Here is a 141,663-nt window from a genome sequence, read left to right on the forward strand (position 1 = left end):
CCGGTTTCGGCTAGTCTTTCAGTCTTAAAGTGAAGTAGGGCTATACTTCGGCCGAGAAGCTCAAAAGTGAGCGTTCAAAAAGTTGTGCTGTGTCCATTTCACTGCAAAGCGAGGAAATCAGGAGTTAGTTTAGAGTCCCCGGTACCGGAAAATATCCCCCATTTCCCGGGTAATCGAGGCAAAGTTGGTCAAAATCACGATGCGCGTAAGGCGGTTCCGGTTACTCTTTCATTCTTAAAGTGAACTGGGGCAATATTTTGGCCCAGAAGCTCAAAAGTGAGCGTTCAAAAAGTTTTGCTGCGTCCATTTTACTGCAAACAAAGGACCTCGGGGTTCAGTTTAGAGTCCCCGCGACTGGAAAATATCCCCCAAGTTCCGGGAAATTTAACCGAAGTTGGTCAAAATCACGACGCGCTTACGGCGGTCTCGGCTACTCTTTCAGTCTTAAAGTGAATTGGGGCAATATTTCAACCCAGAAGCTCGAAACTGAGTGTTTAAAAAGTTTTGCTGTGTCAATTTCACTGCAAAACAAGGCGATCACGACTTAGTTTAGCGTCAAAGGAACTGGAAATACCCCCCCAGTTACGGGAAATCCACCCGAAGTTAGTCAAAATCACCATGCGCTTAACGGGGTCTCGGCTACTCTTTCAGTCTTAAGGTAAAGTAGGCTTAGATTTAACTCCAGAAGCTCCAAAGTAAGGGTTAAAAAATTTTTGTATCTATTTCACTCACATCTTAGACAATCAGGAGTGAGATTAGAGACTTTGGGACTGGAAAATATCTCCCAAGTTTCGCCAGATCGAGCCGAAGATCCTCAAAATCACAATGCGCGTAAGGCGCTCCCGCCTACTCTTTCAGTCTTAAAAAGAAGTAGGGCTATATTTGGGCCAGCAAGCTCGAAAGCGCGCGTTCAAAAAGTGTTCCTGTGTCCATTTCACTGGAAACCAAGGCCATCAGGAGTTAGTTTAGAGTCCCCGGGATGGAAAATATCCCCCTATTTCCGGGAAATCGAGCCGAAGTATCCCAAAATCACGATGCGCGTAAGGCGGTCTCGGCTTCTCTTTCAGTCTTAATGTTAAGTGGGGCTATATTTCGAGCCATAAGCTCGAAAGTGAGCGTTCAAAAAAATTTGCTATGTGCATTTTACTGCAAACCAAGGCCATCAGCAGTTAGTTTAGGGTCCCCGGGACTGGAATATATCCCCGAAGTTCCGGGAAATCCAACGCAAGTTGGTCAAAATCACGATGCGCGTAAGACGGTCTCGGCTACTCTTTCAGTCTTAAAGTAAAGTGGGGCTATATTTCGGCCCAGAAGCTCGAAAGTGAACCTTTAAAAAGTTACGCTTTGTGCATTTCACTGCAAACCAAGGCCATCAGGAGTTAGTTTAAAGTCCCCCGGACTGGAAAAGATCCCCCAAGTTCCGGGAAATCGAGCTGAACTGGGTCAAAATCACGATGCCCGTAAGGAGGTCTCGGCTACTATTTCAGTCTTAAAGTGAAGTACGGTTGTATTTCGTCGCAGAAGCTCGAAATTGAGCGTTCAAAAAGTTTTCCTACGTCCATTTCACATCAAACCAAGGCCATCAGGAGTTAGTTTAGAGTCCCCGGGACTTGAAAATATCGCCAAAATTCTAGAAAATTGAGCGGAAGTTGCTCAAAATCACGATGCGCGTAAGGCGGTCTCGCTTACTTTTTCAGTCTTAAAGTGAAGTGGGGCTATATTTCATCCCAGAAGCTCGAAAATAAGCGTTCAAAGAGTGTTACCTTGTTCATTTCACTGCAAACCAAGGCCATCAGGAGTTAGTTTAGACTGCTCGGGACTGGAAAATATCGCCCAAGTTCGGGGAAATCGAGCCGAAGTTTGTCAAAATCACGATGCGCGTAAGGCGGTCTCGGCTACTCTTTGATTCTTAAAGTGAACTGGGGCTATATTTCGGCCGAGAAGCTAGAAAGTGAAAGTTCAAAAAGTTTTGCTGTGTTCATTTCACTGCAAACCAAGGCCATCAGCAGTTAGTTTAGACTGCTCGGGACTGGAAAATATCGCCCAAGTTCGGGGAAATCGAGCCGAAGTTTGTCAAAACTACGATGCGCGTAAGGCGGTCTCGGCTACTGTTTGATTCTTAAAGTGGACTGGGGCTATATTTCGGCCCAGAAGCTCGAAAGTGAAAGTTCAAAAAGTTTTGCTGTGTCCATTTCACCGCGATCCAAGCCACATCAGCAGATTGTTTACAGTGTCCGGGACATCAAAATATCCCCCAAGTCCCGGGAAATCGAGCCGAAGTTTGTCAAAATCACGATGCGCGTAAAGCAGTCTCGGCTACTCTTTTAGTCTTAAAGTGACGTGGCTGTATATTTCGGCCCAGAAGCTCGAAAGTGAGCGTTCAAAAAGTTTTGCTCTCTCAATTTAACTGAAAACCAAGGCCATCATGTGTTAGTTTAGAGTCCGCGGGACTAAAAAATATCCCTTAAGTTCTGGCAACTCAAGGTCAAGTTGGTCAAAATCACGATGCGTCTAAGACGCTCTCGGCTACTAGTTCAGTCTTAAAGTGAAGTGGGCTATATTTCGGCCCAGAATTTCGAAAGTAAGCGTTCAAAAAAATTTGCTGTGTCCATTTCACTGCAGACCAAGGCCATCAGGGGTTAGTTTAGAGTCCTTGGAACTTGAATATATCACCGAAGTTTCGGGAAATCGAGCCGAAGTTGGTCAAAATCACGATGCGCCTAAGACGGTCTCGGCTACTCTTTCAGTCTTAAACTGAAGTGGGGCTATATTTCGGCTCAGAAGCCCGAAGGGGAGCGTTGAAAAAGTTTTGCTCTCTCCGTTTCAATGCAAACCAAGGCAATCAGGAGTTACTTTAGAGTCCCCGGTACCGGAAAATATTCCCCATTTCCTGGGAAATCGAGCCAAAGTTGGTCAAAATCACGATGCGCGTAAGGCGGTCTCGGCTATTCTTTCATTCTTAAAGTGAACTCGGGCTATATTTCGGCCCAAAAGCTCGAAAGTGAAAGTTCAAAAAGTTTTGCTGTGTCCATTTCACCGCGATCCAAGCCACATCAGGAGATATTTTACAGTCTCCGGGAGATCAAAATATCCCCCAAGTTCCGGGAAATCGAGCCGAAGTTTGTGAAAATCACGATGCGCGTAAAGCAGTCTCGGCTACTCTTTTAGTCTTAAAGTGACGTGGCTGTATATTTTGGCCCAGAAGCTGGAAAGTGAGCGTTCAAAAAGTTATGCTGTGCCCATTTCACTGCAAAGCAAGGCCCTCAGGAAGTAGTTTACAGTCCCCGAAACTGCAAAATATCCTCCAAGTTCCGCCAAATCGAGACGAAGTTGGTCAAAATAACGATTCGCGTAAGGCGGTCTCGGCTACTCTTTGAGTCTGAAAGTCAAGTAGGGTTATATTTCGGTCCAGAAGCTCGAAAGTGAGCGTTGAAAAACTTTTCTTCTCTGAATTTCACTGAAAACCAAGGCCATCATGAGTTAGTTTGGAGTCCCCGGGAGTGGAAAATATCTTTTAAGTTCTGGCAACTCAAGCCGAAGTTGGTCAAAATCACGATGCGCCTAAGGCGGCCTCGGCTACTCTTTCAGTCTTAAAGTGAAGTGGGGCTCTATTTCGGCCCAGAAGCTCCAAACTGAGCGCTGCAAAAAATTTGCTGTGTCCATTTCACTGCAAACCAAGGCCATCAGGAGTTAATTTAGAGTCCTCGGGACTGCAATATATTTCCCAAGTTCCGGAAAATCGAGAAGACGTTGGTCAAAATCACGATGCGCGCAAGACGGTCTTGGCTAGTCTTTCAGTCTTAAAGTGAAGTGGGGCTATATTTCGGCCCAGAAGCTCAAAAGTGAGCTTCAAAAAGTTTTGCTGTATCCATTTCAATGCAAACGAAGGCCATCAGGTGTTACTTAAGAGTGTTCGGGACTGGAAAATATCCCCCCAAGTTCAGGCAAACTTAGCCGAAGTTGGTCAAAATCACGGTGCGCGTTAGGCGGTCTCGGTTACTCTTTAAGTCTTAAATTAAAGTGGGGCTTTATTTCGGCCAGGAAGCTCGAAGGTGAGCGTTCAAAAAGTTTTGCTCTGTCCATTTCACTGCAAACCAAGGCCATGAGGAGTTAGTTTCGAGCCCATGGGACTGGAAAATATCCCCCAGGTTCCGGAATATCGACCGGAAGTTTGTCAAACTCACGATGCGAGCAAGGCGGTCTCGGCTACTCTTTCAGTCTTAAGTGAAGTGGGGCTATATTTCGACCCAGAATCTCGAAAGTGTGCGTTCCAAAAATTGTGCTGTGTCCATTTCAATGCAAACCAAGGCCATCAGAAGTTAGTTTAGAGTCCCCGGGACTGGAACATATCCGCCAAGTCCCGGGAATTTGAGCCGAAGTTGATCAAATTCATGATGCGCGTAACGTGGTCTCGGCTACTGTTTCAGTCTTAAAGTCAAGTGTGCCTATATTTCGGCCCACAAGCTAGAAAGTGAGCGTTCAAAAACTTCTGCTGTGTCCATTTCACTTCAAAACAAGGCCATCAGGACTTAGTTTAGGAACCCCGGGACTGGAAAATATTCCCCAAGTTCTGGGAAAGCGAGCCGAAGTATGTCAAAATCACGATGCGCGAAATGCGGTCTCGGCTACTGTTTCAGTCTTAAAGTAAATTGTGGCTATATTTCGGCCCACAAGCTCGAAAGTGAGCGTTCAAAAAGTTTTGCTCTGTCCATTTCAATGCAAAGCAAGGCGATCAGGAGTTAGTTTAGAGTCCCCGGCAATGGAAAATATCCCCCAAGTTCCGAGAAATCGATCCGAAAATGGTCAAAATGACGATGCGCGTAACGCGATCTCGCCTTCTCTTTCAGTCTTAAAGTGAAGTGGGGCTATATTTCGGCCCAGAAGCTCCAAAGTGGGCGTTCAAAAATTTATGCTGTGTGCATTTCAGTGCAAACCAAGGCCATCCGGAGTTAGTTTAGAGTCTCCCGGGCTGGAAAATATCCCAAAAGTTGCGTAAAATCGAGCTGAACTTGGTCTAAGTCACGATGCGCGTGAGGCGGTCTCGGCTACTATTTCAGTCTGAAAGTGAAGTGGGATTCTATTTCGGCCCAGAAGCTACAAAGAGAGTGTTCAAAAAGCTTTCCTTTGTCCATTTCACTGAAAACCAAGGCATTCAGGAGTTAGTTTACAGCCCGCGGAAATGGAATATATCTCCAGAGTTCCGGGAAACCGACCCGAAGTTGGTGAAAATCACGATTTGCGCAAGACGGTCTCGGCTACTCTTTCAGTCTTAAAGTAAAGTGGGGCTATATTTCGGTCCAGAAGCTCGAGAGTGAGCGTTCAGAAAGTTTCGCTGTGTGCATTTCACTGAAAACCAAGACAATCAGGAGTTAGTTTAGAGTCCCCGGGACTGGAAAATATCCCCCAAGTTCCGGCAAATCGAGGCGAAGTTGGTCAAAATCACGGTGCGCTTAAGGCGGTGTCGGCTACTCCTTCAGTCTTAAAGTGAAGTGGCGTTCTATTTCGGTCCACAAGCTCACAGCTCAAAAAAAATTACTGTGTCTATTTCACAGCAAACCATGTGCGTAAGGTTGTCTCGGCTACTCTTTCAGTCTTAAAGTGAAATGGGGCTATATTTCGGCCCAGAAGCTCGAAAGTGAGTGTTTAGAAAGTTTTGCTCTGTCACTTTCAGTGCAAACCAAGGCCATCAGAAGTTAGTTTAGAGTCCCCGGGACTGGAGAATATCCCCCAAGTCCCGGGAAATCGAGCCGAAGTTGATCAAATTCATGATGCATGTAACGTGGTCTCGGCTACTGTGTCAGTCCTAAAGTGAAGTGTGGTTATATTTTGGCCCACAAGCTCGAAAGTGAGCGTTCAAAAAGTTTTGTTGTGTCCATTTTACTTCAAAACAAGGCCATCAGGACTTAGTTTAGCGTTCAAGGGACTGCAAAATATTCCCCAAGTTCCGGGAAATCCATTCGAAGTTCGTCAAAATTACGATGCGCGTGGGGCGGTCTCATCTACTCTTTCAGTCTTAAAGTAAAGTGGGGCTATATTTCTGCCCAGAAGCTCCAAAGTTGTGCTCTGTCCTTTTCACTGAAAACCAAGGCCATCAGGAGTTACCGTAGAGTCCCTTTGACTGGAGTATATCCCCCAAGTCTCAGGAAATAAACGCAAAATACGTCAAAATCACGATTCGCTCAAGACGGTCTCGCCTACTCTTTCAGTCTTAAAGTAAAATGGGGCTCTATTTCGGCCCAGAAGCTCGAGAGTGAGCGTTCAAAAACTTTCGCTGTGTCCATTTCACTGCAAACCAAGACAAGCAGGAGTTAGTTGAGAGTCCCCGGGACTGGAAAATATCCCCCAAGTTCCGGGAAATCAACCCGAAGTTTGTCAAAATCACGATGTACGTAAGGCGGTGTCGGCTACTCTTTCAGTGTTCAAGTAATGGGGGGCTATATTTTGGCCCAGAAGCTGGAAATTGAGCGTTCAAAAAGTTTTGCTGGCGCCATTTTACTGCAAACCAAGGCCATCAGGAGTTAGTTTAGAGTCCTCAGAACTGGAATATATCCCCTTAGTTCCGGCAAATCGAGCCGAAGTTGCTCAAAATCACGATGCACGTAAAGCGGCCTCGGCTACTCTTTTAGTCTTCAAGTGAAGTGGGGTTCTATTTCCGTCCATAAGCTCGAAAGTAGGCGTTCAAAAACTTTTTCTGTTTCCGTTTCACTGCAAACCAAGACCAGCACGAGTTACTTTAGACTCCCCGGGACTGGAAAATATTTCGCAAGTTCCGGGAAATCGAGCCGAAGTTGATCAAAATCACGATGCGCGAAACGTGTTCTCGGCTACTGTTTCAGTCTTAAAGTGAAGTATGGCTATATTTCGGCCCACAACCTTGAAAGTGAGCCTTCAAAAAGCTTTGCTGTGTCCATTTCACTGCAAAACAAGGCCATCGGCACCTAGTCCAAAGGACTGGAAAATATCCCCCAAGCTCCGCGAAATCCACCCGAAGTTTGTCAAAATCACGATGCGCCTAAGGCGGCCTCGGCTACTCTTTCAGTCTTAAAGTGAAGTGGGGCTCTATTTCGGCCCAGAAGCTCCAAACTGAGCGCTGCAAAAAATTTGCTGTGTCCATTTCACTGCAAACCAAGGCCATCAGGAGTTAGTTTAGAGTCCCAGGGACTGCAATATATTTCCCAAGTTCCGGAAAATCGAGAAGACGTTGGTCAAAATCACGACGCGCCTAAGGCGGCCTCGGCTACTCTTTCAGTCTTAAAGTGAAGTGGGGCTATATTTCGGCCCAGAAGCTCAAAAGTGAGCTTCAAAAAGTTTTGCTGTAGCCATTTCAATGCAAACCAAGGCCATCAGTGGTTACTTAAGAGTCTTCGGGACTGGAAAATATCCCCCCAAGTTCAGGGAAATTTAGCCGAAGTTGGTCAAAATCACGGTGCGCGGTAGGCGGTCTCGCTTACTGTTTCAGTCTTAAAGTGAAGTGAGGCTTTATTCCTGGCCAGGAGCTTGAAAGTGAGCGTTCAAAAAGTTTCGCTGTGTTTATTTGACTCCAAACCAAAGCCATCAGGAGCTAGTTTAGAGTCCCCGGGACTGGAACATATCCCCCAAGTCCCGGGAATTGGAACCGAAGTTGATCAAATTCATGATGCGCGTAACGTGGTCCCGGCTACTGTTTCAGTCTTAAAGTCAAGTGTGCCTATATTTCGGCCCACAAGCTAGAAAGTGAGCGTTCAAAAACTTTTGCTGTGTCCATTTCACTTCAAAACAAGGCCATCAGGACCTAGTTTAGGGTCCCCGGGACTGGAAAATATTCCCCAAGTTCCGGGAAAGCGAGCCGAAGTTGATCAAATTCATGATGCGCGTAACGTGGTCTCGGCTACTGTTTCAGTCTTAAAGTCAAGTGTGCCTATATTTTGGCCCACAAGCTAGAAAGTGAGCGTTCAAAAACTTTTGCTGTGTCCATTTCACTTCAAAACAAGGCCATCAGGACTTAGTTTAGGGTCCTCGGGACTGGAAAATATTCCCCAAGTTCCGGGAAAGCGAGCCGAAGTTGATCAAAATCACGATGCACCAAATGCGGTCTCGGCTACTGTTTCAGTCTTAAAGTAAAGTGTGGCTATATTTCGGCCCACAAGCTCGAAACTTAGCGTTCAAAAGGTTTTCCTCTGTCCATTTCAATGCAAAGCAAGGCGATCAGGAGTTAGTTTAGAGTCCCCGGGACTGGAAAATATCCCCCAAGTTCCGAGAAATCGATCCGAAAATGGTCAAAATCACGATGCGCGTAACGCGGTGTCGACTACTGTTTCAGTCTTAAAGTGAAGTGTGGCTATATTGAGGCCCACAAGCTCGAAAGTGAGCGTTCAAAAAGTTTTGCTGTGTCCATTTGACTGCAAACCAAGGCAATCAGGATTTAGTTTAGTGTCCCCGGAACTGGAAAATATTCTCCAAGTTCCAGGAAATGGCGCCGAAGTTGATGAAAATTACGATGCGCGTAACGGGCTCTCGGTTATTCTTTCAGTCTTAAATTTAAGTAGAGCTATATTGCGGCACCGAAGCTCGAAGGTGAGCGTTCAGAATGTTTTGCTGTGTTCATTAGACTGCAAACCAAGGTCATCGGGAGTTAGTTTAGCGTCAAAGGAACTGGAAATATCCCCCAAGTTACGGGAAATCCACCCAAAGTTACTCAAAATCACCATGCGCTTAAGGGGGTCTCGGCTACTCTTTCAGGCTTAAGGTAAAATGGGCTTAGATTTAACTCCAGAAGCTCCAAAGTAAGGGTTCAAAAATTTTTGTCTCTATTTCACTCACATCTTAGACAATCAGGAGTGAGTTTAGAGACTTTGGGACTGGAAAATATCTCCCAAGTTTCGCCAGATCGAGCCGAAGATCCTCAAAATCACAATGCGCGTAAGGCGCTCCCGCCTACTCTTTCAGTCTTAAAAAGAAGTAGGGCTATATTTCGGCCAGCAAGCTCGAAAGTGCGCGTTCAAAAAGTGTTCCTGTGTCCATTTCACTGGAAACCAAGGCCATCAGGAGTTAGTTTAGAGTCTCCGGGACTGGAAAAAATACCCCTATTTCCGGGGAATCGAGCCGAAGTATCCCAAAATCACGATGCGCGTAAGGCGGTCTGGGTTACTCTTTCAGTCTTAAAGTTAAGTGGGGCTATATTTCGGCCGAGAAGCTCGAAAGTGAGCGTTCAAAAAAATGTGCTGTGTCCATTTCACTGCAAACCAAGGCCATCAGCAGTTAGTTTAGAGTCCCCGGGACTGGAATATATCCCCGAAGTTCCGGGAAATCCAACGCAAGTTGGTCAAAATCACGATGCGCGTAAGACGGTCTCGGCTACTCTTTCAGTCTTAAAGTAAAGTGGGGCTATATTTCTGCCCAGAAGCTCGAAAGTGAACCTTTAAAAAGTTGCGCTTTGTGCATTTAACTGCAAACCAAGGCCATCAGGAGTTAGCTTAAAGTCCCCCGGACTGGAAAATATCCCCCAAGTTCCGGGAGATCGACCTGAACTGGGTCAAAATCACGATGCTCGTAAGGAGGTCTCGGCTACTATTTGAGTCGTAAAGTGAAGTACGGTTGTATTTCGGTCCAGAAGCTCGAAACTGAGCGTTCAAAAAGTTTTCCTGCGTCCATTTCACATCAAACCAAGGCCATCAAGAGTTAGTTTAGAGTCCCCGAAACTTGAAATATCGAGAAAATATTAGAAAATCGAGCGGAAGTTGCTCAAAATCACGATGCGCGTAAGGTGGTCTCGCCTACTCTTTCAGTCTTAAAGTGAAGTGGGGCTATATTCCATCCCAGAAGCTCGAAAATAAGCGTTCAAAAAGTGTTACCTTGTTCATTTCACTGCAAACCAAGGCCATCAGGAGTTAGTTTAGACTGCTCGGGACTGGAAAATATCGCCCAAGTTCGGGGAAATCGAGCCGAATTTTGTCAAAATCACGATGCGCGTAAGGCGGTCTCGGCTACTCTTTGATTCTTAAAGTGAACTGGGGCTATATTTCGGCCGAGAAGCTAGAAAGTGAAAGTTCAAAAAGTTTTGCTGTGTTCATTTCACTGCAAACCAAGGCCATCAGGAGTTAGTTTAGACTGCTCGGGACTGGAAACTATCGCCCAAGTTCGGGGAAATCGAGCCGAAGTTTGTCAAAATCACGATGCGCGTAAGGCGGTCTCGGCTACTCTTTGATTCTTAAAGTGAACTGGGGCTATATTTCGGCCGAGAAGCTAGAAAGTGAAAGTTCAAAAAGTTTTGCTGTGTTCATTTCACTGCAAACCAAGGCCATCAGCAGTTAGTTTAGACTCCTCGGGACTGGAAAATATGGCCCAAGTTCGGGGAAATCGAGCCGAAGTTTGTCAAAATAACGATGCGCGTAAGGCGGTCTCGGCTACTCTTTGAGTCTGAAAGTGAAGTAGGGCTATATTTCGGTCCAGAAGCTCGAAAGTGAGCGTTCAAAAACTTTTCCTCTCTCAATTTCACTGAAAACCAAGGCCATCATGAGTTAGTTTAGAGTCCCCGGGAGTGGAAAATATCTTTTAAGTTCTGGCAACTCAAGCCGAAGTTGGTCAAAATCACGATGCGCCTAAGGCGGCCTCGGCTACTCTTTCAGTCCTAAAGTGAAGTGGGGCTCTATTTCGGCCCAGAAGCTCCAAACTGAGCGCTGCAAAAAATTTGCTGTGTCCATTTCACTGCAAACCAAGGCCATCAGGAGTTAGTTTAGAGTCCTCGGGACTGCAATATATTTCCCAAGTTCCGGAAAATCGAGAAGACGTTGGTCAAAATCACGATGCGCCTAAGGCGGCCTCGGCTACTCTTTCAGTCTTAAAGTGAAGTGGGGCTATATTTCGGCCCAGAAGCTCAAAAGTGAGCTTCAAAAAGTTTTGCTGTAGCCATTTCAATGCAAACCAAGGCCATCAGGGGTTACTTAAGAGTCTTCGGGACTGGAAAATATCCCCCCAAGTTCAGGGAAATTTAGCCGAAGTTGGTCAAAATCACGGTGCGCGGTAGGCGGTCTCGCTTACTGTTTCAGTCTTAAAGTGAAGTGAGGCTTTATTCCTGGCCAGGAGCTTGAAAGTGAGCGTTCAAAAAGTTTCGCTGTGTTTATTTGACTCCAAACCAAAGCCATCAGGAGCTAGTTTAGAGTCCCCGGGACTGGAAAATATCCCCCAACTTCCGGGAAATCGAGTCGAAGTTGGTCAAAATCACGATTTGCGTAAGGTAGTGTCGGCTACTCTTTGAGTCTTAGAGTGAAGTGGGGCTATATTTTGGGAGAGAAGCCCGAAAGTGAGCGTTCAAAAAGTTTTGCTGTGTTCATTTCACTGCAAACCAAGGCCATCAGGAGTTAGTTTAGTGTCCCCAGGACAAGAAAATATGCCCCAAGGTCCGGGAAATTGAGCCGAGGTTGGTCAAAATCACGATGCCCCTAAAGTGGTCTCGGCTACTCTTTCTGTCTTAAAGTGAAGTGGGGCTATATTTCGGGCCAGAAGCCCGAAAGTGAGCGTTCAAAAAGTTTTGCTGTGTGCATTTCACTGCAAACCAAAGCTATCAAAAGTTAGTTTAGGGTAACGTGGTCTCGGTTACTCTTTAAGTCTTAAAGTAAAGTGGGGCTTTATTTCGGCCAGGAAGCTCGAAGGTGATCGTTCAAAAAGTTTTCCTCTGTCCATTTCAATGCAAACCAAGGCCATCAGGAGTTAGTTTAGAGTCCCCGGGACTGGAACATATCCCCCAAGTCCCGGGAATTGGAACCGAAGTTGATCAAATTCATGATGCGCGTAACGTGGTCCCGGCTACTGTTTCAGTCTTAAAGTCAAGTGTGCCTATATTTCGGCCCACAAGCTAGAAAGTGAGCGTTCAAAAACTTTTGCTGTGTCCATTTCACTTCAAAACAAGGCCATCAGGACCTAGTTTAGGGTCCCCGGGACTGGAAAATATTCCCCAAGTTCCGGGAAAGCGAGCCGAAGTTGATCAAATTCATGATGCGCGTAACGTGGTCTCGGCTACTGTTTCAGTCTTAAAGTCAAGTGTGCCTATATTTTGGCCCACAAGCTAGAAAGTGAGCGTTCAAAAACTTTTGCTGTGTCCATTTCACTTCAAAACAAGGCCATCAGGACTTAGTTTAGGGTCCTCGGGACTGGAAAATATTCCCCAAGTTCCGGGAAAGCGAGCCGAAGTTGATCAAAATCACGATGCACCAAATGCGGTCTCGGCTACTGTTTCAGTCTTAAAGTAAAGTGTGGCTATATTTCGGCCCACAAGCTCGAAACTTAGCGTTCAAAAGGTTTTCCTCTGTCCATTTCAATGCAAAGCAAGGCGATCAGGAGTTAGTTTAGAGTCCCCGGGACTGGAAAATATCCCCCAAGTTCCGAGAAATCGATCCGAAAATGGTCAAAATCACGATGCGCGTAACGCGGTGTCGACTACTGTTTCAGTCTTAAAGTGAAGTGTGGCTATATTGAGGCCCACAAGCTCGAAAGTGAGCGTTCAAAAAGTTTTGCTGTGTCCATTTGACTGCAAACCAAGGCAATCAGGATTTAGTTTAGTGTCCCCGGAACTGGAAAATATTCTCCAAGTTCCAGGAAATGGCGCCGAAGTTGATGAAAATTACGATGCGCGTAACGGGCTCTCGGTTATTCTTTCAGTCTTAAATTTAAGTAGAGCTATATTACGGCACTGAAGCTCGAAGGTGAGCGTTAAAAATGTTTTGCTGTGTTCATTAGACTGCAAACCAAGGTCATCGGGAGTTAGTTTAGCGTCCCCGGGACTTTAAATTATTCGCCAACTTGCGGGAAATCGAGCAAAAGTGGCCCAAAATCACGATGCGCGTAAGGCGGTCTCGGCTACTCTTTCAGTCTTAAAATTAAGGGGGGCTATATTTCGATCTAGAAGCTCGAGACCGGGCGTGCGCTAATTTTACCTGTGTCCATTTCACTGACATCTTAGGCCATCAGGAAATAGTTTAGAGTCCTTGGGACTGGAAAATATTTCCCAAATTCTGGCAGATCGAGCCAAAGTTGCTCAAAATCACGATGCGCGTAAGGCGGTCTCGGCTACTCTTTCAGTCTTAAAATGAAGTGGGGCTATATTTCGGCCGAGAAGCTCAACACCGAGCGTGCGCTCCCTTTGCCTGTGTACATATCACTGAAAACTAAGTTCATCAGGAGTTAACATAGAGTCCTCGGGACTGGAAAATATTCCCCGAATTCCGGCAAATCGAGCCAAAGATGCTCAAAATCACGATGCGCGTAAGGCGGTCTCGGCTACTCGTTTACTCCGAAAATGAAGTGGGGCTATATTTCGGTTCTACAAGCTCGACACCGAGCGTGCTCTCCTTTTACCTGTGTCCATTTCACTAAGAACTAAGTCCATCAGGAGATAGTTTAGAATCCTCGAGACTGGAAGCTATCCTCCAACTTTCGGCAAATTGAGCCATACTTTCTTAAAATTACGATAGGCGTACGGCAGTTTCGTTTACTCTTTCAGTCTTAAAATGAACTGGGGCTACATTTCGGCCTAGAAGCTCGACACCGAGCGTGCGCTCCTGTTACCTGTGACCATTTTATTGAAAACTAAGGCCATCAAGAGTTAGCGTAGAGTCCCCGGGACTGGAAAATATCCCCCAAGTTTTGGCATATCGAGCCATAGTGGCTAAAACTTTCGATGCGCTTAAGGCGGTTTCGTGTACACTTTCAGTCTTAAAATAAAGTGGGGCTATATTTCGGCCTACAACCTGGAAACCGAGCGTGCGCTCCTTTTACTTGTGTCTATTTCACTAAAAACCAAGGCATTCAGGAGTTAGTTTAGAGCTTCCGGGACTGGAAAACATCCCCCAAGTCCCAGGAAATCAAGCCGAAGTTCGACAAAATTACCATGCGCGTAAGGCGGTCCCGGCTACTCTTTCAGTCTTAAAGTGAAGTGGGGCTATATTTCGGCCCAGAAGCTCGAAAGTGAACGTTCAAAAAGTTTGGCTGTGTCCGTTTCACTGAAAACCAAGGCCATCAGGAGTTAGTTTAGAGTGCCCGGGACTGGGAATTATCTCCCAAGTTCTGGGAAATCGAGCCGAAGTAGCTCAAAATCACGATGCGCGTAAGGCGGTCTCGGCTAGTCTTTCAGTCTTAAAGTGAAGTAGGGCTATGCTTCGGCCCAAAAGCTCAAAAGTGAGCGTTCAAAAAGTTGTGCTGTGTCCATTTCACTCCAGAGCAAGGCCATCAGGAGTTACTTTAGAGTTCGCGGGACTGGAAAATATCCCCAAGTCCCGCGAAATCGAGCCGAAGTTGGTCAAAATTAGGATGGGCGTAAGGCGGTCTCGGCTACTCTTTCACTCTTAAAGTGAAGTGGAGCTATATTTCGGCCCAGAAGCTCAAAAGTGAGGGTTCAAAAAGTTTTGCTGTATCCATTTGACTGCAGACCAAGGACGTCGGGGGTCAGTTTAGAGACCCCGGGACTGGAAAATATCCCCCAAGTTCCGGGAAATTTAACCGAAGTTGGTCAAAATCATGACGCGCGTACGGCGGTCTCGGCTACTCTTTCAGTCTTAAAGTGAATTGGGGCAATATTTCGGCCCAGAAGCTCGAAACTGAGTGTTTAAAAAGTTTTGCTGTGTCCATTTCACTGCAAAACAAGGCCATCACGACTTAGTTTAGCGTCAAAGGAACTGGAAATATGCCCCAAGTTACGGGAAATCCACCCGAAGTTAGTCAAAATCACCATGCGCTTAAGGGGGTCTCGGCTACTCTTTCAGTCTTAAGGTAAAGTGGGCTTAGATTTAACTCCAGAAGCTCGAAAGTAAGGGTTCAAAAATTTTTGTGTCTATTTCACTCACATCTTAGACAATCAGGAGTGAGTTTAGAGACTTTGGGACTGGAAAATATCTCCCAAGTTTCGCCAGATCGAGCCGAAGATCCTCAAAATCACAATGCGCGTAAGGCGCTCCCGCCTACTCTTTCAGTCTTAAAAAGAAGTAGGGCTATATTTCGGCCAGCAAGCTCGAAAGTGCGCGTTCAAAAAGTGTTCCTGTGTCCATTTCACTGGAAACCAAGGCCATCAGGAGTTAGTTTAGAGTCTCCGGGACTGGAAAAAATACCCCTATTTCCGGGAAATCGAGCCGAAGTATCCCAAAATCACGATGCGCGTAAGGCGGTCTGGGTTACTCTTTCAGTCTTAAAGTTAAGTGGGGCTATATTTCGGCCGAGAAGCTCGAAAGTGAGCGTTCAAAAAAATGTGCTGTGTCCATTTCACTGCAAACCAAGGCCATCAGCAGTTAGTTTAGAGTCCCCGGGACTGGAATATATCCCCGAAGTTCCGGGAAATCCAACGCAAGTTGGTCAAAATCACGATGCGCGTAAGACGGTCTCGGCTACTCTTTCAGTCTTAAAGTAAAGTGGGGCTATATTTCTGCCCAGAAGCTCGAAAGTGAACCTTTAAAAAGTTACGCTTTGTGCATTTAACTGCAAACCAAGGCCATCAGGAGTTAGTTTAAAGTCCCCCGGACTGGAAAATATCCCCCAAGTTTCGGGAGATCGAGCTGAACTGGGTCAAAATCACGATGCTCGTAAGGAGGTCTCGGCTACTATTTCAGTCGTAAAGTGAAGTACGGTTGTATTTCGGTCCAGAAGCTCGAAACTGAGCGTTCAAAAAGTTTTCCTGCGTCCATTTCACATCAAACCAAGGCCATCAAGAGTTAGTTTAGAGTCCCCGAAACTTGAAATATCGCCAAAATACTAGAAAATCGAGCGGAAGTTGCTCAAAATCACGATGCGCGTAAGGTGGTCTCGCCTACTCTTTCAGTCTTAAAGTGAAGTGGGGCTATATTCCATCCCAGAAGCTCGAAAATAAGCGTTCAAAAAGTGTTACCTTGTTCATTTCACTGCAAACCAAGGCCATCAGGAGTTAGTTTAGACTGCTCGGGACTGGAAAATATCGCCCAAGTTCGGGGAAATCGAGCCGAATTTTGTCAAAATCACGATGCGCGTAAGGCGGTCTCGGCTACTCTTTTAGTCTTAAAGTGACGTGGCTGTATATTTCGGCCCAGAAGCTCGAAAGTTAGCGTTCAAAAAGTTTTGCTCTCTCAATTTAACTGAAAACCAAGGCCATCATGAGTTAGTTTAGAGTCCGCGGGACTAAAAATATCCCTTAAGTTCTGGCAACTCAAGCCGCAGTTGGTCAAAATCACGATGCGTCTAAGGCGGTCTCGGCTACTATTTCAGTCTTAAAGTGAAGTGGGGCTATATTTCGGCCCAGAATTTCGAAAGTAAGCGTTCAAAAAAATTTGCTGTGTCCATTTCACTGCAAACCAAGGCCATCAGTAGTTAGTTTAGAGTCCCCGGGAGTGGAATGTATTTCCCAAGTTCCGGAAAATCGAGAAGACGTTGGTCAAAATTACGATGCGCGTAAGACGGTCTCGGCTACTCTTTCATTCTTAAAGTGAAGTGTGGCTATATTTCGGCCCACAAGCTCGAAAGTGAGCGTTCAAAAAGTTTTGTTGTGTCCATTTTACTTCAAAACAAGGTCATCAGGACTTAGTTTAGCGTCCAAGGGACTGCAAAATATCCCCCAAGTTCCGGGAAATCCATTCGAAGTTCGTCAAAATTACGATGCGCGTAAGGCGGTCTCATCTACTCTTTCAGTCTTAAAGTAAAGTCGGGCTATATTTCTGCCCAGAAGCTCCAAAGTTGTGCTCTGTCTATTTCATTGAGAACCAAGGCCATCAGGAGTTACTGTAGAGTCCCTTTGACTGGAATGTATCCCCCAAGTTTCGGGAAATAAAGGCGAAATTGGTCAAAATCACGATTCGCTCAAGACGGTCTCGCCTACTCTTTCAGTCTTAAAGTAAAATGGGGCTCTATTTCGGCCCAGAAGCTCGAGAGTGAGCGTTCAAAAACTTTTGCTGTGTCCATTTCACTGCAAACCAAGACAAGCAGGAGTTAGTTGAGAGTCCCCGGGACTGGAAAATATCCCCCAAGTTCCGGGAAATCAACCCGAAGTTTGTCAAAATCACGATGCACGTAAGGCGGTCTCGGCTACTCTTTCAATGTTAAAGTAATGGGGGGCTATATTTTGGCCCAGAAGCTGGAAATTGAGCGTTCAAAAAGTTTTGCTGGCTCCATTTTACTGCAAACCAAGGCCATCAGGAATTAGTTTAGAGTCCTCAGAACTGGAATATATCCCCTTAGTTCCGGCAAATCAAGCCGAAGTTGCTCAAAATCACCATGCACGTAAGGCGGTCTCGGCTACTCTTTCAGTCTTCAATTGAAGTGGGGTTCTATTTCGGTCCAGAAGCTCGAAAGTATGCGTTCAAAAACTTTTTCTGTTTCCGTTTCACTGCAAACCAAGACTAGCACGAGTTACTTTAGAGTCCCCGGGACTGGAAAATATTTCGCAAGTTCCGGGAAATCGAGCCGAAGTTGATCAAAATCACGATGCGCGAAACGTGGTCTCGGCTACTGTTTCAGTCTTAAAGTGAAGAATGGCTATATTTCCGCCCACAACCTCGAAAGTGAGGGTTCAAAAAGCTTTGCTGTGTCCATTTCACTGCAAAACAAGGCCATCGGCACCTAGTTTAGCGTCCAAGGGACTGGAAAATATCCCCCAAGCTCCGGGAAGTCCACCCGAAGTTTGTCAAAATCACGATGCGCGTAAGGCGGTCTCGGCTACTTTTTCAGTATTAAAGTAAAGTGAGCTATATTTCGGCCCAGAAGCTTGCAGGTGAGCGTTGAAAAAGTTTTGCTGTCTCCATTTCACTGCAAACCAAGGCCATCAAGAGTTAGTTTAGAGTCCCTGGGACTGGAAAATATCCCCCAAGTTCCGGAATATCGACCCGAAGTTGGTGAAAATCACGATGCGCGCACGCCGGTCTCGGCTACTCTTTAAGTCGTAAGTGATGTGGGACTATATTTCGGCCTAAAAGCTCGAAAGTGTTCCTTCAAAAACTTGTGCTGTGTGAATTTCACTGCAAACCATGGCCATCAGGAGTTAGTTTAGAGTCCCTGGGACTGGAAAAGATTCCCCAAGTTCCAGGAAAGCGAGCAGAAGTTGCTCAAAATCACGATGCGCGTAACGCGGTCTCGGCTACTGTTTCAGTCTTAAAGTGAAGTGTGGCTATATTTAGGCCCACAAGTTCGAAAGTGAGCGTTCATAAAGTTTTGCTGTGTCCATTTCACTGCAAACCAAGGCAATCAGGAGTTAGTTTAGAGTCGTCGGGAGTGGAGAATATCCCCCAAGTCCCGGAAAATCGAGCCGAAGTTGATCAAATTCATGATGCGCGTAACGTGGTCTAGGCTACTGTTTCAGTCTTAAAGTGAAGTGTGGCTATATTTAGGCCCACAAGCTCGAAAGTGAGCGTTCATAAAGTTTTGCTGTGTCCATTTGACTGCAAACCAAGGCAATCAGGAGTTAGTTTAGAGTCCCCGGAACTGGAAAATATTCTCCAAGTTCCAGGAAATGGCGCCGAAGTTGATGAAAATTACGATGCGCGTAACGGGCTCTTGGTTATTCTTTCAGTCTTAAATTTAAGTAGGGCTATATTGCGGCACTGAAGCTCGAAGGTGAGCGTTCAGAATGTTTTGCTGTGTTCATTAGACTGCAAACCAAGGTCATCGGGAGTTAGTTTAGCGTCCCCGGGACTTTAAATTATTCGCCAACTTGCGGGAAATCGAGCAAAAGTGGCCCAAAATCACGATGCGCGTTAGGCGGTCTCGGCTACTCTTTCAGTCTTAAAATTAAGGGGGGCTATATTTCGACCTAGAAGCTCGAGACCGGGCGTGCGAAAATTTTACCTGTGTCCATTTCACTGACATCTTAGGCCATCAGGAAATAGTTTAGAGTCCATGGGACTGGAAAATATTTCGCAAATTCTGGCAGATCGAGCCAAAGTTGCTCAAAATCACGATGCGCGTAAGGCGGTCTCGGCTACTCTTTCAGTCTTAAAATGAAGTGGGGCTATATTTCGGCCGAGAAGCTCAACACCGAGCGTGCGCTCCCTTTGCCTGTGTACATATCACTGAAAACTAAGTTCATCAGGAGTTAACATAGAGTCCTCGGGACTGGAAAATATTCCCCGAATTCCGCGAAATCGAGCCAAAGATGCTCAAAATCACGATGCGCGTAAGGCGGTCTCGGCTACTCGTTTACTCCGAAAATGAAGTGGGGCTATATTTCGGTTCTACAAGCTCGACACCGAGCGTGCTCTCCTTTTACCTGTGTCCATTTCACTAAGAACTAAGTCCATCAGGAGATAGTTTAGAATCCTCGAGACTGGAAGCTATCCTCCAACTTTCGGCAAATTGAGCCATACTTTCTTAAAATTACGATAGGCGTACGGCAGTTTCGTTTACTCTTTCAGTCTTAAAATGAACTGGGGCTACATTTCGGCCTAGAAGCTCGACACCGAGCGTGCGCTCCTGTTACCTGTGACCATTTTACTGAAAACTAAGGCCATCAAGAGTTAGGGTATGTGGGGCTATATTTCGGCCTACAACCTGGAAACCGAGCGTGCGCTCCTTTTACTTGTGTCTATTTCACTAAAAACCAAGGCATTCAGGAGTTAGTTTAGAGCTTCCGGGACTGGAAAACATCCCGCAAGTCCCAGGAAATCAAGCCGAAGTTCGACAAAATTACCATGCGCGTAAGGCGGTCCCGGCTACTCTTTCAGTCTTAAAGTGAAGTGGGGCTATATTTCGGCCCAGAAGCTCGAAAGTGAACGTTCAAAAAGTTTGGCTGTGTCCGTTTCACTGAAAACCAAGGCCATCAGGAGTTAGTTTAGAGTGCCCGGGACTGGGAAATATCTCCCAAGTTCTGGGAAATCGAGGCGAAGTAGCTCAAAACCACGATGAGCGTAAGGCGGTCTCAGCTAGTCTTTCAGTCTTAAAGTGAAGTAGGGCTATGCTTCGGCCCAGAAGCTCAAAAGTGAGCGTTCAAAAAGTTGTGCTGTGTCCATTTCACTGCAAACCGAGGAAATCAGGAGTTAGTTTAGAGTCCCCGGTACCGGAAAATATCCCCCGTTTCCCGGGAAATCGAGCCAAAGTTGGTCAAAATCACGATGCGCGTAAGGCGGTCCCGGTTACTCTTTCATTCTTAAAGTGAACTGGGGCAAAATTTCCCCCCAGAAGCTCGAAAGTGAGCGTTCAAAAAGTCGTGCTGTGTCCATTTCACTCCAGAGCAAGGCCATCAGGAGTTACTTTAGAGTTCGCGGGACTGGAAAATATCCCCCCAGTCCCGGGAAATCGAGCCGAAGTTGGTCAAAATTAGGATGGGCGTGAGGCGGTCTCGCCTACTCTTTCACTCTTAAAGTGAAGTGGAGCTATATTTCGGCCCAGAAGCTCAAAAGTGAGCGTTCAAAAAGTTTTGCTGTGTGCATTTTACTGCAGACCAAGGACGTCGGGGGTCAGTTTAGAGTCCCCGGGACTGGAAAATATCCCCCAAGTTCCGGGAAATTTAACCGAAGTTGGTCAAAATCACGACCCGCGTACGGCGATCTCGGCTACTCTTTAAGTCTTAAAGTGAATTGGGGCAATATTTCGGCCCAGAAGCTCGAAACTGAGTGTTTAAAAAGTTTTGCTGTGTCCATTTCACTGCAAAACAAGGCCATCACGACTTAGTTTAGCGTCAAAGGAACTGGAAATATGCCCCAAGTTACGGGAAATCCACCCGAAGTTACTCAAAATCACCATGGGCTTAAGGGGGTCTCGGCTACTCTTTCAGTCTTAAGGTAAAGTGGGCTTAGATTTAACTCCAGAAGCTCGAAAGTAAGGGTTCAAAAATTTTTGTGTCTATTTCACTCACATCTTAGACAATCAGGAGTGAGTTTAGAGACTTTGGGACTGGAAAATATCTCCCAAGTTTCGCCAGATCGAGCCGAAGATCCTCAAAATCACAATGCGCGTAAGGCGCTCCCGCCTACTCTTTCAGTCTTAAAAAGAAGTAGGGCTATATTTCGGCCAGCAAGCTCGAAAGTGCGCTTTCAGAAAGTGTTCCTGTGTCCATTTCAGTGGAAACCAAGGCCATCAGGAGTTAGTTTAGAGTCTCCGGGACTGGAAAAAATCCCACTATTTCCGGGAAATCGAGCCGAAGTATCCCAAAATCACGATGCGCGTAAGGCGGTCTGGGTTACTCTTTCAGTCTTAAAGTTAAGTGGGGCTATATTTCGAGCCATAAGCTCGAAAGTGAGCGTTCAAAAAGTTTTGCTGTGTCCACTTAACTGCAAACTAAGGCCATCGGAAGTTAGTTTAACTTCCCCGGGAATTGAAAATATTCGACAACTTCCGGCAAATCGAGCCGAAGTTGGTCAAAATTACGATGCGCGTAAGGCGGTCTCGGCTACTCTTTCAGTCTTAAAGTGAAGTAGGGCTATATTTCGGCCGAGAAGCTCGAAAGTGAGCGTTCAAAAAAATGTGCTGTGTCTATGTCACTGCAAATCAAGGCCATCAGCAGTTAGTTTAGAGTCCCCGGGACTGGAATATATCCCCGAAGTTTCGGGAAATCCAACGGAAGTATGTCAAAATCACGATGCGCGTAAGACGGTCTCGGCTACTCTTTCAGTCTTAAAGTAAAGTGGGGCTATATTTCGGCCCAGAAGCTCGAAAGTGAGCCTTTAAAAAGTTACGCTTTGTGCATTTAACTGCAAACCAAGGCCATCAGGAGTTAGTTTAAAGTCCCCCGGACTGGAAAATATCCCCCAAGTTCCGGGAAATCGAGCTGAACTGGGTCAAAATCACGATTCTCGTAAGGAGGTCTCGGCTACTATTTCAGTCTTAAAGTGAAGTACGGTTGTATTTCGGCCCAGAAGCTCGAAACTGAACGTTCAAAAAGTTTTCCTGCGTCCATTTCACATCAAACCAAGGCCATCAGGAGTTAATTTAGACTGCTCGGAACTGGAAAACATCGCCCAAGTTCGGGGAAATCGAGCCGAAGTTGGTCAAAATTACGATGCGCGTAAGGTGGTCTCGGCTACTCTTTCAGTCTTAAAGTGCAGTAGGGCTATATTTCGGCCGAGCAGCTCGAAAGTGAGCGTTCAAAAAATGTGCTGTGTCCATTTCACTGCAAACCAAGGCCATCAGCAGTTAGTTTAGAGTCCCCGGGACTGGAATATATCCCCGAAGTTCCGGGAAATCCAACGGAAGTTGGTCAAAATCACGATGCGCGTAAGACGGTCTCGGCTACTCTTTCAGTCTTAAAGTAAAGTGGGGCTATATTTCGGCCCAGAAGCTCGAAAGTGAACCTTTAAAAAGTTACGCTTTGTGCATTTAACTGCAAACCAAGGCCATCAGGAGTTAGTTTAAAGTCCCCCGGAATGGAAAATATCCCCCAAGTTCCGAGAAATCGAGCTGAACAGGGTCTAAATCACGATTCTCGTAAGGAGGTCTCGGCTACTATTTCAGTCTTAAAGTGAAGTACGGTTGTATTTCGGCCCAGAAGCTCGAAACAGCGTTCAAAATGTTTTCCTGCGTCCATTTCACATCAAACCAAGGCCATCAGGAGTTAGTTTAGAGTCCCCCGGACCTGGAAATATCGCCAAATTTCTAGAAAATCGAGCGGAAGTTGCTCAAAATCACGATGCGCGTAACGCGGTGTCACCTACTCTTTCAGTCTTAAAGTGAACTGGGGCTATATTTCATTCCAGAAGGTCGAAAATAAGCGTTCAAAAAGTGTTACCTTGTTCATTTCACTGCAAACCAAGGCCATCAGCAGTTAGTTTAGACTCCTCGGGACTGGAAAATATCGCCCAAGTTCGGGGAAATCGAGCCGAAGTTTGTCAAAATCACGATGCGCGTAAGGCGGTCTCGGCTACTCTTTGATTCTTAAAGTGAACTGGGGCTATATTTCGGCCGAGAAGCTAGAAAGTGAAAGTTCAAAAAGTTTTGCTGTGTTCATTTCACTGCAAACCAAGGCCATCAGGAGTTAGTTTAGACTGCTCGGGACTGGAAAATATCGCCCAAGTTCGGGGAAAGCGAGCCGAATTTAGTCAAAATCACGATGCGCGTAAGGCGGTGTCGGCTACTCTTTGATTCTCAAAGGGAGCTGGGGCTATATTTCGGCCCAGAAGCTCGAAAGTGAAAGTTCAAAAAGTTTTGCTATGTCCATTTCACCGCGAACCAAGCCACATCAGCAGATAGTGTACAGCCTCCGGGACGTCAAAATATCCCCCAAGTTCCGGGAAATCGAGCCGAGGTTTGTGAAAATCACGATGCGCGTAAAGCAGTCTCGGCTACTCTTTTAGTCTTAAAGTGACGTGACGTGTATATTTTGGCCCAGAAGCTCGAAAGTCAGCCTTCAAAAAGTTATGCTGTGCCCATTTCACTGCAAAGCAAGGCCCTAAGGAAGTAGTTTACGGTCCCCGGAACTGGAAAATATCCTCCAAGCTCCGCCAAATCGAGACGAAGTTGGTCAAAATAACGATTCGCGTAAGGCGGTCTCGGCTACTCTTTGAGTCTGAAGGTGAAGTAGGGTTATATTTCGGTCCAGAAGCTCGAAAGTGAGCGTTCAAAAAGTTTGTCTGTCTCAATTTCACTAAAAACCAAGGCCATCATGAGTTAGTTTCGAGTCCCCGGGAGTGGAAAATATCTTTTAAGTTCTGGCAACTCAAGCCGAAGTTGGTCAAAATCACGATGCGCCTAAGGCGGCCTCGGCTACTCTTTCAGTCTTAAAGTGAAGTGGGGCTCTATTTCGGCCCACAAGCGCCAAAGTGAGTGCTGCAAAAAATTTGCTGTGTCCATTTCACTGCAAACCAAGGCTATCAGGAGTTAGTTTAGAGTCCCCGGGACTGCAATATATTTCCCAAGTTCCGGAGAATCGAGAAGACGTTGGTCAAAATCACGATGCGCGCAAGACGGTCTTGGCTAGTCTTTCAGTCTTAAAGTAAAGTGGGGCTATATTTCGGCCCAGAAGCTCAAAAGTGAGCTTCAAAAAGTTTTGCTGTATCCATTTCAATGCAAACAAGGCCATCAGGGATTACTTAAGAGTCTTCGAGACTGGAAAATATCACCCCAAGTTCAGGGAAATTTAACCGAAGTTGGTCAAAATCACGGTGCGCGTTAGGCGGTCTCGCTTACTTTTTCAGTCTTAAAGTGAAGTGAGGTTTTATTGCTGGCCAGGAGCTTGAAAGTGAGCGTTCAAAAAGTTTCCCTGTGTTTATTTGACTGCAAACCAAGGCCATCAAGAGCTAGTTTAGAGTCCCCGGGACAAGAAAATATGCCCCAAGGTCCGGGAAATTGAGCCAAGGTTGGTCAAAATCACGATGCCCCTAAAGTGGTCCCGGCTACTCTTTCTGTCTTAAAGTGAAGTGGGGCTATATTTCGGGCCAGAAGCCAAAAAGTGAGCGTTCAAAAAGTTTTGCTGTGTTCATTTCACTGGAAACCAAGGCCATCAGGGATTAGTTTAGAGTCCGCGGGACTTAAAAAGATTGCCCAAGTTCCGGGGAATCGAACCGAAGTTGATCAAAATCACGATGCGCGAAATGCGGTATCGGCTACTGTTTCAGTCTTAAAGTGAAGTGGGGCTATATTTCGGCCCAGAAGCCCGAAAGTGCGCGTTCAAAAAGTTTTGCTGTGTTCTTTGACTGAAAAACAAGGCCATCACGAGATAGTTTAGCGTCCCTGGGACTGGAAAATATTCCCCAAGTTCCGGTAAGTCGAGCTGAAGTTGGTCAAAATCACGATGCTCCCAAAGTGGTCTCGGCTACCCTTTCAGTCTTAAAGTGAAGTGGGGCTATATTTCTGTCCAGAAGCTCAAAAGTGAGCGTTCAAAAAGTTTTGCTGTGTGCATTTCACTGTAAACCAAAGCTAGCAAAAGTTAGTTTAGGGTCCCCGGGACTGGAAAATATTCCCCAAGTTCCGGGAAAGCGGGCCGGAGTGGATCAAAATCACGATGCGCGAAATGTGGTCTCGGCTACTGTTTCAGTCTTAAAGTAAAGTGTGGCTATATTTCGGCCCACATGCTCGAAGGTGAGCGTTCAAAAAGTTTAACTGTGTCCATTTCACTGCAAAACAAGGCCATCAGGACTTAGTTTAGCGTGCAAGGGACTGGAAAATGTTCCCCAAGTTCCGGGAGATCCACCCGAAGTTTGTCAAAATCACAATGCGCGTAAGGTGCTCTTGGTTACTCTTTAAGTCTTAAAGTAAAGTGGGGCTTTATTTCGGCCAGCAAGCTCGAAGGTGAGCGTTCAAAAAGTTTTGCTGTGTCCATATCACTGCAAAACAAGGCCATGAGGAGTTAGTTTAGAGTTCCTGGGACTGGAAAATATCCCTCAAGTTCCGGAATATCGACCGGAAGTTTGTTAAACTAACGATGCGAGCAAGGCGGTCTGGCTACTCTTTCAGTCTTAAGTGAAGTGGGGCTATATTTCGGCCTAGAATCTGGAAAGTGTGCGTTCAAAAAATTGTGCTGTGTCCATTTCAATGCAAGCCGAGACCATCAGGAGTTAGTTTAGAGTCCCCGGGACTGGAAAATATCCCCCAAGTTCCGGGACAGCGAGCCCAAGTTGATCAAAATCACGATGCGCGAAATGCGGTCTCGGCTACTGTTTCAGTCTTAAAGTAAAGTGTGGCTATATTTCGGCCCACAAGCTCGAAAGTGAGCGTTCAAAAAGTTTTGCTCTGTCCATTTCAATGCAAAGCAAGGCGATCAGGAGTTAGTTTAGAGTCCCCGGGACTGGAAAATATCCCCCAAGTTCCGAGAAATCGATCCGAAAATGGTCAAAATCACGATGCGCGTAAGGCGATCTCGGCTTCTCTTTCAGTCTTAAAGTGAAGTGGGGCTATATCTCGGCCCAGAAGCTCCAAAGTGGGCGTTCAAAAATTTATGCTGTGCGCATTTCAGTGCAAACCAAGGCCATCCGGAGTTAGTTTAGAGTCCCCCGGACTGGAAAATATCCCAAAAGTTGCGTGAAATCGAGCTGAACTTGGCCTAACTCACGATGCGCGTGAGGCGGTCTCGGCTACTATTTCAGTCTGAAAGTGAAGTGGGATTCTATTTCGGCCCAGAAGCTACAAAGAGAGTGTTCAAAAAGCTTTCCTTTGTCCATTTCACTGAAAACCAAGGCATTCAGGAGTTAGTTTAGAGCCCGCAGAAATGGAATATATCCCCCAAGTTCCGGGAAACCGACCCGAAGTTGGTGAAAATCACGATTTGCGCAAGACGGTCTCGGGTACTCTTTCAGTCTTAAAGTAAAGTGGGGCTATATTTCGGTCAAGAAGCTCGAGAGTGAGCGTTCAAAAAGTTTCGCTGTGTCTATTTCACTGAAAACCAAGACAATCAGGAGTTAGTTTAGAGTCCCCGGGACTGGAAAATATCCCCAAAGTTCCGGCAAATCGAGCTGAAGTTGATCAAAATCACGGTGCGCTTAAGGCGGTGTCGGCTACTCCTTCAGTCTTAAAGTAAAGTGGGGCTCTATTTCGGCTCACAAGCTCAAAGCTCAAAAAAAATTACTGTGTGTATTTCACTACAAACCAAGGCTATCAGTAGCTAGTTTAGAGTCCCCGGTAGTGGAATGTATTTCCCAAGTTCCGGAAAACCGAGAAGCCGTTGGTCAAAATCTCGATGCGCGTAAGACGGTCTCGGCTACTCTTTCATTCTTAAAGTAAAGTGGGGCTATATTTCGGCCCAGAAGCTCAAAAGTGAGCGTTTAAAAAGTTTTGCTGTATCCATTTCAATGCAAACCTAGGCCATCAGGGGTTACTTAAGAGTCCTCGGGACTGGAAAATATTCCCAAGTTCCGGTAAATCGAGCCGAAGTTGGTCAAAATCACGATGTGCGTAAGGTGGTCTCGGCTACTCTTTCAGTCTTAAAGTGAAGTGGGGCTATATTTCGGCCCAGAAGCTCGAAAGTGAGTGTTTAAAATGTTTTGCTCTGTCACTTTCAGTGCAAACCAAGGCCATCAGAAGTTAGTTTAGAGTCCCCGGGACTGGACAATATCCCCCAAGTCCCGGGAAATCCAGCCGAAGTTGATCAAATTCATGATGCGTGTAACGTGGTCTCGGCTGCTGTGTCAGTCCTAAAGTGAAGTGTGGCTATATTTCGGCCCACAAGCTGGAAAGTGAAGGTTCAAAAAGTTTTGTTGTGTCCATTTCACTTCAAAACAAGGCAATCAGGACTTAGTATAGCGTCCAAGGGACTGCAAAATATCCCCCAAGTTCCGGGAAATCCATTGGAAGTTCGTCAAAATTACCCTGCGCGTAGGGCGGTCTCATCTACTCTTTCAGTCTTAAAGTAAAGTGGGGCTATATTTCTGCCCAGAAGCTCCAAAGTTGTGCTCTGTCCATTTCACTGAAAACCAAGGCCATCAGGAGTTACTGTAGAGTCCCTTTGACTGGAATATATCCCCCAAGTTTCGGGAAATAAACGCGAAATTGCTCAAAATCACGATTCGCTCAAGACGGTCTCGCCTACTCTTTCAGTCTTAAAGTAAAATGGGGCTCTATTTCGGCCCAGAAGCTCGAGAGTGAGCGTTCAAAAACTTTCGCTGTGTCCATTTCACTGCAAACCAAGACAAGTAGGAGTTAGTTGAGAGTCCCCGGGACTGGAAAATATCCCCCAAGTTCCGGGAAATCAACCCGATGTTTGTCAAAATCGGAATGCACGTAAGGCGGTCTCGGCTACTCTTTAAGTGTTAAAGTAATGGGGGGCTATATTTTGGCCCAGAAGCTCGAAATTGAGCGTTTAAAAAGTTTTGCTGGCTCCATTTTACTGCAAACCAAGGCCATCAGGAAGTAGTTTAGAGTCCTCAGAACTGGAATATATCCCTTTAGTTCCGGCAAATCGAGCCGAAATTGCTCAAAATCACGATGCACGTAAGGCGGTCTCGGCTACTCTTTCAGTCTTCAAGTGAAGTGGGGTTGTATTTGGGTCCAGAAGCTCGAAAGTATGCGTTCAAAAACTTTTTCTGTTTCCGTTTCACTGCAAACCAAGACCAGCACGAGTTAGTTTAGACTCCCCGAGACTGGAAAATATTTCGCAAGTTCCGGGAAATCGAGCCGAAGTTGATCAAAATCACGATGCGCGAAACGTGGTCTCGGCTACTGTTTCGGTCTTAAAGTGAAGTATGGCTATATTTCGGCCCACAACCTCGAAAGTGAGGGTTCAAAAAGCTTTGCTGTGTCCATTTCACTGCAAAACAAGGCCATCGGCACCTAGTTTAGCGTCCAAGAGACTGGAAAATATCCCCCAAGCTCCGGGAAATCCACCCGAAGTTTGTCAAAATCACGATGCGCGTAAGGCGGTCTCGGCTACTTTTTTAGTATTAAAGTAAAGTGGGCTATATTTCGGCCCAGAAGCTTGAAGGTGAGCGTTGAAAAAGTTTTGCTGTCTCCACTTCACTGCAAACCAAGGCCATCAAGAGTTAGTTTAGAGTCCCTGGGACTGGAAAATATCCCCCAAGTTCCGGAATATCGACCCAAAATTGGTCAAAATCACGATGCGCGCACGCCGGTCTCGGCTACTCTTTAAGTCGTAAGTGATGTGGAACTACATTTGGGCCTAAAAGCTCGAAAGTGTTCGTTCAAAAACTTGTGCTGTGTGAATTTCACTGCAAACCATGGCCATCAGGAGTTAGTTTAGAGTTCCCGGGACTGGAAAATATTCCCCAAGTTCCAGGAAAACGAGCAGAAGTTTCTCAAAATCACGATGCGCGTAACGCGGTCTCGGCTACTGTTTCAGTCTTAAAGTGAAGTGTGGCTATATTTAGGCCCAAAAGCTCCAAAGTGAGGGTTCAAAAAGTTTTGCTGTGTCCATTTGACTGCAAACCAAGGCAATCAGGAGTTAGTTTAGAGTCCCCGGAACTGGAAAATATTCTCCAAGTTCCAGGAAATGGCGCCGAAGTTGATGAAAATTACGATGCGCGTAACGGGCTCTCGGTTATTCTTTCAGTCTTAAATTTAAGTAGGGCTATATTGCGGCACTGAAGCTCGAAGGTGAGCGTTCAGAATGTTTTGCTGTGTTCATTAAACTGCAAACCAAGGTCATCGGGAGTTAGTTTAGCGTCCCCGGGACTTTAAATTATCCGCCAACCTGCGGGAAATCGAGCAAAAGTGGCCCAAAATCACGATGTGCGTAAGGCGGTCTCTGCTACTCTTTCAGTCTTAAAATAAAGTGGGGCTATATTTCGGCCGAGAAGCTCAACACCGAGCGTGCGCTCCTTTTGCCTGTGTACATATCACTGAAAACTAAGTTCATCAGGAGTTAACATAGAGTCCTCGGGACTGGAAAATATTGCCCGAATTCCGCGAAATCGAGCCAAAGATGCTCAAAATCACGATGCGCGTAAGGCGGTCTCGGCTACTCGTTTACTCCGAAAATGAAGTGGGGCTATATTTCGGTTCTACAAGCTCGACACCGAGCGTGCTCTCCTTTTACGTGTGTCCATTTCACTAACAGCTAAGTCCACCAGGAGATAGTTTAGAATCCGCGAGACTGGAAGCTATCCTCCAACTTTCGGCAAATTGAGCCATACTTTCTTAAAATTACGATAGGCGTACGGCAGTTTCGTTTACTCTTTCAGTCTTAAAATGAACTGGGGCTACATTTCGGCCCAGAAGCTCGACACCGAGCGTGTGCTCCTGTTACCTGTGACCATTTTACTGAAAACTAAGGCCATCAAGAGTTAGGGTAGAGTCCCCGGGACTGGACAATATCCCCCAAGTTTTGGCATATCGAGCCATAGTGGCTAAAAATTTCGATGCGCTTAAGGCGGTTTCGTGTACACTTTCAGTCTTAAAATAAAGTGGGGCTATATTTCGGCCTACAACCTGGAAACCGAGCGTGCGCTCCTTTTACCTGTGTCCATTTCACTAAAAACCAAGGCATTCAGGAGTTAGTTTAGAGCTTAGGGGACTGGAAAATATCCACCAAGTCCCAGGAAATCAAGCCGAAGTTCGACAAAATTACCATGCGCGTAAGGCGGTCCCGGCTACTATTTCAGTCTTAAAGTGAAGTGGGGCTATATTTCGGCCCAGAAGCTCGAAAGTGAACGTTCAAAAAGTTTGGCTGTGTCCATTTCACTGAAAACCAAGGCCATCAGGAGTTAGTTTAGAGTGCCCGGGACTGGCAATTATCTCCCAAGTTCCGGGAAATCGAGCCGAAGTAGCTCAAAATCACGATGCGCGTAAGGCGGTCTCGGCTAGTCTTTCAGTCTTAAAGTGAAGTAGGGCTATGCTTCGGCCCAGAAGCTCAAAAGTGAGCGTTCAAAAAGTTGTGCTGTGTCCATTTCACTGCAAACCGAGGAAATCAGGAGTTAGTTTAGAGTCCCCGGTACCGGAAAATATCCCCCAATTCCCGGGAAATCGAGCCAAAGTTGGTCAAAATCACGATGCGCGTAAGGCGGTCCCGGTTACTCTTTCATTCTTAAAGTGAACTGGGGCAATATTTCCCCCCAAAAGCTCGAAAGTGAGCGTTCAAAACGTTTTGCTGTATCCATTTCAATGCAAACCTAGGCCATCAGGGGTTACTTATGAGTCCTCGGGACTGGAAAATATCCCCCAAGTTCCGGTAAATCGAGCCGAAGTTGGTCAAAATCACGATGTGCGTAAGGTGGTCTCGGCTACTCTTTCAGTCTTAAAGTGAAGTGGGGCTATATTTCGGCCCAGAAGCTCGAAAGTGAGTGTTTAAAAAGTTTTGCTCTGTCACTTTCAGTGCAAACCAAGGCCATCAGAAGTTAGTTTAGAGTCCCCAGGACTGGAACATATCCCCCAAGTCCCGGGAAATCGAGACGAAGTTGATCAAATTCATGATGCGCGTAACGTGGTCTCGGCTACTGTGTCAGTCCTAAAGTGAAGTGTGGCTATATTTCGACCCACAAGCTAGAAAGTGAGCGTTCAAAAAGTTTTGTTGTGTCCATTTCACTTCAAAACAAGGCCATCAGGACTTAGTTTAGCGTCCAGGAGACTGCAAAATATCCCCCAAGTTTCGGGAAATCCATTCGAAGTTCGTCAAAATTACGATGCGCGTAAGGCGGTCTCATCTACTCTTTCAGTTTTAAAGTAAAGTGGGGCTATATTTCTGCCCAGAAGCTCCAAAGTTGGGCTCTGTCCATTTCACTGAAAACCAAGGCTATCAGGAGTTACTGTAGAGTCCCTTTGACTGGAATATATCCCCCAAGTTTCGGGAAATAAACGCGAAATTAGTCAAAATCACGATTCGCTCAAGACGGTCTCGCCTACTCTTTCAGTCTTAAAGTAATATGGGGCTCCATTTCGGCCCAGAAGCTCGAGAGTGAGCGTTCAAAAACTTTCGCTGTGTCCATTTCACTGCAAACCAAGACAAGGAGGAGTTAGTTGAGAGTCCCCGGGACTGGAAAATATCCCCCAAGTTCCGGGAAATCAACCCGATGTTTGTCAAAATCGGAATGCACGTAAGGCGGTCTCGGCTACTCTTTAAGTGTTAAAGTAATGGGGGGCTATATTTTGGCCCAGAAGCTCGAAATTGAGCGTTCAAAAAGTTTTGCTGGCTCCATTTTACTGCAAACCAAGGCCATCAGGAATTAGTTTAGAGTCCTCAGAACTGGAATATATCCCCTTAGTTCCGACGAATCGAGCCGAAATTCGTCAAAATCCCGATGCACGTAAGGCGGTCTCGGCTACTCTTTCAGTCTTCAAGTGAAGTGGGGTTGTATTTGGGTCCAGAAGCTCGAAAGTATGCGTTCAAAAACTTTTTCTCTTTCCGTTTCACTGCAAACCAAGACCAGCACGAGCTAGTTTAGAGTCCCCGGGACTGGAAAATATTTCCCAAATTCTGGCAGATCGAGCCAAAGTTGCTCAAAATCACGATGCGCGTAAGGCGGTCTCGGCTACTCTTTCAGTCTTAAAATGAAGTGGGGCTATATTTCGGCCGAGAAGCTCAACACCGAGCGTGCGCTCCCTTTGCCTGTGTACATATCACTGAAAACTAAGTTCATCAGGAGTTAACATAGAGTCCTCGGGACTGGAAAATATTCCCCGAATTCCGGCAAATCGAGCCAAAGATGCTCAAAATCACGATGCGCGTAAGGCGGTCTCGGCTACTCGTTTACTCCGAAAATGAAGTGGGACTATATTTCGGTTCTACAAGCTCGACACCGAGCGTGCTCTCCTTTTACCTGTGTCCATTTCACTAAGAACTAAGTCCATCAGGAGTTAGTTTAGAATCCTCGAGACTGGAAGCTATCCTCCAACTTTCGGCAAATTGAGCCATACTTTCTTAAAATTACGATAGGCGTACGGCAGTTTCGTTTACTCTTTCAGTCTTAAAATGAACTGGGGCTACATTTCGGCCTAGAAGCTCGACACCGAGCGTGCGCTCCTGTTACCTGTGACCATTTTACTGAAAACTAAGGCCATCAAGAGTTAGGGTAGAGTCCCCGGGACTGGACAATATCCCCCAAGTTTTGGCATATCGAGCCATAGTGGCTAAAACTTCCGATGCGCTTAAGGCGGTTTCGTGTACACTTTCAGTCTTGAAATAAAGTGGGGCTATATTTCGGCCTACAACCTGGAAACCGGGCGTGCGCTCCTTTTACCTGTGTCCATTTCACTAAAAACCAAGGCATTCAGGAGTTAGTTTAGAGCTTCCGGCACTGGAACATATCCCCCAAGTCCCAGGAAATCAAGCCGAAGTTCGACAAAATTACCATGCGCGTAAGGCGGTCCCGGCTACTATTTCAGTCTTAAAGTGAAGTGGGGCTATATTTCGGCCCAGAAGCTCGAAAGTGAACGTTCAAAAAGTTTGGCTCTGTCCATTTCACTGAAAACCAAGGCCATCAGGAGTTAGTTTAGAGTGCCCGGGACTGGGAATTATCTCCCAAGTTCCGGGAAATCGAGCCAAAGTTGGTCAAAATCACGATGCGCGTAAGGCGGTCCCGGTTACTCTTTCATTCTTAAAGTCAACTGGCGCAATATTTCCCCCCAGAAGCTCGAAAGTAAGCGTTCAAAAAGTTGTGCTGTGTCCATTTCACTCCAGAGCAAGGCCATCAGGAGTTACTTTAGGGTCCGCGGGACTGGAAAATATCCCCCAAGTTCCGGGAAATCGAGCCGAAGTTGGTCAAAATTAGGATGGGCGTAAGGCGGTCTCGGCTACTCTTTCACTCTTAAAGTGAAGTGGAGCTATATTTCGGCCCAGAAGCTCAAAAGTGAGCGTTCAAAAAGTTTTGCTGTGTCCATTTTACTGCGGACCAAGGACGTCGGGGGCCAGCTTAGAGTCCCCGGGACTGGAAAATATCCCCCAAGTTCCAGGAAATGTAACCGAAGTTGGTCAAAATCACGACGCGCGTACGGTGGTCTCGGCTACTCTTTCAGTCTTAAAGTGAATTGGGGCAATATTTCGGCCTAGAAGCTCGAAAATGAGTGTTTAAAAAGTTTTGCTGTGTCCATTTCACTGCAAAACAAGGCCATCACGACTTAGTTTAGCGTCAAAGGAACTGGAAATATCCCCCAAGTTACGGGAAATCCACCCGAAGTTACTCAAAATCACCATGCGCTTAAGGGGGTCTCGGCTACTCTTTCAGTCTTAAGGTAAAGTGGGCTTAGATTTAACTCCTGAAGCTCGAAAGTAAGGGTTCAAAAATTTTTGTGTCTATTTCACTCACATCTTAGACAATCAGGAGTGAGTTTAGAGACTTTGGGACTGGAAAATATCTCCCAAGTTTCGCCAGATCGAGCCGAAGATCCTCAAAATCACAATGCGCGTAAGGCGCTCCCGCCTACTCTTTCAGTCTTAAAAAGAAGTAGAGCTATATTTCGGCCAGCAAGCTCGAAAGTGCGCGTTCAAAAAGTGTTCCTGTGTCCATTTCACTGGAAACAAAGGCCATCAGGAGTCAGTTTAGAGTCCCCGGGACTGGAAAATATCCCCCTATTTCCGGGAAATGGAGCCGAAGTATCCCAAAATTACAATGCGCGTAAGGCGGTCTCGGCTACTCTTTCAGTCTTAAAGTCAAGTGGGGCTATATCTCTGTCTAGAAGCTCGAAAGTGAGCGTTCAAAAGGTTTTGCTGTGTCCATTTCACTGCAAACCAAAGCTATCAAAAGTTAGTTTAGGGTCCCCGGGACTGGAAAATATTCCCCAAGTTCCGGGAAAGCGAGCCGAAGTTGATCAAAATCACGATGCGCGAAATGCGGTCTCGGCTACTGTTTCAGTCTTAAAGTAAAGTGTGGCTATATTTCGGCCCACAAGCTCGAAAGTGAGCGTTCAAAAAGTTTTGCTGTCTCCATTTCACTGCAAAACAAGGCCATCAGGACTTAGTTTAGCGTGCAAGGAACTGGAAAATGTTCCCCAAGTTCCGGGAGATCCACCCGAAGTTTGTCAAAATCACAATGCGCGTAAGGTTGTCTCGGTTACTCTTTAAGTCTTAAAGTAAAGTGGGGCTTTATTTCGGCCAGGAAGCTCGAAGGTGAGCGTTCAAAAAGTTTTGCTCTGTCCATTTCACTGCAAACCAAGGCCATCAGGAGTTAGTTTAGAGTTGCTGGGACTGGAAAATATCCCCCAAGTTCCGGAATATCGACCGGAAGTTTGTCAAACTTACGCTGCGAGCAAGGCGGTCTCGGCTACTCTTTCAGTCTTAAGTGAAGTGGGGCTATATTTCGGCCCAGAATCTCGAAAGTATGCGTTCAAAAAATTGTGCTGTGTCTAATTCAATGCAAACCAAGGCCATCAGGAGTTAGTTTAGAGTCCCCGGGACTGGAACATATCCCCCAAGTCCCGGGAATTGGAGCCGTAGTTGAACAAATTCATGATGCGCGTAACGTGGTCTCGGCTACTGTTTCAGTCTTAAAGTCAAGTGTGCCTATATTTCGGCCCACAAGCTAGAAAGTGACCGTTCAAAAAGTTTAACTGTGTCCGTTTCACTTCAAAACAAGGCCATCAGGACTTAGTTTAGGGTCACCGGGACTGGAAAATATTCCCCAAGTTCCGGGAAAGCGAGCCGAAGTTGATCAAAGTCACGATGCGCGAAATGCGGTCTCGGCTACGCTTTCAGTCTTAAAGTAAAGTGTGGCTATATTTCGGCCCACAAGCTCGAAAGTGAGTGTTCAAAAAGTTTTGCTCTGTCCATTTCAATGCAAAGCAAGGCGATCAGGAGTTAGTTTAGAGTCCCCGGGACTGGAAAATATCCCCCAAGTTCCGAGAAATCGATCCGAAAATGGTCAAATTCACGATGCACGTAAGGCGATCTCGGCTACTCTTTCAGTCTTATAGTGAAGTGGGGCTATATTTCGGCCCAGAAGCTCCAAAGTGGGCGTTCAAAAATTTATGCTGTGCGCATTTCAGTGAAAACCAAGGACATCCGGAGTTAGTTTAGAGTCATCCGGACTGGAAAATATCCCAAAAGTTGCTTGAAATCGAGCTTAACTTGATCTAAGTCACGATGCGCGTCAGGCGGTCTCGGCTACTATTTCAGTCTGAAAGTGAAGTGGGATTCTATTTCGGACCAGAAGCTACAAAGAGAGTGTTCAAAAAGCTTTCCTTTGTCCATTTCACTGAAAACCAAGGCGATCAGGAATTAGTTTAGAGCCCGCGGAAATGGAATATATCCCCAAAGTTCCGGGAAACCGACCCGAAGTTGGTCAAAATGACGATTTGCACAAGACGGTCTCGGCTACTCTTTCAGTCTTAAAGTGAAGTGGGGCTATATTTCGACCCAAAAGCTCAAAAGTGAGCGTTCAAAAAGTTTTGCTGTATCCATTTCAATGCAAACCAAGGCCATCAGGGGTTACTTAAGAGTCCTCGGGACTGGAAAATATCCCCCAAGTTCCGGTAAATCGAGCCGAAGTTGGTCAAAATCACGATGCGCGTAAGGCGGTCCCGGTTACCGTTTCATTCTCAAAGTGAACTGGGGCAATATTTCTCCCAAGAAGCTCGAAAGTGAGCGTTCAAAAAGTTGTGCTGTGTCCATTTCACTCCAGAGCAAGGCCATCAGGAGTTACTTTAGAGTCCGCGGGACTGGAAAATATCCCCCAAGTTCCGGGAAATCTAGCCGAAGTTGGTCAAAATTACGATGGGAGTAAGGCGGTCTCGGCTACTCTTTCACTCTTAAAGTGAAGTGGAGCTATATTTCGGCCCAGAAGCTCAAAAGTGAGCGTTCAAAGAGTTTTGCTGTGTCCATTTTAGTGCAGACCAAGGACGTCGGGGGTCAGTTTAGAGTCCCCGGGACAGGAAAATATCCCCAAGTTCCGGGAAATTTAACCGAAGTTGGTCAAAATCACGACGCGCGTACGGCGGTCTCGGCTACTCTTTCAGTCTTAAAGTTAATTGGGGCAATATTTCGGCCCAGAAGCTCGAAACCGAGTGTTTAAAAAGTTTTGCTGTGTTCATTTCACTGCAAAACAAGGCCATCACGACTTAGTTTAGCGTCAAAGGAACTGGAAATATCCCCCAAGTTACGGGAAATCCACCCGAAGTTAGTCAAAATCACCATGCGCGTAAGGCGGTCTCGGTTACTCTTTCAGTCTTAAGGTGAAGTAGGGCTATATTTCAGCCCAGAAGCTCGAAAGTGAACCTTTAAAAAGTTACGCTTTGTCCATTTAACTGCAAACCAAGGCCATCAGCAGTTAGTTTAGAGTCCCCCGGACTGGAATATATCCCTGAAGTTTCGGGAAATCGAACGGAAGTTGGTCAAAATCACGATGCGCGTAAGACAGTCTCGGCTACTATTTCAGTCTTAAAGTGAAGTACGGTTGTATTTCGGCCAAGAAGCTCGAAACTGAGCGTTCAAAACGTTTTCCTGCGTCCATTTCACACCAAATCAAGGCCATCAGGAGTTAGTTTAGAGTCCCCAGGACTTGAAAATATCGCCAAAATTCTAGAAAATCGAGCGGAAGTTGCGCAAAATCACGATGCGCGTAAGGCGGTCTCGCCTACTCTTTGAGTCTTAAAGTGAAGTGGGGTTATATTTCATCCCAGAAGCTCGAAAATAAGCGTTCAAAAAGTGTTACCTTGTTCATTTCACTGCAAACCAAGGCCATCAGGAGTTAATTTAGACTCCTCGGGACTGGAAAATATCGCCAAAGTTCGGTGAAATCGAGCCGAAGTTTGTCAAATTCACGATGCGCGTAAGGCGGTCTCGGCTACTCTTTCATTCTTAAAGTGAACTGGGGCTATATTTCGGCCCAGAAGTTCGAAAGTGAAAGTTCAAAAAGTTTTGCTGTGTCCATTTCACCGCAAACCAAGCCACATCAGCAGATTGTTTACAGTGTCCGGGACATCAAAATATCCCCCAAGTCCCGGGAAATCGAGCCGAAGTTTGTCAAAATCACGATGCGCGTAAAGCAGTCTCGGCTACTCTTTTAGTCTTAACGTGACGTGGCTGTATATTTCGGCCCAGAAGCTCGAAAGTGAGCGTTCAAAAAGTTTTGCTTTCTCAATTTAACTGAAAACCAAGGCCATCATGAGTTAGTTTAGAGACCGCGAGACTAGAAAATATCCCTTAAGTTCTGGCAACTCAAGGCGAAGTTGGTCAAAATCACGATGCGTCTAAGGCGGTCTCGGCTACTCTTTCAGTCTTAAAGTGAAGTGGGGCTATATTTCGGCCCAGAATTTCGAAAGTAAGCGTTCAAAAAATTTGCTGTGTCCATTTCACTGCAGACCAAGGCCATCAGGGGTTAGTTTAGAGTCCTTGGAACTTGAATATATCCCCGAAGTTTCGGGAAATCGAGCCGAAGTTGGTCAAATTCACGATGCGCGTAAGACGGTCTCGGCTACTCTTTCAGTCTTAAACTGAAGTGGGGCTATATTTCGGCTCAGAAGCCCGAAGGGGAGCGTTGAAAAAGTTTTGCTCTCTCCATTTCAATGCAAACCAAGGCAATCAGGAGTTACTTTAGAGTCCCCGGTACCGGAAAATATTCCCCATTTCCTGGGAAATCGAGCCAAAGTTGGTCAAAATCACGATGAGCGTAAGGCGGTCTCGGCTATTCTTTCATTCTTAAAGTGAACTCGGACTATATTTCGGCCCAGAAGCTCGAAAGTGAAAGTTCAAAAAGTTTTGCTGTGTCCATTTCACAGCGAACCAAGCCACATCAGGACATAGTTTACAGTCTCCGGGACATCAAAATATCCCCCAAGTTCCGGGAAATCGAGCCGAAGTTTGTGAAAATCACGATGCGCGTAAGGCAGTCTCGGCTACTCTGTTAGTCTTAAAGTGACGTGGCTGTATATTTTGGCCCAGAAGCTCGAAAGTGAGCGTTCAAAAAGTTATGCTGTGCCCATTTCACTGCAAAGCAAGGCCCTCAGGAAGTAGTTTACAGTCCCCAGAACTGGAAAATATCCTCCAAGCTCCGCCAAATCGAGACGAAGTTGGTCAAAATAACGATTCGCGTAAGGCGGTCTCGGCTACTCTTTGAGTCTTAAAGTGAAGTAGGGCTATATTTCGGTCCAGAAGCTCGAAAGTGAGCGTTCAAAAAGTATTCCTCTCTCAATTTCACTGAAAACCAAGGCCATAATGAGTTACTTTAGAGTCCCCGGGAGTGGAAAATATCTTTTAAGTTCTGGCAACTCAAGCCGAGGTAGGTCAAAATCACGATGCGCCTAAGGCGGCCTCGGCTACTCTTTCAGTCTTAAAGTGAAGTGGGGCTCTATTTCGGCCCAGAAGCTCCAAAGTGAGCGTTGCAAAAAATTTGCTGTGTCCATTTCACTGCAAACCAAGGCCATCAGGAGTTAGTTTAGAGTCCCCGGGACTGCATTATATTTCCCAAGTTCCGGAAAATCGAGAAGACGTTGGTCAAAATCACGATGCGCGCAAGACGGTCTTGGCTAGTCTTTCAGTGTTAAAGTGAAGTGGGGCTATATTTCGGCCCAGAAGCTCAAAAGTGAGCTTCAAAAAGTTTTGCTGTATCCATTTCAATGCAAACCAAGGCCATCAGGGGTTACTTAAGAGTCTTCGGGACTGGAAAATATCCCCCCAAGTTCAGGGAAATTTAGCCGAAATTGGTCAAAATCACGGTGCGCGTTAGGCGGTCTCGCTTACTGTTTCAGTCTTAAAGTGAAGTGAGGCTTTATTCCTGTCCAGGAGCTTGAAAGTGAGCGTTAAAAAAGTGTCCTTGTGTTTATTTGACTGCAAACCAAAGCCATCAGGAGCTAGTTTAGAGTCCCCGGGACTGGAAAATATCCCCCAACTTCCGAGAAATCGAGCCGAAGTTGCTCAAAATCACGATTTGCGTAAGGTAGTGTCGGCTACTCTTTGAGTCTTAGAGTGAAGTGGAGCTATATTTCGGGCGAGAAGCCCGAAAGTGAGCGTTCAAAAAGTTTGGCTGTGTCCATTTCACTGGAAACCAAGGCCATCAGGAGTTAGTTTAGCGTCCCCGGGACAAGAAAATATGCCCCAAGGTCCGGGAAATTGAGCCGAGGTTGGTCAAAATCACGATGCCCCTAAAGTGGTATCGGCTACTCTTTCTGTCTTAAAGTGAAGTGGGGCTAAATTTCGGGCCAGAAGCCCGAAAGTGAGCGTTCAAAAAGTTTTGCTCTGTCCATTTCACTGCAAACCAAGGCCATCAGGGGTTAGTTTAGAGTCCCCGGGACTGAAAAATATTGCCCAAGTTCCGGGGAATCGAACCGAAGTTGATCAATATCACGATGCGCGAAATGCGGTATCGGCTACTGTTTCAGTCTTAAAGTGAAGTTGGGCTATATTTCGGCCCAGAAGCCCGAAAGTGAGCCTTCAAAAAGTTTTGCTGTGTTCTTTGACTGAAAAACAAGGGCATCACGAGTTAGCTTAGGCTCCGTGGGACTGGAAAATATTCCTCAAGTTCCGGTAAATCGAGCTGAAGTTGGTCAAAATCACGATGCTCCCAAAGCGGTCTCGGCTACCCTTTCAGTCGTAAAGTCAAGTGGGGCTATATTTCTGTCCAGAAGCTCGAAAGTGAGCGTTCAAAAAGTTTTGCTGTGTGCATTTCACTGTAAACCAAAGCTATCAAAAGTTAGTTTAGGGTCCCCGGGACTGGAAAATATTCCCCAAGTTCCGGGAAAGCGAGCCGAAGTTGATCAAAATCACGATGTGCGAAATGCGGTCTCGGCTACTGTTTCAGTCTTAAAGTAAAGTGTGGCTATATTTCGGCCCACAAGCTCGAAAGTGAGCGTTCAAAAAGTTTTGCTGTCTCCATTTCACTGTAAAACAAGGCATTCAGGACATAGTTTAGCGTCCAAGGGACTGGAAAATGTTCCCCAAGTTCCGGGAGATCCACCCGAAGTTTGTCAAAATCACAATGCGCGTAAGGTTGTCTCGGTTACTCTTTAAGTCTTAAAGTAAAGTGGGGCTTTATTTCGGCCAGGAAGCTCGAAGGTGAGCGTTCAAAAAGTTTTGCTCGGTCCATTTCACTGCAAACCAAGGCCATCAGGAGTTAGTTTAGAGTTGCTGGGACTGGAAAATAACCCCCAAGTTCCGGAATATCGACCAGAAGTTTGTCAAACTCACGGTGCGAGCAAGGCGGTCTCGGCTACTCTTTCAGTCTTAAGTGAAGTGGGGCTATATTTCGGCCCAGAATCTCGAAAGTATGCGTTCAAAAAATTGTGCCGTGTCTAATTCAATGCAAACCAAGGCCATCAGGAGTTAGTTTAGAGTCCCCGGGACTGGAACATATCCCCCAAGTCCCGGAAATTGGAGCCGAAGTTGATCAAAATTCATGATGCACGTAACGTGGTCTCGGCTACTGTTTCAGTCTTAAAGTCAAGGGTGCCTATATTTCGGCCCACAAGCTAGAAAGTGAGCGTTCAAAGAGTTTTGCTGTGTCCATTTCACTTCAAAACAAGGCCATCAGGACTTAGTTTAGGGTCCCCACGACTGGAAAATATTCCCCAAATTCCGAGAAAGCGAGCCGAAGTTGATCAAAATCACGATGCGCGAAATGCGGTCTCGGCTTCTGTTTCAGTCTTAAAGTAAAGTGTGGCTATATTTCGGCCGACAAGCTCGAAAGTGAGCGTTCAAAAAGTTTTGCTCTGTCCATTTCAATGCAAAGCAAGGCGATCAGGAGTTAGTTTAGAGTCCGCGGGACTGGAAAATATTGCCCAAGTTCCGAGAAATCGATCCGAAATTGGTCAAAATCACGATGCCCGTAAGGCGATCTCGGCTACTCTTTCAGTCTTAAAGTGAAGTGGGGCTATATTTCGGCCCAGAAGCTCCAAAGTTGGCGTTCAAAAATTTATGCTCTGCGCATTTCAACGCAAACCAAGGCCATCCGGAGTTAGTTTAGAGTCATCTGGACTGGAAAATATCCCAAAAGTTGCGTGAAATCGAGCTCAACTTGGTCTAACTCACGATGCGCGTGAGGCGGTCTCGGCTACTCTTTCAGTCTGAAAGTGAAGTGGGATTCTATTTCGGCCCAGAAGCTACAAAGAGAGTGTTCAAAAAGCTTTCCTTTGTCCATTTCACTGAAAACCAAGGCCATCAGGAGTTAGTTTGGAGCCCGCGGAAATGGAATATATCCCCCAAGTTCCGGAAAACCGACCCGAAGTTGGTCAAAATGACGATTTGCACAAGACGGTCTCGGCTACTCTTTCAGTCTTAAAGTGAAGTGGGGCTATATTTCGGTCCAGAAGCTCGAGAGTGAGCGTTCAAAAAGTTTCGCTGTGTCTATTTCACTGAAAACCAGGACAATCAGAAGTTAGTTTAGAGTCCCCGGGACTGGAAAATATCCCCCAAGGTCCGGCAAATCGAGCCGAAGTTGGTCAAAATCACGGTGCGCTTAAGGCGGTGTCGGCTACTCCGTCAGTCTTAAAGTGAAGTGGGGCTCTATTTCGGCCCACAAGCTCAAAGCTCAAAAAACATTACTGTGTCTATTTCACTGCAAACCAAGGCTATCAGTAGTTAGTTTAGAGTCCCCGGGAGTGGAATGTATTTCCCAAGTTCCGGAAAATCGAGAAGACGTTGGTCAAAATCACGATGCGCGTAAGACGGTCTCGGCTACTCTTTCAGTCTTAAAGTGAAGTGGGGCTATATTTCAGCCCAGAAGCTCAAAAGTGAGCGTTCAAAAAGTTTTGCTGTATCCATTTCCATGCAAACCAAGGCCATCAGGTGTTACTTAAGAGTCCTCGGGACTGGAAAATATCCCCCAAGTTCCGGTAAATCGAGCCGAAGTTGGTCAAAATCACGATGTGCGTAAGGTGGTCTCGGCTACTCTTTCAGTCTTAAAGTGGAGTGGGGCTGTATTTCGGCCCAGAAGCTCGAAAGTGAGTGTTTAAAAAGTTTTGCTCTGTCACTTTCAGTGCAAACCAAGTCCATCAGAAGTTAGTTTAGAGTCCCCGGGACTAAAGAATATCCCCCAAGTTCCGGGAAATCAACCCAAAGTTTGTCAAAATCACGATACACGTAAGGCGGTCTCGGTACTCTTTCAGTGTTAAAGTAATGGGGGGCTATATTTTGGCCCAGAAGCTAGAAAGGGAGCGTTCAAAAAATTTTGTTGTGTCCATTTTACTTCAAAAGAAGGCAATCAGGACTTAGTTTAGCGTCTAAGGGACTGCAAAATATCCCCCAAGTTCCGGGAAATCCATTCGAAGTTCCTCAAAATTACGATGCGCGTAAGGCGGTCTCATCTACTCTTTCAGTCTTAAAGTAAAGTGGGGCTATATTTCTGCCCAGAAGCTCCAAAGTTGGGCTCTGTCCATTTCACTGAAAACCAAGGCTATCAGGAGTTACTGTACAGTCCCTTTGACTGGAATATATCCCCCAAGTTTCGGGAAATAAAGGCGAAATTGGTCAAAATCACGATTCGCTCAAGACGGTCTCGCCTACTCTTTCAGTCTTAAAGTAAAATGGGGCTCTATTTCTGCCCAGAAGCTCGAGAGTGAGCGTTCAAAAACTTTCGCTGTGTCCATTTCACTGCAAACCAAGACAAGCAGGCGTTAGTTGAGAGTTCCCGGGACTGGAAAATATCCCCCAAGTTCCGGGAAATCAACCCGAAGTTCGTCAAAATCACGATGCACGTAAGGCGGTCACGGCTACTCTTTCAGTGTTAAAGGAATCGGGGGCTATATTTTGGCCCAGACGCTCGAAATTGAGCGTTCAAAAAGTTTCGCTGGGTCCATTTTACTGCAAACCAAGGCCATCAGGAAGTAGTTTAGAGTCCTCAGAACTAGAATATATCCCCCTAGTTCCGGCAAATCGAGCCGAAGTTGCTCAAAATCACGATGCACGTAAGGCGGTCTCGGCTACTCTTTCAGTCTTCACGTGAAGTGGGGTTCTATTTCGCACCAGAAGCTCGAAAGTATCCGTTCAAAAACTTTTTCTGTTTCCGTTTCACTGCAAACCAAGACCAGCACGAGTTAGTTTAGAGTCCCCGGGACTGAAAAATTTTTCGCAAGTTCCGGGAAATCGAGCCGAAGTTGATCAAAATCACGATGCGCGAAACGTGGTCTCGGCTACTGTTTCAGTCTTAAAGTGAAGTATGGCTATATTTCGGCCCACAACCTCGAAAGTGAGCCTTCATAAAGCTTTGCTGTGTCCATTTCACTGCAAAACAAGGCCATCGGCACCTAGTTTATCGTCCAAAGGACTGTAAAATATCCCCCAAGCTCCGAGAAATCCACCTGAAGTTTGTCAAAATCACGATGCGCGTAAGGCGGTCTCGGCTACTCTTTCAGTCTTCAAGTGAAGTGGGGTTCTATTTGGGTCCAGAAGCTCGAAAGTATGCGTTCAAAAACTTTTTCTGTTTCCGTTTCACTGCAAACCAAGACCAGAACGAGTTAGTTTAGACTCCCCGAGACTGGAAAATATTTCACAAGTTCCGGGAAATCGAGCCGAAGTTGATCAAAATCACGTTGCGCGAAACGTGGTCTCGGCTATTGTTTCAGTCTTAAAGTGAAGTATGGTATATTTCGGCCCACAACCTCGAAAGTGAGCCTTCAAAAAGCTTTGCTGTGTACATTTCACTGCAAAACAAGGCCATCGGCACCTAGTTTAGCGTCCAAGGGACTGGAAAATATCCCCCAAGCTCCGGGAAATCCACCCGAAGTTTGTCAAAATCACGATGCGCGCACGCCGGTCTCGGCTACTCTTTAAGTCGTCAGTGATGTGGGACTATATTTCGGCCTAAAAGCTCGAAAGTGTTCGTTCAAAAACTTGTGCTGTGTGAATTTGACTGCAAACCATGGCCATCAGGAGTTAGTTTAGAGTCCCCGGGACTGGAAAATATTCCCCAAGTTCCAGGAACGCGAGCAGAACTTGCTCAAAATCACGATGCGCGTAACGCGGTCTCGGCTACTGTTTCAGTCTTAAAGTGAAGTGTGGCTATATTTAGGCCCACAACCTCGAAAGTGAGCCTTCAAAAAGCTTTGCTGTGTACATTTCACTGCAAAAGAAGGTCATCGGCACCTAGTTTAGCGTCCAAGGGACTGGAAAATATCCCCCAAGTTCCGGGATATCCATTCGAAGTTCGTCAAAATCACGGTGCGCGTAAGGCGATCTCGGCTACTTTTTCAGTATTAAAGTAAAGTGGGCTATATTTCGGCCCAGAAGCTTGAAGGTGAGCGTTCAAAAAGTTTTGCTGTCTCCATTTCACTGCAAACCAAGGCCATCAAGAGTTAGTTTAGAGTCCCTGGGACTGGAAAATATCCCCCAAGTTCCGGAATATCGACCCGAAGTTGGTCAAAATCACGATGCGCCCACGCCGGTCTCGGCTACTCTTTAAGTCGTCAGTGATGTGGGACTATATTTCGGCCTAAAAGCTCGAAAGTGTTCCTTCAAAAACTTGTGCTGTGTGAATTTGACTGCAAACCATGGTCATCAGGAGTTAGTTTAGAGTCCCCGGGACTGGAAAATATTCCCCAAGTTCCAGGAAAGCGAGCAGAACTTGCTCAAAATCACGATGCGCGTAACGCGGTCTCGGCTACTGTTTCAGTCTTAAAGTGAAGTGTGGCTATATTTAGGCCCACAAGCTCCAAAGTGAGCGTTCAAAAAGTTTTGCTGTGTCCATTTGACTGCAAACCAAGGCAATCAGGAGTTAGTTTAGAGTCCCCGGAACTGGAAAATATTCTCCAAGTTCCAGGAAATGGCGCCGAAGTTGATGAAAATTACGATGCGCGTAACGGGCTCTCGGTTATTCTTTCAGTCTTAAATTTAAGTAGGGCTATATTGCGGCACTGATGCTCGAAGGTGAGCGTTCAGAATGTTTTGCTGTGTTCATTAAACTGCAAAACAAGGTCATCGGGAGTTAGTTTAGCGTCCCCGGGACTTTAAATTATTCGCCAACTTCCGGGAAATCGAGCAAACGTGGCCCAAATTCACGATGCGCGTAAGGCGGTCTCGGGTACTCTTTCAGTCTTAAAATTAAAGGGGGCTATATTTCGACCTAGAAGCTCGAGACCGGGCGTGCGCTAATTTTACCTTTGTCCATTTCACTGACACCTTAGGCCATCAGGAGTTAGTTTAGAGTCCATAGGACTGGAAAATATTTCCCAAATTCTGGCAGATCGAGCCAAAGTTGCTCAAAATCACGATTCGCGTAAGGCGGTCTCGGCTACTCTTTCAGTCTTAAAATGAAGTGGGGGCTATATTTCGGCCGAGAAGCTCAACACCGAGCGTGTCCCCCTTTTGCCTGTGTACATATCACTGAAAACTAAGTTCATCAGGAGTTAACATAGAGTCCTCGGGACTGGAAAATATTGCCCGAATTCCGGCAAATCGAGCCAAAGATGCTCAAAATCACGATGCGCGTAAGGCGGTCTCGGCTACTCGTTTACTCCGAAAATGAAGTGGGGCTATATTTCGGTTCTACAAGCTCGACACCGAGCGTGCTCTCCTTTTACCTGTGTCCATTTCACTAAGAACTAAGTCCATCAGGAGATAGTTTAGAATCCTCGAGACTGGAAGCTATCCTCCAACTTTCGGCAAATTGAGCCATACTTTCTTAAAATTACGATAGGCGTACGGCAGTTTCGTTTACTCTTTCAGTCTTAAAATGAACTGGGACTACACTTCGGCCTAGAAGCTTAACACCGAGCGTGCGCTCCTTTTACCTGTGACTACTTTACTGAAAACTAAGGCCATCAAGAGTTAGGGTAGAGTCCCCGGGACTGGAAAATATCCCCCAAGTTTTGGCATATCGAGCCATAGTGGCTAAAAATTTCGATGCGCTTAAGACGGTTTCGTGTACACTTTCAGTCTTAAAATAAAGTGGGGCTATATTTCGGCCTACAACCTGGAAACCGAGCGTGCGCTCCTTTTACCTGTGTCCATTTCACTAAAAACCAAGGCATTCAGGAGTTAGGTTAGAGCTTCCGGGACTGGAAAATATCCCCCAACTCCCAGGAAATCAAGCCGAAGTTAGACAAAATTACCATGCGCGTAAGGCGGTCCCGGCTACCCTTTCAGTCTTAAGGTGAAGTGGGGCTATATTTCGACCCAGAAGCTCGAAAGTGAACGTTCAAAAAGTTTGGCTGTGTCCATTTCACTGGAAACCAAGGCGATCAGGAGTTAGTTTAGAGTGCCCGGGACTGGCAATTATCTCCCAAGTTCCGGGAAATCGAGCCGAAGTAGCCCAAAATCACGATGCGCGTAAGGCGGTCTCGGCTAGTCTTTCAGTCTTAAAGTGAAGTAGGGCTATGCTTCGGCCCAGAAGCTCAAAAGTGAGCATTCAAAAAGTTGTGCTGTGTCCATTTCACTGCAAACCGAGGAAATCAGGAGTTACTTTAGAGTCCCTGGTACCGGAAAATATCCCCCATTACCCGGGAAATCGAGCCAAAGTTGGTCAAAATCACGATGCGCGTAAGGCGGTCCCGGTTACTCTTTCATTCTTAAAGTCAACTGGCGCAATATTTCCCCCCAGAAGCTCGAAAGTGAGCGTTCAAAAAGTTGTGCTGTGTCCATTTCACTCCAGAGCAAGGCCATCAGGAGTTACTTTAGAGTCCGCGGGACTGGAAAATATCCCCCAAGTTCCGGGAAATCTAGCCGAAGTTGATCAAAATTACGATGGGCGTAAGGCGGTCTCGGTTACTCTTTCACTCTTAAAGTGAAGTGGAGCTATATTTCGGCCCAGAAGCTCAAAAGTGAGCGTTCAAAGAGTTTGCTGTGTCCATTTTACTGCAGACCAAGGACGTCGGGGGTCAGTTTAGAGTCCCCGGGACTGGAAAATATCCCCCAAGTTCCAGGAAATGTAACCGAAGTTGGTCAAAATCACGACGCGCGTACGGCGGTCTCGGTTACTCTTTCAGTCTTAAAGTGAAATGGGGCAATATTTCGGCCCAGAAGCTCCAAACTGAGTGTTTGAAAAGTTTTGCTGTCTCCATTTCACTGCAAAACAAGGCCATCACGACTTAGTTTAGCGTCAAAGGAACTGGAAATATCCCCCAAGTTACGGGAAATCCACCCGAAGTTACTCAAAATCACCATGCGCTTAAGGGGGTCTCGGCTACTCTTTCAGTCTTAAGGTAAAGTGGGCTTAGATTTAACTCCAGAAGCTCGAAAGTAAGGGTTCAAAAATTTTTGTGTCTATTTCACTCACATCTTAGACAATCAGGAGTGAGTTTAGAGACTTTGGGACTGGAAAATATCTCCCAAGTTTCGCCAGTTCGAGCCGAAGATCCTCAAAATCACAATGCGCGTAAGGCGCTCCCGCCTACTCTTTCAGTCTTAAAAAGAAGTAGGGCTATATTTGGGCCAGCAAGCTCGAAAGTGCGCGTTCAAAAAGTGTTCCTGTGTCCATTTCACTGGAAACCAAGGCCAATAGGAGTTATTTTAGAGTCCCCGGGACTGGAAAAAATCCCCCTATTTCCGGGAAATCGAGCCGAAGTTGGTCAAAATTACGATACGCGTAAGGCGGTCTCGGCTACTCTTTCAGTCTTAAAGTGAAGTAGGGGTATATTTCGGCCGAGAAGCTCGAAAGTGAGCGTTCAAAAAAATGTGCTTTGTCCATTTCACTGAACACCAAGACCATCAGCAGTTAGTTTAGAGTCCCCGGGACTGGAATGTATCCCCGAAGTTCCGGGAAATCGAGCCGAGGTTGGTCAAAACCACGATGCGCGTAAGACGGTCTCGGCTACTCTTTCAGTCTTAAAGTAAAGTGGGGCTATATTTCGGCCCAGAAGCTCGAAAGTGAACCTTTAAAAAGTTACCCTTTGAGCATTTAACTGCAAACCAAGGCCATCAGGAATTAGTTTAAAGTCCCGCGGACTGGAAAATATCCCCCAAGTTCCGGGAGATCGAGCTGAACTGGTTCAAAATCACGATGCTCGTAAGGAGGTCTCGGCTACTATTTCAGTCTTAAAGTGAAGTACGGTTGTATTTCGGCCCAGAAGTTCGAAACTGAGCGTTCAAAAAGTTTTCTTCTGTCCATTTCAAATCAAACTAAGGCCATCAGGAGTTAGTTTAGAGTCCTCAGGAGTTGAAAATATCGCCAAAATTCTAGAAAATCGAGTGGAAGTTGCTCAAAATCACGATGCGCGTAAGGCGGTCTCGCCTACTCTTTGAGTCTTAAAGTGAAGTGGGGTTATCTTTCATCCCAGAAGCTCGAAATTAAGCGTTCAAAAACTGTTACCTTGTTCATTTCACTGCAAACCAAGGCCATCAGGAGTTAGTTTAGACTGCTCGGGACTGGAAAATATCGCCCAAGTTCGGGGAAATCGAGCCGAAGTTTGTCAAAATCACGATGCGCGTAAGGCGGTCTCGCCTACTCTTTGATTCTTAAAGAGAACTGGGGCTATATTTCGGCCCACAAGCTCGAAAGTGAAAGTTCAAAACGTTTTCCTGTGTCCATTTCACCGCAAACTATGCCACATCAGCAGATTGTTTACAGGGTCCAGGACATCACAATATCCCCCAAGTCCCGGGAAATCGAGCCGAAGTTTGTCAAAATCACGATGCGCGTAAAGCAGTCTCGGCTACTCTTTGATTCTTAAAGTGAACTGGGGCTATATTTCGGCCCAGAAGCTCGAAAGTAAAACTTCAAAAAGTTATGCTGTGTCCATTTCACCGAAAACCAAGCCACATCAGCAGATTGTTTATAGTGTCCGGGACATCAAAATATCCCCCAAGTCCCGGGAAATCGAGCCGAAGTTTGTCAAAATCACGATGCGCGTAAAGCAGTCTCGGCTACTCTTTTAGTCTTAAAGTGACGTGGCTGCATATTTCGGCCAAGAAGCTCGAAAGTGAGCGTTCAAAAAGTTTTGCTCTCTCAATTTAACTGAAAACCAAGGCCATCATGAGTTAGTTTAGAGTCCGCGGGACTAAAATATAACCCTTAAGTTCTGGCAACTCAAGCCGAAGTTGGTCAAAATCACGATGCGTCTAAGGCGGTCTCGGCTACTCTTTCAGTCTTAAAGTGAAGTGGGGCTATATTTCGGCCCAGAATTTCGAAAGTAAGCGTTCAAAAAAATTTGCTGTGTCCATTTCACTGCAGACCAAGGCCATCAGGGGTTAGTTTAGAGTCCTTGGAACTTGAATATATCCCCGAAGTTGCTGGAAATCGAGCCGAAGTTGGTCAAAATCACGATGCGCGTAAGACGGTCTCGGCTACTCTTTCAGTCTTAAACTGAAGCGGGGCTATATTTCGGTTCAGAAGCCCAAAGGGGAGCGTTGAAAAAGTTTTGCTCTCTCCATTTCAATGCAAACCAAGGCAATCAGGAGTTACTTTAGAGTCCCCGGTACCGGAAAATATTCCCCATTTCCTGGGAAATCGAGCCAAAGTTGGTCAAAATCACGATGCGCGTAAGGCGGTCTCGGCTATTCTATTATTCTTAAAGTGAACTCGGGCTATATTTCGGCCCAGAAGCTCGAAAGTGAAAGTTCAAAAAGTTTTGCTGTGTCCATTTCACCGCGAACCAAGCCACATCAAGAGATAGTTTACAGTCTCCGGGACATCAAAATATCCCCCAAGTCCCGGGAAATCGAGCCGAAGTTTGTGAAAATCACGATGCGCGTAAAGCAGTCTCGGCTACTCTTTTAGTCTTAAAGTGACGTGACGTGTATATTTTGGCCCAGAAGCTCGAAAGTGAGCGTTCAAAAAGTTATGCTGTGCCCATTTCACTGCAAAGCAAGGCCATCATGAGTTAGTTTAGAGTCCCCGGGAATGGAAAATATCTTTTAAGTTCTGGCAACTCAAGCCGAAGTTGGTCAAAATCACGATGCGCCTAAGGCGGCCTCGGCTACTCTTTCAGTCTTAAAGTGAAGTGGGGCTCTATTTCCGCCTAGAAGCTCCAAAGTGAGCGCTGCAAAAAATTTGCTGTGTCCATTTCACTGCAAACCAAGGCCATCAGGGGTTAGTTTAGAGTCCCCGGGACTGAAAAATATTGCCCAAGTTCCGGGGAATCGAACCGAAGTTGATCAAAATCGCGATGCGCGAAATGCGGTATTGGGTACTGTTTCAGTCTTAAAGTGAAGTGGGGCTATATTTCGGCCCAGAAGCCCGAAAGTGAGGCTTCAAAAAGTTTTGCTGTGTTGTTTGACTGAAACACAACGCCATCACGAGTTAGTTTAGCGTCCCTGGGACTGGAAAATATTCCCCAAGTTCCGGTAAATCGAGCTGAAGTTGGTCAAAATAACGATGCTCCCAAAACGGTGTCGGCTACCCTTTCAGTCTTAAAGTGAAGTAGGGCTATATTTCTCTCCAGAAGCTCGAAAGTGAGCGTTCAAAAAGTTTTGCTGTGTGCATTTCACTGCAAACCAAAGCTATCAAAAGTTAGTTTAGGGTCCCCGGGACTGGAAAATATTCCCCAAGTTCCGGGAAAGCGAGCCGAAGTTGATCAAAATCACGATGCGCGAAATGCGGTCTCGGCTACTGTTTCAGTCTTAAAGTAAAGTGTGGCTATATTTCGGCCCACAAGCTCGAAACTGAACGTTCAAAAAGTTTTGCTGTGTCCATTTCAATGCAAAACAAGGCCATCAGGACTTCGTTTAGCGTCCAAGGGACTGGAAAATGTTCCCCAAGTTCCGGGAGATCCACCCGAAGTTTGTCAAAATCACAATGCGCGTAAGGTTGTCTCGGTTACTCTTTAAGTCTTAAAGTAAAGTGGGGCTTTATTTCGGCCAGGAAGCTCGAAGGTGAGCGTTCAAAAAGTTTTGCTCTGTCCATTTCACTGCAAACCAAGGCCATGAGGAGTTACTTTAGAGTTGCTGGGACTGGAAAATATCCCCCAAGTTCCGGAATATCGACCGGAAGTTTGTCAAACTCACGATGCGAGCAAGGCGGTCTCGGCTACTCTTTCAGTCTTAAGTGAAGTGGGGCCATATTTCGGCCCAGAATCTCGAAAGTATGCGTTCAAAAAATTGTGCTGTGTCCATTTCAATGCAAACCAAGCCCATCAGGAGTTAGTTTAGAGTCCCCGGGACTGGAACATATCCCCCAAGTCCCGGGAATTGGAGCCGAAGTTGATCAAAATTCATGATGCGGGTAACGTGGTCTCGGCTACTGTTTCAGTCTTAAAGTCAAGGGTGCCTATATTTCGGCCCACAAGCTAGAAAGTGAACGTTCAAAAAGTCTTGCTGTGTCCGTTTCACTTCAAAACAAGGCCATCAGGACTTAGTTTAGGGTCCCCTGGACTGGAAAATATTCCCCAAGTTCCGGGAAAGCGAGCACAAGTTGATCAAAATCACGATGCGCGAAATGCGGTCTCGGCTTCTGTTTCAGTCTTAAAGTAAAGTGTGGCTATATTTCGGCCCACAAGCTCGAAAGTGAGCGTTCAAAAAGTTTTGCTCTGTCCATTTCAATGCAAAGCAAGGCGATCAGGAGTTAGTTTAGAGTCCCCGGGACTGGAAAATATCCCCCAAGTTCCGAGAAATCGATCCGAAAATAGTCAAAATCACGATGCGCGTGAGGCGATCTCGACTACTCTTTCAGTCGTAAAGTGAAGTGAGGCTATATTTTGGCCCAGAAGCTCCAAAGTGGGCGTTCAAAAATTTATGCTGTGCGCATTTCAGTGCAAACCAAGGCCATCCAGAGTTAGTTTAGGGTCCCCCGGACTGGAAAATATCTCAAAAGTTGCGTGAAATCAAGCTGAACTTGGTCTAACTCACGATGCGCGTGAGGCGGTCTCGGCTACTATTTCAGTCTGAAAGTGAAGTGGGATTCTATTTCGGCCCAGAAGCTACAAAGCGAGTGTTCAAAAAGCTTTCCTTTGTCCATTTCACTGAAAACTAAGGCCATCAGGAGTTAGTTTTGAGCCCGCGGAAATGGAATATATCCCCCAAGTTCCGGGAAACCGACCCGAATTTGGTCAGAATGACGATTTGCACAAGACGGTCTCGGCTACTCTTTCAGTCTTAAAGTGAAGTGGGGCTATATTTCGGTCCAGAAGCTCGAGAGTGAGCGTTCAAAAAGTTTCGCTGTGTCCATTTCACTGAAAACCAAGACAATCAGGAGTTAGATTAGATTCCCCGGGACTGGAAAATATCCCCCAAGGTCCGGCAAATCGAGCCGAAGTTGGTCAAAATCACGGTGCGCTTAAGGAGGTGTCGGCTACTCCTTCAGTCTTAAAGTGAAGTGGGACTCTATTTCGGCCCACAAGCTCAAAGCTCAAAAAAATTACTGTGTCTATTTCAATGCAAACCAAGGCTATCAGTAGTTAGTTTAGAGTCCCCGGGAGTGGAATGTATTTCTCAAGTTCCGGAAAATCGAGAAGACGTTGGTCAAAATCACGACGCGCGTAAGACGGTCTCGGCTACTCTTTCAGTCTTAAAGTGAAGTGGGGCTATATTTCGGCCCAGAAGCTCAAAAGTGAGCGTTCAAAAAGTTTTGCTGTATCCATTTCACTGCAAACCAAGGCCATCAAGAGTTAGTTTAGAGTCCCTGGGACTGGAAAATATCCCCCAAGTTCCGGAATATCGACCCGAAGTTGGTCAAAATCACGATGCGCGCACGCCAGTCTCGGCTACTCTTTAAGTCGTAAGTAATGTGGGACTATATTTCGGCCTAAAAGCTCGAAAGCGTTCGTTCAAAAACTTGTGCTGTGTGAATTTGACTGCAAACCATGGCCATCAGGAGTTAGTTTAGAGTCCCCGGGACTGGAAAATATTCCCCAAGTTCCAGGAAAGCGAGCAGAAGTTGCTCAAAATCACGATGCGCGTAACGCGGTCTCGTCTACTGTTTCAGTCTTAAAGTGAAGTGTGGCTATATTTAGGCCCACAAGCTTGAAAGTGAGCCTTCAAAAAGTTTTGCTGTGTCCATTTGACTGCAAACCAAGGCAATCAGGAGTTAGTTTAGAGTCCCCGGAACTGGAAAATATTCTCCAAGTTCCAGGAAATGGCGCCGAAGTTGATGAAAATTACGATCCGCGTAACGGGCTCTCGGTTACTCTTTCAGTCTTAAATTTAAGTAGGGCTATATTGCGGCACTGAAGCTCGAAGGTGAGCGTTCAGAATGTTTTGCTGTGTTCATTAAACTGCAAAACAAGGTCATCGGGAGTTAGTTTAGCGTCCCCGGGACTTTAAATTATTCGCCAACTTCCGGGAAATCGATCAAAAGTGGCCCAAAATCACGATGCGCGTAAGGCAGTCTCGGCTATTCTTTCAGTCTTAAAATTAACGGGGGCTATATTTCGACCTAGAAGCTCGAGACCGGCCGTGCACTAATTTTACCTGTGTCCATTTCACTGACATCTTAGGCCATCAGGAGTTAGTTTAGAGTCCTTGGGAATGAAAAATATTTGCCAAATTCTGGCAGATCGAGCCAAAGTTGCTCAAAATCACGATGCGCGTAAGGCGGTCTCGGCTACTCTTTCAGTCTTAAAATGAAGTGGGGCTATATTTCGGCCGAGAAGCTCAAAACCGAACGTGCGCTCCTTTTGCCTGTGTACATATCACTAAAAACTAAGTGCATCAGGAGTTAACATAGAGTCTTCGGGACTGGAAAATATTGCCCGAATTCCGGTAAATCGAGCCAAAGATGCTCAAAATCACGATGCGCGTAAGGCGGTCTCGGCTACTCGTTTACTCCGAAAATGAAGTAGGGCTATATTTCGGTTCTACAAGCTCGACACCGAGGGTGCTCTCCTTTTACCTGTGTCCATTTCACTAAGAACTAAGTCCATCAGGAGATAATTTAGAATCCTCGAGACTGGAAGCTATCCTCCAAGTTTCGGCAAATTGAGCCATACTTTCTTAAAATTACGATAGGCGTACGGCAGTTTCGTTTACTCTTTCAGTCTTAAAATGAACTGGGGCTACATTTCGGCCTAGAAACTCGACACCGAGCGTGCGCTCCTGTTACCTGTGACCATTTTACTGAAAACTAAGGCCATCAAGAGTTAGGGTAGAGTCCCCGGGACTGGAAAATATCCCCCAAGTTTTGGCATATCGAGCCATAGTGGCTAAATATTTCGATGCGCTTAAGGCGGTTTCGTGTACACTTTCAGTCTTAAAATAAAGTGGGGCTATATTTCGGCCTACAACCTGGAAACCGAGCGTGCGCTCCTTTTACCTGTGTCCATTTCACTAAAAACCAAGGCATTCAGGAGTTAGTTTAGAGCTTCCGGGACTGGAAAATATCCCCCAAGTCCCAGGAAATCAAGCCGAAGTTCGACAAAATTACCATGCGCGTAAGGCGGTCCCGGCTACTCTTTCAGTCTTAAAGTTAAGTGGGGCTATATTTCGGCCCAGAAGCTCGAAAGTGAACGTTCAAAAAGTTTGGCTGTATCCATTTCACTGAAAACCAGGGCCATCAGGAGTTAGTTTAGAGTGCCCGGGACTGGGAGTTATCTCCCAAGTTCCGGGAAATCGAGCCGAAGTAGCCCAAAATCACGATGCGCGTAAGGCGGTCTCGGCTAGTCTTTCAGTCTTAAAGTGAAGTAGGGCTATGCTTCGGCCCAGAAGCTCAAAAGTGAGCGTTCAAAAAGTTGTGCTGTGTCCATTTCACTGCAAACCGAGGAAATCAGGAGTTACTTTAGAGTCCCCGGTACCGGAAAATATCCCCCATTTCCCGGGAAATCGAGCCAGAGTTGGTCAAAATCACGATGCGCGTAAGGCGGTCCCGGTTACTCTTTCATTCTTAAAGTCAACTGGGGCAATATTTCCCCCCAGAAGCTCGAAAGTGAGCGTTCAAAAAGTTGTGCTGTGTCCATTTAACTCCAGAGCAAGGCCATCAGGAGTTACTTTAGAGTCCGCGAGACTGGAAAATATCCCCCAAATTCCGGGAAATCGATCCGAAGTTGGTCAAAATTACGATGGGCGTAAGGCGGTCTCGGTTACTCTATCACTCTTAAAGTGAAGTGGAGCTATATTTCGGCCCAGAAGCTCAAAAGTGAGCGTTCAAAAAGTTTTGCTGTGTCCATTTTACTGCAGACCAAGGACGTCGGGGGTCAGTTTAGAGTCCCCGGGACTGGAAAATATCCCCCAAGTTCCGGGAAATTTAACCGAAGTTGGTCAAAATCACGACGCGCGTACGGCGGTCTCGGCTACTCTTTCAGTCTTAAAGTGAATTGGGGCAATATTTCGGCCCAGAAGCTGCAAACTGAGTTTTTAAAAAGTTTTGCTGTCTCCATTTCACTGCAAAACAAGGCCATCACGACTTAGTTTAGCGTCAAAGGAACTGGAAATATCCTCCAAGTTACGGGAAATCCACCCGAAGTTAGTCAAAATCACCATGCGCTTAAGGGGGTCTCGGCTACTCTTTCAGTCTTAAGGTAAAGTGGGCTTAAATTTAACGCCAGAAGCTCGAAAGTAAGGGTTCAAAAATTTTTGTGTCTATTTCACTCACATCTTAGACAATCAGGAGTGAGTTTAGAGACTTTGGGACTGGAAAATATCTCCCAAGCTTCGCCAGATCGAGCCGAAGATCCTCAAAATCACAATGCGCGTAAGGCGCTCCCGCCTACTCTTTCAGTCTTAAAAAGAAGTAGGGCTATATTTGGGCCAGCAAACTCGAAAGCGCGCGTTAAAAAAGTGTTCCTGTGTCCATTTCACTGGAAACCAAGGCCATCAGGAGTTAGTTTAGAGTCCCCGGGACTGGAAAATATCCCACTATTTCCGGGAAATCGAGCCGAAGTATCCTAAAATCACGATGCGCGTAACACGGTCTCGGCTACTCTTTCAGTCTTAAAGTTAAGTGGGGCTTTATTTCGAGCGATAAGCTCGAAAGTGAGCGTTCAAAAAGTTTTGCTGTGTCCATTTAACTGCAAACTAAGGCCATCGGAAGTTAGTTTAGCTTCCCCGGGAATTGAAAATATTCGCCAACTTCTGGCAAATCGAGCCGAAGTTGGTCAAAATTACGATGCGCGTAAGACGGTCTCGGCTACTCTTTCAGTCTTAAAGTGAAGTAGGGCTATATTTCGGCCGAGAAGCTCGAAAGTGAGCGTTCAAAAAAATGTGCTGTGTCCATTTCACTGCAAACCAAGGCCATCAGCAGTTAGTTTAGAGTCCCCGGGACTGGAATATATCCCCGAAGTTCCGGGAAATCCAACGGAAGTTGGTCAAAATCACGATGCGCGTAAGACGGTCTCGGCTACTCTTTCAGTCTTAAAGTAAAGTGGGGCTATATTTCGGCCAAGAAGCTCGAAAGTGAACCTTTAAAAAGTTACGCTTTGTGCATTTAACTGCAAACCAAGGCCATCAGGAGTTAGTTTAAAGTCCCCCGGACTGGAAAATAACCCCCAAGTTGCGGGACATTGAGCTGAACTGGGTCAAAATCACGATGCTCGTAAGGAGGTCTCGGCTACTATTTCAGTCTTAAAGTGAAGTACGGTTGTATTTCGGCCCAGAAGCTCGAAACTGAGCGTTCAAAAAGTTTTCCTGCGTCCATTTCACATCAAACCAAGGCCATCAGGAGTTAGTTTAGAGTCCCCGGGACTTGAAAATATCGCCAAAATTCTAGAAAATCGAGTGGAAGTTGCTCAAAATCACGATGCGCGTAAGGCGGTCTCGCCTACTCTTTCAGTCTTAAAGTGAAGTGGGGCTATATTTCATCCAAGAAGCTCGAAAATAAGCGTTCAAAAAGTGTAACCTTGTTCATTTCACTGCAAACCAAGGTCATCAGGAGTTAGTTTAGACTGCTCGGGACTGGAAAATATCGCCCAAGTTCGGGGAAAGCGAGCCGAATTTTGTCAAAATCACGATGCGCGTAAGGCGGTCTCGGCTACTATTTGATTCTTAAAGTGAACTGGGGCTATATTTCGGCCGAGAAGCTAGAAAGTGAAAGTTCAAAACGTTTTGCTGTGTTCATTTCACTGCAAACCAAGGCCATCAGGAGTTAGTTTAGACTGCTCGGGACTGGAAAATATCGCCCAAGTTCGGGGAAATCGAGCCGAAGTTTGTCAAAATCACGATGCGCGTAAGGCGGTCTCGGCTACTCTTTGATTCTTAAGAGTGAATGCCTATAAAAAAGGACCTAGATCGCCTATCAATGGCACAGGTCGAAAAATTGATTTCGCTTGTATTTTGTCCATAGATAGGTCCTAGTAAGAATAGAAACGGACCATAGTTACTTTCTGCTAATACAGCTTTCTTTGGTAGAAATACGCCAAAGACGATTCCGACCCGACTGGGCTCAAAATCTACTTCCGGTTTTGCTGAATTTTCCGAATATTTGATTGCTTCGCGCTCCGCAGAACAACTACTTGAGAATCTTTCAATGGATTTTATATTCAGTTCAGGTCTTGGTAGTATGACTGAGCGAAAAATAAAATAAATCAAAGTTAGTTTTGAGCCCGAAAAGAGGTAAAACTGAAACGCAAAATTTTACAGTATGTCGCAAGAGAATTATTGCTTAAAAACATCGCCATATTTTTCTATGGGCTATAACTTTAAATACCATAAAAACACTTTCTACGGGTTAAATATACAACCACCTGTTAGGATATCAAAAAATATCTCTGGGCAAATGGCTTCAAGTCGCCCGCCTTGGCCTGTGTTTCTCATAGATTTTGCCCAAAATCCGCCGTTGGAATGTAAGCAATTGCGTGACGCGGATAGCCACTCTCGAGTAAAATATTCGTTTCCAGCAATCCGATGAAAGCAAGTTTTGAAACTTTGTGTGGATAAAATAATGGAAAATGTTTTTTTGTTGTTTTTTGTTTTTGTTTTCTTTGTTTAACTTAGTATAAATATATATGTTTTTTTCATTTGCATTGCGACACCCACGACATCCATGATAAAGAACGTTACTACAGTACTCCAGGAAATGATTTTAACACTTGTTTATTTTATTGATTTCACTGATAACTTACAACACAGTAGCAGTTTCAGAGATACACTTAACCAATCCTCTATGATTTATTGACTGACAAATAAAGTCAAGTGGAAATACCATAATTTCTATAGACTACTAACTGCGTGACGGCATCTCAGCTCTTCTAGCTGTGTAGAAAATTTGTACCTACACAATATGCTCAAACTCAGCTAGAAAACCCGGAATTTCTTGAATTGAATTAGCCGAGGAAGAAATTGCGTTTAAGTTTCAATCATACTGGGAAAAAAATCCATCTTTTCTACTTTGGTTGTTTGATCAATTAACTGAAATTTGCAGATCAAAACACTGGTAGACAAATAAACATTACAGTGGTCGATCTAGGACTAGGTTTACAATAAAGGAGTTCCCGAATTCATCAATTTTAGAGTATTCGGATTAGTAGGGGTTTACAGTGAAAGGATATTCGGATTCTTAATCGTTTATACACGACGATAACTCCGGGAACATTCATGATGGCATGGTTAACAAGCAGTTTGTTGCCTCGACAACGAGAAACAAAATGCCTCCGAAAATAAGGCTAGGGGTAGGTTGAGACAGTCTGAAGTTTTCTTTCAACTCGCTGACCACGGTACTGTTGTCCATCATGCCAGGTTCCTCCAGGTATTTACTTAGGGTTTAGGGTCGAAAACCGTCGAGGTTTTCGATCGTGCCATCGTCGTCATCTGCGCAGTAAAGTATAAATTGGGCACGGTTTCTGAGGAGTATGGCATTACCCATTATAAAAGTGATTACCTACACCTGAAACAGCACGAGGTAATCACCCAGCGACCGCCATCAAATGGCCATCAATGCGCCTACGACTCGACTACGACTGGATCATGTAATCCGCCATTTTCGTCCCACCGCAAACTCAAAAGATCACAGGCGGAAAAATATCTGGATTCGAGAGAAAATCGTTCACACGACAAAACTCTCCGGATTCAAAAGTTTTCGGATTCAAAGTTCTCACTTTAAATTCCGGATTCAAAATCTCCGGAGACACGACCAAACCGGGGGGTTTTTATTTCGGTTTCGTCCACTTTTTTGTAAATGGCAAAATCAATCCGGCACTAAAACATTCTGGATTCATCACGAATCCGGAACAATTTCCTCTAATGTAAACCTGCAATCCTGGCCATAAGTTGTTGAAACACCTCCCATTTTTGCGCGCTGAAACCCACGATTTCAACTACGTCCTTAACGTTTTAGAACAAAAGATGAATGGAAGCAAGTACAATTGACCCCCCCCCCCTCTCCCCTAGCAATGTTGCATGAAAATGAAGCTATTTTGAAGACTAGATTGGATGTGGGAAAAAAGGAAAAAGGGACAATAGAAAGTGGTTAGACAGTTGTGTTGGAACCAAACGCGATTGCTGAAAAATCGCTATTATTGGAATAAGACGTGAATATCTATCTTATCGTCTCTTTAGTTCGAGAATACTGTTCTAGGAGGTGAACAACTCTTGAAACGAGGCTATTCTGAGGCTATTGTCAAGGATTTTTTTCTTCAAGATTTTTATCAACATTGACAGGGGGAGGGGGTAGGCGGGCTTGCGCGGTTTTGGTCTTAAGAGAGGCTGCCTGTGAAGTCATCTGCCGTAACTGTCCCAACACTTTTGACCAGGATTGTAGTCTTAAATGAACAGCGAACATCCATCTTGTTTTGTTCGCGGAAGTCGGTCACAGAGGAGCGAATTTCAATGAAATATATATATAATTTGATTAAGCAATTAGCCAAAAATAGGTTGGCCGCCAAAACAGTTTAGGGTTTAGCCTAACTTTAACCTTAAGTTTTAAGACTGAAGAAAAAAAGGAAAAAGCACTGAGCATTTCAGTTGTTTGAAACAGAAACATTCGCGCACAATGAACTATGTATAGTACGTGGGTAACCAGGAAAGCAATCCGTCCAGCACAGTAATTGTTCAAATTAACAGCTTACCGAGACACTCGCACTGTCGATGCCTCTTAGTTATGACTTTTAGGATTTGTTTACTTTACTTTTTCCGACTTTTTAGCAGGAGAAAAAGCACTAAATGTGCTGGCACAAATAAAAAGGTTTAACCGAAAATCGATCCGTCGAAATCAACAAATGCAAATTTAATCACTATAGCGTTCCTTCAGATCACGTAAGGCTACAAACCAACAATATCAACTTTTCATTACGCTTAACAAATGAACTTAGAACGATTTTCTTTCTAGAACTCGTTCTTGTAATTAAAATGATCAGAGAAAGAACGACAGCCTAAAACGACATAGCAGTAACACCCGAACTCCGAGTAAATTGCTTTTGATTGGCGTTTTTAATTAACGAAATTTCCAAAGCGATGACTTTCAAAATATAAAAGTTAAAAGTGGTCCATTATGTTTTTCTTTTTTCACGCAAATGTTCTAAGATAGCCATCTGCGGTTTGTTGGAAACGAATTATGTATTCAGGGTGACCGCCAGAGTCACGCAATTGTTTACATTCTCACGGCGGTTCAGGGAAAAATTCATGAGAAGCACAGGCCAAGGCGGGCGACTTAAAACCATTTGCCCAGAGATATTTTTTGATTTTCAAACAGGTGGGTGTACAGTTAACCCGTATAAAGTGTTTTTATGGCATTTAAAGTTATAGCCCATAGAAAAATATGGCGATATTTTAGTGCTATAATTCGTTTGAAACACATCGTAATATTTTCCGTTTGTGTTCGATCTCGTTTCAGGCTGAAACGAAGCCTCGATTTATTTTATTTTTCGCTCAGTCATACCATGAAGACCTGAGCTGAATGTAAAGACCATTGAAAGATTCTCAAGTAGCTGTTCTGCGGAGCGCGAAGCAAACAAATATTCGGAAAATTCAGCAAAACGGGAAGTAGATTTTGAGCCTAATCGGAAAAAAAAATCATTTTTCGCAAATTTCTCCCCAAAAAAGCTGCATTAGCAGAAACTAACTATGGTCCGTTTGTTTACTAGCTAGGGCCAATCTATGGGCAAAAAATGAGCAAAATCGATTTTTCGACTTGTGCCGTTGTTTGGTCCATAATTATGGGCACTGGCTCTTAAAGTGAACTGGGGCTATATTTCGGCCCAGAAGCTCGAAAGTAGAAGTTCAAAATGTTTTGCTGTGTCCATTTCACCCCAAACCAAGCCAAATCAGCAGATTGTTTACAGTGTCCGGGACATCAAAATATCCCGCAAGTCCCGGGAAATCGAGCCGAAGTTTGTCAAAATCACGATGCGCGTAAAGCAGTCTCGGCTACTCTTTTAGTCTCAAAGTGACGTGGCTGTAGATTTCGGCCAAGAAGCTCGAAAGTGAGCGTTCAAAAAGTTTTGCTCTCTCAATTTACCTGAAAACCAAGGCCATCATGAGTTAGTTTAGAGTCCGCGGGACTAAAAAATATCCCTTAAGTTCTGGCAACTCAAGCCGAAGTTGGTCAAAATCACGATGCGTCTAAGGCGGTCTCGGCTACTCTTTAAGTCTTAAAGTGAAGTGGGGCTATATTTCGGCCCAGAAGCTCCAAAGTGGGCGTTCAAAAATTTACGCTGTGCGTATTTCAGTGCAAACCAAGGCAATCCGGAGTTAGTTTAGAGTTCCCCGGACTGGAAAATATCCCAAAAGTTGCGTGAAATCGAGCTCAACTTGGTCTAACTCACGATGCGCGTGAGGCGGTCTCGGCTACTATTTTTGTCTTAAAGTGAAGTGGGATTCTATTTCGGCCAAGAAGCTACAAAGCGAGTGTTCAAAAAGCTTTCCTTTGTCCATTTCACTGAAAACCAAGGCCATCAGGAATTAGTTTAGAGCCCGCGGAAATGGAATATATCCCCCAAGTTCCGGGAAACCGACCCGAAGTTGGTGAAAATCACGATTTGCGCAAGACGGTCTCGGCTACTCTTTCAGTCTTAAAGTAAAGTGGGGCGATATTTCGGTCCAGAAGCTCGAGAGTGAGCGTTCAAAAAGTTTCGCTGTGTCCATTTCACTGAAAACCAAGACAATCAGGAGTTAGTTTAGAGTCCCCGGGACTGGAAAATATCCCCCAAGTTCCGGCAAATCGAGCCGAAGTTGGTCAAAATCACGGTGCGCTTAAGGCGGTGTCGGCTACTCCTTCAGTCTTGAAGTGAAGTGGGGCTCTATTTCGGCCCACAAGCTCAAAGCTCAAAAAAATTACTGTGTCTATTTCATTGCAAACCAAGGCTATCAGTAGTTAGTTTAGAGTCCCTGGGAGTTGAATGTATTTCCGAAGTTCCGGAAAATCGAGAAGACGTTGGACAAAATCACGATGCGCGTAAGACGGTCTCGGCTACTCTTTCAGTCTTAAAGTGAAGTGGGGCTATATTTCGGCCCAGAAGCTCAAAAGTGAGCGTTCAAAAAGTTTTGCTGTATCCATTTCAATGCAAACCAAGGCCATCCGGGGTTACTTAAGAGTCCTCGGGACTGGAAAATATCCCCCAAGTTCCGGTAAATCGAGCCGTAGTTGATCAAAATCACGATGTGCGTAAGGTGGTCTCGGCTACTCTTTCACTCTTAAAGTGAAGTGGAGCTATATTTCGGCCCAGAAGCTCAAAAGTGAGTTATCAAAAAGTTTTCCTGTGTCCATTTTACTGGAGACCAAGGACGTCGCGAGTTAGTTTAGAGTGCCCGGGACTGGAAAATATCCCCCAAGTTCCGGGAAATTTAACCGAAGTTGGTCAAAATCACGACGCGCGTACGGCGGTCTTGGCTACTCTTTCAGTCTTAATGTGAATTGGGGCAATATTTCGGCCCAGAAGCTCCAAACTGAGTGTTTAAAAAGTTTTGCTGTCTCCATTTCACTGCAAAACAAGGCCATCACGACTTAGTTTAGCGTCAAAGGAACTGGAAATATCCCCCAAGTTACGGGAAATCCACCCGAAGTTACTCAAAATCACCATGCGCTTAAGGGGGTCTCGGCTACTCTTTCAGTCTTAAGGTAAAGTAGGCTTAGATTTAACGCCAGAAGCTCGAAAGTAAGGGTTCAAAAATTTTTGTGTCTATTTCACTCACATCTTAGACAATCAGGAGTGAGTTTAGAGACTTTGGGACTGGAAAATATCTCCCAAGTTTCGCCAGATCGAGCCGAAGATCCTCAAAATCACAATGCGCGTAAGGCGCTCCCGCCTACTCTTTCAGTCTTAAAAAGAAGTAGGGCTATATTGCGGCCAGCAAGCTCGAAAGTGCGCGTTCAAAAAGTATGCCTGTGTCCATTTCACTGGAAACCAAGGCCATCAGGAGTTAGTTTAGAGTCCCCGGGACTGGAAAATATCCCCCTATTTCCGGGAAATCGAGCCGAAGTATCCCAAAATCACGATGCGCGTAAGGCGGTCTCGGCTACTCTTTCAGTCTTAAGGTTAAGTGGGGCTTTATTTCGAGCCATAAGCTCGAAAGTGAGCGTTCAAAAAGTTTTGCCGTGTCCATTTAACTGCAAACTAAGGCCATCGGAAGTTAGTTTAGCTTCCCCGGGAATTGAAAATATTCGCCAACTTCTGGCAAATCGAGCCGAAGTTGGTCAAAATTACGATGCGCGTAAGGCGGTCTCGGCTACTCTTTCAGTCTTAAAGTGAAGTAGGGCTATATTTCGGCCGAGAAGCTCGAAAGTGAGCGTTCAAAAAAATGTGCTGTGTCCATCTCACTGCAAACCAAGGCCATCAGCAGTTAGTTTAGAGTCCCCGGGACTGGAATATATCCCCGAAGTTCCGGGAAATCCAACGGAAGTTGGTCAAAATCACGATGCGCCTAAGACGGTCTCGGCTACTCTTTCAGTCTTAAAGTAAAGTAGGGCTATATTTCGGCCCGGAAGCTCGAAAGTCAACCTTTTAAAAGTTACGCTTTGTGCATTTAACTGCAAACCAAGGCAATCAGGAGTTAGTTTAAAGTCCCCCGGACTGGAAAATATCCCCCAAGTTCCGGGAAATCGAGCTGAACTGGGTCAAAATCACGATGCTCGTAAGGAGGTCTCGGCTACTATTTCAGTCTTAAAGTGAAGTACGGTTGTATTTCGGCCCAGAAGCTCGAAACTGAGCGTTCAAAAAGTTTTCCTGCGTCCATTTCACATCAATCCTAGACCATCAGGAGTTAGTTTAGAGTCCCCGGGACTTGAAAATATCGCCAAAATTCTAGAAAATCGAGCGGAAGTTGCTCAAAATCACGATGCGCGTAAGACGGTCTCGCCTATTCCTTCGGTCTTAAAGTGAAGTGGGGCTATATTTCATCCCAGAAGCTCGAAAATAAGCGTTCAAAAAGTGTTACCTTGTTCATTTCACTGCAAACCAAGGCCATCAGGAGTTAGTTTAGACTACTCGGGACTGGAAAATATCGTCCAAGTTCGGGGAAATCGAGCCGAATTTTGTGAAAACCATGATGCGCGTAAGGCGGTCTCGGCTACTCTTTCATTCTTAAAGTGAACTGGGGCTATATTTCGGCCGAGAAGCTAGAAAGTGAAAGTACAAAAAGTTTATCTCTCTCAACTTAACTGACAACCAAGGCCATCATGAGTTAGTTTGGAGTCCGCGGGACTAAAAAATATCTCTTAAGTTCTGGCAACTCAAGCCGAAGTTGGTCAAAATCACGATGCGTCTAAGGCGGTCTCGGCTACTCTTTCAGTCTTAAAGTAAAGTGGGGCTATATTTCGGCCCAGAATTTCGAAAGTAAGCGTTCAAAAAAATTTGCTGTGTCCATTTCACTGCAGACCAAGGCCATCAGGGGTTAGTTTAGAGTCCTTGGAACTTAAATATATCCCCGAAGTTTCGGGAAATCAAGCCGAAGTTTGTCAAAATCACGATGCGCGTAAGACGGTCTCGGCTACTCTTTCAGTCTTAACCTGAAGTGGGGCTATATTTCGGCTCAGAAGCCCAAAAGGGAGCGTTGAAAAAGTTTTGCTCTCTCCATTTCAATGCAAACCAAGGCAATCAGGAGTTACTTTAGAGTCCCCGGTACCGGAAAATATTCCCCATTTCCTGGGAAATCGAGCCAAAGTTGGTCAAAATCACGATGCACGTAGGGCGGTCTCGGCTATTCTTTCATTCTTAAAGTGAACTCGGGCTATATTTCGGCCCAGAAGCTCGAAAGTGAAAGTTCAAAAAGTTTTGCTGTGTCCATTTCACCGCAAACCAAGCCACATCAGGAGATAGTTTACAGTCTCCGGGACATCAAAATATCCCCCAAGTCCCGGGAAATCGAGCCGAAGTTTGTGAAAATCACGATGCGCGTAAAGCAGTCTCGGCTACTCTTTTAGTCTTAAAGTGATGTGGCTGTATATTTTGGCCCAGAAGCTCGAAAGTGAGCCTTCAAAAAGTTATGCTGTGCCCATTTCACTGCAAAGCAAGGCCCTCAGGAAGTAGTTTACAGTCCCCGGAACTGGAAAATATCCTCCAAGTTCCGCCAAATCGAGACGAAGTTGGTCAAAATAACGATTCGCGTCAGGCGGTCTCGGCTACTCTTTGAGTCTGAAAGTGAAGTAGGGCTATATTTCGGTCCAGAAGCTCGAAAGTGAGCGTTCAAAAAGTTTTCCTCTCTCAATTTCACTGAAAACCAAGGCCATCATGAGTTAGTTTAGAGTCCCCGGGAGTGGAAAATATCTTTTAAGTTCTGGCAACTCAAGCCGAAGTTGGTCAAAATCACGATGCGCCTAAGGCGGCCTCGGCTACTCTTTCAGTCTTACAGTGAAGTGGGGCTCTCTTTCGGCCCAGAACCTCCAAAGAGAGCGCTGGAAAAAATTTGCTGTGTCCATTTCACTGCAAACCAAGGCCATCAGGAGTTAGTTTGGAGTCCCCAGGACTGCAATATATTTCCCAAGTTCCGGAAAATCGAGAAGACGTTGGTCAAAATCACGATGCGCGCAATACGGTCTTGGCTAGTCTTTCAGTCTTAAAGTGAAGTGGGGCTATATTTCGGCCCAGAAGCTCAAAAGTCAGCTTCAAAAAGTTTTGCTGTATCCATTCCAATGCAAACGAAGTTCATCAGGGGTTACTTAAGAGTCTTCGGGACTGGAAAATATCCCCCCAAGTTCAGGGAAATTTAGCCGAAGTTGGTCAAAATCACGGTGCGTGTTAGGCGGTCTCGCTTACTGTTTCAGTCTTAAAGTGAAGTGAGGCTTTATTCCTGGCCAGGAGCTTGAAAGTGAGCGTTCAAAAAGTTTCCCTGTGTTTACTTGACCGCAAACCAAAGCCATCAGGAGCTAGTTTAGAGTCCCCGGGACTGGAAAATATCCCCCAACTTCCGGGAAATCGAGCCGAAGTTGGTCAAAATCACGATTTGCGTAAGGTAGTGTCGGCTACTCCTTCAGTCTTAGAGTGAAGTGGGGCTATATTTCGGGCGAGAAGCCCGAAAGTGAGCGTTCAAAAAGTTTTGCTGTGTTCATTTCACTGCAAACCAAGGCCATCAGGAGTTAGTTTAGCATCCCCGGGACAAGAAAATATGCCCCAAGGTCCGGGAAATTGAGCCGAGGTTGGTCAAAATCACGATGCCCCTAAAGTGGTCTCGGCTACTCTTTCTGTCTTAAAGTGAAGTGGGGCTATATTTCGGGCCAGAAGCCCGAAAGTGAGCGTTCAAAAAGTTTTGCTGTGTCCATTTCACTGCAAACGAAGGCCATCAGGGGTTAGTTTAGAGTCCCTGGGACTGAAAAATATTGCCCAAGTTCCGGGGAATCGAACCGAAGTTGATCAAAATCACGATGCGCGAAATGCGGTATCGGCTACTGTTTCAGTCTTAAAGTGAAGTGGGGCTATATTTCGGCCCAGAAGCCCGAAAGTGAGCGTTCAAAAAGTTTTGCTGTGATCTTTGACTGAAAAACAAGGCCATCACGAGTTAGTTTAGCGTCCCTGGGACTGGAAAATATTCCGCAAGTTCCGGTAAATCGAGCTGAAGTTGGTCAAAATCACGATGCTCCCAAAACGGTCTCGGCTACCCTTTCAGTCGTAAAGTCAAGTGGGGCTATATTTCTGTCCAGAAGCTCGAAATGAGCGTTTAAAAAGTTTTGCTGTGTCCATTTTACTGCAAAACAAGGCCATCAGGACTTAGTTTAGCATGCAAGGGCCTGGAAAATGTCCCCCAAGTTCCGGGAGATCCACTCGAAGTTTGTCAAAATCACAATGCGCGTAAGGTGGTCTCGGTTACTCTTTAAGTCTTAAAGTAAAGTGGGGCTTTATTTCGGCCAGGAAGCTCGAAGGTGAATGTTCAAAAAGTTTTGCTCTGTCCATTTCACTGCAAACCAAGGCCATGAGGAGTTAGTTTAGAGCTGCTGGGACTGGAAAATATCCCCCAAGTTCCGGAATATCGACCGGAAGTTTGTCAAACTCACGATATGAGCAAGGCGGTCTCGGGTACTCTTTCAGTCTTAAGTGAAGTGGGGCTATATTTCTGCCCAGAATCTCAAAAGTGTGCGTTCAAAAAATTGTGCTGTGTCCATTTCAATGCAAACCAATGCCATCAGGAGTTAGTTTAGAGTCCCCGGGACTTGAACATATCCCCCAAGTCCCGGGAATGGGAGCCGAAGTTGATCAAATTCATGATGGGCGTAACGTGGTCTCGGCTACTGTTTCAGTCTTAAACTCAAGTGTGCCTATATTTCGGCCCACAAGCTAGAAAGTGAACGTTCAAAAAGTTTTGCTGTGTCCATTTAACTTCAAAACAAGGCCATCAGGACTTAGTTTAGGGTCCCCTGGACTGGAAAATATTCCCCAAGTTCCGGGAAAGCGAGCCAATGTTGATCAAAATCACGATACGCGAAATGCGGTCTCGGCTACTGTTTCAGTCTTAAAGTGAAGTGTGGCTATATTTCGGCCCACAAGCTCGAAAGTGAGCGTTCAAAAAGTTTTGCTGTGTCCATTTCAATGCAAAGCAAGGCGATCAGGAGTTAGTTTAGAGTCCCCGGGACTGGAAAATATTCCCCAAGTTCCGAGAAATCGATTCGAAAATGGTCAAAATCACGATGCGCGTGAGGCGATCTCGGCTACTCTTTCAGTCTTAAAGTGAAGTGGGGCTATATTTCGGCCCAGAAGCTCACAAGTGGGCGTTCAAAAATTTATGCTGTGCGCATTTCAGTGCAAACCAAGGCTACTCTTTCAGTCTTAAAGTGAAGTGGGGCTATATTTCGGCCCAGAAGCTCAAAAGTCAGCGTTCACAAAGTTTTGCTGTATCTATTTCAATGCAAACCAAGGCCATCAGGGGCTACTTAAGAGTCCTCGGCACTGGAAAATATCCCCCAAGTTCCGGTAAATCGAGCCGAAGTTGGTCAAAATTACGATGTGCGTAAGGTGGTCTCGGCTACTCTTTCAGTCTTAAAGTGAAGTGGGGCTATATTTCGGCCCAGAAGCTCGAAAGTGAGTGTTTAAAATGTTTTGCTCTGTCACTTTCAGTGCAAACCAAGGCCATGAGAAGTTAGTTTAGAGTCCCCGGGACTGGAGAGTATCCCCCAAGTCCCGGGAAATCGAGCCGAAGTTGATCAAATTCATGATGCTCGTAACGTGGTCTCGGCTACTGTGTCAGTCCTAAAGTGAAGTGTGGCTATATTTCGGCCCACAAGCTCGAAAGTGAGCGTTCAAAAAGTTTTGTTGTGTCCATTTTACTTCAAAACAAGGCCATCAGGACTTAGTTTAGCGTCCAAGGGACTGCAAAATATCCCCCAAGTTCCGGGAAATCCATTGGAAGTTCGTCAAAATTATGATGCGCGTAAGGCGGTCTCAACTACTCTTTCAGTCTTAAAGTAAAGTGGGGCTATATTTCGGCCCAGAAGCTCCAAAGTTGTGCTCTGTCCATTTCACTGAAAACCAAGGCTATCAGGAGTTACTGTACAGTCCCTTTGACTGGAATATATCCCCGAAGTTTCGGGAAATAAACGCGAAATTGCTCAAAATCACGATTCGCTAAAGACGGTCTCGCCTACTCTTTTAGTCTTAAAGTAAACTGGGGCTCTATTTCGGCCCAGAAACTCGAGAGTGGGGGTTCAAAAACTTTCGCTGTGTCCATTTCACTGCAAACCAAGACAAGCAGGAGTTAGTTGAGAGTCCCCGGGACTGGAAAATATCCCCCAAGTTCCGGGAAATCAACCCGAAGTTTGTCAAAATCACGATGCACGTAAGGCGGACTCGGCTACTCTTTCAGTGTTAAAGTAATGGGGGGCTATATTTTGGCCCAGAAGCTGGAAATTGAGCGTTCAAAAAGTTTTGCTGCCTCCATTTTACTGCAAACCAAGGCCATCAGGAATTAGTTTAGAGTCCTCAGAACTGGAATATATCCCCTTAGTTCCGGCAAATCGAGCCGAAGTTGCTCAAAATCACGATGCACGTAAGGCGGTCTCGGCTACTCTTTCAGTCTTCAAGTGAAGTGGGGTTCTATTTCGGTCCAGAAGCTCGAAAGTATGCGTTCAAAAACTTTTTCTGTTTCCGTTTCACTGCAAACCAAGACCAACACGAGTTAGTTTAGAGTCCCCGGGACTGGAAAATATTTCGCAAGTTCCGGGAAATCGAGCCGAAGTTGATCAAAATCACGATGCGCGAAACGTGGTCTCGGCTACTGTTTCAGTCTTAAAGTGAAGTATGGCTATATTTCGGCCCACAACCTCGAAAGTGAGCCTTCAAAAAGCTTTGCTGTGTCCATTTCACTGCAAAGCAAGGCCATCGGCACCTAGTTTAGCGTCCAAGGGACTGGAAAATATCCCCCAAGTTCGGAGAAATCCACCCGAATGTTGTCAAAATCACGATGCGCGTAAGGCGGTCTCGGCTACTTTTTCAGTATTAAACTAAAGTGGGCTATATTTCGGCCCAGAAGCTTGAAGGTGAGCGTTGAAAAAGTTTTGCTGTCTCCATTTCACTGCAAACCAAGGCCATCAAGAGTTAGTTTAGAGTCCCTGGGACTGGAAAATATCCCCCAAGTTCCGGAATATCGACCCGAAGTTGGTCAAAACCACGATGCGCGCACGCTGGTCTCGGCTACTCTTTAAGTCGTAAGTGATGTGGGACTATATTTCGGCCTAAAAGCTGGAAAGTGTCCGTTCAAAAACTTGTGCTGTGTGAATTTCACTGCAAACCATGGCTCTCAGGAGTTAGTTTAGAGTCCCCGGGACTGGAAAATATCCCCGAAGTTCCGGGAAATCGAACGGAAGTTGGTCAAAATCACGATGCGCGTAAGACGGTCTCGGCTACTCTTTCAGTCTTTAAGTAAAGTGGGCCTATATGTCGGCCGAGAAGCTCGAAAGTCAGCGTTCCCCGGGAATTGAAAATATTCGCCAACTTCCGGCAAATGGAGCCGAAGTTGGCCACAATTACGATGCGCGTAAGGCGGTCTCGACTACTCTTTCAGTCTTAAAGTGAAGTAGGGCTATATTTCGGCCGAGAAGCTCGAAAGTGAGCGTTCAAAAAAATGTGCTGTGTCCATTTCACTGCAAACCAAGGCCATGAGCAGTTAGTTTAGAGTCCGCGGGACTGGAATATATCCCCGAAGTTCCGGGAAATCCAACGGAAGTTGGACAAAATCACGATGCGCCTAAGACGGTCTCGGCTACTCTTTCAGTCTTAAAGTAAAGTGGGGCTATATTTCGGCCCAGAAGCTTGAAAGTGAACCTTTAAAAAGTTACGCTTTGTGCATTTAACTGCAAACCAAGGCCATCAGGAGTTAGTTTAAAGTCCCCCGGACTGGAAAATATCCTTCAAGTTCCGGGAAATCGAGCTGAACTGGGTCAAAATCACGATGCTCGTAAGGAGGTCTCGGCTACTATTTCAGTCTTAAAGTGGAGTACGGTTGTATTTCGGCCCAGAAGCTCGAAACTGAGCGTTCAAAAAGTTTTTCTGCGTCCATTTCACATCAAACCAAGGCCATCAGGAGTTAGTTTAGAGTCCCCGGGACTTGAAAATATCGCCAAAATTCTAGAAAATCGAGCGGAAGTTGCTCAAAATCACGATGCGCGTAAGGCAATCTCGCCTACTCTTTCAGCCTTAAAGTGAAGTGGGGTTATATTTCATCCCAGAAGCTCGAAAATAAGCGTTCAAAAAAGATTTACCTTGTTCATTTCACTGCAAACCAAGGCCATCAGAAGTTAGTTTAGACTCCTCGGGACTGGAAAATATCGCCCAAGTTCGGGGAAATCGAGCCGAATTTTGTCAAAATCACGATGCGCGTAAGGCGGTCTCGGCTATTCTTTCATTCTTAAAGTGAACTCGGGCTATATTTCGGCCCAGAAGCTCGAAAGTGAAAGTTCAAAAAGTTTTCCTGTGTCCATTTCACCGCGAACCAAGCCACATCAGGAGATAGTTTAAAGTCTCCGGGACATCAAAATATCCCCCAAGTTCCGGGAAATCGAGCCGAAGTTTGTGAAAATCACGATGCGCGTAAGACAGTCTCGGCTACTCTTTTAGTCTTAAAGTGACGTGGCTGTATATTTTGGCCCATAAGCTCGAAAGTGAGCGTTCAAAAAGTTATGCTGTGCCCATTTCACTGCAAAGCAAGGCCCTCAGGAAGTAGTTTACAGTCCCCAGAACTGGAAAATATCCTCCAAGTTCCGCCAAATCGAGACGAAGTTGGTCAAAATAACGATTCGCGTAAGGCGGTCTCGGCTACTCTTTGAGTTTCCCTGTGTTTATTTGACTGCAAACCAAAGCCATCAGGAGCTAGTTTAGAGTCCCCGGGACTGGAAAATATCCCCCAACTTTCGGGAAATCGAGCCGAAGTTGGTCAAAATCACGATTTGCGTAAGGTAGTGTCGGCTACTCTTTCAGTCTTAGAGTGAAGTGGGACTATATCTCGGGCGAGAAGCCCGAAAGTGAGCGTTCAAAAAGTCTTGCTGTGTTCATTTCACTGCAAACCAAGGCCATCAGGAGTTAGTTTAGCGTCCCCGGGACAAGAAAATATGCCCCAAGGTCCGGGAAATTGAGCCGAGGTTGGTCAAAATCACGATGCCCCTAAAGTGGTCTCGGCTACTCTTTCTGTCTTAAAGTGAAGTGGGGCTATATTTCGGGCCAGAAGCCCGAAAGTGCGCGTTCAAAAAGTTTTGCTGTGTCCATTTCACTTCAAACCAAGGCCATCAGGGGTTAGTTTAGAGTCCCCGGGACTGAAAAATATTGCCCAAGTTCCGGGGAATCGAACGGAAGTTGATCAAAATCACGATGCGTGAAATGGGGTATCGGCTACTGTTTCAGTCTTAAAGTGAAGTGGGGCTATATTTCCGCCCAGAAGCCCGAAAGTGAGCGTTCAAAAAGTTTTGCTGTGTTCTTTGACTGAAAAACAAGGCCATCACGAGTTAGTTTACCGTCCCTGGCACTGGAAAATATTCCCCAGGTTCCGGTAAATCGAGCTGAAGTTGGTCAAAATCACGATGCTCCCAAAGCGGTCTCGGCTACCCTTTCAGTCTTAAAGTGAAGTGGGGCTATATTTCTGTCCAGAAGCTCGAAAGTGAGCGTTCAAAAACTTTTGCTGTGTGCATTTCACTGCAAACCAAAGCTATCAAAAGGTAGTTTAGGGTCTCCGAGACTGGAAAATATTCCCCAAGTTCCGGGAGATCCACCCGAAGTTTTTCAAAATCGCAATGCGCGTAAGGTGGTCTCGGTTACTCTTTAAGTCTTAAAGTGAACTGGGGCTTTATTTCGGCCAGGAAGCTCGAAGGTGAGCGTTCAAAAAGTTTTGCTCTGTCCATTTCACTGCAAACCAAGGCCATGAGGAGTTAGTTTAGAGTTGCTGGGACTGGAAAATATCCCCCAAGTTCCGGAATATCGACCGGAAGTTTGTCAAACTCACGATGCGAGCAAGGTGGTCTTGCTACTCTTTCAGTCTTAAGTGAAGTGGGGCTATATTTCGGCCCAGAATCTCGAAAGTGTGCGTTCAAAAAATTGTGGTGTGTCTATTTCAATGCAAACCAAGGCCATCAGGAGTTAGTTTAGAGACCCCGGGACTGGAACATATCCCCCAAGTCCCGGGAATTGGAGCCGAAGTTGATCAAATTCATGATGCGCGTAACGTGGTCTCGGCTACTGTTTCAGTCTTAAAGTCAAGTGTGCGTATATTTCGGCCCACAAGCTCGAAAGTGAGCGTTCAAAAAGTTTTGCTGTGTACGTTTCACTTCAAAACAAGGCCATCAGGACTTAGTTTAGTGTCCCCGGGACTGGAAAATATTCCCCAAGTTCCGGGAAAGCGAGCCGAAGTTGATCAAAATCACGATGGGCGTAAGGCGATCTCGGCTACTCTTTCAGTCTTAACGTGAAGTGGGGCTATATTTCTGCCCAGAAGCTCCAAAGTGGGCGTTCAAAAATTTATCCTGTGCGCATTTCAGTGCAAACCAAGGCTATCCGGAGTTAGTTTAGAGTCCCCCGGACTGCACAATATCCCAAAAGTTGCGTGAAATCGAGCTGAACTTGGTCTAACTCACGATGCGCGTGAGGCGGTCTCGGCTACCATTTCAGTCTGAAAGTGAAGTGGGATTCTATTTTGGCCCAGAAGCTACAAAGTGAGTGTTCAAAAAGCTTTCCTTTGTCCATTTCACTGAAAAACAACGCCATCAGGAGTTAGTTTAGAGCCCGCGGAAATGGAATATATTTCCCAAGTTCCGGAAAATCGAGAAGACGTTGGTCAAAATCACGATGCGCGTAAGACGGTCTCAACTACTCTTTCAGTCTTAAAGTGAAGTGGGGCTATATTTCGGCCCCGAAACTCAAAAGTGAGCGTTCAAAAAGTTTTCCTGTATCCATTTCAATGCAAACCAAGGCCATCAGGGTTACTTAAGAGTCCTCGGGACTGGAAAATATCCCCCAAGTTCCGGTAAATCCAGCCGAAGTTGGTCAAAATCACGATGTGCGTAAGGTGGTCTCGGCTACTCTTTCAGTCTTAAAGTGAAGTGGGGCTATATTTCGGCCCAGAACCTCGAAAGTGAGTGTTTAAAAAGTTTTGCTCTGTCACTTTAAGTGCAAACCAAGGCCATCAGAAGTTGGTTTAGAGTCCCCGGGACTGGAGAATATCCCCCAAGTCCCGGGAAATCGAGCCGAAGTTGATCAAATTCATGATGCGCGTAACGTGGTCTCGGCTACTGTGTCAAACCTAAAGTGAAGTGTGGCTATATTTCGGCCCACAAGCTAGAAAGTGAGCGTTCAAAAAGTTTTGTTGTGTCCATTTTACTTCAAAACAAGGCCATCAGGACTTAGTTTAGCGTCCAAAGGACTGCAAAGTATCCCCCAAGTTCCGGGAAATCCATTCGAAGTTCGTCAAAATTACGATGCGCGTAAGGCGGTCTCATCTACTCTTTCAGTCTTAAAGTAAAGTGGGGCTATATTTCTGCCCAGAAGCTCCAAAGTTGTGCTCTGTCCATTTCAATGAAAACCAAGGCCATCAGAAGTTACTGTAGGGTCCCTTTGACTGGAATATATCCCCCAAGTTTCGGGAAATAAACGCGAAATTGGTCAAAATCACGATTCGCTCAAGGCGGTCTCGCCTACTCTTTCAGTCTTAAAGTAAAATGGGGCTCTATTTCGGCCCAGAAGCTCGAGAGTGAGGGTTCAAAAACTTTCGCTGTGTCCATTTCACTGCAAACCAAGACAAGCAGGGGTTAGTTGAGAGTCCCCGGGACTGGAAAATATCCCCCAAGTTCCGGGAAATCAACCCGAAATTTGCCAAAATCACGATGCACGTAAGGCGGTCTCGGCTACTCTTTCAATGTTAAAGTAATGGGGGGCTATATTTTGGCCCAGAAGCTGGAAATTGAGCGTTCAAAAAGTTTTGCTGGCTCCATTTTACTGCAAACCAAGGCCATCAGAAAGTAGTTTAGAGTCCTCAGAACTGGAATATATCCCCTTAGTTCCGGCAAATCGAGCCGAAGTTGCTCAAAATCACGATGCACGTAAGGCGGTCTCGGCTACTCTTTCAGTCTTCAAGTCAAGTGGGGCTATATTTCGGTCCAGAAGCTCGAAAGTATGCGTTCAAAAACTTTTTCTCTTTCCGTTTCACTGCAAACCACGACCAGCACGAGTTACTTTAGAGTCCCCGGGACTGCAAAATATTTCGCAAGTTCCGGGAAATCGAGCCGAAGTTGATCAAAATCACGATGCGCGAAACGTGGTCTCGGCTACTGTTTCAGTCTTAAAGTGAAGAATGGCTATATTTTGGCCCACAACCTCGAAAGTGAGCCTTCAAAAAGCTTTGCTGGGTCCATTTCACTGCAAAACAAGGCCATCGGCACCTAGTTTAGCGTCCAAGGGACTGGAAAATATCCCCCAAGTTCCGGTAAATCCACCCGAAGTTTGTCAAAATCACGATGCGCGTAAGGCGGTCTCGGCTACTTTTTCAGTATTAAAGTAAAGTGGGCTATATTTGGGCCCAGAAGGTTGAAGGTGAGCGTTCAAAACGTTTTCCTGTCTCCATTTCACTGCAAACCAAGGCCATCAAGAGTTAGTTTAGAGTCCCTGGGACTGGAAAATATCCCCCAAGTTCCGGAATATCGACCCGAAGTTGGTCAAAATCACGATGCGCGCACGCTGGTCTCGGCTACTCTTTAAGTCGTAAGTGATGTGGGACTATATTTCGGCCTAAAAGCTGGAAACTGTTCGTTCAAAAACTTGTGCTGTGTGAATTTCACTGCAAACCATGGCCATCAGGAGTTAGTTTAGAGTCCCCGGGACTGGAAAATATTCCCCAAGTTCCAGGAAAGCGAGCAGAAGTCGCTCAAAATCACGATGCGGGTAACGCGGTCTCGGCTACTGCTTCAGTCTTAAAGTGAAGTGTGGCTATATTTAGGCCCACAAGTTCGAAAGTGAGCGTTCAAAAAGTTTTGCTGTGTCCATTTGACTGCAAACCAAGGCAATCAAGAGTTAGTTTTGAGTCCCCGGAACTGGAAAATATTCTCCAAGCTCCAGGAAATGGCGCCGAAGTTGATGAAAATTACGATGCGCGTAACGGGCTCTCGATTATTCTTTTAGTCTTAAATTTAAGTAGGGCTATATTGCGGCACTGAAGCTCGAAGGTGAGCGTTCAGAATGTTTTGCTTTGTTCATTAAACTACAAACCAAGGTCATCGGGAGTTAGTTTAGCGTCCCCGGGACTTTAAATTATTCGCCAACTTGCGGGAAATCGAGCAAAAGTGGCCCAAAATCACGATGCGCGTAAGGCGGTCTCGGCTACTCTTTCAGTCCTAAAATTAAGGGGGGCTATATTTCGACCTAGAAGCTCGAGACCGGGCGTGCGCTAATTTTACCTGTGTCCATTTCACTGACATCTTAGGCCATCAGGAGTTAGTTTAGAGTCCTTGGGACTGGAAAATATTTCCCAAATTCTGGCAGATCGAGCCAAAGTTGCTCAAAATCACGATGCGCGTAAGGCGGTCTCGGCTACTCTTTCAGTCTTAAAATGAAGTGGGGCTATATTTCGGCCGAGAAGCTCAACACCGAGCGTGCGCTCCTTTTGCCTGTGTACATATCACTGAAAACTAAGTTCATCATGAGTTAACATAGAGTCCTGGGGACTGGAAAATATTGCCCGAATTCCGGCAAATCGAGCCAAAGATGCTCAAAATCACGATGCGCGTAAGGCGGTCTCGGCTACTCGTTTACTCCGAAAATGAAGTGGGGCTATATTTCGGTTCTACAAGCTCGACACCGAGCGTGCGCTCCTTTTACCTGTGTCCATTTCACTAAGAACTAAGTCCATCAGGAGATAGTTTAGAATCCTCGAGACTGGAAGCTATCCTCCAAGTTTCGGCAAATTGAGCCATACTTTCTTAAAATTACGATAGGTGTACGGCAGTTTGGTTTACTCTTTCAGTCTTAAAATGAACTGGGGCTACATTTCGGCCTGGAAGCTCGACACCGAGCGTGCGCTCCTGTTACCTGTGACCATTTTACTGAAAACTAAGGCCATCAAGAGTTAGGGTAGAGTGCCCGGGACTGGAAACTATCCACCAAGTTTTGGCATATCGAGGTATAGTGGCTAAAAATTTCGATGCGCTTAAGGCGGTTTCGTGTACAGTTTCAGTCTTAAAATAAAGTGGGGCTATATTTCGGCCTACAACCTGGAAACCGAGCGTGCCCTCCTTTTACCTGTGTCCATTTCACTAAAAACCAAGGCATTCAGGAGTGAGTTTAGAACTTCCGCGACTGGAAAATATCCCCCAAGTCCCAGGAAATCAAGCCGAAATTCGCGAAAATTAGCATGCGCGTAAGGCAGTCCCGGCTACTCTTTCAGTCTTAAAGTGAAGTGGGGCTATATTTCGGCCCAGAAGCTCGAAAGTGAACGTTCAAAAAGTTTTCCTCTGTCCATTTCACTGCAAACCATGGCCATGAGGAGTTAGTTTAGAGTTCCTAGGACTTGAAAATATCCCCCAACTTCCGGAATATCGACCGGAAGTTTGTCAAACGCACGAAGCGAGCAAGGCGGTCTCGGCTACTCTTTCAGTCTTAAGTGAAGTGGGGCTATATTTCGGCCCAGAATCTCGAAAGTGTGCGTTCAAAAAATTTTGCTGTGTCCATTTCAATGCAAACCAAGGCCATCAGGAGTTAGTTTAGAGTCCCCGGGACTGGAACATATCCCCTAAGTCCCGGGAAATCCAGCCGAAGTTGATCAAATTCATGATGCGCGTAACGTGGTCTCGGCTACTGTTTCAGTCTTAAAGTCAAGTGTGCCTATATTTCGGCCCACAAGCTAGAAAGTGAGCGTTCAAAAAGTTTTGCTGTGTGCATTTCACTTCAAAACAAGGCCATCAGGACTTAGTTTAGGGTCCCCGGGCCTGGAAAATATTCCCTAAGTTCCGGGAAAGCGAGCCGAAGTTGATCAAAATCACGATGCGCGAAATGCGGTGTCGGCTACTGTTTCAGTCTTAAAGTGAAGTGGGGCTATATTTCGGCCCAGAAGCTCCAAAGTGGGCGCTCAAAAATTTATGCTGTGCGCATTTCAGTGCTAACCAAGGCCATCCGGAGTTAGTTTAGAGTCCCTCGGACTGGAAAATATCCCAAAAGTTGCGTGAAATCGAACTGAATTTGGTCTAACTCACGATGCGCGTGAGGTAGTCTCGGCTACTATTTCAGTCTGAAAGTGAAGTGGGATTCTATTTCGGCCCAGAAGCTACAAAGAGAGTGTTCAAAAAGCTTTCCTTTGTCCATTTCACTGAAAACCAAGGCCATCAGGAGTTACTGTAGAGTCCTTTTGACTGGAATATATCCCCCAAGTTTCGGGAAATAAACGCGAAATTGCTCAATATCACGATTCGCTCAAGACGGTCTCGCCTACTCTTTCAGTCTTAAAGTAAAATGGGGCTGTATTTCGGCCCAGAAGCTCGAGAGTGAGGGTTCAAAAAGTTTCGCTGTGTCCATTTCACTGAAAACCAATACAAGCAGGAGTTAGTTGAGAGTCCCCGAGACTGAAAAATGTGCCCCAAGTTCCGGGAAATCAACCCGAAGCTTGTCAAACTCACAATGCACGTAAGGCGGTCTCGGCTACTTTTTCAATGTTATAGTAATGGGGGGCTATATTTTGGCGCAGAAGCTCGACATTGAGCGTTCAAAAAGTTTTGCTGGGTCTATTTTACTGCAAACCAAGGCCATCAGGAATTAGTTTAGAGTCCTCAGAACTGGAATATATCCCCTTAGTTCCGGCAAATCGAGCCGAAGTTGCTCAAAATCACCATGCACGTAAGGCGGTCTCGGCTACTCTTTCAGTCTTCAAGTAAAGTGCGGTTCTATTTCGGTCCAGAAGCTCGAAAGTATGCGTTCAAAAACTTTTTCTGTTTCCGTTTCACTGCAAACCAAGACCAGCACGAGTTAGTTTAGAGTCCCCGGGACTGCAAAATATTTCCCAAGTTCCGGGAAATCGAGCCGAAATTGATGAAAATCACGATGCGCGAAACGTGGTCTCGGCTACTGTTTGAGTCTTAAAGTGAAGTATGGCTATATTTCGGCCCACAAGCTCGAAAGTGAGCGTTCAAAAAGCTTTCCTGTGTCCATTTCACTGCAAAACAAGGCCATCGGCACCTAGTTTAGCGTCCAAGGGACTGGAAAATATCCCCCAAGCTCCGGGAAATCCACCCGAAGTTTGTCAAAATCACGATGCGCGTAAGGCGGTCTCGGCTACTTTTTCAGTATTAAAGTAAACTGGGCTATATTTCGGCCCAGAAGCTTGAAGGTGAGCTTTCAAAAAGGTTTTGCTGTCTCCATTTCACTGCAAACCAAGGCCATAGAGAGTTAGTTTAGAGTCCCTGGGACTGGAAAATAATCCCCAAGTTCCGGAATATCGACCCAAAGTTGGTCAAAATCACGATGCGCGCACGCCGGTCTCGGCTACTCATTAAGTCGTAAGTTATGTGGGACTATATTTTGGCCTAAAAGCTCGAAAGTGTTCGTTCAAAAACTTGTGCTGTGTGAATTTCACTGCAAACCATGGTCATCAGGAGTTAGTTTAAAGTCCCCGGGACTGGAAAATATTCCCCAAGTTCCAGGAAAGCGAGCAGAAGTTGCTTAAAATCACGATGCGCGTAACGCGGTCTCGGCTACTGTTTCAGTCTTAAAGTGAAGTGTGGCTATATTTAGGCCCACAAGCTCGAAAGTGAGGGTTCAAAAAGCTTTCCTGTGTCCATGTCACTGCAAACCAAGGCAATCAGGTGTTAGTTTAGAGTCCCCGGAACTGGAAAATATTCTCCAAGCTCCAGGAAATGGCGCCGAAGTTGATGAAAATTACGATGCGCGTAACGGGCTCTCGGTTATTCTTTCAGTCTTAAATTTAAGTAGGGCTATATTGCGGCACTGAAGCTCGAAGGTGAGCGTTCAGAATGTTTTGCTGTGTTCATTAAACTGCAAACCAAGGTCATCGGGAGTTAGTTTAGCGTCCCCGGGGCTTTAAATTATTCGCCAACTTGCGGGAAATCGAGCAAAAGTGGCCCAAAATCACGATGCGCGTAAGGCGGTCTCGGCTACTCTTTCAGTCTTAAAATTAAGGGGGGCTATATTTCGACTTAGAAGGTCGAGACCGGACGTGCGCTAATTTCACCTGTGTCCATTTCACTGACATCTTAGGCCATCAGGAGTTAGTTTAGAGTCCTTGGGACTGGAAAATATCCCCCAAGTTTTGGCATATCGAGCCAGAGTGGCTAAAAATTTCGATACGCTTAAGGCGGTTTCGTGTACAGTTTCAGTCTTAAAATAAAGTGGGGCTATATTTCGGCCTACAACCTGGAAACTGAGCGTGCGCTCCTTTTACCTGTGTCCATTTCACTAAAAACCAAGGCATTCAGGAGTTAGTTTAGAGCTTCCGGGACTGAAAAATATTTCCCAAGTCCCAGGAAATCAAGCCGAAGTTCGACAAAATTACCATGCGCGTAAGGCGGTCCCGGCTACTCTTTCAGTCTTAAAGTGAAAAGGGGCTATATTTCGGCCCAGAAGCTCAAAAGTGAACGTTCAAAAAGTTTGGCTGTGTCCATTTCACTGAAAACCAAGGCCATCAGGAATTAGTTTAGAGTGCCCTGGACTGGCAATTATCTCCCAAGTTCCGGGAAATCGAGCCCAAGTAGCCCAAAATCACGATGCGCGTAACGCGGTCTCGGCTAGTCTTTCAGTCTTAAAGTGAAGTAGGGCTATGCTTCGGCCCAGAAGCTCAAAAGTGAGCGTTCAAAAAGTTCTGCTGTGTCCATTTCACTCCAGAGCAAGGCGATCAGGAGTTACTTTAGAGTCCGCGGGACTGGAAAATATCCCCCAATTCCCGGGAAATCGAGCCAAAGTTGGTCAAAATCACGATGCGCGTAAGGCGGTCCCGGCTACTCTTTCATTCTTAAAGTGAACTGGGGCAATATTTCCCCCCAGAAGCTCGAAAGTGAGCGTTCAAAAAGTTGTGCTGCGTCCATTTCACTCCAGAGCAAGGCGATCAGGAGTTACTTTAGAGTCCGCGGGACTGGAAAATATCCCCCAAGTTCCGGGAAATCGAGCCGAAGTTGGTCACAATTACGATGGGCGTAAGGCGGTGTCGGCTACTCTTTCACTCTTAAAGTGAATTGGGGCAATATTTCGGCCCAGAAGCTCGAAACTCAGTGTTTAAAAAGTTTTGCTGTGTCCATTTCACTGCAAAACAAGGCCATCACGACTTAGCTTAGCGTCAAAGGAACTGGAAATATCCCCCAAGTTACGGGAAATCCACCCGAAGTTACTCAAAATCACCATGCGCTTAAGGGGGTCTCGGCTACTCTTTCAGTCTTAAGGTAAAGTGGGCTTAGATTTAACTCCAGAACCTCGAAAGTAAGGGTTCAAAAATTTTTGTGTCTATTTCACTCACATCTTAGACAATCAGGAGTGAGTTTAGAGACTTCGGGACTGGAAAATATCTCCCAAGTTTCGCCAGATCGAGCCGAAGATCCTCAAAATCACAATGCGTGTAAGGCGCTCCCGCCTACTCTTTCAGTCTTAAAAAGAATTAGGGCTATATTTCGGCCAGCAAGCTCGAAAGTGCGTGTTCCAAAAGTGTTCCTGTGTCCATTTCACTGGAAACCAAGGCCATCAGGAGTTAGTTTGGAGTCCCCGGGACTGGAAAATATTTCCCTATTTCCGGGAAATCGAGCCGAAGTATCGCAAAATCACGATGCGCGTAAGGCGGTCTCGGCTACTCTTTCAGTCTTAAAGTTAAGTGGGGCTATATTTCGAGCAATAAGCTCGAAAGTGAGCGTTCAAAAAGGTTTGCTGTGTCCATTTAACTGCAAACTAAGGGCATCGGAAGTTAGTTTAGCTTCCCCGGGAATTGAAAATAATCGCCAACTTCCGGGAAATAGAGCCGAAGTTGGTCAAAGTTACGATGCCCGTAAGGCGGTCTCGGCTGCTCTTTCAGTCTTAAAGTGAAGTAGGGCTATACTTCGGCCGAGAATCTCGAAAGTGAGCGTTGAAAGAAATGTGCTGTGTCCATTTCACTGCAAACCAAGGCTATCAGCAGTTAGTTTAGAGTGCCCGGGACTGGAATAGATCCCCGAAGTTCCGGGAAATCCAACGGAAGTTGGTCAAAATCACGATGCGCGTAAGACGGTCTCGGCTACTCTTTCAGTCTTAAAGTAAAGTGGGGCTATATTTCGGCCCAGAAGCTCGAAAGTGAACCTTTAAAAAGTTACGCTTTGTGCATTTAACTGCAAACCAAGGCCATCAGGAGTTAGTTTAAAGTCCCCCGGACTGGAAAATATCCCCCAAGTTCCGGGAAATCGAGTTGAACTGGGTCAAAATCACGATGCTCATAAGGAGGTCTCGGCTTCTATTTCAGTCTTAAAGTGACAGGTTGTATTTCGGCCCAGAAGCTCGAAACTAAGCGTTCAAAAAGTTTTTCTGCGTCCATTTCACATCAAACCAAGGCCATCAGCAGTTAGTTTAGAGTCCCCGGGACTTAAAAATATCGCCAAAATTCTAGAAAATCGAGCGGAAGTTGCTCAAAATCACGATGCGCGTAAGGTGGTCTCGCCTACTCTTTCAGTCTTAAAGTGAAGTGGGGCTATATTTCATCCCAGAAACTCGAAAATAAGCGTTCAAAAACTGTTACCTTGTTCATTTCACTGCAAACCAAGGCCATCAGGAGTTAGTTTAGACTGCTCGGGACTGGAAAATATCGGCCAAGTTCGGGGAAATCGAGCCGAATTTTGTCAAAATCACGATGCGCGTAAGGCGGTCTCGGCTACTCTTTGATTCTTAAAGTGAACTGGGGCTATATTTCGGCCCAGAAGCTCGAAAGTGAAAGTTCAAAAAGTTTTGCTGTGTCCATTTCACCGCAAACCAAGCCACATCAGGAGATAGTTTACAGTCTCCGGGACGTGAAAATATCCCCCAAGTTCCGGGAAATCGAGCCGAAGTTTGTCAAAATCACGATGCGCGTAAAGCAGTCTCGGCTACTCTTTTAGTCTTAAAGTGACGTGGCTGTATATTTTGGCCCAGAAGCTCGAAAGTGAGCGTTCAAAAAGTTATGCTGTGCCCATTTCACTGCAAAGCAAGGCCCTCAGGAAGTAGTTTACAGTCCCCGGAACTGGAAAATATCCTCCAAGTTCCGCCAAATCGAGACGAAGTTGGTCAAAATAACGATTCGCGTAAGGCGGTCTCGGCTACTCTTTGAGTCTGAAAGTGAAGTAGGGCTATATTTCGGTCCAGAAGCTCGAAAGTGAGCGTTCAAAAAGTTTTGCTCTCTCAATTTCACTGAAAACCAAGGCCATCATGAGTTAGTTTAGAGTCCCCGGGACTGGAAAATATCTTTTAAGTTCTGGCAACTCAAGCCGAAGTTGGTCAAAATCACGATGCGCCTAAGGCGGCCTCGGCTACTCTTTAAGTCTTAAAGTGAAGTGGGGCTCTATTTCGGCCCAGAAGCTCCAACGTGAGCGCCGCAAAACATTTGCTGTGTTCATTTTACTGCAAACCAAGGCTATCAGGAGTTAGTTTAGAGTCCCCGGGACTGCAATATATTTCCCCAGTTCCGGAAAATCGAGAAGACGTTGGTCAAAATCACGATGCGCGCAAGACGGTCTTGGCTAGTCTTTCAGTCTTAAAGTGAAGTTGGACTATATCTCGGCCCAAAAGCTCAAAAGTGAGTTAGTTTAGGGTCCCCGGGAGTGGAAAATATCTTTTAAGTTCTGGCAACTCAAGCCGAAGTTGGTCAAAATCACGATGCGCCTAGGGCGGCCTCGGCTACTCTTTCAGTCTTAAAGTGAAGTGGGGCTCTATTTCGGCCAGAAGCTCCAAAGTGAGCGCTGCAAAAAAATTTGCTGCGTCCATTTCACTGCAAACCAAGGCCATCAGGAGTTAGTTTAGAGTCTCCGGGACTGCAATATATTTCCCAAGTTGCGGAAAATCGAGAAGACGTTGCCCAAAATCACGATGCGCGCAAGACGGTCTTGGCTAGTCTTTCAGTCTTAAAGTGAAGTGGGGCTATATTTCGGCCCAGAAGCTCAAAAGTGAGCTTCAAAAAGTTTTGCTGTATCCATTTCAATGCAAACGAAGGCCATCAGGGGTTACTTAAGAGTCTTCGGGACTGGAAAATATCCCCCAAGTTCAGGGAAGTTTAGCCGAAGTTGGTCAAAATCACGGTGCGCGTTAGGCGGTCTCGCTTACTGTTTCAGTCTTAAAGTGAAGTGAGGCTTTATTCCTGGCCAGGAGCTTGAAAGTGAGCGTTCAAAAAGTTTCCCTGTGTTTATTTGACTGCAAACCAAAGTCATCAGGAGCTAGTTTAGAGTCCCCGGGACTGGAAAATATCCCTCAACTTCCGGGAAATCGAGCCGAAGTTGGTCAAAATCACGATTTGCGTAAGGTAGTGTCGGCTACTCTTTCAGTCTTAGAGTGAAGTGGGGCTATATTTCGGGCGAGAAGCCCGAAAGTGAGCGTTCAAAAAGTTTTGCTGTGTTCATTTCACTGCAAACCAAGGCCATCAGGAGTTAGTTTAGCGTCCCCGGGACAAGAAAATATGCCCCAAGGTCCGGGAAATTGAGCCGAGGTTGGTCAAGATCACGATGCCCCTAAAGTGGTCTCGGCTACTCTTTTTGTCTTAAAGTGAAGTTGGGCTATATTTCGGGCCAGAAGCCCGAAGGTGAGCGTTCAAAAAGTTTTCCTGTGTCCATTTCACTGCAAACCAACGCCATCAGGGGTTAGTTTAGAGTCCCCGGGACTGAAAAATATTGCCCAAGTTCCGGGGAATCGAACCGAAGTTAATCAAAATCACGATGCGCGAAATGCGGTATCGGCTACTCTTTCAGTCTTAAAGTGAAGTGGGGCTATATTTCGGCCCAGAAGCCCGAAAGTGAGCCTTCAGAAAGTTTTGCTGTGTTCTTTGACTGAAAAACGAGGCCATCACGAGTTAGTTTAGCGTCCCTGGGACTGGAAAATATTCCCCAAGTTCCCGTAAATCGAGCTGAAGTTGGTCAAAACCACGATGCTCCCAAAGCGGTCTCGAATACCCTTTCAGTCTTAAAGTGAAGTGGGGCTATATTTCTGTCCAGAAGCTCGAAAGTGAGCGTTCAAAAAGTTTTGCTGTGTGCATTTCACTGCAAACCAAAGCTATCAAAAGATAGTTTAGGGTCCCCGGGACTGGAAAATATTCCCCAAGTTCCGGGAAAGCGAGCCCAAGTTGATCAAAATCACGATGCGCAAAATGCGGTCTCGGCTACTGTTTCAGTCTTAAAGTAAAGTGTGGCTATATTTCGGCCCACAAGCTCGAAAGTGAGGGTTCAAAAAGTTTTGCTGTGTCCATTTCACTGCAAACCAAGGCAATCAGGAGTTAGTTTATAGTCCCCGGAACTGGAAAATATTCTCCAAGTTCCAGGAAATGGCGCCGAAGTTGATGAAAGTTACGATGCGCGTAACGGGCTCTCGGTTATTCTTTCAGTCTTAAATTTAAGTAGGGCTATATTGCGGCACTGAAGCTCGAAGGTGAGCGTTCAGAATGTTTTGCTGTGTTCATTAAACTGCAAACCAAGGTCATCGGGAGTTAGTGTAGCGTCCCCGGGACTTTAAATTATTCGCCAACTTGCGGGAAATCGAGCAAAAGTGGCCCAAAATCACGATGCGCGTAAGGCGGTCTCGGCTACTCTTTCAGTCCTAAAATTAAGGGGGGCTATATTTCGACCTAGAAGCTCGAGACCGGGCGTGCGCTAATCTTACCGGTGTCCATTTCACTGACATCTTAGGCCATCAGGAGTTAGTTTAGAGTCCTTGGGACTGGAAAATATTTCCCAAATTCTGGCAGATCGAGCCAAAGTTGCTCAAAATCACGATGCGCGTAAGGCGGTCTCGGCTACTCTTTCAGTCTTAAAATGAAGTGGGGCTATATTTCGGCCGACAAGCTCAACACCGAGCGTGCGCTCCTTTTGCCTGTGTACATATCACTGAAAACTAAGTTCATCAGCAGTTAAATTGGAGTCCTCGGGACTGGAAAATATTCCCGGAATTCTGGCAAATCGAGCCAAAGATGCTCAAAATCACGATGCGCCTAAGGCGGTCTCGGCTACTCGTTTACTCCGAAAATGAAGTGGGGCTATATTTCGGTTCTACAAGCTCGACACCGAGCGTGCTCTCCTTTTACCTGTGTCCGTTTCACTAAGAACTAAGTCCATCAGGATATAGTTTAGAATCCTCGAGACTGGAAGCTATCCTCCAAGTCTCGGCAAATTGAGCCATACTTTCTTAAAATTACGATAGGCGTACGGCAGTTTCGTTTACTCTTTCAGTCTTAAAATGAACTGGGGCTACATTTCGGCCTAGAAGCTCGACACCGAGCGTGCGCGCCTGTTACCTGTGACCATTTTACTGAAAACTAAGGCCATCAAGAGTTAGGGTAGAGTCCCCGGGACTGGAAAATATCCCCCAAGTTTTGGCATATCGAGCCATAGTGGCTAAAAATTTCGTTGCGCTTAAGGCGGTTTTGTGTACACTTTCAGTCTTAAAATAAAGTGGGGCTATATTTCGGCCTACAACCTGGAAACCGAGCGTGCGCTCCTTTTACCTGTGTCCATTTCACTAAAAACCAAGGCATTCAGGAGTTAGTTTAGAGCTTCCGGGACTGAAAAATATCCCCCAAGTCCCAGGAAATCAAGCCGAAGTTCGACAAAATTACCATGCGCGTAAGGCGGTGTCGGCTACTCTTTCAGTCTTAAAGTGAAGTGGGGCTATATTTCGGCCCAGAAGCTCGAAAGTGAACGTTCAAAAAGTTTGGCTGTGTCCATTTCACTGAAAACCAAGGCCATCAGGAATTACTTTAGAGTGCCCGGGACTGGCAATTATCTCCCAAGTTCCGGGAAATCGAGCCCAAGTAGCCCAAAATCACGATGCGCGTAAGGCGGTCTCGGCTAGTCTTTCAGTCTTAAAGTGAAGTAGGGCTATGCTTCGGCCCAGAAGCTCAAAAGTGAGCGTTCAAAAAGTTGTGCTGTGTCCCTTTCACTGCAAACCAAGGATATCAGGAGTTAGTTTAGAGTCCCCGGTACCGGAAAATATCCCCCATTCCCCGGGAAATCGAGCCAAAGTTGCTCAAAATCACGATGCGCGTAAGGCGGTCCCGGCTACTCTTTCATTCTTAAAGTCAACTGGGGCAATATTTCGCCCCAGAAGCTCGAAAGTGAGCCTTCAAAAAGTTGTGCTGTGTCCATTTCACTCCAGAGCAAGGCCATCAGGAGTTACTTTAGAGTCCGCGGGACTGGAAAATATCCCCCAAGTTCCGGGAAATCGAGCCGAAGTTGGTCAAAATTACGATGGGCGTAAGGCGGTCTCGGCTACTCTTTCACTCTTAAAGTGAAGTGGAGCTATATTTCGGCTCCGAAGCTCAAAGTGAGCGTTCAAAAAGTTTTGCTGTGTCCATTTTACTGCAGACCAAGGAATTCGGGGCTCAGTTTAGAGTCCCCGGGACTGGAAAATATCCCCCAAGTTCCGGGAAATTTAACCGAAGTTGGTCAAATCAGGACGCGCGTAGGGCGGTCTCGGCTACTCTCTCAGTCTTAAAGTTAATTGGGGCAATATTTCGGCCCAGAATCTCGAAACTGAGTGTTTAAAAAGTTTTGCTGTCTCCATTTCACTGCAAAACAAGGCCATCACGACTTAGCTTAGCGTCAAAGAAACTGGAAATATCCCCCAAGTTACTGGAAATCCACCCGAAGTTAGTCAAAATCACCATGCGCTTAAGGGGGTCTCGGCTACTCTTTCAGTCTTAAGGTGAAGTGGGCTTAGATTTAACTCCAGAAGCTCGAAAGTAAGGGTTCAAAAATTTTTGTGTCTATTTCACTCACATCTTAGACAATCAGGAGTGAGTTTAGAGACTTTGGGACTGGAAAATATCTCCCAAGTTTCGCCAGATCGAGCCGAAGATCCTCAAAATCACAATGCGCGTAAGGCGCTCCCGCCTACTCTTTCAGTCTTAAAAAGAAGTAGGGCTATATTGCGGCCAGCAAGCTCGAAAGTGCGCGTTCAAAAAGTATGCCTGTGTCCATTTCACTGGAAACCAAGGCCATCAGGAGTTAGTTTAGAGTCCCCGGGACTGGAAAATATCCCCCTATTTCCGGGAAATCGAGCCGAAGTATCCCAAAATCACGATGCGCGTAAGGCGGTCTCGGCTACTCTTTCAGTCTTAAGGTTAAGTGGGGCTTTATTTCGAGCCATAAGCTCGAAAGTGAGCGTTCAAAAAGTTTTGCCGTGTCCATTTAACTGCAAACTAAGGCCATCGGAAGTTAGTTTAGGTTCCCTGGGAATTGAAAATATTCGCCAACTTCCGGGAAATCGAGCCGAAGTTGGTCCAAATTACGATGCGCGTAAGGCGCTCTCGGCTACTCTTTCAGTCTTAAAGTGAAGTAGGGCTATATTTCGGACGAGAAGCTCGAAAGTGAGCGTTCAAAGAAATGTGCTATGTCCATTTCACTGGAAACCAAGACCATCAGCAGTTAGTTTAGAGTGCCCGGGACTGGAATATATCCCCGAAGTTCCGGGATATCCAACGGAAGTTGGTCAAAATCACGATGCGCGTAAGACGATCTCGGCTACTCTTTCAGTCTTAAAGTAAAGTGGGGCTATATTTCGGCCCAGAAGCTCGAAAGTGAACCTTTAAAAAGTTACGCTTTGTGCATTTAACTGCAAACCAAGGCCATCAGGAGTTAGTTTAAAGTCCCCCGGACTGGAAAATATCCCCCAAGTTCCGGGAAATCGAGTTGAACTGGGTCAAAATCACGATGCTCCTAGGGAGGACTCGGCTACTATTTCAGTCTTAAGGTGAAGCACGGTTGTATTTCGGCCCAGAAGCTCGAAACTGAGCGTTAAAAACGTTTTCATGCGTCCATTTCACATCAAACCAAGGCCATCAGGGGTTACTTTAGAGTCCCCGGGACTTGAAAATATCGCCAAAATTCTAGAAAATCGAGCGGAAGTTGCTCAAAATCATGATGCGCGTAAGGCGGTCTCGCCTACTCTTTCAGTCTTAAAGTGAAGTGGGGCTATATTTCATCCCAGAAGCTCGAAAATAAGCGTTCAAAAAGTGTTACCTTGTTCATTTCACTGCAAACCAAGGCCATCAGGAGTTAGTTTAGACTGCTCGGGCCTGGAAAATATCGCCCAAGTGCGGGGAAATCGAGCCGAATTTTGTCAAAATCACAATGCGCGTACGACGGTCTCGGCTACTCTTTGATTCTTAAAGTGAACTGGGGCTATATTTCGGCCGAGAAGCTAGAAAGTGAAAGTTCAAAAAGTTTTCCTGTGTTCATTTCACCGCAAACCAAGGCCATCAGGAGTTAGTTTAGCGACCCCGGGCCAAGAAAATATCCCCCAAGGTCCGGGAAATTGAGCCGAGGTTGGTCAAGATCACGATGCCCATAAAGTAGTCTCGGCTACTCTTTCTGTCTTAAAGTGAAGTGGGGCTATATTTCGGGCCAGAAGCCCGAAAGGGAGCGTTCAAAAAGTTTTGCTGTGTCCATTTCCCTGCAAACCAAGGCCATCACGGGTTAGTTTAGAGTCCCCGGGACTGAAAAATATTGCCAAGTTCCGCGGATTCGAACCGAAGTTGATCAAAATCACGATGCGCGAAATGCGGTATCGGCTACTTTTTCAGTCTTAAAGTGAAGTGGGGCTCTATTTAGGCCCACAAGCTCAAAGCTCAAAAAAAATTACTGTGTCTATTTCACTGCAAACCAAGGCTATCAGTAGTTAGTTTAGAGTCCCCGGGAGTGGAATGTATTTCCCAAGTTCCGGAAAATCGAGAAGACGTTGGTCAAAATCACGATGCGCGTAAGACGGTCTCGGCTACTCTTTCAGTCTTAAAGTGAAGTGGGGCTTTCTTTCGGCCCAGAAGCTCAAAAGTGAGCATTCAAAAAGTTTTGCTGTATCCATTTCAATGCAAACCAAGGCCATCAGGGGTTACTTAAGAGTCCTAGGGACTGGAAAATATCCCCAAAGTTCCGGTAAATCCAGCCGAAGTTGGTCAAAATCACGATGTGCGTAAGGTGGTCTCGGCTACTCTTTCAGTCTTAAAGTGAAGTGGGGCTATATTTCGGCCCAGAAGCTCGAAAGTGAATGTTTAAAAAGTTTTGCTCTCTCACTTTCAGTGCAAACCAAGGCCATCAGAAGTTAGTTTAGAGTTCCGGGGACTGGAGAATGTCCCCCAAGTCCCGGGAAATCCAGCCGAAGTTGATCAAATTCATGATGCGCGTAACGTGGTCTCGGCTACTGTGTCAGTCCTAAAGTGAAGTGTGGCTATATTTCGGCCCACAAGCTAGAAAGTGAGCGTTCAAAAAGTTTTGTTGTGTCCATTTCACTGCAAAACAAGGCCATCAGGACTTAGTTTAGCGTCCAAGGGACTGCAAAATATCCCCCAAGTTCCGGGAAATCCATTGGAAGTTCGCCAAAATTACGATGCGCGTAAGGCGGTCTCATCTACTCTTTCAGTCTTAAAGTAAAGTGGGGCTATATTTCTGCCAAGAAGCTCCAAAGTTGTGCTCTGTCCATTTCACTGAAAACCAAGGCCATCAGCAGTTCTGTAGAGTCCCTTTGACTGGAATATATGCCCCAAGTTTTGGGAAATAAACGCGAAATTGCTCAAAATCACGATTCGCTCAAGACGGTCTCGCCTACTCTTTCAGTCTTAAAGTAAAATGGGGCTGTATTTCGGCCCAGAAGCTCGAGAGTGAGCGTTCAAAAACTTTCGCTGTGTCCATTTCACTGCAAACCAAGACAAGCAGGAGTTAGTTGGGAGTCCCCGGGACTGGAAAATATCCCCCAAGTTCCGGGAAATCAACCCGAAGTTTGTCAAAATCACGATGCACGTAAGGCGGTCTCGGCTACTCTTTCAGTGTTAAAGTAATGGGTGGCTATATTTTGGCCCAGAAGCTCGACATTGAGCGTTCAAAAAGTTTTGCTGGGTCTATTTTACTGCAAACCAAGGCCATCAGGAATTAGTTTAGAGTCCTCAGAACTGGAATATATCTCCTTAGTTCCGGCAAATCGAGCCGAAGTTGCTCAAAATCACGATGCACGTAAGGCGGCCTCGGCTACTCTTTCAGTCTTCAAGTGAAGTGGGGTTCTATTTCGGTCCAGAAGCTCGAAAGTATGCGTTCAAAAACTCTTTCTGTTTCCGTTTCACTGCAAACCAAGACCAGCACGAGTTAGTTTAGAGTCCCCGGGACTGCAAAATATTTCGCAAGTTCCGGGAAATCAAGCCGAAGTTGATCAAAATCACGATGCGCGAAACGTGGTCTCGGCCACTGTATGAGTCTTAAAGTGAAGTATGGCTATATTTCGGCCCACAACCTCGAAAGTTAACGTTCAAAAAGCTTTGCTGTGTCCATTTCACTGCAAAACAAGGCCATCGGCACCTAGTTTAGCGTCCAAGGGACTGGAAAATATCCCCCAGGTTCCGGGAAATCCACCTGAAGTTTGTCAAAATCACGATGCGCGTAAGGCGGTCTCGGCTACTTTTTCAGTATTAAAGTAAAGTGGGCTATATTTCGGCCCAGAAGCTTGAAGGTGAGCGTTCAAAAAGTTTTGCTGTCTCCATTTCACTGCAAACCAAGGCCATCAAGAGTTAGTTTAGAGTCCCTGGGACTGCAAAATATCCCCCAAGTTCCGGAATATCGACCCGAAGTTGGTCAAAATCACGATGCGCGCACGCCGGTCTCGGCTACTCTTTAAGTCGTAAGTGATGTGGGACTAGATTGCGGCCTAAAAGCTCGAAAGTGTTCGTTCAAAAACTTGTGCTGTGTGAATTTCACTGCAAACCATGGCCATCAGCAGTTAGTTTAGAGTCCCCGGGACTGGAAAATATTCCCCAAGTTCCAGAAAAGCGAGCAGAAGTTGCTCAAAATCACGATGCGCGTAACGCGGTCTCGGCTACTGTTTCAGTCTTAAAGTGAAGTGTGGCTATATTTAGGCCCACAAGCTCGAAAGTGAGCGTTCAAAAAGCTTTGCTGTGTCCATTTCACTGCAAACCAAGGCAATCAGGAGTTAGTTTAGAGTCCCCAGAACTGAAAATATTCTCCAAGTTCTAGGAAATGGCGCCGAAGTTGATGAAAATTACGATGCGCGTAACGGGCTCTCGGTTATTCTTTCAGTCTTAAATTTAAGTAGGCCTATATTGCGGCACTGAAGCTCGAAGGTGAGCGTTCAGAATGTTTTGCTGTGTTCATTAAACTGCAAACCAAGGTCATCAGGAGTTAGTTTAGCGTCCCCGGGACTTTAAATTATTCGCCAACTTGCGGGAAATCGAGCAAAAGTGGCCCAAAATCACGATGCGCGTAAGGCGGTCTCGGCTACTCTTTCAGTCCTAAAATTAAGGGGGGCTATATTTCGACCTAGAAGCTCGAGACCGGACGTGCGCTAATTTTACCTGTGTCCATTTCACTGACATTCTAGACCATCAGGAGTTAGTTTAGAGTCCTTGGGACTGGAAAATATTTCCCAAATTCTGGCAGATCGAGCCAAAGTTGCTCAAAATAACGATGCGCGTAAGGCGGTCTCGGCTACTCTTTCAGTCTTAAAATGAAGTGGGGCTATACTTCGGCCGACAAGCTCAACACCGAGCGTGCGCTCCTTTTGCCTGTGTACATATCACTGAAAACTAAGTTCATCAGGAGTTAACATAGAGTCCTCGGGACGGAAAAATATTCCCCGAATTCCGGTAAATCGAGCCAAAGATGCTCAAAATCACGATGCGCCTAAGGCGGTCTCGGCTACTCGTTTACTCCGAAAATGAAGTGGGGCTATATTTCGGTTCTACAAGCTCGACACCGAGCGTGCTCTCCTTTTACCTGTGTCCATTTCACTCAGAACTAAGTCCATCAGGAGATAGTTTAGAATCCTCGAGACTGGAAGCTATCCTCCAAGTTTCGGCAAATTGAGCCATACTTTCTTAAAATTACGATAGGCGTACGGCAGTTTCGTTTACTCTTTCAGTCTTAAAATGAACTGGGGCTACATTTCGGCCTAGAAGCTCGACACCGAGCGTGCGCTCCTGTTACCTGTGACTATTTTACTGAAAACTAAGGCCATCAAGAGTTAGGGTAGAGTCCCCGGGACTGGAAAATATCCCCCAAGTTTTGGCATATCGAGCCATAGTGGCTAAAAATTTCGATGCGCTTAAGGCGGTTTCGTGTACACTTTCAGTCTTAAAATAAGGTGGGGCTATATTTCGGCCTACAACCTGGAAACCGAGCGTGCGCTCCTTTTACCTGTGTCCATTTCACTAAAAACCAAGGCATTCAGGAGTTAGTTTAGAGATTCCGGGACTGAAAAATATCCCCCAAGTCCCAGGAAATCAAGCCGAAGTTCGACAAAATTACCATGCGCGTAAGGCGGTGTCGGCTACTCTTTCAGTGTTAAAGTGAAGTGGGGTTATATTTCGGCCCAGAAGCTTGAAAGTGAACGTTCAAAAAGTTTGGCTGTGTCCATTTCACTGAAAACCAAGGCCATCAGGAATTAGTTTAGAGTGCCCGGGACTGGCAATTATCTCCCAAGTTCCGGGAAATCGAGCCCAAGTAGCCCAAAATCACGATGCGCGTAAGGCGGTCTCGGCTAGTCTTTCAGTCTTAAAGTGAAGTAGGGCTATGCTTCGGCCCAGAAGCTCAAAAGTGAGCGTTCAAAAAGTTGTGCTGGCTCCATTTCACTGCAAACTGAGGAAATCAGGAGTTAGTTTAGAGTCCTCGGTACCGGAAAATATCCGGCATTTCCCGGGAAATCGAGCCAAAGTCGGTCAAAATCACGATGCGCGTAAGGCGGTCCCGGCTACTCTTTCATTCTTAAAGTCAACTGGGGCAATATTTCGCCCCAGAAGCTCGAAAGTGAGCCTTCAAAAAGTTGTGCTGTGTCCATTTCACTCCAGAGCAAGGCCATCAGGAGTTACTTTAGAGTCCGCGGGACTGGAAAATATCCCCCAAGTTCCGGGAAATCGAGCCGAAGTTGGTCAAAATTACGATGGGCGTAAGGCAGTCTCGGCTACTCTTTCAGTCTTAAAGTTAAGTGGGGCTATATTTCGGCCCAGAAGCTCAAAAGTGAGGGTTCAAAAAGTTTTGCTGTGTCCATTTTACTGCAGACCAAGGACGTCGGGGCTGAGTTTAGAGTCCCCGGGACTGGAAAATATCCCCCAAGTTCCGGGAAATTTAACCGAAGTTGGTCAAAATCACGACGCGCGTAGGGCGGTCTCGGCTACTCTTTCATTCTTAAAGTGAATAGGGGCAATATTTCGGCCCAGAAGGTCGAAACCGAGTGTTTAAAACGTTTTGCTGTGTGCATTTCACTGCAAAACAAGGCCATCACGACTTAGTTTAGCGTCAAAGGAACTGGAAATATCCCCCAAGTTACGGGAAATCCACCCGAAGTTAGTCAAAATCACGATGCGCTTAAGGGGGTCTCGGCTACTCTTTCAGTCTTAAGGTAAAGTGGGCTTAGATTTAACTCCAGAAGCTCGAAAGTAAGGGTTCAAAAATTTTTGTGTCTATTTCACTCACATCTTAGACAATCAGGAGTGAGTTTAGAGACTTTGGGACTGGAAACTATCTCCCAAGTTTCGCCAGATCGAGCCGAAGATCCTCAAAATCACAATGCGCGTAAGGCGCTCCCGCCTACCCTTTCAGTCTTAAAAAGAAGTAGGGCTATATTTCGGCAAGCAAGCTCGAAAGTGCGCGTTCAAAAAGTGTTCCTGTGTCCATTTCACTGGAAACCAAAGTCATCAGGAGTTAGTTTAGAGTCTCCCGTAGTAGAAAATATGCCCCTATTTCCGGGAAATCGAGCCGAAGTATCGCAAAATCACGATGCGCGTAAGGCGGTCTCGGCTACTCTTTCAGTCTTAAAGTTAAGTGGGGCTATATTTCGAGCAATAAGCTCGAAAGTGAGCGTTCAAAAAGGTTTGGTGTGTCCATTTAACTGCAAACTAAGGCCATCGGAAGTTAGTTTATCTTCCCCGAGAATTGAAAATATTCGCCAACTTCCGGGAAATTGAGCCGAAGTATCCCAAAATCACGATGCGCGTAAGGCGGTCTCGGCTACCCTTTCAGTCTTAAAGTGAAGTAGGGCTATATTTCGGCCGAGAAGCTCGAAAGTGAGCGTTCAAAAAAATGTGCTGTGTCCATTTCACTGCAAACCAAGGCCATCAGCAGTTAGTTTAGAGTCCCCGGGACTGGAATATATCCGCGAAGTTCCGGGAAATCCAACGGAAGTTGGTCAAAATCACGATGCGCGTAAGACGGTCTCGGCTACTCTTTCAGTCTTAAAGTTAAGTGGGGCTATATTTCGGCCCAGAAGCTCGAAAGTGAACCTTTAAAAAGTTACGCTTTGCGCATTTAACTGCAAACCAAGGCCATCAGGAGTTAGTTTAAAGTCCCCCGGACTGGAAAATATCCCCCAAGTTCCGGGAAATCGAGCTGAACTGGGTCAAAATCACGATGCTCGTAAGGAGGTCTCGGCTTCTATTTCAGTCTTAAAGTGAAGTACGGTTGTATTTCGGCCCAGAAGCTCGAAACTGAGCGTTCAAAAAGTTTTCCTGCGTCCATTTCACATCAAACCAAGGCCATCAGGGATTAGTTTAGAGTCCCAGGGACTTGAAAATATCGCCAAAATTCTAGAAAATCAAGCGGAAGTTGCTTAAAATCTCGATTCGCGTAAGGCGGTCTCGCCTACTCTTTTAGTCTTAAAGTGAAGTGGGGATATATTTCATCCCAGAAGCTCGAAAATAAGCGTTCAAAAACTGTTACCTTGTTCATTTCACTGCAAACCAAGGCCATCAGGAATTAGTTTAGACTGCTCGGGACTGGAAAATATCGCCCAAGTTCGGGGAAATCGAGCCGAATTTTGTCAAAATCACGATTCGCGTAAGCCGGTCTCGGCTGCTCTTTTAGTCTTAAAGTGACGTGGCTGTATATTTCGGCCCAGAAGCTCGAAAGTGAGCGTTCAAAAAGTTTTGCTCTCTCAATTTAACTGCAAACCAAGGCCATCATGAGTTAGTTTAGACTCCGCGGCACTAAAAAATATCCATTAAGTTCTGGCAACTCAAGCCAAAGTTGGTCAAAATCACGATGCGTCTAAGGCAGTCTCGGCTACTATTTCAGTCTTAAAGTGAAGTGGGGCTCTATTTCGGCCCAGAAGCTCCAAAGTGAGCGCTGCAAAACATTTGCTGTGTACATTTGACTGCAAACCAAGGCCATCAGGAGTTAGTTTAGAGTCCCCGCGACTACAATATATTTCCCAAGTTCCGGAAACTCCAGAAGACGTCGGTCAAAATCACGATGCGCGCAAGACGGTCTTGGCTAGTCTTTCAGTCTTAAAGTGTAGTGGGGCTATATTTCGGCCCAGAAGCTCAAAAGTGAGCTTCAAAAAGTTTTGCTGTATCCATTTCAATGCAAACGAAGGCCATCAGGGATTACTCAAGAGTCTTCGGGACTGGAAAATATCCCCCCAAGTTCAGGGAAATTTAGCCGAAGTTGGTCAAAATCACGGTGCGCGTTAGGCGGTCTCGCTTACTGTTTCAGTCTTAAAGTGAAGTGAGGCCTTATTCCTTCCCAGGAGCTTGAAAGTGAGCGTTCAAAAACTTTCCCTATGTTTATTTCACTGCAAACCAAAGCCATCACGAGCTAGTTTAGAGTCCCCGGGACTGGAAAATATCCCCCAACTTCCGGGAAATCTAGCCGAAGTTGGTCAAAATCACGATTTGCGTAAGGTAGTGTCGGCTACTCTGTCAGTCTTAGAGTGCAGTGGGGCTATATTTCGGCCCACAAGCCCGAAAGTGAGCCTTCAAAAAGTTTTGCTGTCTTCATTTCACTGCAAACCAAGGCCATCAGGAGTTAGTTTAGCGTCCCCGGGACAAGAAAATATGCCCCAAGGTCCGGGAAATTGAGCCGAGGTTGGTCAAAATCACGATGCCCCTAAAGTGGTCTCGGCTACTCTTTCAGTCTTAAAGTGAAGTGGGGCTATATTTCGGGCCAGAAGCCCGAAAGTGAGCGTTCAAAAAGTTTTGCTGTGTCCATTTCACTGCAAACCAAGGCCATCAGAGGTTAGTTTAGAGTCCCCGGGACTGAAAAATATTGCCCAAGTTCCGGGAATCGAGGCGAAGTTGATCAAAATCACGATGCGCGAAATGCGGTATCGGCTACTTTTTCAGTCTTAAAGTCAAGTGTGGCTATATTTCGGCCCACAAGCTCGAAAGTGAGCGTTCAAAAAGTTTTGGTGTGTCCATTTCACTGGAAAACAAGGCCTTCAGGACTTAGTTTAGCGTCCAAGGGACTGGAAAATGTTTCCCAAGTTCCGGGAGATCCACCCGAAGTTTGTCAAAATCACAATGCGCGTAAGGTGGTCTCGGTTACTCTTTAAGTCTTAAAGTAAGGTGGGGCTTTATTTCGGCCAGGAAGCTCGAAGGTGAGCGTTCAAAAAGTTTTGCTCTGTCCATTTCACTGCAAACCAAGGCCATGAGGACTTAGTTTAGAGTTCCTAGGACTGGAAGATATCCCCCAAGTTCGGGAATATCGACCGGAAGTTTGTCAAACTCACGATGCGAGCAAGGCGGTCTCGGCTACTCTTTCAGTCTTAAGCGAAGTGGGGCTATATTTCGCCCAGAATCTCGAAAGTGTGCGTTCAAAAAATTGTGCTGTGTCCATTTCAATGCAAACCAAGGCCATCAGGAGTTAGTTTAGACTCCCCGGGACTGGAACATATCCCCCAAGTCCCGGGAATTGGAGCCGAAGTTGATCAAATTCATGATGCGCGTAACGTGGTGTCAGCTACTGTTTCAGTCTTAAAGTCAAGTGTGCCTATATTTCGGCCCACAAGCTCGAAAGTGAGCGTTCAAAAGGTTTTGCTCTGTCTATTTCAATGCAAAGCAAGGCGATCAGGAGTTAGTTTAGAGTCCCCGGGACTAGAAAATATCCCCAAGTTCCGAGAAATTGATCCGAAAATGGTCAAAATCACGATGCGCGTAAGGCGATCTCGGCTACTCTTTCAGTCTTAAAGTGAAGTGGGGCTATATTTCGGCCCAGAAGCTCCAAAGTGGGCGTTCAGAAATTTATGCTGTGCGCATTTCAGTGCAAACCAAGGCCATCCGGAGTTAGTTTAGAGTCCGCCGGACTGGAAAATATCCCAAAAGTTGCGTGAAATCGAGCTGAACTTGGTCTAACTCACGATGCGCGTGAGGCGGTCTCGGCTACTATTTCAGTCTGAACGTGAAGTGGGATTCTATTTCGGCCCAGAAGCTACAAAGCGAGTGCTCAAAAAGCTTTCCTTTTTCCATTTCACTGAAAACCAAGGCCATCAGGAGTTAGTTTAGAACCCGCGGAAATGGAATATATCCCCCAAGCTCCGGGAAACCGATTCGAAGTCGGTCAAAATCACGATTTTGCGCAAGACGGTCTCGGCTACTCTTTCAGTCTTAAAGTAAAGTGGGGCGATATTTCGGTCCAGAAGCTCGAGAATGAGCGTTCAAAAAGTTTCGCTGTGACCATTTCACTGAAAACCAAGACAATCAGGAGTTAGTTTAGAGTCCCCGAGACTGGAAAATATCCCCCAAGTTCCGGCAAATCGAGCCGAAGTTGGTCAAAATCACGGTGCGCTTAAGGCGGTGTCGCCTACTCCTTCAGTCTTAAAGTGAAGTGGGGCTCTATTTCGGCCCACAAGCTCAAAGCTCAAAAAAAATTACTGTGTCTATTTCACTGCTAACCAAGGCTATCAGTAGTTAGTTTAGAGTCCCCGGGAGTGGAATGTATTTGCGAAGTTTCGGAAAATCGAGAAGACGGTGGTCAAAATCACGATGCGCGTAAGACGGTCTCGGCTACTCTTTCAGTCTTAAAGTGAAGTGGGGCTATATTTCGGCCCAGAAGCTCAAAAGTGAGCGTTCAAAAAGTTTTGCTGTATCCATTTCAATGCAGACCAAGGCCATCAGGGGTTAGTTAAGAGTCTTCGTTACTGGAAAATATCCCCCAAGTTCCGGTAAATCCAGCCGAAGTTGGTCAAAATCACGACGTCCGTAAGGTGGTCCCGGCTACTCTTTCAGTCTTGAAGTGAAGTGGGGCTATATTTCGGCCCAGAAGCTCGAAAGTGAGTGTTTAAAAAGTTTTGCTCTGTCACTTTCAGTGCAAACCAAGGCCATCCGAAGTTAGTTTCCAGTCCCCGGAACTGGAGGATATCCCCCAAGTCCAGGGAAATCCAGCCGAAGTTGATCAAATTCATGATGCGCGTAACGTGGTCTCGGCTACTGTGTCAGTCCTAAAGTCAAGTGTGGCTATATTTCGGCCCACAAGCTAGAAAGTGAGCGTTCAAAAAGTTTTGTTGTGTCCATTTGCCTTCAAAACAAGGCCATCAGGACTTAGTTTAGCGTCCAAGGGACTGCAAAATATCCCCCAAGTTCCGGGAAATCCATTGGAAGTTCGCCAAAATTACGATGCGCGTAAGGCGGTGTCATCTACTCTTTTAGTCTTAAAGTAAAGTGGGGCTATATTTCTGCCAAGAAGCTCCAAAGTTGTGCTCTGTCCATTTCACTGAAAACCAAGGCCATCAGGAGTTACTGTAGAGTCCCTTTGACTGGAATATATCCCCCAAGTTTCGGGAAATAAACGCGAAATTGCTCAAAACCACGATTCGCTCAAGACGGTCTCGCCTACTCTTTCAGTCTTAAAGTAAAATGGGGCTGTATTTCGGCCCAGAAGCTCGAGAGTGAGCGTTCAAAAACTTTCGCTGTGTCCATTTCACTGCAAACCAAGACAAGCAGGAGTTAGTTGAGAGTCCCCGGGACTGCAAAATATCCCCCAAGTTCCGGGAAATCAACCCAAAGTTTGTCAAAATCACGATGCACGTAAGGCGGTCTCGGCTACTCTTTCAGTGTTAAAGTAATGGGTGGCTATATTTTGGCCCAGAAGCTCGACATTGAGCGTTCAAAAAGTTTTGCTGGGTCTATTTTACTGCAAACCAAGGCCATCAGGAATTAGTTTAGAGTCCTCAGAACTGGAATATATCTCCTTAGTTCCGGCAAATCGAGCCGAAGTTGCTCAAAATCACCATGCACGTAAGGCGGTCTCGGCTACTCTTTCAGTCTTCAAGTGAAGTGGGGTTCTATTTCGGTCCAGAAGCTCGAAAGTATGCGTTCAAAAACTTTTTCTGTTTCCGTTTCACTGCAAACCAAGACCAGCACGAGTTAGTTTAGAGTCCCCGGGACTGCAAAATATCCCCCAAGTTCCGGGAAATCAACCCAAAGTTTGTCAAAATCACGATGCACGTAAGGCGGTCTCGGCTACTCTTTCAGTGTTAAAGTAATGGGGGGCTATATTTTGGCCCAGAAGTTCGACATTGAGCGTTCAAAACGTTTTGCTGTGTCTATTTTACTGCAAACCAAGGCCATCAGGAATTAGTTTAGAGTCCTCAGAACTGGAATATATCCCCTTAGTCTCGGCAAATCGAGCCGAAGTTGCTCAAAATCACGATGCACGTAAGGCGGTCTCGGCTACTCTTTCAGTCTTCAAGTGAAGTGGGGTTCTATTTCGGTCCAGAAGCTCGAAAGTATGCGTTCAAAAACTTTTTCTGTTTCCGTTTCACTGCAAACCAAGACCAGCACGAGTTAGTTCAGAGTCCCCGGGACTGCAAAATATTTCGCAAGTTCCGGGAAATCGAGCCGAAGTTGATCAAAATCACGATGCGCGAAACGTGGTCTCGGCTACTGTTTGAGTCTTAAAGTGAAGTATGGCTATATTTCGGCCCACAAGCTCGAAAGTGAGCGTTATAAAAGCTTTGCTGTGTCCATTTCACTGCAAAACAAGGCCATCGGCACCTAGTTTAGCGTCCAAGGGACTGGAAAATATCCCCCAAGTACCGTGAAATCCACCCGAAGTTTGTCAAAATCACGATGCGCGTAAGGCGGTCTCGGCTACTTTTTCAGTATTAAAGTAAAGTGGGCTATATTTCGGCCCAGAAGCTTGAAGGTGAGCGTTCAAAAAGTTTTGCTGTCTCCATTTCACTGCAAACCAAGGCCATCAAGAGTTAGTTTAGAGTCCCTGGGACTGCAAAATATCCCCCAAGTTCCGGAATATCGACCCGAAGTTGGTCAAAATCACGATGCGCGCACGCCGGTCTCGGCTACTCTTTAAGCGTAAGTGATGTGGGACTATATTTTGGCCTAAGAGCTCGAAAGTGTTCGTTCAAAAACTTGTGCTGTGTGAATTTCACTGCAAACCATGGTCATCAGGAGTTAGTTTAGAGTCGCCGGGACTCGAAAATATTCCCCAAGTTCATGGAAAGCGAGCAGAAGTTGCTCAAAATCACGATGCGCGTAACGCGGTCTCGGCTACTGTTTCAGTCTTAAAGTGAAGTGTGGCTATATTTAGGCCCACAAGCTCCAAAGTGAGCGTTCAAAAAGTTTTTGCTGTGTCCATTTCACTGCAAACCAAGGCAATCAGGAGTTAGTTTAGAGTCCCCGGAACTGGAAAATTTTCTCCAAGTTCCAGGAAATGGCGCCGAAGTTGATGAAAATCACGATGCGCGTAACGGGCTCTCGGTTATTCTTTCAGTCTTAAATTTAAGTAGGGCTATATTGCGGCACTGAAGCTCGAAGGTGAGCGTTCAGAATGTTTTGCTGTGTTCATTGAACTGCAAACCAAGGTCATCGGGACTTAGTTTAGCGTCCCCGGGACTTTAAATTATTCGCCAACTTGCGGGAAATCGAGCAAAAGTGGCCCAAAATCACGATGCGCGTAAGGCAGTCTCGGCTACTCTTTCAGTCTTAAAATTAAGGGGGGCTATATTTCGACCTAGAAGCTCGAGACCGGACGTGCGCTAATTTTACCTGTGTCCATTTCACTGACATCCTAGGCCATCAGGAGTTAGTTTAGAGTTGTTGGGACTGGAAAATATTTCCGAAATTCTGGCAGATCGAGCCAAAGTTGCTCAAAATCACGATGCGCGTAAGGCGGTCTCGGCTACTCTTTCAGTCTTAAAATGAAGTGGGGCTATATTTCGGCCGAGGAGCTCAACACCGAGCGTGCGCTCCTTTCGCCTGCGTACATATCACTGAAAACTAAGTTCATCAGGAGTTAACATAGAGTCCTCGGGACTGGAAAATATTCCCCGAATTCCGGCAAATCGAGCCAAAGATGCTCAAAATCACGATGCGCCTAAGGTGGTCTCGGCTACTCGTTTACTCCGAAAATGAAGTGGGGCTATATTTCGGTTCTACAAACTCGACACCGAGCGTGCTCTCCTTTTACCTGTGTCCATTTCACTAAGAACTAAGTCCATCAGGAGATAGTTTAGAATCCTCGAGACTGGAAGCTATCCTCCAAGTTTCGGCAAATTGAGCCATACTTTCTTAAAATTACGATAGGCGTACGGCAGTTTCGTTTACTCTTTCAGTCTTAAAATGAACTGGGGCTACATTTCGGCGTAGAAGCTTGACACCGAGCGTGCGCTCCTGTTACCTGTGACCATTTTACTGAAAACTAAGGCCATCAAGAGTTAGGGTAGAGTCCCCGGGACTGGAAAATATCCCCAAAGTTTTGATATATCGAGCCATAGTGGCTAAAAATTTCGATGCGCTTAAGGCGGTTTCGTGTACACTTTCAGTCTTAAAATAAAGTGGGGCTATATTTCGGGCTACAATCTGGAAACCGAGCTTGCGCTCCTTTTACCTGTGTCCATTTCACTAAAAACCAAGGCATTCAGGAGTTAGTTTATAGCTTCCGGGACTGGAAAATATCCCCCAAGTCCCAGGAAATCAAGCCGAAGTTCGACAAAACTACCATGCGCGTAAGGCGGTGCCGGCTACTCTTTTAGTCTTAAAGTGAAGTAGGGCTATATTTCGGCCCAGAAGCTCGAAAGTGAACGTTCAAAAAGTTTGGCTGCGTCCATTTCACTGCAAACCGAGGAAATCAGGAGTTAGTTTAGAGTCCCCGGTACCGGAAAATATCCGCCATTTCCCGGGAAATCGAGCCAAAGTTGGTCAAAATCACGATGCGCATAAGGCGGTCCCGGTTACTCTTTCATTCTTAAAGTGAACTGGGGCATTATTTCGCCCCAGAAGCTCGAAAGTGAGCGTTCAAAAAGTTGTGCTGTGTCCATTTCACTCCAGAGCAAGGCCATCAGGAGTTACTTTAGAGTCCGCGGGACTGGAAAATATCCCCCAAGTTCCGGGAAATCGAGCCGAAGTTGGTCAAAATTACGATGGGCGTAAGGCGGTCTCAGCTACTCTTTCACTCTTAAAGTGAAGTGGAGCTATATTTCGGCTCAGAAGTTCAAAGTGAGCGTTCAAAAAGTTTTGCTGTGTCCATTTTACTGCAGACCAACGACGTCGGGGCTCAGTTTAGAGTCCCTGGGACTGGAAAATATCCCCCAAGTTCCGGGAAATTTAACCGAAGTTGGTCAAATCACGACGCGCGTACGGCAGTCTCGGCTACTCTTTCAGTCTTAAAGTGAATTGGGGCAATATTTCGGCCCAGAAGCTCGAAACTGAGTGTTTAAAAAGTTTTGCTGTGTCCATTTCACTGCAAAACAAGGCCATCACGACTTAGTTTAGCGTCAAAGGAACTGGAAATATCCCCCAAGTTACGGGAAATCCACTCGAAGTTAGTCAAAATCACCATGCGCTTAAGGGGGTCTCGGCTACTCTTTCAGTCTTAAGGTAAAGTGGGCTTAGATTTAACTCCAGAAGCTCGAAAGTAAGGGTTGAAAAGTTTTTGTGTCTATTTCACTCACATCTTAGACAATCAGGAGTGAGTTTAGAGACTTTGGGACTGGAAAATATCTCCCAAGTTTCGCCAGATCGAGCCGAAGATCCTCAAAATCACAATGCGCGTAGGGCGCTATATTTCGGCCAGCAAGCTCGAAAGTGTGCGTTCAAAAAGTGTTCCTGTGTCCATTTCACTGGAAATCAAGGCCATCAGGAGTTAGTTTAGAGTCCCCGGGACTGGAAAATATATCCCTATTTCCGGGAAATCGAGCCGAAGTATTCCAAAATTACGATGCGCGTAAGGCGGTCTCGGCTACTCTTTCAGTCTTAAAGTTAAGTCGGGCTATATTTCGAGCAATAAGCTCGAAAGTGAGCGTTCAAAAAGTTTTGCTGTGTCCATTTAACTGCAAACTAAGGCCATCGGAAGTTAGTTTAGCTTCCCTGGGAATTGAAAATATTCGCCAACTTCCGGGAAATCGAGCCGAAGTTGGTCCAAATTACGATGCGCGTAAGGCGGTCTCGGCTACTCTTTCAGTCTTAAAGTGAAGTAGGGCTATATTTCGGCCGAGAAGCTCGAAAGTGAGCGTTCAAAAAAATGTGCTGTGTCCATTTCACTGCAAACCAAGGCCATCAGCAGTTAGTTTCGAGTCCCCGGGACTGGAATATATCCCCGAAGTTCCGGGAATTCCAACGGAAGTTGGTCAAAATCACGGTGCGCGTAAGACGGTCTCGGCTACTCTTTCAGTCTTAAAGTAAAGTGGGACTATATTTCGGCCCAGAAGCTCGAAAGTGAACCTTTAAAAAGTTACGCTTTGTGCATTTAACTGCAAACCAAGGCCATCAGGAGTTAGTTTAAAGTCCCCCGGACTGGAAAATATCCCCCAAGTTCCGGGAAATCGAGCTGAACTGAGTCAAAATCACGATGCTCTTAGGGAGGCCTCGGCTACTATTTCAGTCTTAAAGTGAAGTACGGTTGTATTTCGGCCCAGAAGCTCGAAACTGAACGTTCAAAAAGTTTTCCTGCGTCCATTTCACATCAAACCAAGGCCATCAGGAGTTACTTTAGAGTATCCGGGACTTAAATATCGCCAAAATTCTAGAAAATCGAGCGGAAGTTCCTCAAAATCATGATGCGCGTAAGGCGGTCTCGCCTACTCTTTCAGTCTTAAAGTGAAGTGGGGCTATATTTCATCCCAGAAGCTCGAAAATAAGCGTTCAAAAAGTGTAATCTCTTTCATTTCACTGCAAACCAAGGCCATCAGGAGTTAGTTTAGACTGCTTGGGACTGGAAAATATCGCCCAAGTTCGGGGAAATCGAGCCGAATTTTGTCAAAATCACGATGCGCGTAAGGCGGTCTCGGCTACTCTTTGATTCTTAAAGTGAACTGGGGCTATATTTCGGCCGAGAAGCTAGAAAGTGAAAGTTCAAAAAGTTTTGCTGTGTTCATTTCACTGCAAACCAAGGCCATCAGGAGTTAGTTTAGCGTCCCCGGGACAAGAAAATATGCCCCAAGGTCCGGGAAATTGAGCCGAGGTTGGTCATAATCACGATGCCCCTAAAGTGGTCTCGGCTACTCTTTCTGTCTTAAAGTGAAGTGGGGCTATATTTCGGGCCAGAAGCCCTAAAGTGAGCGTTCGAAAAGTTTTGCTGTGTCCATTTCCAAACCAAGGCCATCACGGGTTAGTTTAGAGTCCCCGGGACTGGAAAATATTGCCCAAGTTCCGGGGAATCCAACCGAAGTTGATCAAAATCACGGTGCGCGAAATGCGGTATTGGCTACTCTTTCAGTCTTAAAGTGAAGTGGGGCTATATTTCGGCCCAGAAGCCCGAAAGTGAGCCTTCAAAAAAATTTTTCTGTGTTCTCTGACTGAAAAACAAGGCCATCACCAGTTAGTTTAGCGTCCCTGCGACTGGAAAATATTCCCCAAGTTCCGGTAAATCGAGCTGAAGTTGGTCAAAATCACGATGCTCCCAAAGCGGTCTCGGCTACCCTTTCAGTCTTAAAGTGAAGTGGGGCTATATTTCTGTCCAGAAGCTCGAAAGTGAGCGTTCAAAAAGTTTTGCTGTGTGCATTTCACTGCAAACCAAAGCTATCAAAAGTTAGTTTAGGGTCCTCGGGACTGGAAAATATTCCCCAAGTTCCGGGAAAGCGAGCCCAAGTTGATCAAAATCACGATGAGCGAAATGCGGTCTCGGCTACTGTTTCAGTCTTAAAGTAAAGTGTGGCTATATTTCGGCCCACAAGCTCGAAAGTAAGCGTTCAAAAAGCTTTGCTGTGTCCATTTCACTGCAAAACAAGGCCAGCAGGACTTAGTTTAGCATCCAAGGGACTGGAAAATGTTCCCCAAGTTCCGGGAGATCCACCCGAAGTTTGTCAAAATCACAATGCGCGTAAGGTGGTCTCGGTTACTCTTTAAGTCTTAAAGTAAAGTGGGGCTTTATTTCGGCCAGGAAGCTCGAAGGTGAGCGTTCAAAAAGTTTTGCTCTGTCCATTTCACTGCAAACCAAGGCCATGAGGAGTTAGTTTAGAGTTCCTGGGACTGGAAAATACCCCCCAAGTTCCGGAATATCGACCGGAAGTTTCTCAAACTCACGATGCGAGCAGGGCGGTCTCGGCTAGTCTTTCAGTCTTAAGTGAAGTGGGGCTATATTTCGGCCCAGAAGCTCGAAAGTGTGCGTTCAAAAAATTTTGCTGTGTCCATTTCAATGCAAACCAAGGCCATCAGGAGTTAGTTTAGAGTCCCCGGGACTGGAACATATCCCCCAAGTCCCGGGAATTGGAGCCGAAGTTGATCAAATTCATGATGCGCGTAACGTAACTGTTTCAGTCTGAAAGTCAAGTGTGCCTATATTTCGGCCCACAAGCTAGAAAGTGAGCGTTCAAAAAGTTTTCCTGTGTCCATTTCACTTCAAAACAAGGCCATCAGGACTTAGTTTAGGGTCCCCGGGACTGGAAAACATTCCCCAAGTTCCGGGAAAGCGAGCCGAAGTTGATGAAAATCACGATGCGCGAAATGCGGTCTTGGCTACTGTTTCAGTCTTAAAGTAAAGTGTGGCTATATTTCGACCCACAAGCTCGAAAGTGAGCGTTCAAAAAGTTCTGCTCTGTCCATTTCAATGCAAAGGAAGACGATCAGGAGTTAGTTTAGAGTCCCCGGGACTGGAAAATATCCCCCAAGTTCCGAGTAATCGATCCGAAAATGGTTAAAATCACGATGCGCGTAAGGCGATCTCGGCTACTCTTTCAGTCTTAAAGTGAAGTGGGGCTATATTTCGGCCCAGAAGCTCCAAAGTGGGCGTTCAAAAATTTATGTTGTGCGCATTTCCGTGAAAACCAAGGCCATCCGGAGTTAGCTAGAGTCCCCCGGACTGGAAAATATCCCCAAAGTTGCGTGAAATCGAGCTGAACTTGGTCTAACTCACGATGCGCGTGAGGCGGTCTCGGCTACTATTTCAGTCTGAAAGTAAAGTGGGATTCTATTTCGGCCCAGAAGCTACAAAGAGAGTGTTCAAAAAGCTTTCCTTTGTCCATTTCACTGAAAACCAAGGCCATCAGGAGTTAGTTTAGAGCCCGCGGAAATGGAATATATCCCTCAAGTTTCGGGAAACCGGCCCGAAGTTGGTCAAAATCACGATTTGCGCAAGACGGTCTCGGCTACTCTTTCAGTCTTAAAGTAAGGCTATATTTCGGTCCAGAAGCTCGAGAGTGAGCGTTCAAAAAGTTTCGCTGTGTCCATTTCACTGAAAACCAAGACAATCAGGAGTTAGTTTAGAGTCCCCGGGACTGGAAAATATCCCCCAAGTCCCGGCAAATCGAGCCGAAGTTGGTCAAAATCACGGTGCGCTTAAGGCGGTCTCGACTACTCCTTCAGTCTTAAAGTGAAGTGGGGCTCTATTTCGGCCCACAAGCTCAAAGCTCAAAAAAAATTACTGTGTCTATTTCACTGCAAACCAAGGCTATCAGTAGTTAGTTTAGAGTCCCCGGGAGTGGAATGTATTTCTCAAGTTTCGGAAAATCGAGAGGACGGTGGTCAAAATCACGATGCGCGTAAGACGGTCTCGGCTACTCTTTCAGTCTTAAAGTGAAGTGGGGCTATATTTCGGCCCAGAAGCTCGAAAGTGAATGTTTAAAAAGTTTTGCTCTGTCACTTTCAGTGCAAACCAAGGCCATCAGAAGTTAGTTTAGAGTCCCCGGGACTGGAAAATATCCCCCAAGTCCCGGGAAATCCAGCCGAAGTTGATCAAATTCATGATGCGCGTAACGTGGTCTCGGCTACTGTGTCAGTCCTAAAGTGAAGTGTGGCTATATTTCGGCCCACAAGCTCGAAAGTGAGCGTTCAAAAAGTTTTGTTGTGTCCATTTGACTTCAAAACAAGGCCATCAGGATTAATTTAGCGTCAAAGGGACTGCAAAATATCCCCCAAGTTCCGGGAAATCCATTGGAAGTTCGTCAAAATTACGATGCGCGTAAGGCGGTCTCATCTACTCTTTCAGTCTTAAAGTAAATTGGGGCTATATTTCTGCCCAGAAGCTCCTAAGTTGTGCTCTGTCCATTTCACTGAAAACCAAGGCCATCAGGAGTGACTGTAGAGTCCCTTTGACTGGAATATATCCCCCACGTTTCGGGAAATAAACGCGAAATTGCTCAAAACCACGATTCGCTCAAGACGGTCTCGCCTACTCTTTCAGTCTTAAAGTAAAATGGGGCTGTATTTCGACCCAGAAGCTCGAGAGTGAGCGTTCAAAACCTTTCGCTGTGTCAATTTCACTGCAAACCAAGACAAGCAGGAGTTAGTTGAGAGTCCCCGGGACTGGAAGATATGCCCCAAGTTCCGGGAAATCAACCCGAAGTTTGTCAAAATCACGATGCACGTAAGGCGGTCTCGGCTACTCTTTCAATGTTAAAGTAATGGGGGGCTATATTTTGGCCAAGAAGCTCGACATTGAGCGTTCAAAAAGTTTTGCTGGGTCTATTTTACTGCAAACCAAGGCCATCAGGAATTAGTTTAGAGTCCTCAGAACTGGAATATATCCCCTTAGTTCCGGCAAATCCAGCCGAAGTTGCTCAAAATCACCATGCACGTAAGGCGGTCTCGGCTACTCTTTCAGTCTTCAAGTGAAGTGGGGTTCTATTTCGGTCCAGAAGCTCGAAAGTATGCGTTCAAAAACTTTTTCTGTTTCCGTTTCACTGCAAACCAAGACCAGCACGAGTTAGTTCAGAGTCCCCGGGACTGCAAAATATTTCGCAAGTTCCGGGAAATCGAGCCGAAGTTGATCAAAATCACGATGCGCGAAACGTGGTCTCGGCTACAGTTTCAGTCTTAAAGTGAAGTATGGCTATATTTCGGCCCACAAGCTCGAAAGTGAGCGTTCAAAAAGCTTTGCTGTGTCCATTTCACTGCAAAACAAGGCCATCGGCACCTAGTTTAGCGTCCAAGGGACTGGAAAATATCCCCCAAGCTCCGGGAAATCCACCCGAAGTTTGTCAAAATGACCATGCGCGTAAGGCGGTCTCGGCTACTTTTTCAGTATTAAAGTAAAGTGGGCTATATTTCGGCCCAGAAGCTTGAAGGTGAGCGTTCAAAAAGTTTTGCTGTCTCCATTTAACTCCAAACCAAGGCTATCAAGAGTTAGGTTAGAGTCTCTGGGACTAAAAAATATCCCCCAAGTTCCGGAATATCGACCCGAAGTTGGTCAAAATCACGATGCGCGCACGCCGGTCTCGGCTACTCTTTAAGTCGTAAGTGATGTGGGACTATATTTTGGCCTAAAAGCTCGAAAGTGTTCGTTCAAAAACTTGTGCTGTGTGAATTTCACTGCAAACCATGGCCATCAGCAGTTAGTTTACAGTCCCCGGGACTGGAAAATATTCCCCAAGTTCCAGGAAAGCGAGCAGAAGTTGCTCAAAATCACGATGCGCGTAACGCGGTCTCGGCTACTGTTTCAGTCTTAAAGTGAAGTGTGGCTATATTTAGGCCCACAAGCTCGAAAGTGAGCGTTCAAAAAGTTTTGCTGTGTCCATTTCACTGCAAACCAAGGCAATCAGGAGTTAGTTTAGAGTCCCCGGAACTGGAAAATATTCTCCAAGCTCCAGGAAATGGCGCCGTAGTTGATGAAAATCACGATGCGCGTAACGGGCTCTCGGTTATTCTTTCAGTCTTAAATTTAAGTAGGGCTATATTGCGGCACTGAAGCTCGAAGGTGAGCGTTCAGAATGTTTTGCTGTGTTCATTAAATTGCAAACCAAGGTCATCGGGAGTTAGTTTAGCGTCCCCGGGACTTTAAATTATTCGCCAACTTCCGGGAAATCGAGCAAAAGTGGCCCAAAATCACGATGCGCGTAAGGCGGTCTCGGCTACTCTTTCAGTCTTAAAATTAAGGGGGGCTATATTTCGACTTAGAAGGTCGAGACCGGACGTGGGCTAATTTTACCTGTGTCCATTTCACTGACATCTTAGGCCATCAGGAGTTAGTTTAGAGTCCTTGGGACTGGAAAAAATTTCCCAAATTCTGGCAGATCGAGCCAAAGTTGCTCAAAATCACGATGCGCGTAAGGCGGTCTCGGCTACTCTTTCAGTCTTAAAATGAAGTGGGGCTATATTTCGGCCGACAAGCTCAACACCTAGCGTGCGCTCCTTTTGCCTGTGTACATATCACTGAAAACTAAGTTCATCAGGAGTTAACATAGAGTCCTTGGGACTGGAAAATACTCCCCGAATTCCGGCAAATCGAGCCAAAGATGCTCAAAATCACGATGCGCCTAAGGCGGTCTCGGCTACTCGTTTACTCCGAAAATGAAGTGGGGCTATATTTCGGTTCTACAAGCTCGACACCGAGCGTGCTCTCCTTTTACCTGTGTCCATTTCACTAAGAACTAAGTCCATCAGGAGATAGTTTAGAATCCTCGAGACCGGAAGCTATCCTCCAAGTTTCGGCAAATTGAGCCATACTTTCTTAAAATTACGATAGGCGTACGGCAGTTTCGTTTACTCTTTCAGTCTTAAAATGAACTGGGGCTACATTTCGGCCTAGAAGCTCGACACCGAGCGTGCGCTCCTGTTACCTGTGACCATTTTACTGAAAACTAAGGCCATCAAGAGTTAGGGTAGAGTCCCCGGGACTGGAAAATATCCCCCAAGTTTTGGCATATCGAGCCATAGTGGCTAAAAATTTCGATGCGCTTAAGGCGGTTTCGTGTACACTTTCAGTCTTAAAATAAAGTGGGGCTATATTTCGGCCTACAACCTGGAAACCGAGCGTGCGCTCCTTTTACCTGTGTCCATTTCACTAAAAACCAAGGCATTCAGGAGTTAGTTTAGAGCTTCCGGGACTGGAAAATATCCCCCAAGTCCCAGGAAATCAAGCCGAAGTTCGACAAAATTACCATGCGCGTAAGGCGGTGCCGGCTACTCTTTCAGTCTTAAAGTGAAGTGGGGCTATATTTCGGCCCAGAAGCTCGAAAGTGAACGTTCAAAAAGTTTGGCTGTGTCCATTTCACTGAAAACCAAGGCCATCAGGAATTAGTTTAGAGTGCCCGGGATTGGCAATTATCTCCCAAGTTCTGGAAATCGAGCCGAAGGAGCCCAAAATCACGATGCGCGTAAGGCGGTCTCGGCTAGTCTTTCAGTCTTTAGGTGAAGTAGGGCTATGCTTCGGCCTAGAAGCTCAAACGTGAGCGTTCAAAAAGTTGTGCTGTGTCCATTTCACTTCAAACCGAGGAAATCAGGAGTTAGTTTAGAGTCCCCGGTACCGAAAAATATCCACCATTTCCCGGGAAATCGAACCAAAGTTGGTCAAAATCACGATGCGCGTACGGCGGTCCCGGTTACTCTTTCATTCTTAAAGTGAACTGGGGCAATTTTCGCTCCAGAAGCTCGAATGTCAACTTTCAAAAAGTTGTGCTGTGTCCATTTCACTCCAGAGCAAGGCCATCAGGAGTTACTTTAGAGTCCGCGGGACTGGAAAATATCCCCCAAGTTCCGGGAAATCGAGCCGAAGTTGGTCAAAATTACGGTGGGCGTAAGGCGGTCTCGGCTACTCTTTCACTCTTAAAGTGAAGTGGAGCTATATTTCGGCCCAGAAGCTCAAAAGTGAGCGTTCAAAAAGTTTTGCTGTGTCCATTTTACTGCAGACCAACGACGTCGGGGCTCAGTTTAGAGTCCCTGGGACTGGAAAATATCCCCCAAGTTCCGGGAAATTTAACCGAAGTTGGTCAAAATCACGACGCGCGTACGGCGGTCTCGGCTACTCTTTCAGTCTTAAAGTTAATTGGGGCAATATTTCGGCCCAGAAGCTCGAAACTCAGTGTTTAAAAAGTTTTGCTGTGTCCATTTCACTGCAAAACAAGGCCATCACGACTTAGTTTAGCGTCAAAGGAACTGGAAATATCCCCCAAGTTACGGGAAATCCACTCGAAGTTAGTCAAAATCACCATGCGCTTAAGGGGGTCTCGGCTACTCTTTCAGTCTTAAGGTAAAGTGGGCTTAGATTTAACTCCAGAAGCTCGAAAGTAAGGGTTGAAAAATTTTTGTGTCTATTTCACTCACATCTTAGACAATCAGGAGTGAGTTTAGAGACTTTGGGACTGGAAAATATCTCCCAAGTTTCGCCAGATCGAGCCGAAGATCCTCAAAATCACAATGCGCGTAAGGCGCTCCCGCCTACTCTTTCAGTCTCAAAAAGAAGTAGGGCTATATTTCGGCCAGGAAGCTCGAAAGTGCACGTTCAAAAATTGTTCCTGTGTCCATTTCACTGGAAATCAAGGCCATCACGAGTTAGTTTAGAGTCCCCGGGACTGGAAAATATGCCCCTATTTCCGGGAAATCGAGCCGAAGTATCCCAAAATCACGATGCGCGTAAGGCGGTCTCGGCTACTCTTTCAGTCTTAAAGTTAAGTCGGGCTATATTTCGAGCAATAAGCTCGAAAGTGAGCGTTCAAAAAGTTTTGATGTGTCCATTTAACTGCAAACTAAGGCCGTCGGAAGTTAGTTTAGCTTCCCTGGGAATTGAAAATATTCGCCAACTTCCGGGAAATCGAGCCGAAGTTGGTCCAAATTACGATGACGTAAGGCGGTCTCGGCTACTCTTTCAGTCTTAAAGTGAAGTAGGGCTATATTTCGGCCGAGAAGCTCGAAAGTGAGCGTTCAACGAAAAGTGCTGTGTCCATTTCACTGCAAACCAAGGCCATCAGCAGTTAGTTTAGAGTCCGCGGGACTGCAATATATCCATGAAGTTCCGGGAATTCCAACGGAAGTTGGTCAAAATCACGATGCGCGTAAGGCGGTCTCGGCTACTGTTTCAGTCTTAAAGTAAAGTGGGGCTATATTTCGGCCCAGAAGCTCGAAAGTGAACCTTTAAAAGGTTACGCTTTGTGCATTTAACTGCAAACCAAGGCCATCAGGAGTTAGTTTAAAGTCCCCCGGACTGGAAAATATCCCCCAAGTTCCGGGAAATCGAGCTTAACTGGGTCAAAATCACGATGCTCGTAAGGAGGTCTCGGCTACTATTTCAGTCTTAAAGTGAAGTACGGTTGTATTTCGGCCCAGAAGCTCGAAACTGAGCGTTCAAAAAGTTTTCCTGCGTCCATTTCACAGCAAACCAAGGCCATCAGGAGTTAGTTTAGAGTCCCAGGAACTTGAAAATATCGCCAAAATTCTAGAAAATCGAGCGGAAGTTGCTCAAAATCACGATGCGCGTAAGGCGGTCTCGCCTACTCTTTCAGTCTTAAAGTGAAGTGAGGCTATATTTCATCCCAGAAGCTCGAAAATAAGCGTTGAAAAAGTGTTACCTTGTTCATTTCACTGCAAACCAAGGCCATCAGGAGTTAGTTTAGACTGCTGGGGACTGGAAAATATCGGCCAAGTTCGGGGAAATCGAGCCGAATTTTGTCAAAATCACGATGCGCGTAAGGCGGTCTCACCTACTCTTTGATTCTTAAAGTGAACTGGGGCTATATTTCGGCCGAGAAGCTAGAAAGTGAAAGTTCAAAAAGTTTTGCTGTGTTCATTTCACTGCAAACCAAGGCCATCGGGAGTTACTTTAGACTCCTCGGGACTGGAAAATATCGCCCAAGTTCGGGGAAATCGAGCCGAATTTTGTCAAAATCACGATGCGCGTAAGGCGGTCTCGGCTACTCTTTGATTCTTAAAGTGAACTGGGGCTATATTTCGGCCCAGAAGCTAGAAAGTGAAAGTTCAAAAAGTTTTGCTGTGTTCATTTCACTGCAAACCAAGGCCATCAGGAGTTAGTTTAGCGTCCCTGGGACAAGAAAATATGCCCCAAGGTCCGGGAAATCGAGCCGAGGTTGGTCAAAATCACGATGCCCCTAAAGTGGTCTCGGCTACTCTTTCATTCTTAAAGTGAACTGGGGCTATATTTCGGTCCAGAAGCTAGAAAGTGAAAGTTCAAAAAGTTTTGCTGTGTCCATTTCACCGCAAACCAAGCCACATCAGCAGATTGTTTACAGTGTCCGGGACATCAAAATATCCCCCAAGTCCCGCGAAATCCAGCCGGAGTTTGTGAAAATCACTATGCGCGTAAGGCAGTCTCGGCTACTCTTTTAGTCTTAAAGTGACGTGGCTGTATATTTCGGCCCAGAAGCTCGAAAGTGAGCGTTGAAACAGTTTTGCTCTCTCAATTTAACTGAAAACCAAGGCCATCATGAGTTAGTTTAGAGTTCGCGGGACGAAAAAATATCCCTTAAGTTGTGGCAACTCAAGCCGAAGTTGGTCAAAATCACGTTGCGTCTAAGGCGGTCTCGGCTACTATTTCAGTCTTAAAGTGAAGTGGGGCTATATTTCGGCCCAGAATTTCGAAAGTATGCGTTCAAAAAAATTGGCTGTGTCCATTTCACTGCAGACCAAGGCCATCAGCGGTTAGTTTAGAGTCCTTGGAACTTGAATATATCCCCGAAGTTTCGGGAAATCCAGCCGAAGTTGGTCAAAATCACGATGCGCGTAAGACGGTCTCGGCTACTCTTTCAGTCTTAAACTGAAGTGGGGCTATATTTCGGCTCAGAAGCCCGAAGGGGAGCGTTGAAAAAGTTTTGCTCTCTCCATTTCAATGCAAACCAAGGCAATCAGGAGTTACTTTAGAGTCCCCGGTACCGGTAAATATTCCCCATTTCCTGGGAAATAGAGCCAAAGTTGGTCAAAATCACTATGCACGTAAGGCGGTCTCGGCTATTCTTTACTGTATTTTCAACTCGAACTATATTTCGGCCCAGAAGCTCGAAAATGAAAGTTCAAAAAGTTTTGCTGCGTCCATTTCACCGCGAACCAAGCCACATCAGGAGATACTTTACAGTCTCCGGGACATCAAAATATCCCCCAAGTTCCGGGAAATCGAGCCGAAGTTTGTCAAAATCACGATGCGTGTAAAGCAGTCTCGGCTACTCTTTTAGTCTTAAAGTGACGTGGCTGTATATTTTGGCCCAGAAGCTCGAAAGTGAGCCTTCAAAAAGTTATGCTGTGCCCATTTCACTGCAAAGCAAGGCCCTCAGGAAGTAGTTTACAGTCCCCGGAACTGGAAAATATCCTCCAAGTTCCGCGAAATCGAGACGAAGTTGGTCAAAATAACGATTCGCGTAAGGCGGTCTCGGCTACTCTTTGAGTCTGAAAGTGAAGTAGGGCTATATTTCGGTCCAGAAGCTCGAAAGTGAGCGTTCAAAAAGTTTTGCTCTCTCAATTTCACTGAAAACCAAGACCATCATGAGTTAGTTTAGAGTCCCCGGGAGTGGAAAATATCTTTTAAAATCTGGCAACTCAAGCCGAAGTTGGTCAAAATCACGATGCGCCTAAGGCGGCCTCGGCTACTCTTTCAGTCTTAAAGTGAAGTGGGGCTCTATTTCGGCCCAGAAGCTCCAAAGTGAGCGCTGCAAAACATTTGCTGTGTACATTTCACTGCAAACCAAGGCCATCAGGAGTTAGTTTAGAGTCCCCGGGACTGCAATATATTTCCCAAGTTCCGGAAAATCGAGAAGACGTTGGTCAAAATCACAATGCGCACAAGACGGTCTTGGCTAGTCTTTCAGTCTTAAAGTGAAGTGGGGCTATATTTCGGCCCAGAAGCTCAAAAGTGAGCTTCAAAAAGTTTTGCTGTATCCATTTCAATGCAAACGAAGGCCATCAGGGGTTACTTAAGAGTCTTTGGGACTGGAAAATATCCCCCCAAGTTCAGGGAAATTTAGCCGAAGTTGGTCAAAATCACGGTGCGCGTTAGGCTGTCTCGCTTACTGTTTCAGTCTTAAAGTGAAGTGAGGCTTTATTCCTGCCCAGGAGCTTGAAAGTAAGCGTTCAAAAAGTTTCCGTGTGTTTATTTGACTGCAAACCAAAGCCATCAGAAGCTAGTTTAGAGTCCCAGGGACTGGAAAATATCCCCCAACTTCCGGGAAATCGAGCCGAAGTTGGTCAATATCACGATTTGCGTAAGGTAGTGTCGGCTACTCTTTCAGTCTTACAGTGAAGTGGGGCTATATTTCGCGCGAGAAGCCCGAAAGTGAACGTTCAAAAAGTTTTGCTGGGTCTATTTTACTGCAAACCAAGGCCATCAGGAATTAGTTTAGAGTCCTCAGAACTGGAATATATCCCCTTAGTTCCGGCAAATCCAGCCGAAGTTCCTCAAAATCACCATGCACGTAAGGCGGTCTCGGCTACTCTTTCAGTCTTCAAGTGAAGTGGGGTTCTATTTCGGTCCAGAAGCTCGAAAGTATGCGTTCAAAAACTTTTTCTGTTTCCGTTTCACTGCAAACCAAGACCAGCACGTGTTAGTTTAGAGTCCCCGCGACTGCAAAATATTTCACAAGTTCCGGGAAATCGAGCCGAAGTTGATCAAAATCACGATGCGCGAAACTTGTTCTCGGCTACTGTTTGAGTCTTAAAGTGAAGTATGGCTATATTTCGGCCCACAAGCTCGAAAGTGAGCGTTCAAAAAGCTTTGCTGTGTCCATTTCACTGCAAAACAAGGCCATCGGCACCTAGTTTAGCGTCCAAGGGACTGCAAAATATCCCCCAAGCTCCGGGAAATCCATTAGAAGTTCGTCTAAATCACGATGCGCTTAAGGCGGTCTCATCTACTCTTTCAGTCTTAAAGTAAAGTGGGGCTATATTTCTGCCCAGAAGCTCCAAAGTTGTGCTCTGTCCATTTCACTGAAAACCAAGGCCATCAGGAGTGACTGTAGAGTCCCTTTGACTGGAATATATCCCCCAAGTTTCGGGAAATAAACGCGAAATTGCTCAAAATCACGATTCGCTCAAGACGGTCTCGCCTACTCTTTCAGTCTTAAAGTAAAATGGGGCTGTATTTCGGCCTAGAAGCTCGAGAGTGAACGTTCAAAAACTTTCGCTGTGTCAATTTCACTGCAAACCAAGACAAGCAGGAGTTAGTTGAGAGTCCCCGGGACTGGAAAATATCCCCCAAGTTCCGGGAAATCAACCCGAAGTTTGTCAAAATCACGATACATGTAAGCCGGTCTCGGCTACTTTTTCAGTGTTAAAGTAATGAGGGGCTATATTTTGGCCCAGAAGCTCGACATTGAGCGTTCAAAAACTTTTGCTGGGTCCATTTTACTGCTAACCAAGGTCATCAGGAGTTAGTTTAGAGTCCTCAGAACTGGAATATATCCCCTTAGTTCCGGCAAATCGAGCCGAAGTTGCTCAAAATTACGATGCACGTAAGGCGGTCTCGGCTACTCTTTCAGTCTTCAAGTGAAGTGGGGTTCTATTTCGGTCCAGAAGCTCGAAAGTATGCGTTCAAAAACTTTTTCTGTTTCCGTTTCACTGCAAACCAAGACCAGCACGAGTTAGTTTAGAGTCCCCGGGACTGGAAAATGTTTCGCAAGTTCCGGGAAATCGAGCCGAAGTTGATCAAAATCACGATGCGCGAAACGTAGTCTCGGCTACTGTTTGAGTCTTAAACTGAAGTATGGCTATATTTCGGCCCACAAGCTCGAAAGTGAGCGTTCAAAAAGTTTTGCTGTGTCCATTTCACTGCAAAACAAGGCCATCGGCACCTAGTTTAGCGTCCAAGGGACTGGAAAATATCCCCCAACCTCCGGGAAATCCACCCGAAGTTCGTCAAAATCACGATGCGCGTAAGGCGGTCTCAGCTACTCTTTAAGTCGTAAGTTATGTGGGACTACTTTTTCAGTATTAAAGTAAAGTGGGCTATATTTCGGCCCAGAAGCTTGAAGGTGAGCGTTCAGAAAGTTTTGCTGTCTCCATTTCACTGCAAATCAAGGCCATCAAGAGCTAGTTTAGAGTCCTTGGGACTGGAAAATATCCCCCAAGTTCCGGAATATCGACCCGAAGTTGGTCAAAATCACGATGCGCGCACGCCGGTCTCGGCTACTCTTTAAGTCGTAAGTGATGTGGGACTATATTTTGGCCTAAGAGCTCGAAAGTGTTCGTTCAAAAACTTGTGCTGTGTGAATTTCACTGCAAACCATGGCCATCAGCAGTTAGTTGAGAGTCCCCGGGACTGGAAAATATTCCCCAAGTTCCAGGAAAGCGAGCAAAAGTTGCTCAAAATCACGATGCGCGTAACGCGGTCTCGGCTACTGTTTCAGTCTTAAAGTGAAGTGTGGCTATATTTAGGCCCACAAGCTCGAAAGTGAGCGTTCAAAAAGTTTTGCTGTGTCCATTTCACTGCAAACCAAGGCAATCAGGAGTTAGTTTAGAGTCCCTGGAACTGGAAAATATTCCCCAAGCTCCAGGAAATGGCGCCGAAGTTGATGAAAATTACGATGCGCGTAACGGGCTCTCGGTTATTCTTTCAGTCTTAAATTTAAGTAGGGCTATATTGCGGCACTGAAGCTCGAAGGTGAGCGTTCAGAATGTTTTGCTGTGTTCATTAAACTGCAAACCAAGGTCATCGGGAGTTAGTTTAGCGTCCCCGGGACTTTAAATTATTCGCCAACTTCCGGGAAATCGAGCAAAAGTGGCCCAAAATCACGATGCGCGTAAGGCGGTCTCGGCTACTCTTTCAGTCTTAAAATTAAGGGGGGGCTATATTTCGACTTAGAAGGTCGAGACCGGACGTGGGCTAATTTTACCTGTGTCCATTTCACTGACATCTTAGGCCATCAGGAGTTAGTTTAGAGTCCTTAGGACTGGAAAATATTTCCCAAATTCTGGCAGATCGAGCCAAAGTTGCTCAAAATCACGATGCGCGTAAGGCGGTCTCGGCTACTCTTTCAGTCTTAAAATGAAGTGGGGCTATATTTCGGCCGACAAGCTCAACACCGAGCGTGCGCTCCTTTTGCCTGTGTACATATCACTGAAAACTAAGTTCATCAGGAGTTAACATAGAGTCCTCGGGACTGGAAAATATTCCCCGAATTCCGGCAAATCGAGCCAAAGATGCTCAAAATCACGATGCGCCTAAGGCGGTCTCGGCTACTCGTTTACTCCGAAAATGAAGTGGGGCTATATTTCGGTTCTACAAGCTCGACACCGAGCGTGCTCTCCTTTTACCTGTGTCCATTTCACTAAGAACTAAGTCCATCAGGAGATAGTTCAGAATCCTCGAGACTGGAAGCTATCCTCCAAGTTTCGGCAAATTGAGCCATACTTTCTTAAAATTACGATAGGCGTACGGCAGTTTCGTTTACTCTTTCAGTCTTAAAATGAACTGGGGCTACATTTCGGCCTAGAAGCTCGACACCGAGCGTGCGCTCCTGTTACCTGTGACCATTTTACTGAAAACTAAGGCCATCAAGAGTTAGGGTAGAGTCCCCGGGACTGGAAAATATCCCCCAAGTTTTGGCATATCGAGCCATAGTGGCTAAAAATTTCGATGCGCTTAAGGCGGTTTCGTGTTCACTTTCAGTCTTAAAATAAAGTGGGGCTATATATCGGCCTACAACCTGGAAACCGAGCGTGCGCTCCTTTTACCTGTGTCCATTTCACTAAAAACCAAGGCATTCAGGAGTTAGTTTAGAGCTTCCGGGACTGAAAAATATCCCCCAAGTCCCAGGAAATCAAGCCGAAGTTCGACAAAATTACCATGCACGTAAGGCGGTGCCGGCTACTCTTTCAGTCTTAAAGTGAAGTGGGGCTATATTTCGGCCCAGAAGCTCGAAAGTGAACGTTCAAAAAGTTTGGCTGTGTCCATTTCACTGAAAACCAAGGCCATCAGGAATTAGTTTAGAGTGCCCGGGACTGGCAATTATCTCCCAAGTTCCGGGAAATCGAGCCGAAGTTGGTCAAAATTACGATGGGCGTAAGGCGGTCTCGGCTAGTCTTTCACTCTTAAAGTGAAGTGGAGCTATATTTCGGCTGAGAAGCTCAAAGTGAGTGTTTAAAAAGTTTTGCTGTGTCCATTTCACTGCAAAACAAGGACGTCGGGGCTCAGTTTAGCGTCAAAGGAACTGGAAATATCCCCCAAGTTACGGGAAATCCACCCGAAGTTAGTCAAAATCACCATGCGCTTAAGGGGGTCTCGGCTACTCTTTCAGTCTTAAGGTAAAGTGGGCTTAGATTTAACTCCAGAAGCTCGAAAGTAAGGGTTGAAAAATTTTTGTGTCTATTTCACTCACATCTTAGACAATCAGGAGTGAGTTTAGAGACTTTGGGACTGGAAAATATCTCCCAAGTTTCGCCAGATCGAGCCGAAGATCCTCAAAATCACAATGCGCGTAAGGCGCTCCCACCTACTCTTTCAGTCTTAAAAAGAAGTAGGGCTATATTTCGGCCAGAAAACTCGAAAGTGTGCGTTCAAAAAGTGTTCCTGTGTCCATTTCACTGGAAACCAAAGCCATCAGGAGTTAGTTTAGAGTCCCCGGGACTGGAAAATATCCCCCTATTTCCGGGAAATCGAGCCGAAGTATCCCAAAATCACGATGCGCGTAAGGCGGTCTCGGCTACTCTTTGATTCTTAAAGTGAACTGGGGCTATATTTCGGCCGAGAAGCTACAAAGTGAAAGTTCAAAAAGTTTTGATGTGTTCATTTCACTGCAAACCAAGGCCATCAGGAGTTAGTTTAGCGTCCCCGGGACAAGAAAATATGCCCCAAGGTCCGGGAAATTGAGCCGAGGTTGGTCAAAATCACGATGCCCCTAAAGTGGTCTCGGCTAGTCTTTCTGTCTTAAAGTGAAGTGGGGCTATATTTCGGCCCAGAAGCCCGAAAGTGAGCCTTCAAAAAAATTTTTCTGTGTTCTCTGACTGAAAAACAAGGCCATCACCAGTTAGTTTAGCGTCCCTGCGACTGGAAAATATTCCCCAAGTTCCGGTAAATCGAGCTGAAGTTGGTCAAAATCACGATGCTCCCAAAGCGGTCTCGGCTACCCTTTCAGTCTTAAAGTGAAGTGGGGCTATATTTCTGTCCAGAAGCTCGAAAGTGAGCGTTCAAAAAGTTTTGCTGTGTGCATTTCACTGCAAACCAAAGCTATCAAAAGTTAGTTTAGGGTCCCCGGGACTGGAAAATATTCCCCAAGTTCCGGGAAAGCGAGCCCAAGTTGATCAAAATCACGATGCGCGAAATGCGGTCTCGGCTACTGTTTCAGTCTTAAAGTAAAGTGTGGCTATATTTCGGCCCACAAGCTCGAAAGTGAGCGTTCAAAAAGTTTTGCTGTGTCCATTTCACTGCAAAACAAGGCCATCAGGACTTAGTTTAGCGTCCAAGGGACTGGAAAATGTTCCCCAAGTTCCGGGAGATCCACCCGAGGTTTGTCAAAATCACAATGCGCGTAAGGAGGTCTCGGTTACTCTTTAAGTCTTAAAGTAAAGTGGGACTTTATTTCGGCCAGGAAGCTCGAAGGTGAGCGTTCAAAAAGTTTTGCTCTGTCCATTTCACTGCAAACCAACGCCATGAGGAATTAGTTTAGAGCTCTTGGGACTGGAAAATATCCCCCAAGTTCCGGAATATCGACCGGAAGTTTCTCAAACTCACGATGCGAGCAGGGCGGTCTCGGCTACTCTTTCAGTCTTAAGTGAAGTGGGGCTATATTTCGGCCCAGAATCTCGAAAGTGTGCGTTCCAAAAATTGTGCTGTGTCCATTTCAATCCAAACCAAGGCCATCAGGAGTTAGTTTAGCGTCCCCGGGACTGGAACATATCCCCCAAGTCCCGGGAATTGGAGCCGAAGTTGATCAAATTCATGATGCGCGTAACGTGGTCTCGGCTACTGTTTCAGTCTTAAAGTCAAGTGTGCCTATATTTCGGCCCACAAGCTAGAAAGTGAGCTTTCAAAAAGTTCTGCTCTGTCCATTTCAATGCAAAGGGAGACGATCAGGAGTTAGTTTAGAGTCCCCGGGACTGGAAAATATCCCCCAAGTTCCGAGTAATCGATCCGAAAATGGTTAAAATCACGATGCGCGTAAGGAGATCTCGGCTACTGTTTCAGTCTTAAAGTAAAGTGTGGCTATATTTCGGCCCACAAGCTAGAAAGTGAGCGTTCAAAAAGTTTTGTTGTGTCCATTTCAATGCAAAGCAAGGCGATCAGGAGTTAGTTTAGAGTCCCCGAGACTGGAAAATATCCCCTACGTTCCGAGAAATCGATCCGAAAATGGTCAAAATCACGATGCGCGTAAGGCGATCTCGGCTACTCTTTCAGTCTTAAAGTGAAGTGGGGCTATATTTCGGCCCAGAAGCTCCAAAGTGGGCGTTCAAAAATTTATGTTGTGCGCATTTCCGTGAAAACCAAGGCCATCCGGTGTTAGTTAGAGTCCCCCGGACTGGAAAATATCCCAAAAGTTGCGTGGAATCGAGCTGAACTTGGTCTAACTCACGATGCGCGTGAGGCGGTCTCGGCTACTATTTCAGTCTGAAAGTAAAGTGGGATTCTATTTCGGCCCAGAAGCTACAAAGAGAGTGTTCAAAAAGCTTTCCTTTGTCCATTTCACTGAAAACCAAGGCCATTAGGAGTTAGTTTAGAGCCCGCGGAAATGGAATATATTCCTCAAGTTTCGGGAAACCGACCCGAAGTTGGTCAAAATCACGATTTGCGCAAGACGGTCTCGGCTACTCTTTCAGTCTTAAAGTAAAGTGGGGCTATATTTCGGTCCAGAAGCTCGAGAGTGAGCGTTCAAAAAGTTTCGCTCTGTCCATTTCACTGAAAACCAAGACAATCAGGAGTTAGTTTAGAGTCCCCGGGACTGGAAAATATCCCCCAAGTTCCGGCAAATCGAGCCGAAGTTGGTCAAAATCACGGTGCGCTTAAGGCGGTCTCGACTACTCCTTCAGTCTTAAAGTAAAGTGGGGCTCTATTTCGGCCCACAAGCTCAAAGCTCAAAAAAAATTACTGTGTCTATTTCACTGCAAACCAAGGCTATCAGTAGTTAGTTTAGAGTCCCCGGGAGTGGAATGTATTTCCCAAGTTCCGGAAAATCGAGAAGACGGTGGTCAAAATCACGATGCGCGTAAGACGGTCTCGGCTACTCTTTCAGTCTTAAAGTGAAGTGGGGCTATATTTCGGCCCAGAAGCTCAAAAGTGAGCGTTCAAAAAGTTTTGCTGTGTCCATTTCAATGCAAACCAAGGCCATCAGGGGTGACTTAAGAGTCCTAGGGACTGGAAAATATCCCCCAAGTTCCGGTAAATCCAGCCAAAGTTGGTCAAAATCACGATGTGCGTAAGGTGGTCTCGGCTACTCTTTCAGTCTTAAAGTGAACGGGGGCTATATTTCGGCCCAGAGGCTCGAAAGTGAATGTTTAAAAAGTTTTGCTCTGTCACTTTCAGTGCAAACCAAGGCCATCAGAAGTTAGTTTAGAGTCCCCGGGACTGGAGGATATCCCCCAAGTCCCGGGAAATCCAGCCGAAGTTGATCAAATTCATGATGCGCGTAACGTGGTCTCGGCTACTGTGTCAGTCCTAAAGTCAAGTGTGGCTATATTTCGGCCAACAAGCTAGAAAGTGAGCGTTCAAAAAGTTTTGTTGTGTCCATTTGACTTCAAAACAAGGCCATCAGGACTTAGTTTAGCGTCCAAGGGACTGCAAAATATCCCCCAAGTTCCGGGAAATCCATTGGAAGTTCGTCAAAATTACGATGCGCGTAAGGCGGTCTCATCTACTCTTTCAGTCTTAAAGTAAAGTGGGGCTATATTTCTGTCCAGAAGCTCCTAAGTTGTGCTCTGTCCATTTCACTGAAAACCAAGGCCATCAGGAGTTACTGTACAGTCCCTTTGACTGGAATATATCCCCCACGTTTCGGGAAATAAACGCGAAATTGCTCAAAACCACGATTCGCTCAAGACGGTCTCGCCTACTCTTTCAGTCTTAAAGTAAAATGGGGCTGTATTTCGGCCCAGAAGCTCGAGAGTGAGCGTTCAAAAACTTTCGCTGTGTCCATTTCCCTTCAAACCAAGACAAGCAGGAGTTAGTTGAGAGTCCCTGGGACTAGAAAATATCCCCCAAGTTCCGAGAAATCAACCCGAAGTTTGTCAAAATCACGATGCACGTAAGGCGGTCTCGGCTACTCTTTCAGTCTTCAAGTGAAGTGGGGTTCTATTTCGGTCCAGAAGCTCGAAAGTATGCGTTCAAAAACTTTTTCTGTTTCCGTTTCACTGCAAACCAAGACCAGCACGAGTTAGTTTAGAGTCCCCGGGACTGCAAAATATTTCGCAAGTTCCGGGAAATCGAGCCGAAGTTGACCAAAATCACGATGCGCGAAACGTGGTCTCGGCTACTGTTTGAGTCTTAAAGTGAAGTATGGCTATATTTCGGCCCAGAATGTCGAAAGTGAGCGTTCAAAAAGCTTTGCTGTGTCCATTTCACTGCAAAACAAGGCCATCGGCACCTAGTTTAGCGTCCAAGGGACTGGAAAATATCCCCCAAGTTCCGGGAAATCCACCCGAGGTTTGTCAAAATCACGATCCGCGTAAGGCGGTCTCGGCTACTTTTTCTGTATTAAAGTAAAGTGGGCTATATTTCGGCCCAGAGGCTTGAAGGTGAGCGTTCAAAAAGTTTTGCTGTCTCCATTTCACTGCAAACCAAGGCCATCAAGCGTTAGTTTAGAGGCCCTGGGACTGAAAAATATCCCCCAAGTTCCGGAATATCGACCCGACGTTGGTCAAAATCACGATGCGCGCATGGCGGTCTCGGCTACTCTTTAAGTCGTAAGTGATGTGGGACTATATTTTGGCCTAAAAGCTCGAAAGTGTTCGTTCAAAAACTTGTGCTGTGTGAATTTCACTGCAAATCATGGCCATCAGGAGTTCGTTTAGAGTCCCCGGGACTGGAAAATATTCCCCAAGTTTCAGGAAAGCGCGTAGAAGGTGCTCAAAATCACGATGCGCGTAACGCAGTCTCGGCTACTGTTTCAGTCTTAAAGTGAAGTGTGGCTATATTTCGGCCCACAAGCTCGAAAGTGAGCGTTCAAAAAGTTTTCCTGTGTCCATTTCACTGGAAACCAAGGCAAGCAGGAGTTAGTTTAGAGTCCCCGGAACTGGAAAATATTCTCCAAGTTCCAGGAAATGGCGCCGAAGTTGATGAAAATTACGATGCGCGTAACGGGTTCTCGGTTATTCTTTCAGTCTTAAATTTAAGTAGGGCTATATTGCGGCACTGAAGCTCGAAGGTGAGCGTTCAGAATGTTTTGCTGTGTTCATTAAACTGCAAACCAAGGTCATCGGGAGTTAGTTTAGCGTCCCCGGGACTTTAAATTATTCGCCAACTTGCGGGAAATTTAGCAAAAGTGGCCCAAAATCACGATGCGCGTAAGGCTGTCTCGGCTACTCTTTCAGTCTTAAAATTAAGGGGGGCTATATTTCGACCTAGAAGCTCGAGACCGGGCGTGCGCTAATTTTACCTGTGTCCATTTCACTGACATCTTAGGCCATCAGGAGTTAGTTTCGAGTCCTTGGGACTGGAAAATATTTCCCAAATTCTGGCAGATCGAGCCAAAGTTGCTCAAAATAACGATGCGCGTAAGGCGGTCTCGGCTACTCTTTCAGTCTTAAAATGAAGTGGGGCTATATTTCGGCCGACAAGCTCAACACCGAGCGTGCGCTCCTTTTGCCTGTGTACATATCACTGAAAACTAAGTTCATCAGGAGTTAACATAGAGTCCTCGGGACTGGAAAATATTCCCCGAATTCCGGCAAATCGAGCCAAAGATGCTCAAAATCACGATGCGCCTAAGGCGGTCTCGGCTACTCGTTTACTCCGAAAATGAAGTGGGGCTATATTTCGGTTCTACAAGCTCGACACCGAGCGTGCTCTCCTTTTACCTGTGTCCGTTTCACTAAGAACTATGTCCATCAGGAGATAGTTTAGAATCCTCGAGACTGGAAGCTATCCTCCAAGTTTCGGCAAATTGAGCCATACTTTCTTAAAATTACGATAGGCGTACGGCAGTTTCGTTTACTCTTTCAGTCTTAAAATGAACTGGGGCTACATTTCGGCCTAGAAGCTCGACACCGAGCGTGCGCTCCTGTTACCTGTGACCATTTTACTGAAAACTAAGGCCATCAAGAGTTAGGGTAGAGTCCCCGGGACTGGAAAATATCCCCCAAGTTTTGGCATATCGAGCCATAGTGGCTAAAAATTTCGATGCGCTTAAGGCGGTTTCGTGTACACTTTCAGTCTTAAAATAAAGTGGGGCTATATTTCGGCCTACAACCTGGAAACCGAGCGTGCGCTCCTTTTACCTGTGTCCATTTCACTAAAAACCAAGGCATTCAGGAGTTAGTTTAGAGCTTCCGGGACTGGAAAATATCCCCCAAGTCCCAGGAAATCAAGCCGAAGTTCGACAAAATTACCATGCGCGTAAGGCGGTCCCGGCTACTCTTTCAGTCTTAAAGTGAAGTGGGGCTATATTTCGGCCCAGAAGCTCGAAAGTAAACGTTCAAAAAGTTTGGCTGTGTCCATTTCACATAAAACCAAGGCCATCAGGAATTAGTTTAGAGTGCCCGGGACTGGCAATTATCTCCCAAGTTCCGGGAAATCGAGCCGAAGTAGCCCAAAATCACGATGCGCGTAAGGCGGTCTCGGCTGGTCTTTCAGTCTTAAGGTGAAGTAGGGCTATGCTTCGGCCCAGAAGCTCAAAAGTGAGCGTTCAAAAAGTTGTGCTGTGTCCATTTCACTGCAAACCGAGGAAATCAGGAGTTAGTTTAGAGTCCCCGGTACCAGAAAATATCCCCCATTCCCCGGGAAACCGAGCCAAAGTTGATCAAAATCACGATGCGCGTACGGCGGTCCCGGTTACTCTTTCATTCTTAAAGTCAACTGAGGCAATATTTCCCCCCAGAAGCTCGAAAGTGAGCGTTCAAAAAGTTGTGCTGTGTCCATTTCACTCCAGAGCAAGGCCATCAGGAGTTACTTTAGAGTCCGCGGGACTGGAAAATATCCCCCAAGTTCCGGGAAATCGAGCCGAAGTTGGTCAAAATTACGGTGGGCGTAAGGCGGTCTCGGCTACTCTTTCACTCTTAAAGTGAAGTGGAGCTATATTTCGGCCCAGAAGCTCAAAAGTGAGCGTTCAAAAAGTTTTGCTGTGTCCATTTTACTGCAGACCAACGACGTCGGGGCTCAGTTTAGAGTCCCTGGGACTGGAAAATATCCCCCAAGTTCCGGGAAATCGAGCCGAAGTTGGTCAAAATTACGATGGGCGTAAGGCGGTCTCGGCTACTCTTTCACTCTTAAAATTAGGTGGGGCTATATTTCGAGCCATAAGCTCGAAAGTGAGCGTTCAAAAAGTTTTGCTGTGTCCATTTAACTGCAAACTAAGGCCATCGGAAGTTAGTTTAGCTTCCCCGGGAGTTGAAAATATTCGCCAACTTCCGGGAAATCGAGCCGAAGTTGGTCAAAATTACGATGCGCGTAAGGCAGTCTCGGCTACTCTTTCAGTCTTAAAGTGAAGTAGGGCTATATTTCGGCCGAGAAGCTCGAAAGTGAGAGTTCAAAAAAATGTGCTGTGTCCATCTCACTGCAAACCAAGGCCATCAGCAGTTAGTTTAGAGTCCCCGGGACTGGAATATATCCCCGAAGTTCCGGGAAATCCAACGGAAGTTGGTCAAAATCACGATGCGCGTAAGACGGTCTCGGCTACTCTTTCAGTCTTAAAGTAAAGTGGGGCTATATTTCGGCCCAGAAGCTCGAAAGTGAACGTTTAAAAACTTACGCTTTGTGCATTTAACTACAAACCAAGGCCATCAGGAGTTAGTTTAAAGTCCCCCGGACTGGAAAATATCCCCCAAGTTCCGGGAAATCGAGCTGAACTGGGTCAAAATCACGATGCTCGTAAGAAGGTCTCGGCTACTATTTCAGTCTTAAAGTGAAGTACGGTTGTATTTCGGCCCAGAAGCTCGAAACTGAGCGTTCAAAAAGTTTTCCTGCGTCCATTTCACATCAAACCAAGGCCATCAGGAGTTACTTTAGAGTATCCGGGACTTGAAAATATCGCCAAAATTCTAGAAAATCGAGCGGAAGTTGCTCAAAATCACGATGCGCGTAAGGCGGTCTCGCCTACTCTTTCAGTCTTAAAGTGAAGTGGGGCTATATTTCATCCCAGAAGCTCGAAAATAAGCGTTCAAAAACTGTTACCTTGTTCATTTCACTGCAAACCAAGGCCATCAGGAGTTAGTTTAGACTGCTCGGGACTGGAAAATATCGCCCAAGTTCGGGGAAATCGAGCCGAATTTTGTCAAAATCACGATGCGCGTAAGGCGGTCTCGGCTACTCTTTGATTCTTAAAGTGAACCGAGGCTATATTTCGGGCGAGAAGCTAGAAAGTGAAAGTTCAAAAAGTTTTGCTGTGTTCATTTCACTGCAAACCAAGGCCATCAGGAGTTAGTTTAGACTCCTTAGGACTGGAAAATATCGCCCAAGTTCGGGGAAATCGAGCCGAAGTTTGTCAAAATCACGATGCGCGTAAGGCGGTCTCGGCTACTCTTTGATTCTTAAAGTGAACTGGGGCTATATTTCGGCCCAGAAGCTCGAAAGTGAAAGTTCAAAAAGTTTTGCTGTGTCCATTTCACCGCAAACCAAGCCACATCAGCAGATTGTTTACAGTGTCCGGGACATCAAAATATCCCCCAAGTCCCTGGAAATCGAGCCGAAGTTTGTCAAAATCACGATGCGCGTAAAGCAGTCTCGGCTACTCTTTTAGTCTTAAAGTGACGTGGCTGTATATTTCGGCCCAGAAGCTCCAAAGTGAGCGTTCAAAATGTTTTGCTCTCTCAATTGAACTGAAAACCAAGGCTATCATGAGTTAGCTTAGAGTCCGCGGGACTAAAAAATATCCCTTAAGTTCTGGCAACTCAAGCCGAAGTTGGTCAAAATCACGATGCGTCTAAGGCGGTCTCGGCTACTATTTCAGTCTTAAAGTGAAGTGGGGCTATATTTCGGCCCAGAATTTCGAAAGTAAGCGTTCAAAAAAATTTGCTGTGTCCATTTCACTGCAGACCAAGGCCAGTAGGGGTTAGTTTAGAGTCCTTGGAACTTGAATATATCCCCGAAGTTTCGGGAAGTCCAGCCGAAGTTGGTCAAAATCACGATGCGCGTAAGACGGTCTCGGCTACTCTTTCAGTCTTAAACTGAAGTGGGGCTATATTTCGGCTCAGAAGCCCGAAGGGGAGCGTTGAAAAAGTTTTGCTCTCTCCATTTCAACGCAAAACAAAGCAAGCAGGAGTTACTTTAGAGTCCCCGGTACCGGAAAATATTCCCCATTTCCTGGAAAATCTAGCCAAAGTTGGTAAAAATCACAATGCGCGTAAGGCGGTCTCGGCTATTCTTTCATTCTTAAAGTGAACTCGGGCTATATTTCGGCCCAGAAGCTCGAAAGTGAAAGTTCAAAAAGTTTTGCTGTGTCCATTTCACCGCAAACCAAGCCACATCAGGAGATAGTTTACAGTCTCCGGGACATGAAAATATCCCCCAAGTTCCGGGTAATCGAGCCGAAGTTTGTAAAAATCACGATGCGCGTAAAGCAGTCTCGGCTACTCTTTTAGTCTTAAAGTGACGTGGGTGTATATTTTGGCCCAGAAGCTCGAAAGTGAGCCTTCAAAAAGTTATGCTGTGCCCATTTCACTGCAAAGCAAGGCCCTCAGGAAGTAGTTTACAGTCCCCGGAACTGGAAAATATCCTCCAAGTTCCGCCAAATCGAGACGAAGTTGGTCAAAATAACAATTCGCGTAAGGCGGTCTCGGCTACTCTTTGAGTCTGAAAGTGAAGTAGGGCTATATTTCGGTCCAGAAGCTCGAAAGTGAGCGTTCAAAAAGTTTTGCTCTCTCAATTTCACTGAAAACCAAGGCCATCATGAGTTAGTTTAGAGTCCCCGGGAGTGGAAAATATCTTTTAAGTTCTGGCAACTCAAGCCGAAGTTGGTCAAAATCACGATGCGCCTAGGGCGGCCTCGGCTACTCTTTCAGTCTTAAAGTGAAGTAGGGCTCTATTTCGGCCCAGAAGCTCCAAAGTGAGCGCTGCAGAAAATTTGCTGTGTAGATTTCACTGCAAACCAAGGCCATCAGGAGTTAGTTTAGAGTCCCCGGGACTGCAATATATTTCCCAAGTTGCGGAAAATCGAGAAGACGTTGGTCAAAATCAGGATGCGCGCAATACGGTCTTGGCTGGTCTTTCAGTCTTAAAGTGAAGTGGGGCTATATTTCGGGCCAGAAGCTCAAAAGTGAGCTTCAAAAAGTTTTGCTGTATCCATTTCAATGCAAACGAAGGCCATCAGGGGTTAATTAAGAGTCTTCGGGACTGGAAAATATCCCCCCAAGTTCAGGGAAGTTTAGCCGAAGTTGGTCAAAATCACGCTGCGCGTTAGGCGGTCTCGCTTACTGTTTCAGTCTTAAAGTGAAGTGAGGCTTTATTCCTGCCCAGGAGCTTGAAAGTGAGCGTTCAAAAAGCTTCCTTGTGTTTATTTGACTGCAAACCAAAGCCATCACGAGCTAGTTTAGAGTCCCCGGGACTGGAAAATATCCCCCAGCTTCCGGAAAATCGAGCCGAAGTTCGTCAAGATCACGATTTGCGTAAGGTACTGTCGGCTACTCTTTCAGTCTTAGAGTGAAGTGAGTCTATATTTCGGGCGAGAAGCCCGAAAGTGAGCGTTCAAAAAGTTTTGCTGTGTCCATTTCACTGCAAACCAACGCCATCAGGAGTTAGTTTAGAGTCCCCGGGACTGAAAAATATTGCCCAAGTTCCGGGGAATCCAACCGAAGTTGATCAAAATCACGATGCGCGAAATGCGGTATCGGCTACTCTTTCAGTCTTAAAGTGAAGTGGGGCTATATTTCGGCCCAGAAGCCCGAAAGTGAGCCTTCAAAAAGTTTTGCTGTGTTATTTGACTTAAACACAAGGCCATCACGAGTTAGTTTAGCGTCCCTGGGACTGGAAAATATTCCCCAAGTTCCGGTAAGTCGAGCTGAAGTTGGTCAAAAACACGATGCTCCGAAAGCGGTCTCGGCTACCCTTTCAGTCTTAAAGTGAAGTGGGGCTATATTTCTGTCCAGAAGCTCGAAAGTGAGCGTTCAAAAAGTTTTGCTGTGTGCATTTCACTGCAAACCAAAGCTATCAAAAGTTAGTTTAGGGTCCCCGGGACTGGAAAATATTCCCCAAGTTCCGGGAAAGCGAGCTCAAGTTGATCAAAATCACGATGCGCGAAATTCGGTCTCGGCTACTGTTTCAGTCTTAAAGTAAAGTGTGGCTATATTTCGGCCCACAAGCTCGAAAGTGAGCGTTCAAAAAGTTTTGCTGTGTCCATTTCACTGCAAAACAAGGCCATCAGGACTTAGTTTAGCGTCCAAGGGACTGGAAAATGTTCCCCAAGTTCCGGGAGATCTATCCGAAGTTTGTCAAAATCACAATGCGCGTAAGGTGGTCTCGGTTACTCTTTAAGTCTTAAAGTAAAGTGGAGCTTTATTTCGGCCAGGAAGCTCGAAGGTGAGCGTTCAAAAAGTTTTGCTCTGTCCATTTCACTGCAAACCAAGGCCATGAGGAGTTAGTTTAGAGTTCCTGGGACTGGAAAATATCCCCCAAGTTCCCGAATATCGACGGGAAGTTTCTCAAACGCACGATGCGAGCAAGGCGGTCTCGGCTACTCTTTCAGTCGTAAGTGAAGTGGGGCTATATTTCGGCCCAGAATCTCGAAAGTGTGCGTTCAAAAAATTGTGCTGTGTGTATTTCAATGCAAACCAAGGCCATCAGGAGTTAGTTTAGAGTCCCCGGGACTGGAACATATCCCCCAAATCCCGGGAAATCCAGCCGAAGTTGATCATATTGATGATGCGCGTAACGTGGTGTCGGCTACTGTTTCAGTCTTAAAGTAAAGTGTGGCTATATTTCGGCCCACAAGCTCGAAAGTGAGCGTTCAAAAAGTTTTGCTCTGTCCATTTCAATGCAAAGCAAGGCGATCAGGAGTTAGTTTAGAGTCCCCGGGACTGGAAAATATCCCCCAACTTCCGAGAAATCGATCCGAAAATGGTCAAAATCACGATGCGCGTAAGGCGATCTCGGCTACTCTTTCAGTCTTAAAGTGAAGTGGGGCTATATTTCGGCCCAGAAGCTCCAAAGTGGGCGTTTTAAAATTTATGCTGTGCGCATTTCAGTGCAAACCAAGGCCATCCGGAGTTAGTTTAGAGTCCCCCGGACTGGAACATATCCCAAAAGTTGCGTGAAATCGAGCTGAATTTGGTCTAACTCACGATGCGCGTGAGGCGGTCTCGGCTACTATTTTAGTCTTAAAGTGAAGTGGGATTCTATTTCGGCCCAGAAGCTACAAAGAGAGTGTTCAAAAAGCTTTCCTTTGTCCATCTCACTGAAAACCAAGGCCATCAGGAGTTAGTTTAGAGCCCGCGGAAATGGAATATATTCCGCAAGTTTCGGGAAACCGACCCGAAGTTGGTCAAAATCACGATTTGTGCAAGACGGTCTCGGCTACTCTTTCAGTCTTAAAGTAAAGTGGGGCTATATTTCGGTCCAGAAGCTCGAGAGTGAGCGTTCAAAAAGTTTCGCTGTGTCCATTTCACTGAAAACCAAGACAATCAGGAGTTAGTTTAGAGTCCCCGGGACTGGAAAATATCCCCCAAGTTCCGGCAAATCGAGCCGAAGTTGGTCAAAATCACGGTGCGCTTAAGGCGGTGTCGGTTACTCCTTCAGTCTTAAAGTGAAGTGGGGCTCTATTTCGGCCCACAAGCTCAAAGCTCAAAAAAAATTACTGTGTCTATTTCACTGCAAACCAAGGCTATCAGTAGTTAGTTTAGAGTCCCCGGCAGTGGAATGTATTTCCCAAGTTCCGGAAAATCGAGAAGACGTTGGTCAAAATTACGATGCGCGTAAGACGGTCTCGGCTACTCTTTCAGTCTTAAAGTGAAGTGGGGCTCTATTTCGGCCCACAAGCTCAAAAGTGAGCGTTCAAAAAGTATTCTGTATCCACGTCAATGCAAACCAAGGCCATCAAGGGTTAGTTAAGAGTCCTCGTTAGTGGAAAATATCCCCCAAGTTCCGGTAAATCCAGCCGAAGTTGGTCAAAATCACGATGTGCGTAAGGTGGTCTCGGCTACTCTTTCCGTCTTAAAGTGAACTGGGGCTATATTTCGGCCCAGAAGCTCGAAAGTGACTGTTTAAAAAATTTTGCCCTGTCACTTTCAGTGCAAACCAAGGCCATCAGAAGTTAGTTTAGAGTCCCCGGGACTGGAAAATATGCCCCAAGTCCCGGGAAATCCAGCCGAAGTTGATCAAATTCATGATGCGCGTAACGTGGTCTCGGCTACTGTGTCAGTCCTAAAGTGAAGTGTGGCTATATTTCGGCCCACAACCTCGAAAGTAAGGGTTCAAAAAGTTTTGTTGTGTCCACTTGACTTCAAAACAAGGCCATCAGGACTTAGTTTAGCGTCCAAGGGACTGCAAAATATGACCCAAGTTGCGGGAAATCCATTTGAAGTGCGTCAAAATTACGATGCGCGTAAGTCGGTCTCATCTACTCTTTCAGTCTTAAAGTAAAGTGGGGCTATATTTCTGCCCATAAGCTCCTAAGTTGTGCTCTGTCCATTTCACTGAAAACCAAGGCCATCAGGAGTTACTGTAGAGTCCCTTTGACTGGAATATATCCACCAAGTTTCGGGAAATAAACGCGAAATTGCTCAAAATCACGATTCGCTCAAGACGGTCTCGCCTACTCTTTCAGTCTTAAAGTAAAATGGGGCTGTATTTCGGCCCAGAAGCTCGAGAGTGAGCGTTCAAAAACTTTCGCTGTGTCCATTTCACTGCAAACCAAGACAAGCAGGAGTTAGTTGAGAGTCCCCGGGACTGGAAAATATCCCCCAAATTCCGGGAAATCAACCCGAAGTTTGTCAAAATCACGATGCACGTAAGGCGGTCTCGGCTACTCTTTCAGTGTTAAAGTAATGGGGGGCTATATTTTGGCCAAGAAGCTCGACATTGAGCGTTCAAAAAGTTTTGCTGGGTCTATTTTACTGCAAACCAAGGCCACCAGGAATCAGTTTAGAGTCCTCAGAACTGGAATATATCCCCTTAGTTCCTGCAAATCGAGCCGAAGTTGCTCAAAATCACGATGCACGTAAGGCGGTCTCGGCTACTCTTTCAGTCTTCACGTGAAGTGGGGTTCTATTTCGGTCCAGAAGCTCGAAAGTATGCGTTCAAAAACTTTTTCTGTTTCCGTTTCACTGCAAACCAAGACTAGCACGAGTTAGTTTAGAGTCCCCGGGACTGGAAAATATTCCCCAAGTTCCGGGAAATCGAGCCGAAGTTGCTCAAAATCACGATGCGCGAAACGTGGTCTCGGCTACTGTTTCAGTCTTAAAGTGAAGTGTGGCTATATTTAGGCCCACAAGCTCGAAAGTGAGCGTTCAAAAAGCTTTGCTGTGTCCATTTCACTGCAAACCAAGGCAAGCAGGAGTTAGTTTAGAGTCCCCGGAACTGGAAAATATTCTCCAAGTTCCAGGAAATGGCGCCGAAGTTGATGAAAATTACGATGCGGATAACGGGCTCTCGGTTATTCTTTACGTCTTAAATTTAGGTAGGGCTATATTGCGGCACTGAAGCTCGAAGGTGAGCGTTCAGAATGTTTTGCTGCTTTCATTAAACTGCAAACCAAGGTCATCGGGAGTTAGTTTAGCGTTCCTGGGACTTTAAATTATTCGCCAACTTCCGGGAAATCGAGCAAAAGTGGCCCAAAATCACGATTCGCGTAAGGCTGTCTCGGCTACTCTTTCAGTCTTAAAATTAAGGGGGGCTATATTTCGACCTAGAAGCTCGAGACCGGGCGTGCGCTAATTTTACCTGTGTCCATTTCACTGACATCTTAGGCCATCAGGAGTTAGTTTAGAGTCCTTGGGACTGTAAAATATCCCCCAAGTTTTGGCATATCGAGGCATAGTGGCTAAAAATTTCGATGCGCTTAAGGCGGGTTCGTGTACACTTTCAGTCTTAAAATAAAGTGGGGCTATATTTCGGCCTACAACCTGGAAACCGAGCGTGCGCTCCTTTTACCTGTGTCCATTTCACTAAAAACCAAGGCATTTAGCAGTTAGTTTAGAGTTTCCGGCACTGGAAAATATTCCCCAAGTCGCAGGAAATCAAGCCGAAGTTCGACAAAATTACCATGCGCGTAAGGCGGTCCCGGCTACTCTTTCAGTGTTAAAGTGAAGTGGGGCTATATTTCGGCCCAGAAGCTCGAAAGTGAACGTTCAAAAAAGTTTGGCTGTGTCCATTTCACTGAAAACCAAGGCCATCAGGAATTAGTTTAGAGTGCCCGGGACTGGCAATTATCTCCCAAGTTCCGGGAAATCGAGCCGAAGGAGCCCAAAATCACGATGCGCGTAAGGCGGTCTCGGCTAGTCTTTCAGTCTTAAAGTGAAGTAGGGCTATGCTTCGGCCCAGAAGCTCAAAAGTGAGCGTTCAAAAAGTTGTGCTGTGCCCATTTCACTGCAAACCGAGGAAATTAGGAGTTAGTTTAGAGTCCCCGGTACCGGAAAATATCCCCCATTTCCCGGGAAATCGAGCCAAAGTTGGTCAAAATCACGATGCGCGTTAGGCGGTCCCGGTTACTCTTTCATTCTTAAGGTGAACTGGGGAATTATTTCCCCCCAGAAGGTCGAAAGTGAGCGTTCAAAAAGTTGTGCTGTGTCCATTTCACTCCAGAGCAAGGCCATCAGGAGTTACTTTAGAGTCCGCGGGACTGGAAAATATCCCCCAAGTTCCGGGAAATCGAGCCGAAGTTGGTCAAAATTAAGAGGGGCGTAAAGCGGTCTCGGCTACTCTTTCACTGTTAAAGTGAATTGGGGCAATATTTCGTCCCAGAAGCTCGAAACTGAGTGTTTAAAAAGTTTTGCTGTGTCCATTTCACTGCAAAACAAGGCCATCACGACTTAGTTTAGCGTCAAAGGAACTGGAAATATCCCCAAGTTACGGGAAATCCACCCGAAGTTAGTCAAAATCACCATGCGCTTAAGGGGGTCTCGGCTACTCTTTCAGTCTTACGGTAAAGTGGGCTTAGATTTAACTCCAGAAGCTCGAAAGTAAGGGTTGAAAATTTTTGTGTCTATTTCACTCACATCTTAGACAATCAGGAGTGAGTTTAGAGACTTTGGGACTGGAAAATATCTCCCAAGTTTCGCCAGATCGAGCCGAAGATCCTCAAAATCACAATGCGCGTAAGGCGCTCCCGCCTACTCTTTCAGTCTTAAAAAGAAGTAGGGCTATATTTCGGCCAGCAAGCTCGAACGTGCGCGTTCAAAAAGTGTTCCTGTGTCCATTTCACTGGAAACCAAGGCCATCAGGAGTTAGTTTAGAGTCCCCGGGACTGGAAAATATTTCCCTATTTCCGGGAAATCAAGCCGAAGTATCCCAAAATCACGATGCGCGTAAGGCGGTCTCGGCTACTCTTTCAGTCTTAAAGTTAAGTGGGGCTATATTTCGAGCAATAAGCTCGAAAGTGAGGATTCAAAAAGTTTTGCTGTGTTCATTTAACTGCAAACTAAGGCCATCGGAAGTTAGTTTAGCTTCCCCGGGAATTGAAAATAATCGCCAACTTCCGGGAAATCGAGCCGAAGTTGGTCAAAATTACGATGCGCGTAAGGCAGTCTCGGCTACTCTTTCAGTCTTAAAGTGAAGTAGGGCTATATTTCGGCCGAGAAGCTCGAAAGTGAGCCTTCAAAAAAATGTGCTGTGTCCATTTCACTGCAAACCAAGGCCATCAGAAGTTAGCTTAGAGTCCGCGGGACTGGAATATATCCCCGAAGTTCCGGGAAATCCAACGGAAGTTGGTCAAAATCACGATGGGCGTAAGACGGTCTCGGCTACTCTTTCAGTCTTAAAGTAAAGTGGGGCTATATTTCGGCCCAGAAGCTCGAAAGTGAACCTTTAAAAAGTTACGCTTTGTGCATTTAACTCCAAACCAAGGCCATCAGGAGTTACTTTAAAGTCCCCCGGACTGGAAAATATCCCCCAAGTTCCGGGAAATCGAACTGAACTGGGTCAAAATCACGATGCTCGTAAGGAGGTCTCGGCTTCTATTTCAGTCTTAAAGTGAAGTACGGTTGTATTTCGGCCCAGAAGCTCGAAACTGAGCGTTCAAAAAGTTTTCCTGCGTCCATTTCACATCAAACCAAGGCCATCAGGAGTTACTTTAGAGTCCCCGGGACTTAAAAATATCGCCAAAATTCTAGAAAATCGAGCGGAAGTTGCTCAAAATCACGATGCGCGTAAGGCGGTCTCGCCTACTCTTTCAGTCTTAAAGTGAAGTCGGGCTATATTTCATCCCAGAAGCTGGAAAATAAGCGTTCAAAAACTGTTACCTTGTTCATTTCACTGCAAACCAAGGCCATCAGGAGTTAGTTTAGACTGCTCGGGACTGGACAATATCGGCCAAGTTCGGGGAAATCGAGCCGAATTTTGTCAAAATCACGATGCGCGTAAGGCGGTCTCGGCTACTCTTTGATTCTTAAAGTGAACTGGGGCTATATTTCGGCCCAAAAGCTGGAAAGTGAAAGTTCAAAAAGTTTTGCTTTGTCCATTTCACCGCGAACCAAACCACATCAGGAGATAGTTTACAGTCTCCGGGAGATCAAAATATCCCCCAAGTTCCGAAAAATCGAGCCGAAGTTTGTCAAAATCACGATGCGCGTAAAGCAGTCTCGGCTACTCTTTTAGTCTTAAAGTGACGTGGCTGTATATTTTGGCCCAGAAGCTCGAAAGTGAGCGTTCAAAAAGGTATGCTGTGCCCATTTCACTGCAAAGCAAGGCCCTCAGGAAGTAGTTTACAGTCCCCGGAACTGGAAAATATCCTCCAAGCTCCGCGAAATCGAGACGAAGTTGGTCAAAATAACGATTCGCGTAAGGCGGTCTCGGCTACTCTTTGAGTCTGAAAGTGAAGTAGGGCTATATTTCGGTCCAGAAGCTCGAAAGTGAGCGTTCAAAAAGTTTTGCTCTCTCAATTTCACTGAAAACCAAGGCCATCATGAGTTAGTTTAGAGTCCCCGGGAGTGGAAAATATCTTTTAAGTTCTGCCAACTCAAGCCGAAGTTGGTCAAAATCACGATGCGCCTAAGGCGGCCTCGGCTACTCTTTCAGTCTTAAAGTGAAGTGGGGCTATATTTCGGCCCAGAAGCTCCAAAGTGAGCGCTGCAAAACATTTGCTGTGTCCGTTTCACTGAAAACCAAGGCCATCAGGAGTTAGTTTAGAGTCCCCGGGACTGCAATATATTTCCCAAGTTGCGGAAAATCGAGAAGACGTTGGTCAAAATCACGATGCGCGCAAGACGGTCTTGGCTAGTCTTTCAGTCTTAAAATGAAGTGGTACTATAATTCGGCCCAGAAGCTGAAAAGTGAGTTAGTTTAGGGTCCCCGGGAGTGGAAAATATCTTTTAAGTTCTGGCAACTCAAGCCGAAGTTGGTCAAAATCACGATGCGCCTAAGGCGGCCTCGGCTACTCTTTCAGTCTTAAAGTGAAGTGGGGCTCTATTTCGGCCAGAAGCTCCAAAGTGAGCGCTGCAAAACATTTGCTGTGTCCATTTCACTGCAAACCAAGGCCATCAGGAGTTAGTTTAGAGTCCTCGGGACTGCGATATATTTCCCAAGTTGCGGAAAATCGAGAAGACGTTGGTCAAAATCACGATGCGCGCAAGACGGTCTTGGCTAGTCTTTCAGTCTTAAAATGAAGTGGGACTATATTTCGGCCCAGAAGCTGAAAATTGAGTTAGTTTAGGGTCCCCGAGAGTGGAAAATATCTTTTAAGTTCTGGCAACTCAAGCCGAAGTTGGTCAAAATCACGATGCGCCTAAGGCGGCCTCGGCTACTCTTTCAGTCTTAAAGTGAAGTGGGGCTCTATTTCGGCCAGAAGCTCCAAAGTGAGCGCTGCAAAACATTTGCTGTGTCCATTTCACTGCAAACCAAGGCCATCAGGAGTTAGTTTAGAGTCCTCGGGACTGCGATATATTTCCCAAGTTCCGGAAAATCGAGAAGACGTTGCCCAAAATCACGATGCGTGCAAGACGGTCTTGGCTAGTCTTTCAGTCTTAAAGTGAAGTGGGGCTATAATTCGGCCCAGAAGCTCAAAAGTGAGCTTCAAAAAGTTTTGCTGTATCCATTTCAATGCAAACGAAGGCCATCAGGGGTTACTTAAGAGTCTTCGGGACTGGAAAATATCCCCCAAGTTCAGGGAAGTTTAGCCGAAGTTGGTCAAAATCACGGTGCGCGTTAGGCGGTCTCGCTTACTGTTTCAGTCTTAAAGTGAAGTGAGGCTTTATTCATGCCCAGGAGCTTGAAAGTGAGCGTTCAAAAAGTTTCCCTGTATTTATTTGACTGCAAACCAAAGCCATCAGGAGCTAGTTTAGAGTCCCCGGGACTGGAAAATATCCCCCAACCTCCGGGAAATCGAGCCGAAGTTGGTCAAAATCACGATTTGCGTAAGGTAGTGTCGGCTACTCTTTCAGTCTTAGAGTGAAGTGGGGCTATATTTCGGGCGAGAAGTCCGAAAGTGAGCGTTCAAAAAGTTTTGCTGTCTTCATTTCACTGAAAACCAAGGCCATCAGGAGTTAGTTTAGCGTCCCCGGGACAAGAAAATATGCCCCAAGGTCCGGGAAATTCAGCCGAGGTTGGTCAAGATCACGATGCCCCTAAAGTGGTCTCGGCTACTCTTTCTGTCTTAAAGTGAAGTGGGGCTATATTTCGGGCCAGAAGCCCGAAAGTGAGCGTTCAAAAAGTTTTGCTGTGTCCATTTCACTGCAAACCAAGGCCATCACGGGTTAGTTTAGAGTCCCCGGGACTGAAAAATATTGCCCAAGTTCCGGGAATCGAGGCGAAGTTGATCAAAATCACGATGCGAAATGCAGTATCGGCTACTCTTTCAGTCTTAAAGTGAAGTGGGGCTATATTTCGGCCCAGAAGCCCGAAAGTGAGCCTTCAAAAAGTTTTGCTTTGTTCTTTGACTGAAAAACGAGGCCATCACGAGTTAGTTTAGCGTCCCTGGGACTGGAAAATATTCCCTAAGTTCCGGTAAATCGAGCTGAAGTTGGTCAAAATCACGATGCTCCCAAAGCGGTCCCGACTACCCTTTCAGTCTTAAAGTGAAGTGGGGCTATATTTCTGTCCAGAAGCTCGAAAGTGAGCGTTCAAAAAGTTTTGCTGTGTGCATTTCACTGCAAACCAAGGCTATCAAAAGTTAGTTTAGGGTCCCCGGGACTGGAAAATATTCCCCAAGTTCCGGGAAAGCGAGCAGAAGTTGATCAAATTCATGATGCGCGTAACGTGGTCTCGGCTAGTGTTTCAGTCTTAAAGTCAAGTGTGCCTATATTTCGGCCCAGAAGCTCAAAAGTGAGCGTTCAAAAAGTTTTGCTGTGTCTATTTCACTGCAAACCAAGGCTATCAGTAGTTAGTTTAGAGTCCCCGCGAGTGGAATGTATTTCCCAAGTTCCGGAAAATCGAGAAGACGTTGGTCAAAATAACGATGTGCTTAAGACGGTCTCGGATACTCTTTCAGTCTTAAAGTAAAGTGTGGCTATATTTCGGCCCACAAGCTCGAAAGTGAGCGTTCAAAAAGTTTTGCTCTGTCCATTTCAATGCAAAGCAAGGCGATCAGGAGCTAGTTTAGAGTCCCCGGGACTGGAAAATATCCCCCAAGTTCCGAGAAATCGATCCGAAAATGCTCAAAATCACGATGCGCGTAAGGCGATCTCGGCTACTCTTTCAGTCTTAAAGTGAAGTGGGGCTATAATGCGTTCAAAAAGTTTTGCTGTGTCCATTTCAATGCAAACCAAGGCCATCAGGGGTTACTTAAGAGTCCTAGGGACTGCAAAATATCCCCCAAGTTCCGGTAAATCCAGCCGAAGTTGGTCAAAATCACGATGTGCGTAAGGTGGTCTCGGCTACTCTTTCAGTCTTAAAGTGAAGTGGGGCTATATTTCGGCCAAGAAGCTCGAAAGTGAATGTTTAAAAAGTTTTGCTCTGTCACTTTCAGTGCAAACCAAGGCCATCAGAAGTTAGTTTAGAGTCCCCGGGACTGGAGGATATCCCCCAAGTCCCGGGAAATCCAGCCGAAGTTGATCAAATTCATGATGCGCGTAACGTGGTCTCGGCTACTGTGTCAGTCCTAAAGTCAAGTGTGGCTATATTTCGGCCCACAAGCTAGAAAGTGAGCGTTAAAAAAGTTTTGTTTTGTCCATTTGACTTCAAAACAAGGCCATCAGGACTTAGTTTAGCGTCCAAGGGACTGCAAAATATCCCCCAAGTTCCGGGAAATCCATTGGAAGTTCGTCAAAATTACGATGCGCGTAAGGCGGTCTCATCTACTCTTTCAGTCTTAAAGTAAAGTGGGGCTATATTTCGGCCCAGAATCTCCAAAGTTGTGCTCTGTCCATTTCACTGAAAACCAAGGCCATCAGCAGTTACTGTAGAGTCCCTTTGACTGGAATATATCCCCCAAGTTTCGGGAAATAAACGCGAAATTGCTCAAAATCACGATTCGCTCAAGACGGTCTCGCCTACTCTTTCAGTCTTAAAGTAAAATGGGAATGTATTTCGGCCCAGAAGCTCGAGAGTGAGCGTTCAAAAACTTTCGCTGTGTCCATTTCACTGCAAACCCAGACAAGCAGGAGTTAGTTGAGAGTCTCCGGGACTACAAAATATCCCCCAAGTTCCGGGAAATCAACCCGAAGTTTGTCAAAATCACGATGCACGTAAGGCGGTCTCGGCTACTCTTTCAGTGTTAAAGTAATGGGGGGCTATATTTTGGCCCAGAAGC

This window comes from Orbicella faveolata, unplaced genomic scaffold, assembly GCF_042242905.1.
Source record: "Orbicella faveolata isolate gen_17 unplaced genomic scaffold, um_ofav_v1 contig_24, whole genome shotgun sequence".
Lineage (NCBI taxonomy): Eukaryota > Metazoa > Cnidaria > Anthozoa > Scleractinia > Merulinidae > Orbicella > Orbicella faveolata.